Source organism: Schistocerca cancellata, chromosome 8, assembly GCF_023864275.1.
Source record: "Schistocerca cancellata isolate TAMUIC-IGC-003103 chromosome 8, iqSchCanc2.1, whole genome shotgun sequence".
Lineage (NCBI taxonomy): Eukaryota > Metazoa > Arthropoda > Insecta > Orthoptera > Acrididae > Schistocerca > Schistocerca cancellata.
In genome coordinates, this window is record NC_064633.1 from 247,358,161 (window position 1) to 247,502,339 (window position 144,179).

A 144,179-nucleotide genomic window follows, 5' to 3' on the forward strand; every position below is an offset into this window, starting at 1 on the left:
CTCCTCTTTAACTGAACCATGTACTGTGATATTCATTATCGCATTATCTACAGCCCAGAGAGCTTCAAACGCTTCTCATCCTTATTACTTCAGAATTCCTCTTCTTTCCACATTGATTCTTCCATAGCCATCAACATCGGTCTGCCCTTCATCATGTCTAACTATTGTAATCTGAATTTATATGTGCTTCTATCTAAAATTTACAATCCACCTACTGATTTCAGAATGTCTGTCTCAACCATGAGTTAATCTAGCTGGTATCTTTCAGTGTCTCCAGGCCCTTTCTGGCTATACCTTCCTCTCTTGTGACTTTTGAACAGTTTATTCGAAAGTAAATCTAAATGATGACTAATTGAAACCCTCAGCTGCCGACAGGTGTTGTTGATATACCTCTACGTGGACAGCTGAAAATGTGTGCCCCGACCGGGACTCGAACCCGGGGTCTCCTGCTTAGAGGGCAGACGCTCTATCCATCTGAGCCACCGAGGACACAGATGAACAGCGCGAATGCAGGGACTTATCCTTTGTACGCTTCCCGTGAGACTCACATTCCCAACTGTCCACAATTCTACATATGTAATGTACCTTATAGACATTTGCCCATCCACTCATTACTCGCGCACACTTCGGCGATTCCCCTGGGTAGCCTTTAATTATATATATGAAGACAGTAACTGTTCTCGAAAGAACAGATCAACAACACCTGTCGGCAGCTGAGGGTTTCAGTTAGTCATCATTTATTCCACGGAAAAGCTGCGCGGTCATATGAACACTTACTGTCTTCATATAAAAAGTAAATCTATTGCAGAACTCAATTAAACTTTCTCCTTCCTCGTTCTACACGCAAGCCCATATCATACTTAAACTGTTTCTTCTATTACCTCCCCTGCCATAGCGTAATTGCATTTTCATATCCTTTTGCACACTATATTACCAGTCATATTCTTTCTTCATCTCTTCATGTTCTGCTTGTTACGTCGTCATGTTTGACTGAAACATTGTCTTTACCACTGGCTTAAGGTCAGTTATTATGGGAGTAATCCTATCACTGAACTGCCCTATCTTCCTATTCATGACCAATTCTCAGCCCATTAACATATTTTCTGGTGCTGCTGATGTGACCCTTACTTCGTCTGATCTAAAATATTATTTTCTTGGATTTCGCAGATCTCCACTATATCTAGTTGAGCCTTTCCATTCTCTTTATCAGATTTTCCAACTTTCCTAACACGCCCAAACTACAGGCATTCGTCGTTCCGACTCATATAATGTAACCTTTTCGCTCTTTATTCAACATTTTTCTCATTGTTAGCACCCTCTAGGCAGTCACCTCCTGGAGATCCGAATAGTAAAATAATCCGGAACCTTTCACCGTTGGAGAGAACATTGCACTCTTTTTTCAAGTACAGGCCATGTCCCCTGTGGATATACCGATGCGACTTTATTATAATGGTTTCCATTGCCTTCTTCGCCCTCACTTCATGGCGTTGATCACCCACCTTCCCATCCCAATGGCAAGAGAATACCACCAATCCCTTCCCTCTCGTCCACGCTTTTAGGCAAGGCCATTGACAGACCGTGGATGACTCTTTATACTATAAGTTTTCGGATGCCATTGTTGATGACTTATTCCTGAGCTAAGCTCTGGCTGCGATCGAATTGGTACCCAGGACGTTTTGATTTATAGTCAGAGAATTACTCCTTGACGACAGTGGTGGATGCGTACGTAGTAAATAACCCAAAAGATGGAGGCGAAGTGTCGGAACGTCTCTCGTGGGAAGCGGTGTGCCTGTGCACTCAGCCACGCACACTACCGTGCTTTACTGCGGCGTTGGCTGTCTGCTGACGGTCGACGCTCGCACGAGTTGCAGGCAGTCGCTAACCGCGACGCTAACCGCATTGTGGCCGTGGTGGCTCGGCCACTGGAGGCTGCACCTCCAGCCAAACTAAGGGAACGTCCCTATCACTGTGACGTCAGTAATTATCGGAGTTGAGCAGGTGCCGTAGGATGGCTGAGAGCTCTGCGCTGCGTCGCGAGCGAGGGCTCTCTGGTACACAAACGAATTTCCCTAATCCTTCCGGCCAGAAATAACCACTCTCTCGTTTTAATTGCCACAGAACAAAAATGCCTGCAATAAAGCATATTGTATGTATGGACACCTCTCTTTCCGTCACCAGTAAAGAAAATTATAATTTTCTATACCTCAGATGCAAATTCCTATTGATAGGAAGTGTACCAGTTTTATTATGAGTGGGAAAAAACAACTGCAAAATTTAAACTTTTATTCCGCCCACGACTAACGTTGTTTGCGTATTACAAGAAGAAATTCACGTCTGTAATACATTACAGGCCATTAGAATTGCTACACGACGAAGAACACGTACTACAGACGCGAAATTTAAAGGAAGAAGATGCTGTGATATGCAAATGACTAGCTTTTCAGAGCATTCACACAAGGTTGGCGCCGGCTGGAGTGGCCGAGCGGTTCTAGGCACTACAGTCTGGAACCGTGCGACTACTACGGTCGCAGGTTCGAATCCTGCCTCGGGCATGGATGTGTGTGATGTCCTTAGGTTAGTTATGTTTAAGTAGTTCTAAGTTCCAGGGGACTCATGACCTCAGAAGTTAACTCCCATAGTGCTCAGAGCCATTTTTCAACACAAGGTTGGCGCCGGTGGCGACACCTACAACGTGCTGACATGAGGAAAGTTTCCAACCGATTTCTCGTACACAAACAGCAGTTCACCGGCGTTGCCTGGTGAAACGTTGATGTGATGCCTGATGTAAGGAGAAGGAATGCGTACCATCACGTTTCCGACTTTGATAAAGGTCGGATTGTAGACTATCGCGATTGCGGTTTACCGTATTGTGACATTGCTGCTCGCGTTGGCCGATATCCAATGACTGTTAACAGAATATGGAATCGGTGGGTTCAGGAGGGTAATACGGAACGCCGTGCTGGATCCCAACAGACTCGTATCACTAGCAGTCGACATGACAGGCATCTTATCCGCATGGCTGTAACGGATCGTGCAACAACGTCTCGATCCCTGAGTCAACACATGGGGACGTTTGCAAGACAACAACCATCTGCACGAACAGTTCGACGACGTTTGCAGCAGCATGGACTATCAGCTCGGAGACCATAGCTGCGGTTACCCTTGACGCTGCATCACAGACAGGAGCGCTTGCGATGGTGTACTCAACGACGGACCTGGGTGCACGAATGGCAAAACGGCATTTTTTCGGATGAATCCAGGTTCTGTGTTTACAACATCATGATTGTCGCATCCGTATTTGGCGACATCGCGCTGAACGCACATTGGGAGCGTGTATTCGTCATCGCCATACTGGCGTATCACCCGGCGTGATGGTATGGGGTGTCATTGGTTACACGTCTCGGTCACCTCTTGCTCGCAATGACGGCACTTTGAAAAGTGGACGTTACATTTCAGATGTGTTACGACCCGTGGCTCTACCCTTCATTCGATCCCTGTGAAACCCTACATTTCAGCAGGATAATGCACGACAACATGTTACAGGTCCTGTACGGGCCTTTCTGGATACAGAAAATGTTTGACTGCTGCCCTGGCCAGCACATTCTCCAGATGTCTCACCAATTGAAAACGTCTGGTCAATGGTGGCCGAGCAACTGGCTCGTCACAATACGCCAGCCACTACTCTTGATGAACTGTGGTATAGTGTTGAAGCTGCATGGGGAGCTGTACCTGTACACGCCATCCAAGCACTGTCTGACTCAATGCCCAGGCGTATCAAGGCCGTTATTACGGCCAGAGGTGGTTGTTCTCGGTACTGATTTCTCAGGATCTATGCACCCAAATTGCGTGAAAATGTAATCACATGACAGTTCTAGTATAATATATTTGTCCATTGAATACCCGTTTATCATCTGCATTTCTTCTTGGTGTAGCATTTTAATGGCCAGTAGTGTACATTGAAGTTACGAAAAGCTGTGATAAGAATACGCTTTGGAACAAATTCACATTGAAATATACTGTTTATCTATGTAAAATAAGGTTTCCGGAGAAATATAGAAAAACGAGTAGCAATTCTGACATTAAAGCCCGTCTTAGAATATAGGCTGAAATAACGCAGACCTACGTTTATAAAATATGGAGTTTTAGAAAAAGCATTTCAACATGAAGACTAGAATATTCTCTTTTAAATTCAGAAGCTGTCAGGGATAAATACAGAAAATTTAAGGTCACTACAGCTCGTTCAGAAATGAGACTGCGGTTATATGCAGAAATTGAGAGGACTGTGATACACGGTTGTGGCACATCCGTGCTGTTATTAAATTTGTACACCGTGTGAACTGTAAAGGCAACGCTGGTGAAATGTGGGAAATGAGTTAAAGCATAGTGAGCAGAAATGAAATCTTTGAGTTTTGCTATTGCAATTCTGTCAGAGGCGGCAAAGGATGCGGAAGAGTAATTGAATGAAATTGATGATGTCCTGAAAAGGGGTCATGAGTTAAACCAACTAAGGTAAAACAAAGGTAACGTAATAAGTATGGTTACATGGGTAGAAAAACATGTGACTGTCACTGATCTAGGGAGGATGCATGATACGCATTTCTGAAAAATAGAAATTTGGTAACATCGAATACAGATTTCAAAGTCTGACGGTATTTGTCTGCATTGTAGCCTCACAAAGAAATGAAATCTTGACGATAAAACCGATAAGACAAGAAGAGAATAGAGCCTTTTGAAATGTGGTACCACGGGACAATACTTCATAATTAAAAAATAGGTAGCACAACTATTGGAGAATAAGTAGGATGACTACTGAAGAGGTATTGCATCGAACTGAGGAGAAAAGGTTAAGTGTGGGCACCCTGACTAAAGAATAGGCTCCGTTGACAGAAGAAATACTGAGGCATCAATGAATCATCAGTTTCGTAAAAGAGGTAAATTTCGCGTAGTCACGCCGCATTTATGAAGGGATGACAAGGCTTCCACAACAGAGACTAACTTGAAGAACGCATCAAAGCAGCCTTCGGACTGAAGACCACAATAAAAAGCGGCAACCTACTAATATCGAACTGATAAAAAATAATTAACGTATCCCGAGAATCATTTCTATGAGACCGCAATAATTTTAAACTGTAGTTACTATGCACAGTCATCAGTTAAAATCAAATTGGTAAGCACTGATATTCTTTTGTGTTATCCTTGTGAAATATCGTTCAGCACAGAAAAATGAAGACGCCACGTGAATCATAAAGCGTACTCCACAAGGGAAGAATGTTTTTTTTTTTTTTTAATTTTGGTCAGAGCTACAGCAAGTGATCAAATGATGGAGAGAGAGTCAGCGTGATCCCTCATTCGTACTAAGAGAGAAGAACCACTAACACATTATCTCTGATAATCGTAACTCTTAAACAATGCTCAACCCCCTTGGGGAAAGTTACACGGCCGACACTGTTTATGTTGTATATAAATTCCCTGGTGGATAGCGCCAGAAAGTCCATGAAGCTCTTCGCAGGTAATGCTGTTGTATTTATGAAGAATGCAATACCAGAAAATAACTACAAAATGTGGAAAGTCTAACAAATAAAAGCTTAGGGCAGGGAATGACAGGTGAATCTCGACACAAACAGGTTTGTTTCAGGTAATTAGGTTGAAAGATCTATTGTTATTTGAATACACATTGGAGTTTCTTTCACGTATAACACATATTAAAGCAATTTTTTGTCTCACGCACTTTTTTTCATTTTTTTTTTTTACTGTAGCTAGTGGTATATCCTAATCTTGGTCTTGTTACAAATGAGGTGTTATGTGACACTCATTGTCATAATTTGGGATGAAAGTCGTACATCATAAACAGTCACCTGTCTACTTACATGATCTTGATGAAAAAAACACATATTGACATATTTGTAACTTAGAATATCACAAAACGAAGTAAAGCAAGTTCGCAGATGCTGCTGGTGCTGATGTTCTACGCCTTGTAACTCAAACATCCTTACATTTCGAACCAAAGATATAGCCACGACCTATTTATGGCTCTTGCATTTCGTCCTCCCTCGCTGCTAAGCAAGTACCCTGGTTTCGATGACCGTGACCTTCTTGAGCTGTCTTTCTGGTGAGACATAGAGTGATAATTATTTTACAATATGGCATGCACTATATCCATAAAAAGTATACGTTACCTTGTTCGAAACCTTTGTCCTGCCCCACTCAAGTACTGTACTAGGCCGTCATTACATTTTAACTTGTACTTTCTCTAGTTGAGACAGTTACCTCTGACAGTCTTCAACAGGGCTTTTGGCAGCAAGTGTGAGTAGATTTCCAGTTAGCGAGGTACACTGCTAATCAGTTGCTAATTTTTGTCTGTTTTCAGACTTGACCGAGGTTTCGATACCGCTAAGGGTATCTTCTGCAGAATAACAAGGAGTTACGGATAAAAAATTTGTATCGCAATTACAAGTGATATCTTGTTTAAAACTTTGAATATAAAGTGATTACTGTTACCAAATAGTAAATAAAAACTATTACTTATTTGGATTACATTACGTAAAAAGTATAACATCCATCATGATCAGTGGCGCTCGAGTCGCCTACAGAAAATATTATTAAAATCTACAAACACTTGATATTAAAAACAGGTAAGGGTTATTGAAGGGACACACCTAAAATTAAGCACGTAGGAAGTACCTACAGCCCATAGATAGACTAGAATAGAGCTCGCCAAATATCGGGAACTAGTGCAGTAATATACGCTTAGTTAGTTAATAGTTATTATTTCCTGCTGCGACATACCGCAGTAACAAACAAAACAGTAATCTAAGGTGTTACCAAAATAAAAACCAACATAGTGAATCAGATAAAATTAAAGAGAGTAAGAAGTACTGCATAATTTCTAACTGGATAATCTCCCGCAAATTTTCACAGTATAAGAAAATAAGGGAAAGGCTGAATCAACATAAAAACATGAGTAGCCTCTTTGTCTAGTGAAAAAAAAGTGATAGCAAACTATCTCATGAAAGAAATGATACCTTCCTGTGAAAATAAAGTATTAAAAGATTTATGCGAGGAAAACAAAGTTTCTGAAAAGGAAGTGATGTTGATAAACAAAGTGCCTTGGCATGCATAATATACACTCCTGGAAATTGAAATAAGAACACCGTGAATTCATTGTCCCAGGAAGGGGGAACTTTATTGACACATTCCTGGGGTCAGATACATCACATGATCACACTGACAGAACCACAGGCACATAGACTCAGGCAACAGAGCATGCACAATGTCGGCACTAGTACAGTGTATATCCACCTTTCGCAGCAATGCAGGCTGCTATTCTCCCATGGAGACGATCGTAGAGATGCTGGATGTAGTCCTGTGGAACGGCTTGCCATGCCATTTCCAACTGGCGCCTCAGTTGGACCAGCGTTCGTGCTGGACGTGCAGACCGCGTGAGACGAAGCTTCATCCAGTCCCAAACATGCTCAATGGGGGACAGATCCGGAGATCTTGCTGGCCAGGGTAGTTGACTTACACCTTCTAGAGGACGTTGGGTGGCACGGGATACTTGCGGACGTGCATTGTCCTGTTGGAACAGCAAGTTCCCTTGCCGGTCTAGGAATGGTAGAACGATGGGTTCGATGACGGTTTGGATGTACCGTGCACTATTCAGTGTCCCCTCGACGATCACCTGTGGTGTACGGCCAGTGTAGGAGATCGCTCCCCACACCATGATGCCGGGTGTTGGCCCTGTGTGCCTCGGTCGTATGCAGTCCTGATTGTGGCGCTCACCTGCACGGCGCCAAACACGCATACGACCATCATTGGCACCAAGACAGAAGCGACTCTCATCGCTGAAGACGACACGTCTCCATTCGTCCCTCCATTCACGCCTGTCGCGACACCACTGGAGGCGGGCTGTACGATGTTGGTGCGTGAGTGGAAGACGGCCTAACTGTGTGCGGGACCGTAGCCCAGCTTCATGGAGACAGTTGCGAATGGTCCTCGCCGATACCCCAGGAGCAACAGTGTCCCTAATTTGCTGGGAAGTGGCGGTGCGGTCCCCTAAGGCACTGCGTAGGATCCTACGGTCTTGGCGTGCATCCGTGCGTCGCTGCGGTCCGGTCCCAGGTCGACGGGCACGTGCACCTTCCGCCGACCACTGGCGACAACATCGATGTACTGTGGAGACCTCACGCCCCACGTGTTGAGCAATTCGGCGGTACGTCCATCCGGCCTCCCGCATGCCCACTATACGCCCTCGCTCAAAGTCCGTCAACTGCACATACGGTTCACGTCCACGCTGTCGCGGCATGCTACCAGTGGAGCTCCGTATGCCACGGCAAACTGGCTGACACTGACGGCGGCGGTGCACAAATGCTGCGCAGCTAGCGCCATTCGACGGCCAACACCGCGGTTCCTGGTGTGTCCGCTGTGCCGTGCGTGTGATCATTTCTTGTACAGCCCTCTCGCAGTGTCCGGAGCAAGTATGGTGGGTCTGACACACCGGTGTCAATGTGTTGTTTTTTCCATTTCCACGAGTGTACGTTCGCGAGCAACGGCTTGAAACCGTTAAAGAAACCTCTGCCTCTCGAATGCAACTGTTCGATTAACAGAAGACCATCCTCCCATATCGCACATCTAAAAATCTCTAGTTCCTACAATAACTCCAACCACCGCCCTTGATTTCCTTGCCGCAGAATCTCAATTTTATCTACTCTTTCCAGATTAGGACCTGCTGTTCATTCTGCAAACGTAGAGTTACCGATATTAGTACCTTTGCTCAACCAATAGGTGTTCTTTATATCTAACATTCAAAGCCCTTTCCCTTTGTCCTAAATAAAATATTGGACATGCAACACATGTAATTTTGTAGACACTTAAACCGGATTCGGGTACGCTTGTAAAGAAGTTACATTTAGCGATATCGAAACTTGGGTAAAGCCCAACAATAATTAAAAATTGACAAGGTGACTTGCTGTGTATTCCATTCATTGGAGACATTTTTCTGTAATTTATTGCTTTTGGACAATGCTAGTGTCACATTGTGTCAGGATAAGTACGTTAGCAATAGACCGTTAATGATTCCCAAGTAGGTAATGCCCATTGTCCTCTTCTCTGTCCAGTGGAGCCATAAAAGTTGGCGGTATTTCAACACCAGTAGTAACAACCGGAAAATGTCAGGGAGTACACATTCGTAAGAATATTAAGTAGAACGATAATACTGAAATGGCTCTATATAAGTCGTGTGACTAGGGCCTCCCGCGAGGGTAGACCGTTCGCCAGGTGCGAGTCTTTCGATTTGACGCCACTTCGGCGGCTTGCGCCTCGATGAGGATGAAAGAATAATGATTAGGACAACACAACACCCACTCGCTGAGTGAAGAAAAACCTCCGACCCAGCAGGGAATCGAACCCGGGCCCTTAGAATTGACATTCTGTCGCGCTGACCACTTTTTTTTTTTCTCTCTCTCTCTCTCTCTGTATCGTTCCAATTTTAGTATATGTACCGCCGAAGCGAGTACACCACTCAGCTACCGTGGGCGGTCTCAAATGGCTCTGCGAGAAGCACATCCCAGGATGACATTCGTTGGAGAAAACCCAAATATTCGTGCCTTAAAAATGAAAACAGTAGCTTTTAAAATGGTTGGTAGAGCTAACTTTGCACACTGATCACCATTCTGGGACCAATAGCTGGTGAGTTTAATAGACGGAGAAAATTCGTAGAAAAGTACGGCGTTCCGTCACGAATATGTTCTGTAGGAGCAAGAGAGCCACGGAAATGGTCATCAGACTCTAGTGTCAAACGCCAAGAGAAATAGATTGTTCATAATGGAGAGGTTTGAGGGTAAAATTTGGAGAGCTTATCTAACAAGAAGAGACAGGCCGCATATACCTCCGAAAAGTTCTTGATGGTGGTACTGGAGATACTCCCACGTGGCAGACATACTTCCTACAAACCGTTTGCAAATTGAACAAACCGTAGAGGAAATGACGTTGGTATCCCAGTTACCTTTCGACGCACAACGTACGGCGAATTCCTGTGTATACATGCAGATGTAGAACTGCCGAGTACAAATGTGTAAGATGACACGAAATATTGCAAAAAAAAAAAAAAAAAAAAAAAAAAAAAAAAAAAAAAAAAAAAAAAGAATAATCAGTATTGTACTTAGAATTTATTCGTATCCAGCACTGATCAACAGACAATGTCACTCGTTTGATATTTCCATTGAAATGTAACTGTTAGTGTCATGTAATATCTTACAACATAACAGACGAAAGAAATGGAAAATCCAGTACAAACAAGTACTTCGTGTTCGCAATGGACCTTGCCGTTGATGGGGAGACTTGCGTGCCTCACCCGATGCAAATAGCCGTACCGTAGGTGCAACCACAACGTAGGGGTATCTGTTGAAAGGCCAGACAAACGTGTGGTTCCTGAAGAGGGGCAGCAACCTCTTTAGTAGTAGTGGCAGGGGCAACAGTCTGGATGATTGACTGATCTGGCCTTGTAACACTAACCAAAACGGCATTGCTGAGCTGGTACCGCGAACGGCTGAAAGCAAGGGGAATCTACAGCCGTAATTTTTCCCGAGGGCATGCAGCTTTACTGTAACGTTAAATGATGATGGCGTCCTCTTGGGTAAAATATTCCGGAGATAAAGTAGTCCCCCATCCGGATCTCCGGGCGGGGACTACTCAAGAGGCCGCCGTTATCAGGAGAAAGAAAACTGCGCTGTACGGATCGGAGCGTGGAATGTCCGATCCCTCCATCGGGCAGGTAGGTTAGAAAATTTAAAAAGGGAAGTGGATATGTTAAAGTTAGGTGTAATGGGAATTAGTAAAGTTCGGTGGCAGGAGCAAGAAGACTTTTTGTATGGTGAATACACATTCCGTCTTCAGGCCACGAGTGGCCTACCGGGACCGTCCGACCGCCGTGTCATCCTCCGAGGAGGATGCAGATAGGAGGGGCGTGGGGTCAGCACTCCGCTCTCCCGGTCGTTATGATGGTATTCTTGACCGAAGCCGCTACTATTCGGTCGAATAGCTCCTAAATTGGCATCACGAAGCTGTGCACCCCCAAAAATTGCAACAGCGCATGGCGGCTGGATGATCACCTATCCAAGTGCCAGCCACGCCCAGCAGCGCTTAACTTCGGTGATCTTACGGGAACCGGTGTATCCACTGCGGCAAGGACGTTGCCGGTCTGGTGAATACAGGTTTATAAATACAAAATCAATAGGTGTAATGCAGGAGTAGGTTTAATAATGAATAAAAGAAATAGAAGTGCGGGTAAGCTACTACAAACAGCACAGTGAATGCATTATTGAGGCCAAGATGGACACGAAGCCCCAGCCTACTACAGTAATACAAGTTTATATGCCAATTAGCTCTGCAAATGACGTAGAAATTCATGAAATGTATGATGAGATAATGAAATTAATAAGATAGTGAAGGGAGACGACAATTTAATAGTCACGTGTGACTGGAATTCAATAGTAGGGAATAGGAGAGAAGAAAACATGGTACGAGAACATGGATTTGGGGTAATAAATGGAAGAGGAATTTGGCTGAATTTTTTGCAGAGTATAAGAGAATCATAGCTAACACTTGATTCAAGAATCATAAAAGAAGGTTTTATACATGGAAGAAGCCGGGAGGTACTAGAAGGTATCGGAAAGATTATATATAAAGTTAAGACAGAGGTTTAGGAACCAGGTTTTAAATTGTAAGACATTTCCAGGGGCAGATATGAAGATGGGACCTGGATAAACTGACTAAACCAGAGGTTGTACAGAGTTTCATGGAAAGCATAAGGGAACAATTGACAGCAATGGGGGTAAGAAATACAGTAGAAGAAGTATGGGTACCTTTGAGGGATGAAGTAGAGGATCAAGTAGGTAAAAAGACGAGGGTTAGTAGAAATCCTTGGGTAACAGAAGAAATACTGAATTTAATTGATGTAAGGAGAAAATACAAAAATGCGGTAAATAAAGCAAGCGAAAAGGAATACAAACGTATCAAAAATGAGATCGACAGGAAGTGCAAAATGGCTCAGCAGGGATGGCTAGAGGACAAATGTAAGGATGTAGAGGCTTATCTCACTAGGGGAAAGATAGATACTGCTTACAGGTAAATTAAAGATACCTTTGGGCAAAAGAGAACCACTTATATGAATATCAGGAGCTCAGATGGAAACCCAGTTCTAAGCAAAGAAGGGAAAGCAGAAAGGTGAAAGGAGCATAAAGGAGGTCTAAATAAGGGCGATGTACTTGAGGACAATATTATGGAAATGGAAGAAGATGTAGATGAAATGAAATGGGAGATATGATACTGCGTGTAGACTTTGACAGAGCACTGAAAGACCTAAGCCGAAACAAGGTCCCGGGAGTAGACAACACTCCATTAGAACTAGTTACATTATTGAGAGAGTCAGTCCTGACGAAACTCTACCATCTGGTGAACACGATGTATGAGACAGGCGAAATACCCCCAGACGTCAATAAGAATATAATAATTCCAATCCCAAAGAAAGCAGATGCTGACAGATGTGAAAATTACCGAACTATCAGTTTAATAAGTCACTTCTGCAAAACCCTAACACGAATTCTTTACAGACGAATGGAAAAACTGGTAGAAGCCGACCTCGGGGAAGATCAGTTCCGATTCCGCAGAAATATTGGAACAGGTGAGGCATTACTGACCGTACGACTTATCTTAGATTAAGGAAAGGCAAACCTCCGTTTCTAGCATTTGTAGACTTAGAGAAAGCTTTTGACAACGTTGACTGGAATACTTTCTTTCAAATTCTGAAGGTGGCAGGGGTAAAATACAGGGAGAGAAAGGCTATTTATAATTTTTACAGAAACCAGATGGCAGTTATAAGAGTCGAAGGACGTAAAAGGGAAACAGTGGGTGGGAAGGGAGTGAGACAGGGTTGTAGCCTCTCCACGATGTTATTCATTCTCTATATTGAGCAGGCCAAAAAAGGAAACAAAAGAAAATTTCGGAGTAGGTATTAAAATCCATGGAGAAGAAATAAAAACTTTGAGGTACGCCGGTGACATTGTAATTCTGTCAGAGACTTGGAAGAGCAGTTGAAAGGAATGGACGGTGTCTTGAGAGGAGGATATAAGATGAACATCAACAACAGCAAAACAAGGATAATGGAATGTAGTCGAATTAAGTCGGGTGATGCTGAGGGAATTAGGTTAGGAAATGAGACACTTGAAGTAGTAAAGGAGTTTTGCCATTTGGGGAGCAAAATAACTGATGATGGTCGAATTAGAGAGGATATAAAATGTAGATTGGCAATGGCAAGGAAAGGGTTTCTGAAGAAGAGAAATTTTTTAATATCGGGTATAGATTTAAGTGTCAGGAAGTCGTTTCTGAAAGTATTTCTATGGAGTGTAGCAATGTATGGAAGTGAAACATCGACGATAAATAATTTGGACAAGAAGAGAATAGAAGCTTTTGAAATGTGGTGCTACAGAAGAATGCTGAAGATTAGGTGGGTAGATCACATAACTAACGAGGAGGTATTGAATGGAATTCGGGAGAAGAAAAATTTGTGGCACAACTTGATTAGAAGAAGGGATCGGTTGGTAGGACATGTTCTGAGGCATCAAGGGATCACCAATTTAGCATTGGAGGGCAGCGTGGAGGGTAAAAGTCCTAGAGGGAGTCCAAGAGATGAATACATAAAGCAGATTCAGAGGGATTTAGGCGGCAGTATGTACTGGAAGATGAAGAAGCTTGCACAGGATCGAGTAACATGGAGAGCTGCATCAAACCAGTCTCAGGACTGAAGACCACAACAACTACAACAGTTTGTCTCTTTGGCCTTTGGACTGTCTTTTGGTTTTATGTATATAATTTTAACCTATGATTATTTTTCAGTGAATACTCTTTGCTTAAGACTTGATACTAATAAGTAGCTAAATTCATATATTTCAACGAGTAATACGCATTAATGGGGCAGTCTGTTGCTCACGTTACCTAAATACTGTAATTTTCCTCAAAAATTGATAATTTTGTGAGGAACTGTATTAACTGTAACATTAACATGAAACTAAATCTTATAATTTCTTTGAAGAAGTGCTTAAGTCCTTAAGAAGTGAAAAAACTGTTACATTGGAACAGTTGAATGAAGGAGATGGAGGTGCTCCTAATTTCATCAGAGAATGGAAATACCAACGAAATACCATGACTTTTCTTATGTTAGCTAAAAATGTCAAGCAGTCTTCACAAGACAAGTAATGAAATCTTATGTATGTCAACAATGTAGCTTTAATTGGAATCACAACAAAGTGTAACGCCGATGGCCTGTGCAACTACTCGTTGCCGTAATCACACCAGTTGACATTATCAGCTAGCGCAGCAATTCGCCATCATGCGCCTCTCAGTCGCTTGGTCAGTGACCAATAGTATCACCAAAATCCGGGACCTTTCGGAGGCAATGCAGCAAGCAGTGTATGTGATGCCTTGCGTATCTGCTCATTAACAAGCTGACCCTGATACATATAAATACTAGCCATTGAGACGTCAAGTGGCATTGGATCAGCGATCACTGTGGAGCAAGCTACCAACAGGAGACTAGCTCCGCTCACCAACAATCCATTGGAGCAACCATCTCCGTTTTCCATGCTCCTGAACCAACTACTCAGAGGGTCCAGCCACAGCTCCGATGGGCTGAGTATAACGTACGACATTTTATCAACGACACTGCCTGAGTGGTTGGTAAAACTTATGGTTCCCCTAGATATGTGGTGCACTGGGCCTCCACGAACGCTAGAAACGTTCGAAGTGACCTTCTTTTTGTGAACGCATGAAGGAATGAGTTTTAGTTCCATCTTTAGCTCTGGGCATAAATGAGCTCAAAAATAAAAAAAAAATTAAATAAAAACTTTCTAATGTAAGAAGCTTTTAAAACGTAATAAAAAGTATGGAAATAATTTCCCCTGGCCCCATACGGATTTCTAATCCAATACAGATAGTCCTGAAAATTTATGTTTGTGAATTTTTGATAGCTTGGACGATATTTGTCAAATATTCTACTAGAAAATTGGGGTGCATACAGTAGATAATTGATGCGTAAGTAGTTCACCTAAGTCACGATCACTTTTGTTGTACTGCTAATTACACGAACTTCTGCACTATTTTATTCAACGACAGCTATTCTCTACTCTTCTCTCTATAAGGGCGTTCAAAAAGTTCACATCTGAGGGCGGTGCTGCAGCGTATGTCTAACGTAGAGCGACTCTGATGCGGGTATATAAGCACTGCCATGTGGTCATGGGATTAGTGCGGTATTCACGTCTTTGTGGGATCGTGTACTACGTCAAGATTATTAACAAATGCGTCCAAATAGGACCAACGTGTTTCTATCCTTTTCTGGCTGCCGAAGCACGAACACTGGTAGACACCCACACCAGAATTAAGAATATGTGTGGTGCAGCCTGTCTGTCGAAAGGCACCGTTATCGAAAGCTGCGCCAAGTTCCGTGCTGGCGGTCGATCTGGAAGGTCAGCCTAAATTGTGAGATTCAAGTGGGAGACACTCAAGTACCTGCCCTATAGTCTTAATCCCTCATCGTGCGAGAATCACTTTTGTCCCTTAAAAAATGCCTTGAAGGCTCGACGATCCCCTTCGAATGAGAATGTGCAGCAGGGAGTTACACACTTCTTCAGGCCGCGGGACACGATGTCTTACCAGATGGGTATCTTCAATGTGGTGTGGCTGTGGTATTACTGCTTCAGCGCTCACGGTGATTTTGCCTTATTGGGATACCGATTCTCGACTGTAGGTCCATCGAACGGAAACATTTTGTCCGTCTTTTTTATTACCTTTTACATGCACCACCCGTTTTTCGCTTCAAACTTTACAAATATTGACATAGCTGTTATGGAATTCGCGGAAATTATTTTTATACTTTTTAGTCCGTTTTAAAAGTTACATTAAATAGTTTTTCTTCATAATCATTTTCTGCTTTTTAGTCTTACATATTTGAAATTTTTCAATCGATTTCAAACATATCGATTACAATACAACATATATAGGTGGTAAATTTCAGTTTCCCTTCACCTGCGTCAACCAGTACATAGCGTCTTCCTACGTATACCTTGCGAAAAGACCATTAAAGTAAAAATTAATAAGGTTCTCGCTCACACAGAAGCTTACCAGCAATCGTTATTATCGAAAAACATTCGCAAATGGAACAGAAAAAGGAGCGGATTAGCCTCCGTTACACACCAGATAAGAAAGCGAGTTAATGTTGCACAGTCACTCATTCCTGCGTTTTAAGTCCCCAGCTCTCCAGGAGGGCATAAACCAAAATACCCTCCGCCACACATCAGGGAGAAAGAGAGTTACTATTGCGTTGTCATCCAGTTTGAGCTACTGTGAAAATTTCAAATCTCTGGCTCAGTGAGCCAGTGGCAAAATTTATACTGAACAGATGGACAGAAGGAGAATATATCCTCCCCCACATTTAGACAAGAAAGCGAGCTAAGATTGCACTGTTACCCAGTGCAGAGCTATTTTGAAAGTTTCAAGTCTCAGTCTCATCAGGAAGTTAGCATGATATAAACTGAAAAATTGGTACCAAATCGACAAACTGACAGGAAAACATACTATCCTCTGCCACATGTGTTTAAAGTTTTAAGTCTTCAGCTTATCGTGTAGTCAGTTTAAAATTAGCTGTAAAATTTGTACAGAACAGACAAAGCGACAAGAAAGCGACCTATAGAAGGTTGTTAATTAAAGCAGCGGAAACTTATGTTGATGCAGAAATCTAGAAGTGGCTCATGTGCTACACAGCTAGTCTTTAAATAATATCGCAAAAAGCTGCAATGTTCCCCTGGTAATTGGTTTATTTCCCCTTTCTTCGAGGTATTTTTCCATCACTGTATTGAAATTGTTCAAAACAGGGGTGTTAGTTTCCAAAAATTCCTTCATTTTGTATTCAATCTGTTCTGTAGACAATTTGCTGCCAGTGTCTTACTAATGCCTCGAAAAATGCTTTTTATGAGTCTTTGTGCTCGTTCAACTTCTTATCTTTATACTCTGTTACTTCAAATATCTGTATGAGTAAAGAGACTTTTGTTATGACTCATTAATTCAGCTGTCAGTGGATACCGAGTTTTTACGTTTCATGAGACGTAGAACTTGTGATTTCTGTAAGTAAGAGGAAACTGAGAGTCCCTATAGCAGGATGTTTCTTAGAAGTCTAAGAATCTATTACCACATTTTTTCTGGTTAAATTTTCTAAATACGTAATTAGATGTTAGAAACTTACTGGCAGAGAGAAACTGTGTGTTGGAGCAGTACTTGCACCTAGGGCCTTTGCCTTTTGCATGCAAGTGCTCCACAAACTGAGCTATCCAAGCACGTCGCACGACCCGCCATCAGAGCTTCGCTTCCACCAGTACCTCTATTCCTTCCTTTCAAACTTCGTACCATGCTTCCATAGCTCTGTCCATAGAGCACTAGTCCGCAAAAGGGAAAGGTCCCAGTTTAGAGTCAGTTGTAGTATGAAGATTCGATCTGTAAACAGTCCAGTACAATTTGGGTAAGCCTTTCCTCTGAAGGTTCCTTTTTTCAGGTCCCGAAAGGTACACAGAAGAACGTGTGTGAAGTTTGAAAGTTAGGAAAGAGGTAGTTGATGAAATAAAGCTGTGACAGGGGTTGTGAGTCGTACTTGGATAGTTCACTTGATACAGCACTTGTCTGGTCGCAGGTTAGAGTCCTGTCCTAGAAAACACCTTCAGTGTACCAGGAATTTTCAACTGAGCGAACCCTCCACTGCAGACTGAAAATTTATTTTGGAAATTAAATCCGTTTGCCTTTAGACTTAGTCATGAGTACCTCCGTGTTTTCAGATCATGACGAAAAACGCCTTTAAGAGGATTGATCATCTCTCCAGATCTCGATTCGTCACACGTTACAGAGCATGTCACTAGGGGACAGATGTGTCATAACATTTACAGGGTACTCCGTAAATGTTGTGACAAACTTCGAGGGGTTGGAACAAATCGAGGACGAGAACCCCTGTCCCGAAACCTCATATAACCACGGTATAGAGCGTCGTACTTATTGGCTCCGATATCTGACGATAGGCCAACCTCTCGGCAGCAGACATGACATTATACGCTAACGGACTGTAGGCGACTGATTTCCACGATCGCCCGCACAGAAGATGGAGCTCGTTGCAACGCAGAAATGCCTTGTCCCCCACGAATGAAATGCCCTGTTGCCTCGGTGGACGACGGTTTCGGACACAGGTTCCCACCAGCTGTTCATTTTTCTCCTCGAACCTTCCAAAATTCCATTGATTTTCGGTACACAACAGCAAAACTGCAGATGATGTGTCCGAGAACGTCATCTACCAAGGTGAAACGAATAGCATTCATAGGAGACATAATCTTTCTACACAACAACTAGCTCCATCTTCAGCACTGGCGATGGTGGCAATCAGTCGCGATCACAGGACCACAGAATAACAAACAACATTGCGGAACGTGCCGCTTATGGTCCGTGAACGTGCGAAGTCACGTTCGCTGCCGAAGGCATAACCTAGTGTCAGGTACCGGCGCCTCCAATTTCCACGCTCTGTAGCGTCGTTGGATGACGTTTTCGGACACGGTTTCCTATCCTCGATTTGTTCCTCAAGACACGCTCTACAACCCCTCGAAATTTGTCGCAACATTTCTGGAACACCCCACAGAGGTCTCATTAACTTCATTTTGTCGCACCGAATTCGTTTGCTCCAGGAGACAGGCAACCCACAGACCATATTTCCAATTAGGTTGGCTGTCGTTGTGCTTTCCCGGCAAGTAGCAGCTTCATGGAATTGCATGGACACGTGTCACAAATGATGCCTATACTGAACAGCTGTACATTGAGTAGAATACTTGAAGAGAAGCTCTGTCCAACAGCTTCCTATGGTTCCATTATGCTGTTATTTAAATACAAAGGTTGTTTATTTTATTGAAGAGTACGATTCTACGGGAATGTCTACGTATGTTTTTTTTTCTGAAGCATTTTCTTCGTTTCACCACAGAGAGCGCTGTAATCTAGGAAATAGAAGTGGGTACGGAATCGTAACTTGCGACATGCTACTCAATGGCCCTCGAATGTTCAGTGGCACGTGGGAGCTCACCTCCTTGCTGCAAGGATAGGACATTCGGGTATTTCATAACTTCCAATCAGAAAGCCCTTTCGCAACGTTGTATTCCTCAGACATGTCGAACAGAGGACTACCCAACGTCGTCGCCGTGCCGTGTACCGAACTACGACGTCTCATAACAGGCAATACACTGCGACTGGAGCTCACGTATCGTGCACACGTATGACAGGTAGCAACTCTAGACGTTATAATAGTTGCACATTTTTTATTACTTACAAATCTACCTATTATTTGGAGAACAGACATGCAAGTGGACGATGAATGTTGAAACCATAGAAGAAAAACAACTGAAATTATCCTGATTTACGGAGAATTTAGGAGAAATATTGAGGTTGCTGTTGCTTTGTATGCCGAGCGTTTTCCACAGAAAACTCGGTCTCGTTCGTTCGTTTACAAGGCTGCGAACGGCTTTATGTCTGACGACAGCATACAGACATTCGAAACGAAACGAAGAAAATCAGATCAAATGGTTCAAATGGCTCTGAGCGCTGTGGGACTTAACATCTGAGATCATCAGTCCAATAGAACTTAGAACTACTTAAACCTAACTAACCTAAGGACATCACACACATCCATGCCCGAAGGAGGATTCGAACCTGCGATTATAGCAGTCGCGCGGTTCTGGACTGTAGAGCCTAGAGACTCTCGGCCAGCAAACGAGTTACAGGAGAAGCTGATTGAATAGGTGCATTAGCGCAGTGCACCACAATTCACGGATTAGCGCTCGGCAATTACATTGCTATTCCCCATGTCCGTAGGTAGTACTGTCCAAGTGCTACAGCGTCATAAGTATCATCCATACAACGTGCCACAGCATCAAGAACTTAATTGCGCCGATTTTCATAACAGGGTAGTGTTTTGTGAATGGGCACGTCAGCAGATGCAAAAGACCCCTATGTTTTCTTTGCCGATTTACAATTTTCCAGTGAGTCTTTATTCACAAACCATTGTAGCATTAACGGACAAACCATGCATGACTGCATTCTAGACAGTCCACACTGGTTACGGCAAGGGGACCATCAACGTTCTTGGTCGGTTAACGCATGGTGTGGTATCTTGGGGAACAAACTCATTAGTCCGTATTTTATCGACGGCACGTCGAATGGATGCAACTATCGCACGTTTTTGGGACAGGAATTACCGTACTACTGCACGATGTTGCTCTGGACGCTCGACAACATATACGGTTTCAGCATGACGGTTGCCCAGCGCATTAAGGAGGTAAAGCACGCTGGGTACTAAAAAATGCCTCTGAGCGCTATAGCACTTAACATCTGAGGTCATCAGTCCCCTGGACTTAGAACTACTTAAACCTAACATCACACACATCCATGCTCGAAGCAGGATTCGAACCTGCGACCGTAGCAGTAGCGCAGGAGGTATTAGACCGTGTTAACACTTGTCGGTGAATCGGCAGAGGAGGCCCCATTAACTGGCCCCTTAGATCACCGGATTTGACTTCACTGAATTTCTTCCCGTGCTGATATTTAAAAGATAATGTGTATCAGCAAGTGCCAACAGATCGTAAAGAGATGGACATCAACATCAGAAACGCCTGTGCTGACATTCCCGCATATATGCTTCTGTCATGTGTACCTATATCCAAAGAGGAATTCAACAGTGCCTTGAACGATCTAAAGAATGGCAAACCGACAGGCACAGATGACATCCCAGCAGAAATACTGAAGGAAATTAGAGAATCAACAAAAGAGAACTTATATAAACTTATTAAAGAGTACTATGAAGATGGAGGAGACCCACCTACAGATTTGCTTAACAGTAATTATCCCAATAAAAAAGGAAATGCTCTGGACTGTGAGAACCATAGAACTATCTCCTTACTATCCCACATTTCCAAAATAATGTTAAACATAATAAAAAATCGAATAAAAAATAAAATTGAGGCGAACCTAGGAGAAGACCAATTTGGTTTCAGATCCGGAAAATAAACTACAGAGGCAATACAAGCTCTGAGGATGGTATTAGAGAAACGAATTGGAGTTAATAGGAATACCTACTTGACCTTTGTAGATTTACAAAAAGCATTTGACATGGTTAATTGGAAATTGTTATTCCGAACAATGAAGGAAATATATCTTGATTGGAGGGATAGAAGATTAAGCTGCAACCTGTATAAAAGGCAGGAAGCACAGATAGAAGTGAATGGTATGAAGAAGAAAGCAACAATAAAGAGGGGAGTAAGGCAAGGATGCCCATTATGCCGGCCGTTGTGGCCGAGCGGCTCTAGGCGCTTCAGCCTAGAACCGCGCGAACGCTACGGTCGCAGGTTCGAATCCTGCCTCGGGCATGGATATGTGTGATGTCCTTAGGTTAGTTAAGTTTAAGTAGTTCTAAGTTCTAGGGGACTGATGACCTCAGATTTTAAGTCCCCTAGTGCTCAGAGCCATTTGAACCATTTTTGATGCCTATTATCACCATATTTGTTCAACTTATTTATTGAAAAAACCATTGAAAAATTGAGAAGAATAACCAAAGGAATTAAAATTAAATGGGAACGAATACACTGTATTCGTTTTGCAGATGATATAGTAGTACTTGATGACTCAGTAAAGGAAATGGGGTTTATGTTGCTGAAATTTGCCAAAATCCTAATAGAATTTAATCTAAAAATAAATGAGAAGAAAACAAAAACTATGGTAGTAGGGAACATGGTAAAGTTAATATTAAACTAGAAGATGATGCTCTAGGTTGAGAACGTCTGTTATTTGGGGAGAACAATCAGTGACGACAATAAATGTATCACATATATAAAGAGAAGAATAACCTTGGCAAAGCAAGCTTTCCAAAATAAAAGGAATTTACTAACAGACAATCATATAAGCCTAGAAAGTAGGAAAAAGTTTGCCAAAACTTTTGTCTGGAGTGTCTTAACATACGTATGTGAAGCGTGGACTCTGGCAAAGGCAGAGAAAAAGATGATGATGATGATGATGATGATGTTTGGTTTGCGGGGCGCTCAACTGCGTGGTTATCAGCGCCCGTTCAATTATCCAATCTTTGCTCAGTCCAATTTCGCCACTTTCCTGGATGATGATGAAATGATGGGGACAACACAAACACCCAGTCATCTCGAGGGAGGTGAAAATCCCTGACCCCGCCGGGAATCGAACTCGGGACCCCGTGCTCGGGAAGCGAGAGAAAAAGAGACTGGAAACACTGGAAATGTGGATATGGAGAAGAATGGCGAAAACAAGCTGGGTAGATAGAAAAGTAATGAACAGGTGTTAAGAGAAGTGAATGAGAACAGAACGCTGCTAAATTATATAGGAAGAAGAAAATAAAAAATGATAGGGCACATAATGAGACACAACCAGTTTCTAAAGAATGTATTTGAAGGAAAAGTTTTAGGGAAAAAACCAAGAGGGAGGCCAAGAGTAGCGTATTTTAATAACATCAAAGAAGATATGGGGATAAAATCGTAGGAAGACAATGGAAAGAGGGAAGTGGCTAAATCGACAAGGCATGGTCTTTAGTTTATGATGATGATGTGTACAGTCATTTCAAAAGTGGATCACTAAATTGAAGTTGGCGGTACTTCGTTTGAACGCTTACTCTAATTGGAAAAGCAGAGTAGCGTTCGCCTCGAGCCATGGCCACAGTGGCGGTCGACTACTCCCATATTCGATAGGTTGAAGGAATACGGCACTGCGAATGGGGTTTCCGATCAGAAGTTATGAAATACTGGCCTGTACTAACTTCACTGGATGGTGGTGAGGTCTCACGTGCCACATAATATTCAAGGTCTATTGACGGGTATGTCGTAAATTACGATTGTGTTCCCTTATCTATTACTCAGATTAGAGCGCCAACTTTGGCAATAAGAAGAAAATGCTTCAGACAAATGGTAATCTGCAATAAAAGACGAGGGTTCCCATTGAAGATTCCAATAACATTGTGGCCCCCTCCCCGGTCGCTCCGGTACCAAAAAATTGGGATTATTACTTTTTCTGGTCCAAAGTGCAGTTTTAATTTCAGTTACAGTTAACACACTATATTGTACTGCAAGTGTTCGCAGAAGATGGTCCTTTGATTTTTTATAACTTTTACAGAAGTTAGGATGCATTGTTAAACTGAAACTCAACTCACATCCGCGCTGTTTCACTTGAAGGTATGTTTGTTAGACGCCATGTCCTAGCAACTTGATCACATTTGTTACAACAAATAAACGAACACCGTTTGGATCTCAATTTTTTTATTCCTGACTACCGGTTTGAACAGATGCTACAGATCATATGTGGGACCACAAAGTACAGTTTGTGAACAGCGGTGTGAAAGTAACGTTAGTTCTACACCACTGTTGGCAAACTGCATTTGGCGGCACCTGACCTGAAACTCATTAGTAGCGCAAATAGAGACAAGTAGTCGGTAACGAAAAATTGTAATCCAGATGGGGTTTGTTTATTTGCTGACTGTAATTGTTAGCTGCATCTGGATGATGCTGTTGAAGGCTAACTATCGACTCTTAGAAATACGAGTAGAACTTCTACAGCTTGAGTGTAGTTCCACGAGAAGCGGAAAAACGCACTTGGTCGCTGCAGCTGCAGACAGCCAGCGGCAGCCGGGGTGAGGGCAGGGTCCAGTGGGGCCCGGCTGGAGCGCGATTGGCCTGCGGGATGAGGGCAGTCCCTTCATTAGTCAGGCACGCCGCCGCCACCGCCACCGCCACGGCAGGGCGACGTGTGATTTCCCGCGTCATTACCCGCGCTGGCCCGCGCCGCCCGCCGGAATCCCGGGGAGAAGAATGCCGTCCCAGCCGGGACCCGGGACTTAATTGCTCCGCTGCTCTCGCAAATGAAACAACGCCGCCGTCCCGGGACATCTCTCCTCACCCCACCCGCACCTTCCCACAGGCCTCTCTGCTGCACCGAGCCCACACCACCACACGCTGGACGCGCCCCGGCAGGGGACTCTGCAAACTGTTTACTGCTTTCTTCCCGGAGGAAGCGAACTCCCGAATATTGTGTGGTAACCACATATACTGAGCTGACAAAGGTCATGGGATAGCGATATGCACACGTACAGATAATGGCTGTAACGCTACTTCTTTTTTTTTTTCTTCTTCTTCTTGAGTCTTCCATCTGACTGATTTGATGCCGATTACCACGAATTTCTCTCCTTTGTCAACCTCTTCATCTTACAACACCACTTGCAACATACATCCTCAATTATTTGCTGGTTGTATTACAGTCTCTGCCTTCCTCTGCAACTTTTATGCTCTACAGCTCCTTGAGCCTTAACAGACGTGCTGCCAGTCTGCCCCTTCAGTGTTTTCCACATATTGCTTATGCACGTCTCAAATGCTTAGATTCTCTGTTGTTACGGTTTTTCCACAGTCAGAGTTTCGCTACCATACTATTCTGTGGCCCAAACATACATTCTCAGAAATTTCTGTGTTAGGTAGTAGTAGATTTCTATTGGCCAAGAATCCCTTTATGCCATTGCTAGTCTGCATTGTATGTCGTTATTGTTCCGTCCATAACGGATATTCATAGGTAGCAGAATTTCTTAACTTCGTCTCCTTCATGATCCTCAATTCTGATATTAAGTTCCTTGCTGTTCACGTTTCCGTTACTTCTCATTACGTTCGTCATTCTTCAGTTTACTCTACCTTCATAAACTATACTCCAAACTTTTCATTTCATTCAACAGATCCTGTAATGCTTCTTCGCTTTCACTGAGGACAGCAATGTCATCAGCAAATCTTATCACCGATATCCTTTCACCTTGTATTTTTACTCCACTCTAGACCCTTTCTTACATTCTCGTCATTGCTTCTTAGCGGTATAGATTGAACAGTAAGGGTGAAAGACTAGTGAAATACTACATCCCTGTCTTACACCCTTTTTAATTCCAGCACTTCGTTCTTGGTCTTGCAGTCTTATTGTTCACTCTTCATTCTTGTAGAGATTGCATGTCACCCTCCTTTCCCTACGGCTTAGCCGGCCGCAGTGACTGAGCGGTTCTAGGCCCTTCAGTCTGGAACCACGCGACGCTACGGTCGCAGGTTCGAATCCTGCCTCGGGCATGGACGTGTGTGATGTCCTTAGGTTGGTTATATTTAAGTAGTTCTAAGTTCTAGCGGACTGATGACCACAAATGTTAAGTTCTATAGTGCTCAGAGCCATTTTTTCCCTACGGCTTACCTCTATTTTTCCCAGAATTTCGAACACCTTACGCTGTCAAATGATTTTTCCAGGTTGATAAATGCTATCAATACGGTATTCCAGCCCCCGTGTTGATGCGAACAACGTGCATGTAAGTCCGAAGGAACGGGCCCTCTAGCGACAACAGCCTTATTGAAATCCATAAAATGTATTCGCGCTTGTGATTAAGAGAACCGTCAGCTGCATAAAAGAATGGCGACAGTGTAAATCGGGACTTGAACCCGAATTTTCCGCCAATCGAGAGCGGTCAGCTTACCATTACGCTATCCGATCACGACTTATGACGAGACTCATCTTCCATATGTCGTCAGTGAAATGCGAATGCGTGCATCTCCGAAGAAATATTGTATCGTACTTCAGAAAACCATGGGCGCTGCAGTATCTTATTTATATTTCAACACAGGGCAAGCGGCTTAGAATTAAAATGTCTCATCTGTACGTGAGTATACGTAATGGATGAACGGATACATGTTACAGACATGTGGCTCACTATATATGGCAGTGTTGGTCTGGCCCTGAATCTTGCTGGGATAGCCTAATGGTAAGGCGACCGCTCGCGATAACCCGAAAATCCGGGTTCGAATCACGTTCCGGCACAGATTTTCACTGTCTTCATTCCCTTATACAGTTGATGATTGTCCTTGTCCTTAACTGCGAATACATCTCGTGCAAATCCTATGAACGTGTTTTGGTTTCTCTTCAGTCTTGCTTCCACTATCAACCGCAAAGTTATAACTGCCTCGCTAGTGCCTTTATTTCATAATACCAAACTGATCGTAACCTAACAGATCCTCATTTTCCGAATGAAAATTAAGTTTGAAAGGTGGAAGACGAGGTACTGGCAGAATTAAAGCCAAGCGGACGGGTCGTCACTCGTAGCTCAGTCGGTGGAGCACTTGTCAGCGAAAGAGAAAGGTCCAGATTTCGAATCTCGGTCCAGCACATACTTTTAATCTGCCCGGAAGTTTCAGTACTTAGATGCATGAGCTATTGAGCTGATTGTGCGTTGATTCTCGCACTTGTTGGATCTTGATATCTTCGGAATTGTGCGGGTGATGTTTCTACTGAAGACTGATGGTTTATTGCCAGTCTCATGCAATCTATACACCATTGTGAATAGTCCCGTTGGTATATCTTCCCCCAATGAATTGAGAAGATCGGATGGAATTTTATCTGTCAATTCTGCCTTATTTGATCATGAGTTTCCCAAAGCTCTTTTATATTCTGCTTCTAATACTTCACACCATGTTTCTTCCCTTTCGAGTATTGTTTCTTGGTCCATCACGTCATCGGACAAGATCTTCCCCTCACAGAGGCCTTAATGTAATCTGTCTATCGACCCGCACTATGCTCAGCATTTAGCAGTGGAATTCATAGGAATTTCCCGGAAGATTGTTTTGACTTTTCTGTATGCTGCGTCAGTCCTTTCGACTGTCATTTCCTTGTCGATTTTTTCACATTTCTTTCTCATACGGCCATTTCACCATAGCTTCCCTGCACTTCCCATTGATGTCATTTCTGACATGTATTTCTGTATTCCCGAATTTTTCATAATATTTTCTGCCTCGTTCTGTCGTCGATCAACAGAGGTGTTTTTTTTTCTTTTTCCTATGGCTTCTTTGCTGTTATCTTCCTTTTACTTATGATTTATTTCCCAATTTCTTTGAGTTTCCTCTTTAGAGACTATTACTGTTCTCCAACTGATCTGCCTACTGAGTTATTCATTATCATAATATCCATAGCCTTAGAGACTTTCACGTCTCTTCATTCAGTAGTACTTCCGTATTACACATCTTTGCGTATTGTTTCTTCCTAACTATTCCCTTAAAATTCACCCTGGTCTCCATGAATACTAAATTGTGATCTGATGTGCTCCTGCTCTAGGGTATGCCTTATAGTTCAATATCTGATTTCGGAATCTCTCCCTGACAATGATATAATCTACCTTAAATCTTCCCGTATCCCCCTTCCTTTTCCAAGTATACGTCTTCCTCTCGTGTTTCTGGAACAGAGTATTCGCTGTTACTAGATGAAATTCATTGATGATCTCAATTATTCTTTCTCCTCTCCTACTTCTACTATCAAGCCCATACTGTACTCTAACAATTTCTCCTACTCCTTCCCCTGCAACCGCATTCAAATACCTCATGACTAGCAGATTTTCATCTCCCTTTACTTGCAGAATTACACATTCAGTATCCTCATATACTTTCTCTACATTTTCTGTTGGCATACATACATGGACTATCGCAGCCGGTGCTTGTTTGCTGTCGATTCTGGTGGAAAGAAAGCTGTTACATAACTGTTCACTGTCACTCACTCTCTGCCCTACCTCCCTATTAATAACGAATCCTGTTGCTGTTATACCGTTTTGTGCTGCTGTTGGTATTACCCTGTACCGGTCTGACCACGAATACTTTCCATTTCACTTCACTGACCCCTGCTTTACGTAGATTGACCCTTAGTATTTCCCTTTTCAGAATTTCTATCTTCCCTACCAAGTTCAGACTTCGGATGTTTAATGGCCCAATTCGTAGAACGCTACGTTGGTTATTCGGTCTTTTTCTCATGTTCATCTCCCCTTTGGCAGTCCCTTTCCTGCGATCCGGATGGGGGACTATTCTGAAATGTTTTGCCGATGGAGAGATGATCTTGATACTTTTTCAATTATAGGCCACATGTCCTGTGGTTACACATTATGTGTCTTTAATGCGGTGGTTTCCATTCCCTTCTGCATCCTATGACGTTGATCACTGATGACTTTTCCTCCTTTTATAGTCAGTTTCCCGCCCAAGGGTAAGAGAGTGCCCTTAACTTCCGTCCGCTCCTCCTCCCTCTTTGACAAGGCCGTTGGCAGAACGAGGGAGACTTCATATGCCGAAAGTCTTCGGCCGCCATTGCTGATGATGTTCCTTCAAAATTTAATCAGTAACAATGTTCGAACCACGGACGCAATGCGCTAGTCAAATACGCTCCACCTGGTAAGACATATTTTTCCGAGAGAAGGGTACAGGTATGAGGCTGAAATTTTTATCAAATACTAAGGTCAAATACGCCCCACCTGTTAAGACATATTTTTCCGAGAGAAGGGTACAGATAACAGGCTGAAATTTTTATCAAGTACTAAGGTCAAATACGCCCCACCTGTTAAGACATATTTTTCCGAGAGAAGGGTACATGTATCAGGCTGAAATTTTTATCAACTACTAAGGTCCACGGTCTCTTGACGATGTAAAAAAATTAAGCTGCCAAATCAACGGAATCAAAATATATCACTATTTACGTCATATTTTTGACTCTCGCAAACTTATTAAACTTATTCATCAAAACCTGTAGCGTATTTCCTGTTGACCTTGAAGTTTTTTGCAAGCTTTTCAGTGCTCTGATTGTCAAATATTGGATCACTAAAGTATGAGTGTTTTCGCGTTGTGGGCAACACTGCTTTTTCAGCAACACCCCCACACCTATGATAGGTAGTTGATTCTTAACAAACTGTAAAAGATATGTGTACCACGTCTGGTTGAAAAGGATCCATAGATTTAGGAGGAGAAGTGAAGCATGTGACATACATACATCATGATACACGGAAACTCACTCATCAAAACCTATAAGATGCTTCCCGTTGATCCAGAATCATGAAAATTTACAAGAACCCAAGTTTTACAGTATAGGTAAACAAAAATCTGAAAACTGTGAATTGTGGTTGTATCGCATATAAAAATTGTTTTTGCCATTTGTTGTCATTCTCTCTCACCGTCTGACCCTTTTTCTCAGAAATGGGTATAGGATCAAGTTGAAATTTCTGTCAGGTCTGCGGTCCCTTGGCTGTGAGCAAAATGTAAGCGTCTAAGTCAATGCAATCAAATTATATGGCCATGTGTGTGTCACATACTTTCATACGTGTAAATTCATTCATAAAAAGCTTTAGAACGACAATCTATAGCCTCAGGACGCGAGTCTTCCTCGCACTTGTCCGTTTTCTTTTTTCCTTTTTAAATTTTTCTGTCTTATTTATGTTCACATTTCAGCTGATGGTGACTATGTTACAACGTAATTGTTTGTTTTAGACCACTACATGAGACTGTTGATGCGTAACTGCGTGTAAAACACAGTAATCGATGTAGTTCAGTAATATTCATCGATAGCTCGACGAAAAGCCGAGTGATGGTAGCCTTACCTCAATTTTCATATTGTCGTTAGGGAAAGTTTGTCAGTTTGTGTGCTTGTAAACAGTGGTAAGTACAAAAACGTGGCTGCCAGTAGTAATAACGTGAGCTGTGTTTGAGTGAGGAAATTGCTTTTCATGGACGATTTGCATGAATCTGATGATTATGTGGATAACTGTGACTCAGATAACCATCGCTAATATGGTCCTGAATGCAAATATACTTCAGTAGTCGTTGCTAATGAGGTAAATGTGAAATTTATTTTAGTAAGTAAACAATAAATATCGTTGTGTCCTTTACCGAAGATTAAGTGAACTTTCGTGACAACGTGGTGATAGAAATGTTAATGGCCATTATTAACATGTTACGTGCTTCCAAAAACTAATTTTACATTCTACTGAAATTTAGGTTAATAATTGAGGCTGTTTTACTTTATTATTGCAAAAATTATTAATGCAGATCTTAGTGTGAAACATTGACATTTTGGGACCTTTCGAAATTTTGCATTTGAGACGTTTCGCAGCAAAGTTTCGTTAATTAGACCCAAGTACTCGTAATCAAACAGCAGTAACTCAGTGCTGATCCATGTTAACCGTACTCAGGTAGCAAACTGATAATGTTAAGTAGTCACTGATGTATTTTCAAGAATGCAGTTCCAAATACGATTTAACATCATAAAAATTCGTCATTCTTGTAGATATATTCAGAAACGATTTACCTGAAAAAAAAAGACATATTGCATGTGAGTGAAATACCTCATTTATGAGACTATACACAAAATTTGCATTGCAGTTTCTCCAAAACAACCAATCTGTAAATGAGTGGGGAGGGGAGGGGGGGGGGAAGGTGACTCCCTGGGGATTTTACCACCTGCACAGACGTTGTGTCTCTTATCTGTTTTCAACTTGCTTTCCAGTGCTCTTCCGCCTAGCTATGCATGAAATTTAGTATATAAAATCAAAATGTAAGTGATTATGTGTTTGCAGTTACTAGTACTAAGTCATATTTCATTACCTGGTGGGGATGAATATATGTCAATTCAATTTGAATATGTCTTACGGGGTTTTTTGGGACAGTGATTAAAACGGTCACATAACAGAGTCACCTAGCTAGTAGTTGGCTGCATTTCAGTATTTAGTTGTAGAATGCCAGCCACAGTTTCATCTGCCAATTGCCTAGATTATGAAGCCTTCCTGTGTCTTCCACACTTTTATTTCTCGTCTGAGTAGGAGAAAGCAAGAGAATTAGGCACATTTAAGAAGATTTTTTGTTAATCATAAGACTGTGCTCTTAAAAACTTTCATCCATGTTTCCATTACTCAACCCTAAGATAATGTACTTTTTTTGATGACTAATATTTATATGACTCACCATATTTCCTAATTTATGTGAATATTCATGTGTTCACAAATCGGCTACGTTTGTGCTATTGTTGACAATGTTTTTGTGACTGAAGACGACACACCATTTCAAGTCTTGTTATGCGCTTCGCCCACACTACCTTCTGCATGCTATATTTACTCCAGCGCTGTTAAATTTGTATTTGAACGTAATATGTTTTATGTCGATCCTTTTACAATTTAATTTTGTTTCTGTGGGTGAAAAGATTCAAATCACACTTACCATAAAAGAGAACATAGCACTAAAAAACACAGAAAAGAGCATTAACTTCGTTGGTGAACAAGGTCAGTCAATCCATTTTGGCAGTTCACTGCTATTCTGAACATATATTTCATGAATAACTATGTGTGCTAAGCCATCCATTGCATTCTCAATGGCTCAGATATGAACATTTTTGAAAATTTACTATTTATGTGAACATTTGTTTATGTGTACTGTCCCTTCCATTGCATTCTGAACGACTCAAATATGAGCAGCATTCACATCTGTAACAAACTTCTCTGACTTCACTATTTTGTGAAGATGACGGTTTACAACTTCTAAATATTTCAGAAAAATCATGGTTTGCACATTCCATATTGTCACTTTATTAAAGAAACCGATCATCCTCACGTATATACATAACATGAAAAATAAAAAAAAAAACAATCAGCTACAGTTAGTAAGTACAAAATCAACTGAAATATAATTGACTAACTGCATACTTAATGTCTGGCAAAATTAATCTGATATATGCCAAATAAAAATTATTAACAAGCATCCAACCAGAGACCAACATTCAAATCCAAATACAACAACGCTGGAGAGCATATAGCATACAGAAGGTATTTTTTGCGAAGTACATAACAAGACTTGAAGTGCTGTATCATCTTCAGCCACAAAAACATTGTTAACAATAGCAGAAACGTAGTCAGTTTGTGAAGATACATTTATTCTCATCAATTATATCTCATGTGTCAATTTGACATGTATTAACCTTCCTGTCATTGAGTCATTCACCAAATTAACAGGAGTCAGCGAAAGATAAAGACATTGTTACACTAACAGGAAGACTGAATAAGCATTTTGTCACATTAAACAAAATTTGCATGCAATTTATGATCATATTACATTATAGCATATCTAAAGTGTCTAGGGGACTGAACACATCCAAACCATACAAACTTTTGTGCTCTTGCACAGAACAGACGAAAATACGCAGCTGTAACAAATTTACACTACCAGTCTTGCGAATAAAATAGTCAGGCAGACAATGAAAATAGTTTCTTCTTATAAACAAAGATCTTTTCTTCTTTATAAATACTTCTACTCATTATATAAAATTCAGAATAGATTATATCTGTAGATTGCTGAATTAAAGTCGTTAAATTTTATTGTTGTGCCGTGCATGGCTCATGTTCATGCCACCTTTATTTGACCTCTTGTTTTTACCATACACGCTACTGTCGCAGGTTCGGATCCTGCCTCGTGCATGGATGTCTGTGATATTCTTAGGTTAGTTAGGTTTAGGTAGTTCTAAGTTCTATGGGACTGATGACCTCAGAAGTTTAGTCCCATAGTACTCAGAGCCATTTTAACCACTTTACCATACAGCTGCCTCGTCATTTTAATTTCAATTACTGGTGTCACTGAATTGCTGTCTTGCCTGCCCGTGAGCGGCAGGAGCAGCGCATACCGAAAAGTGCACTGTCATACTATCTCTGGGCGACCGATAGTATTTCCCGGCCCGCATCTCGTGGTCGTGCGGTAGCGTTCTCGCTTCCCACGCCCGGGTTCCCGGGTTCGATTCCCGGCGGGGTCAGGGATTTTCTCTGCCTCGTGATGGCTGGGTATTGTGTGATGTCCTTAGGTTAGTTAGGTTTAAGTAGTTCTAAGTTCTAGGGGACTTATGACCACAGCAGTTGAGTCCCATAGTGCTCAGAGCCATTTGAACCATTTTAGTATTTCCGGGTCGTCGTGTGTCTGGCAGTCAGTTGGAGAAGGACCAGCAGGGCAGTCGTGACGCAGCACCAGTGCTGTCAGTGCAGTCGGGCACGGAGCCCCAGTGGGGTCTGCACAACCAGTATCAGTGTGGACGACCGTTGGTTGGTCGTTCGATCGGTCTTCTCATCGACTACGTGCATTTGGACCGGTACCTGCCTGCGCAGAGATGCCGGTTGTGTTCCCTCTGCATGGTTGGGTCCGAGCCAGTGTCTCCTGGACGTCGTCCGTCCGAAGGAAGTCAGTGAGTTGGAGACACACCAGCAGTGCAGTCGCGATGGAGCAGCAGTCGCAGACGGACAAGCAGTCGCAGACGGACCAGCAGTCCAGTCGGTCAGTTGGTGCGGAGCAGCAAGCATGCCCCGTCGTGTGCAGTCAGGCTGGAGCCGCTGGCGGCGTGCACGTGTATTTGGAGTGTGAGGTACTGCTATGAAATTCGTCGCCCACCGATCTCGGACATGGAGGCTGAATCCTCACTTACCTTACTATCGAGCCGCAACTGTTTACATTTATTCGTTTGATCCTAGCTGTCGCGTTTGGGGCAATCCTGCGAGCAAAAACTTGTGTGTATTTAAGTCGCCTAAGATTCCAGCCGTCTTCCAGTAGAATTTAGCTTAGTTTATTCCCTGTTATTGAGGTTCACCAGTGGTATCTTCTGTCTTGTGGCCATTGACGTTCCGGTTACCTGCCCTGCTCGTTGACGTAAATTTGGGCAGTGTATTTTCCTCGTCGTGTGGTTGCTGTCCAGCGTGGTGTGTAGTTCGACAGCTCAAGTGTCGTTGGTCGTTGTATGCGCCAATATTCTGTCTGTCGTTGCATTGAAATCTGGTGATCGTTTTGCTGGTTGCGTGGAGCGGAACTGATTTGGTTGATTGGTCAGTCGCCTGTCTGTCAGTTGGGTTGCCTCCAGATTAAGAAGTCGTTGGACAGGTTGCCTGTCTCACCTAAACAGGTGTTAGTGTTACAATCCTAGGCCAACCCTGGGAAACTTCTTAGCGCCGTTCCTTGTGTTTTATGTAGTAATTTCCCTGTTTGTGTTTTAATTATTTGGTTGATGTGTGGCCTTCAGCAAAGTTTTTATATATCCTGAATTAATGTTCTTGTCTTGCCCTTAAGGCATGAGATTGTTGTTCTTCAGCCGAATTTTACATCAAACCTTTTAAGGCCTCAAGCCGTTAAAATATTGTGTTGATGTGTGGCCTTCAGCTGAGTTTTAATATCTCTTAAATTAATATTCTTGTCTTACCTTTAAAGCGTACTTTTGTGACGTTTTGGTATGGGACCTTCGGCCGAATTTGCTTCAATTGTTTTAAGATAATGCATCCTGCCGTTCGATTGAAACACTTCTTATTGCTTAATACGCGGTCTCCAGCCGAGTTCAATTGAAATTAAAGTGCTAAGGCCTTCAGCCTGTTTAGATTGAGGAATTAGGAAACATGCTTGGGTGAAACGCCCCGAAGAAGCTTGTATTTAAGTTTTTTTAGACCTTGTGTCTTGGATTTTTAATGTGGCCTTCAACTGATCTAAAGTTAATCAAAGAGGCCGATTATAGTTTTGAGTGTTTTGCATCCTTGTTGTAATATTGTGTGTTGGTTAATAAAGTTTGTACGTTGAGTGCAACTGACAGCAACTCCTTTTGACCCCTTTCCATAACCTAATCCACTCTGGCCTGCTAGCTCAGGCATTTCAGTTGTATATAAAGATTAAAATCAATGTCCAGCTATTAAATGACCAACATATAGCTTTATTTCACAGAGAAAATATATCATGCATATAAATCAACTGACATTACATGTTAGGGTGGCATATGGGTCCTGGTATCACAGAAATAACTTACTGGGCCACACTGAGGCACTAAGAGTATGTTGTCCTATCTCCAACATGTTTCTTCTTTCGTTCATGTGCGCTTAGTATGATTATACAAAACAGCGCACTACCAAAGTTCAGCGGTCTTTTCCTTTAAATTAAGAGACAAAGCTAAGGTCTGAAATAAAAGTCAAAAGACCTGGCAACTGTGTAGGTAGTTTGCTAACAACAGCACATGAAACAGGGTGTGTGGGTGTGTGTGTGCGTGTGTGTGTGTGTGTGTGTGTGTGTGTGTGTGTGTGTAATGATTAAGGCTCAGGAAGCATAGTTACAGTAAGGGCTTAGTGGAAACCTAGGTAAATTACTCAAAAATTATTCCAGCTTTCTAAATCAAGGAGGTATGATGAAATTGGAAACAGCGAAATTTTGTACAAGCTTAATTAGTGTGGTAGCATTTAAGAAGCAAATTGTTAATGGACAAAAGCCGACTTAGTATACATGAACATTAAATGCAAATTTGTAGAAGTGACAACGAAATGATTCAATTCAGCTCTTACATATGAAAAAACTCTCATACAGAAGGAGAAGCTCAAGGCAAAATAAAAATAAGAAAAAAGTACGACAAGCATGATGGATGAGTGCAAGGATGTGAAAATAGTACGGCAAAAAGGAAAAATCCTCTTGTACTCCACACATAATTTAACAGTACTGACCGATTTGATCTCTAACGAAGCATCAGGAGTAGATACCGTCGGAAGTTCCATGACGCTTTTCATGGTTGATGGACCTGTATACAGGGAAGTCACGACGGTAGAAAATTGTAGCGAAATGTAGCAAGACCTGCAGAAGGTCGTCGTTTAGTGCAGGGAGTGGCAAGTCACTCCGAACATATACAAGAGTAACGCACTGCGCGTACATAAGCACAAAGACTCTATATTTTATGGTTACAAAATTTCCGAACATTCATTAGGAGTGATGACCATAAAATACTAAGGTGTGCGTGTACAATAAGTTAATAACGATTAACTCAGAACCCTGATTGATATTCATTGGAAGAATCCCTAGGGAATGCAGTCCATCAACAAAAGAAGTAGCTTACCAAATACTTATTCGACCAATATTTGAATACTGAATCGGATCCGTATCAGGCAGGACTGATAGAGGAAATCGAGATGATCCAAAGAGGAGCAGAGCGTTTCGTTACGTAAAATAAGAGATATTCCACATGGAGGTTTACTGTAATCGTTCTCGTCGAAAACTATTCGCCACTGGTACAGGAAAGGGGAGATGTGACAGTGATACAGAGAATACCCTCCGTCACACACCACAAGGTGGCATGCGGAGTATAGATGTAGACGCATAAATATCTTGAGAGCAGGGGGTAATCAACAAACATATGGGCCAGTGGTTAAAAAATATGAGAGAAAAGCGTTTTCATGGATGTCAGTATATTATATCCATGTGTATATTTCAGATAGGTAAGAATATACGTAGAGTCATAGCTGGAATTCGAACAAATACCTAGTGAAGCAATTGGGAGCTGGTTGTGGAATAGTAAGTACTGGGAAAATTAAATCCTATTTCCATACACAATAATTTATTATTTCTCAAAAATTATGCTGAACAGAATAGGACAGCAATTAAGGTGGACGAATAAATGATACTTAATAAAAAATTTATTTCAGAACAATTAAAGTTTTAGAATTTTACAGAACAATTGCACACATATGGGAGCAACTAAAATAAAATACAGAAAACGATGCAAGACAACGTTAATAATTTGCGACTAAGAGCTTCAGATTAAGTGTTAACAATAATAACAAAATTCCTGAACAATTATGTTAGTGAGCTGGTACAAAACAAAACATCTTATATTCCTGGACACAAAGGTTCGAGTGTTGTCACTAACAAGAAGTCTTGGAGGCCCAGATCAGGTTGTTACACAATGGTTCATTAGAATAGAAGAACGCCCACAGAAATATGCCTGTACTTCTAATCTAATATGATGTAGCCAGCAGACATGCTACACTTTATCACAATGAAGTCCCTTACCAACAGCCAGTCAGATGTTTATTTTATGTTACATCTCTCAAGATGTTAAACACATAGAGAGTACCAAACTTAAGTAAAAGTGAGGTCTACCATGAACGCCAAAATGATTTTAGATTTTAAAATGCACTGTCATTGGCAAATGCAGTAGTATACCAACAGCTCCTCTCAACGGCGCTGCCGAAGATTTTCACAAATAGCTACAGCAAAAGGATTTGACATCAGTGGCTGTTACTACTTTAGTACTTCAAGTGGTCAGATACATTCGCCGTGAGCGGCTATTGTCGATATAAGCATTGGCCCAAATATGAAATTTGCATGGCTCAAACTTCCCCCCTTTAATACGAAACAGGTGCGGGGGGGGGGGGGGGGGGCAACACCCTGGTCATCAGTGGTGATAATGTGAGCCCTGCTAAGTTTACCGATGGATAGGTTTTGCATCGTTATGGTTACTGATCTGGCAGTCTTCCCGCGGTTTGCAAGTTACTCCTGGAAACTTCCTAGTTATTCCTGATGTCCTTTAGAGCATTATTCTTAGGTAAGCAGTCATTAATGGACTACAAGCTCGACAGTGGCGAATTAACAATGAATACAAAGAATAATTTGGCGAGAGTGGTCGTATGATATTCATTTACTGCGCTGTTGAAACAAAATTACGTGCCCTACGGACTCATCCCATATCGTCTGTGGCTTCAAATGGTACATGATAGGGGCTGACTTTACATCACAGTTAACACACTCAGCAGAGAAACGTTATAGGTAACATTGGGCGGTGGATACATGGGTTACAGCATTGGCGAAACAAAACTTTTTAAATTTCTGGGACTCAGAAGCTCGAGCATTTTCACTAACCAGAACTGTTGGACAAAAGAAAATAGAAAAAAAGGTGAGTGAGATCTTTAATTGCTAGACAGTAGCCAAATCAACTGGGTAAATGTGTTCACCAATAAGTAATATGTACCTATTGTCTTGTTTTGCGCGGGATGGCGGACATAGGCAATCAACGAAAACCATGTTCACTAGTTGCTCCGCACTCCAGAGCTGAGCTCCCCTACCTGGGTGTTCGTGTTGAGCTTAGCTTCCATGCACGTTTAGCATTGGGCAATTGATTTTTAGACATGCCTTTTAACGTAGGCCAGATGAAATGTTCTGTATCTTTATGATGGTCCCAAGTATTCTTACGTTCATTTCACAAAAGTAATGATGAAAATACCTAAATATGGGAGGAATCAGCTGCTTGGGTAGCCATATTTTGTTCTTCCTCTCATACCCATATGAGAGACAGTAGATGTACTGATAATGGTTTCATCGTCATCCGACAACAGATAGAGTAGTGGCATAGCTACCGGAGCGCCATCTATGTCTGCCCCTTAATAGGGAATGCTCGCAGCCAGAAGGCTGTGTGAAGCAAGTAGACAATCATGGCACAGAGACGCACTGGTGTTTCCTTCAGCCAAATGAACGTGTTTGAAAGGAGCCAAATTGTGGCGGGATAGTCCTTTCGGAGAATTTCCACGCAAGATGGACTTGCTGCGTCAGTTGTGCAGCGATGTTGCTGACATTATCCCACCTGTAGATGGCTTTCTGGATATCCACTTTGCACAGACACCTCCAGGCAGCACTGGAAGACCGTACAGCGACCACAGCGCAGATAAGTGGGCTTGTAAGCCGACAAGTAAATTTCTTATACTTTTGGTCTACGATCACAATTTTTTTGTCATCAGGCTACCGGTTTCGGTCTAATCTGTTTTTATAAAACAGATCTGTAGATGGTCATTATAGACCGAAACCGGCAGTCTGACGACAAAAAATTTCTGACGATAGACGTAAAGTAAAGGACATTTATTCTATATTCGGGTCACTGTTTTATTCCCGACCTTGTCGCGGCTAGTAAAAACCGAGAAATGTCAACACGAACTGTTGAGAACAAGTTATTAGCAACGGGTCTACAGGCACGAACACCTTTAGCCCGTCTTCCACTCATACCACAGCTACGATGTGCTCAGCTCGACTTGTGCAGTTAGAGAGTTACTTGGAAGATAGATTATGGGACGAGAAGTGACTCATGCAACTCATGAACCTACAACTCCTACAGAACTACGTGAATAGGTCGACCAGGCATGGCATAAAGTATCCCAGGACAGTATTCGCCAAACGTACGATTGACTATATGCCAGTGCCTACATTCCCGCCCGTGCAGGCTACACCACGTACTAATACGGGTACCTTAGAATCCCTTGTGCTATTGATCTGTAAATATTATCATTCCTGTCCTCCATTTACACTGTTGCAACATAATTCTTGAGTCAACTGGAAACCTCTAAAAATGTCTACGAATGTTTTTCAGTGTAGTAGAGTATCGCCTTGTTAAGCGAGTTCCCCAGCATCTCTAACTGAGATTCAGCATCATCTTTCTCCAAACCTCCGAACAGCCTGGAATCTCTCCGAGGACTACTCCCACGCAAGCATATTCCTGTACACTTTTCGTACAGTCCTCTATCTCACCACCGTGCTGTAACATTCGACTAAGGGCATTAGAAACACATTTATAAATTACTTTCACATTTTCACATGTCGCAAGTCAAACTGGAAGGCGAAGATCATCACAGCCCCTGGCTCTTCTTCCCATCTCCCACAGCACAGCTTTTTTAAAAAAAAAAAAAAACGAAAAAAACCTACACCGTGAAACACAATAAAGTATTAGACTCCGAAAGCAAATAAACTATGCTCAGGTTCTGTTGAACGGTAGACACAAGTAACGGCTGTTAAGAATAATAATAAGTTAATAAACTAAAACTAAACTCGTGGCGCTACGCAAACCACGCTACCTTCCACTAGTACAGTACAATTACAGTGGGCACATTTATCTTTAATGTTTTGGAATAGTAAAAGACAGGAAATGACGTAAAGAAATTTGAATGAATCTTTTCAATCGTTGTTGTTTAAAATTATAAACAGACACATTCACCACAACAAAGGCAGCTATCGCAAAGGGCCGCAAAGACAAACACAAAGGATAGAAATAGATTGCACGAATCATTGTCGTGAATAACTACATATACTAAAACGTGAAACAAATTAAGCGCGCTAGCTCCTTATTGTACTCTTAATCTTAGACAAGAATGACACTTCACATACATGATAACACTGCAGAGAACAGCTATTTCCATTATGCCCGTAGAATTACTTTAAAAACGTGGTACATTCTCAAATTATTAAACGCTTCTTAAAGAGGCGCCACAATAACTTATACTCAAGATACAATTTGAAATACTCTAATCCAAATAACATAGCCAGTGCCTCTAATTCGTACACAGAATACTTGCTCTCCACAGATTACAGGACCTGGAGCCATAGCCGATACGAGGTACTGGCAGAATTAAAGCTGTGAGTACCGGCCGGGAGTCGTGCTTCGGTAGCTCAGATGGTAGAGCGCTTGCCCGCGAAAGGCAAAGGTCCCGAGTTCGAGTCTCGGTCGGGCACACAGTTTTAATCTGCCAGGAAGTTTCATATCAGCGCACACTCCGCTGCAGAGTGAAAATCTCATTCTGGAAACATCCCCCAGGCTGTGGCTAAGCCATGTCTCCGCAATATCCTTTCTTTCAGGAGTGCTAGTTCTGCAAGGTTCGCAGGAGAGCTTCTGTAAAGTTTGGAAGGTAGGAGACGAGGTACTGGCAGAATTAAAGCTGTGAGTACCGGCCGGGAGTCGTGCTTCGGTAGCTCAGATGGTAGAGCGCTTGCCCGCGAAAGGCAAAGATCCCGAGTTCGAGTCTCGGTCGGGCACACAGTTTTAATCTGCCAGGAAGTTTCATATCAGCGCACACTCCGCTGCAGAGTGAAAATCTCATTCTGGAAACATCCCCCAGGCTGTGGCTAAGCCATGTCTCCGCAATATCCTTTCTTTCAGGAGTGCTAGTTCTGCAACGTTCGCAGGAGAGCTTCTGTAAAGTTTGGAAGGTAGGAGACGAGGTACTGGCAGAATTAAAACTGTGAGTACCGGCCGGGAGTCGTGCTTCGGTAGCTCAGATGGTAGAGCGCTTGCCCGCGAAAGGCAAAGGTCCCGAGTTCGAGTCTCGGTCGGGCACACAGTTTTAATCTGCCAGGAAGTTTCATATCAGCGCACATTCCGCTGCAGAGTGAAAATCTCATTCTGGAAACATCTCCCAGGCTGTGGCTAAGCCATGTCTCCGCAATATCCTTTCTTTCAGGAGTACTAGTTCTGCAAGGTTCGCAGGAGAGCTTCTGTAAAGTTTGGAAGGTAGGAGACGAGGTACTGGCAGAATTAAAGCTGTGAGTACCGGCCGGGAGTCGTGCTTCGGTAGCTCAGATGGTAGAGCGCTTGCCCGCGAAAGGCAAAGGTCCCGAGTTCGAGTCTCGGTCGGGCACACAGTTTTAATCTGCCAGGAAGTTTCAATGTTGAAATGGTGTAAGGCCAAATTACATTCAAAGTTGCTACTGATTAGCTTACATGCTCAGGGAGTAAGAAAAAAGTGAACAAAAGTATTTAAAAAATGAAAAGGCAACGATTTGGACACCGGTGGTGCAGCTCTGAGATCAACACTGTTCCGGCTGAAAGTAATAAAATCTTTGAAAAAGTGAATAGGGTGGACAGCCTAGCTCGCATAAAGCAGGTAACGAAAGAAACAGGGAACAGGAATATGTTACTAGGATAAGTGAAGGAATTGCCTAATTCTGGACTCAGGTTTGTTATCGAATCAGTTAACGTAGAGGAAGGTACCAGTGATCATAAGGCTGTGACAGCATCTATGACGACGGGCACTACAACGAATGTTAAGGAAGTTAGGAAGATGTATTTGCTCAGCATAGGTGACAGGATACAAATTTCAGAATATATCAGCAGTCAGCATCAAACATTCGCTGATGAGGACGAAGATGTGGAGAACAAATGGAAAAAATTCAAAGGCATCGTTCACTATGCCGTAGACAAGTATGTTCCGAGTAAGGTTTTAAGGGATGAGAAAGATCCAACATGGTTTAATAGCCGTGTTAGAAAAGCGCAATGTAAACAAAGAGCACTTCATCTCAGATTCAAGAGAAGTAAAATCCTAGCTGACAAACAAAAACTGAACAAAGTGAAAATGAGCGTAAGGTGAGCAATGAGAGAAGCGTTCAATGATTTCGAAAGTAAGACGTTGTTAACCGTGCTTTGTAAAAACCCTAAGAGAACTTTGTCGTATGTAAAATCAGTAAGTGGGTCAAAAGCATGTATCATAACAAAGAGAAGACCGAAATACTGAATTTGTTCTTCCGAAGTTGTTTCACCGAGGAAGATCATAACATTGTCCCTCCTTTCAATCGTCGTGCGAACGTCGGAATGTCAAATATTGAGATAACCGATCGCGGAATTGAAAAGTAGCTACAATCGCTTAGTAGTGGAAAGGCTTCAGGACCAGATGAAATACCTATAAGATTCTATAAATATTATCCGAAAGAACTTGCTCCTCTTCTAACAGTAATTTATCGTAGATCGCTTGAGCAACGAAAGGTACCTAACGACTGGAGAAAAGCGCAGGTCATTCCCGTTTTTAAAAAAGGCCGTAAGACATCTCCAAACAATTACAGACCTATATCGTTGACGTCCATCTGTTGAAGAATTATGGAACATGTTTTATGCTCAATAATTATAACGTTCTTGGAAAATGATTATCTCCTCTATAAAAATCAACATGGATTCCGCAAACAGAGATCCTGCGAAACTCTGCTCGCTCTGTTCCTCCATTAGAGCCACAGCGCAGTGCAAACGGCGCTCAGCTGAGTCTGTGTTGCTTGATTTCAGTAAGGCGTTTCACACAGTCCCGCATTCCCTTTTAATGAAAAAAAAATACGAGCTTACGGAGTATCGGAGCAGACCTGCGATTGGTTTCAAGGCTTTCTTGCAGACAGAATTCAACACGTCGCTCTTAACAGAACTAAATCGACAGATGGAAAGGTAAAATCCAGAGTACCAAAGAGTAGTGTGATAGGACCGTTGCTATTCACAATATATATATAAATGATCTAGCAGAAAGCATCGGATGCTCTCTAAGGATATTCGCAGATGATGCAGTTTATACCAAAGTAGCAACGCCAGAAGACAATAAGAATTTGCAGAAGTCCTGCAGAGATTTAATGAATGGTGCAGACTCCGGCAGTTGACTCTGAATGTAAATAAATGTAACATATTGCGCACACATAGGAAAAGAAATCCACTACTGTACAGCTACACTATTGGTGACAAACAGCTGGAGACAGCGTCTGCCGCAAAATATCCAGGAGTAAGTCCAGAGCAACCTTAAGTGGAATGACCACATAAAATAGATAGTGGAAAAGCAGACACTAGACTCAGGTTCACTGGAATAAACTCATCGACGATAGAAGTGACTTTAAGGCGCTTGTTCGCCAGATTCTTGAGTATTGTTCATCTGTATGAGATCCCTATCAGGTAGGACTGATAGAGAAGATAGAGAACATCCAACGAAGAGCGGCGCGTTTCGTCAGGGGATCGTTTAGCTGGCTAGGGAGCGTTACGGAGATGCTAAACAAACTCCACTGGCAAACGGGCGTTGTGCATCACAGAGAGATTTACTACCGAAATTTCGCGTCAGCATTTTTCAGGAGCAGTCAGACAACATATTACTTCCCCCCACATATATCTCACGTATTGACCACGAGGAGAAAATTCGAGAAATTAGAGGCAATGCAGAGGCTTACCGACAATCATTCTCCATACGCACTGTTTGCGAGTGGGACAGGGTTAGAGAGATCAGATAGTGGTACTGAAAGTACCCTCCGCCACACACCATTAGGTGGCTTGCGCAGTATGATGTAGATGTAGATGTAGCTGCAGCAAGAGATTCTTCAGTAGTAGACAAAGCATTCTCCTGCGAAACATTAATAGTACTATGAAATATTACTGGTGAGGAAGGGACTGTTAGTGAACCACTCGGATGGCCGTCCATGTATCACACAGACTAGAGAAGCCGCACCAGCCATGGACTGAATTCGCCCGGCAGATCAATGATGAGACCTGTTATGCCGGGCCGGCCGGTGTGGCCGTGCGGTTCTAGGCGCTTTAGTCTGGAAACGCGTGACCGCTACGGTCGCAGGTTCGAATCCTGCCTCGGGCATGGATGTGTGTGATGTCCTTACGTTAGTTAGATTTAAGTAGTTCTGAGTTCTAGGGGACTGATGGCCACAGATGTTAAGTCCCATAGTGCTCAGAGCCATTTGAACCATTTGTTATGCCGGTTAGCCTGGATGTTGTTTTTAGTTAGTTTCCTTAACATGACTGTATGTCTGCCGGGCTAGCAAACAAGTGCACACTCAATAACACGGTTCCAAACAGTTATAAAATGTTCCATTACTGTCACACAGGATAACACTATATACAGGCATGTGGGGTAGATCCCTAATGGTGCAAGCCGTCGCTTGCTCTGATCATAAATACATGTCTGAGTGAAGCTAAATGTTATTATCTTTGTATAAAGAAAAATATTATCTTGGCAGTAACCTTCGAATCGCCTGCAACTCACATGAATCTTCTATATGAATTAGTGAATTTACTCATGGTACTTTTCTTGCCCTGTGAAAGTAATACTTCCACAACTAAAATTAATAATCAAACTAACTAATTTAATAACATTGAATCTTAAATTCTGGTGTACCCATGTGTCACCACAATAAAATAAAAACATTGTATAATAGAGGTAGTACGAATGATAACAGTGATGTATTTCATTTTACAAAATGATGACATGTTTTATTAAACCTTGGCAGCTACAACTTTCTGGCGAACCAGCTGCTAAATCTCACTCAAAAATGACAAACACGTATGAGTTAAGGGATGGTGTCTGTTAGGCAAAGCGTACATTTGGGTGGAAACTGTACAAATTCACCCCTGAATTAATACCTTTTACAACGCAATCTGACTTTGTTTACATGAAGCCACTGAGAGGCGCAACTCTATACAAATGGAATGTACTACGATCAACTATACCACAACACAAACTAACGCTCACTTGAGAACAGGCAACTATGAATATTATTTAACAACCCTATGTCAAAGCAGCGGTACTTTACCCATTCACCTTGATTCAGACGGCAACAGAAAACAGCAATTGTGCACGAGGAGTGATGCAATGTGCCTGCTGTAATGTTCTGGCGCGTCCACAAAAATATGGAAACTACATGGTCTGGCTTTCTGATTATCAGAACGGAGGAAACTTCCCTATCAGAGCCATGAAATCCTGGCTGATTTCAATGTGAGGTGAATCTGTTCACTGGTCTGGCCAAACCAATTTGACTCACAGGCACGATGGTGCTTGGTGCAATTGTCAAACGTCAGATGGTCAACGCAGAAAGAATAAGTTCACCCTCATGAAACAGGAGATATCAAAGATGAAATGCAGTTCCACTATTGGTACAACTGGAAACTGCCACAGGCTCTCAGTAAACTACAAGTTCGAGACCACAGGTCACAACCACTAGGGAGAAACCTGATGTTCTCCACCAGGAAAGGACCAGAAGACAAAAAAAATCACATCCACTTTCCACCAAGCCTTTGTACAGAAGCTGAATCAGCAAAATAAAACTGCCCCCACATTGCCCTAACTGACAGAACTATCCTTTACTCATTCAGTCTCCCCTCTTGACTGTCCTGTTAGTCTGGTGGCCAACCCAGACACAACACGGGGTTGCTACGCTGGAGAGCAAACCTCTACTTTGCACATATTAAGAGGAGACAATCAGCGCCTCCAAATCTCTCTTGTATGGAAAGTGAAAATTTTAGACTAGGAAAGCGTCGTTCTCACCGTAAGAATGGCCATGTTTTGGCAAAAAGCATCTACATAGACAGGACCACAGACCCTCATTTACGTAGTGATTTAATCTTTTTGGGCCAGCCGTTTCCAATTTCCGAAAAAAGGCTGAAAACACTTCCCAGACGGTTGAGCCTGTAAAGTATATGTTTTTGCCGCTCGCTAGAAAAACCTGGCGACTTCCTGGGGTCGCGGAGGGGGGGGGGGGGCGTTACAGTCCTACCCTTTACTACTCACGTACGCCAGATGCTCTGTCCATATTGTCCTAGTTTCTAACATGAGAATGCACAGAGCTTCCCACATTTGCACCAAAGCTCAGTTTACAGCAGTTTCTCTTAAATGGCTTTATCCAGCCACTTTCAGCCACCCGGCCGTCTTCTCCGATGTCTAAGATATATACACCGATGTGAACACTACCTTTTTGAGATAAGATTCCCTGGAGCACAAAAGAAGGCATGCACAGCATTCTGCTCAAGGTGGGCGATTATATTTTAATGCCAGAAACATTTTCAGAACACACAGGAAAATAGTTCAGGGATATACAGCATGAACCAGAACTCCATCGACATTCAGAGATTGTTCGGGGATACGTTATGACTCTCCTGTTGTAAGGAATGGTTCCCAGATGCTTGTTACAGAATAATAATGCGATTATCATTTATTTGGTTTGTTACCGCACTTACGCTTGTTTCTGTGAAAAATACCTTTACAACAGAGAATAAGCCTGAAATACGCAATAACCAAAATGTGCAAGACACAACACAGAGTAATCCAACAAATGTCAGACGCAAATGTACTGCGATGTCGAGGCAGGCTCAGTTCAGCATAGCATCGCTGTGATGCTCTCCTGTTTTATTCGGTGAATGCCTACATGAGGTATGCATCGCCCAACAGTGAAGCCACTGCGTATCACCGATAACGCACAGCTACCTCTACTGCCTGCCGTTGTGGCCGAGCTGTTGTAGGCGCTTCAATCTGGAATTACAGGGCTCATTACTGTTGTTGACAGCAAATACTGCAAACGAATGGGAAAAAGGCGGGATTTAAAATCCTATGTACGATTATTAGTGCAGTACAGATAAAAATCAAAATGTACAAATGTGTGTAAATTCCTACGGTCACTAGACTTATACAAAAAAAAAAGCTCTGAGCACTATGGGACTTAACTTCTGAAGTCATCAGTCCCTTAGAACTTAGAACTGCTTAAACCTAACTAACCTAAGGACATCACACACATCCATGCCCCAGATATTTATACACTACTTAAATTAACATATGCTAAGAACAACACACACACCCACATACCCACGCTCGAGGCAGGACACGAATCTCCGGCGTGAGGGGCCACGCAATCAGTGACATGGGGCCTCTAACTGCGCGGCATACAAAGCTACCTTGGGCGGCAGAAAAGCAAACGAATTACTCTGTAAAGAGCTGGCGGAAACTGCGGTACCTTTATACCAAACTACTCAGAGTTTGTCCCAGAGGAACCTCTGAAAGTTTATAGGTGGAGTCCTGAATCACCCGGGATGTGGTTGTTGTTCTTTCGTTGTCTTCAGTCCAGAGACTGGTTTGATGCAGCTCTTCATGCTACTCTATCCTGTGCAAGCTTCTTCATCTCCAAGTACCTACTGCAACCTACATCCTTCTGAATCTGCTTAGTGTATTCATGTCTTGGTCTTCCTCTACGATTTTTACACTACTGCTACCCTTCAATACTAACTTGGTGATTTCTCAACTCCTTAGAAAGTGTTCTACCAACAGATTCCTTCTTCAAGTCAAGTTGTGCCAGAAACCTCTCTTCACCCCAATTCTATTTAGGAACTCCTCATTAGTTACGTGACCTACCCATCTAATCTTCAGCATTCTTCTGTAACACCACATTTCGCAAACTTCTATTCTCTTCTTGTCTGAACTATTTATTATCCATGTTTCACTTCCATACATGGCTACACTCCGTACAAATACTTTGAGAAAAGAATTCCTCACATTTAAATCTATATTCGATGTTAACAAAATTCTCTTCTTCAGAAACGTTTTCCTTGCTATAGCCAGGCTACATTGCATATCTTCCTTACTTCGACCATCATCAGTTATTTTGCTAGCCAAATAGCAAAACTTACTGCTACTTTAAGTGGCTCATTTCCTAGGCTAATTCCCTTATCATCACCTGATTAAATTCGGCTAGATTTCGTTATCCTCTTTTTCCTTTATTGATGTTCATCTTATATCCTCCTTTCAAGACACTGTCCATTCCGTTGAACTGCTCTTCCAGGTTCTTTGCTGTCTCTAACAGAATTACAGTGTCATCAGCAAATCTCAGAGTTTTTATTTCTTCTCCTTGGATTTTAATTCGTACTCTAAATTTTCCTTGTTTCCTTTACTGCTTGCTCAGTATATAGATTGAATAATATCAGGGCTAGGCTACAACCCTGTCTCACTCCCTTCCCAACCACTGCTTCCCTTTCATGCCCCTCGACTCTTATAACTGCAGTCTGGTTTCTGTACAAATTATAAATAGCCTTTCGCTCCCTGTATTTGACCCGTGCCACCTTCAGAATTTGAAAGAGAGTATTCCAGTCAAGATTTTCAAAAGCTTTCTCTAGGTCTACAAATGCTAGAAACGTAGATTTGACTTTCCTTAAGCTGTCTTCTAAAATAAGTCGTAGGGTCAGTAGGAAGCGAAACGGGCAGAACAACACAGGGTAAATGTTTATAAAAACTATTATTATATATGTTTGACACTGTGTCAGTTTGAGAGTTGATCTGAAAGTTATATTATTCTTGAAGAATCGAATTTGACAAGATCGCTAGCAGTTCTTAATTTAATGCCCGGTATCGACAGCTGTAAAACAAACATCTCAAGTGAAGATGGCTTGAACACATACTATTTCATACAACCATTGTGTACACTACGACGTTGTAACATTATTAGTTGCACTTGCCTGTTAAGTACTGAAAGTCACATAGTGATACCGCGTCACATAAAACGAAATAAGGAACATCAGCATGTCAGAAATAAAATAACGCAAAATTAAAATGTACAGTAATAACTTGACGCTAATGGTGACTTAGCCAACATATTATATTCACCGTTAAAGAAGTACACAGCTGTTTACGAATTACAGAGGGTTAGAAAAACAATTAAAATCGCTCAAAAGAGGAAAGGCCGCTGGACCTGTTCGGGATACCAGTTCGATTTTACACAGAGTACGCGAAGGAACTCGCCCCCCTTCTTGCAGCGGTGTAATGTAGGTCTCTAGAAGAGCGTAGCGTTCCAAAGGATTGGAAAAGGGCATAGATCATCCCCGTTTTCAAGAAGGGATGTCGAACAGATGTGCAGAACTATAGACCTATATCTTTAACGTCTATCAGTTGTAGAATTTTGGAACACGTATTATGTTAGAGTATAATGACTTTTCTGGAGACTAGAAAACTGCATGGGTTTCGAAAAAGACGGTCGTGTGAAACCCGACTCACGCTATTCGTTCACGAGACTCAGGTAGATGCCGTGTTTCTTGACTTCCGCAAGGCGTTCGATACAGTTCCCCACAGTCGTTTAATGAACAAAGTAAAAGCATATGAACTATCAGACCAATTGTGTGATTGGATTGAAGAGTAACTAGATAACAGAACGCAGCATGTCATTCTCAATGGAGAGAAGTAAGAGTGATTTCAGGTGTGCCGCAGGGGAGTGTCGTAGGCGTTGCTATTCACAATATACATAAATGACCTTGTGGATAACATCGGAAGTTCACTGAGGCATTTTGCAGATGATGCTGTAGTATATCGAGAGGTTGTAACAATGGAAAAGTGTACTGAAATGCAGGAGGTTCTGCAACGAATTGACGCATGGTGCAGGGAATGGCAATTGAATCTCAATGTACACAAGTGTAATGTGCTGCGAATACATAGAAAGAAAGATACTTTATCATTTAGCTACAATATATCAGGTAAAAAGACAAGAGCTAGTAGAAATCCTTGGGTAACAGAAGAAATATTGAATTTAACTGGTGAAAGGAGAAAATATAAAAATGCAGTAAACGAAGCAGACAAAAAGGAGTACAAACGTCTCAAAAATGAGATCGACGGGAAGTGCAAAATGGCTAAGCAGGCATGGCTAGAGGACAAATGTAAGGATGTGGAGGCTTATCTCACTAGGGATAAGATAGATACAGCCTACAGGAAAATTAAAGAGACCTTTGGAGAAAAGAGAACCACTTGTATGAATATCAAGTGCTCAGATGGGAACCCAGTTCTAAGCAAAGAGGGGAAAGCAGAAAGGTGGAAGGAGTATATAGAGGGTCTATACAAGGGCGATGTACTTGAGGACAATATTATGGAAATGGAAGAGGATGTAGATGAAGATAAAATGGGAGATACGATACTGCGTGAAGAGTTTGACAGAGCACTGAAAGACCTGAGTCGAACCAAGGCCCCGGGAGTAGACAACATTCCATTAGAACTACTGACGGCCTTGGGAGAGCCAGTCCTGACAAAACTCTAGCATCTGGTGAGCAAGATGTACGAGACAGGCGAAATACCCACAGACTTCAAGAAGAATATAATAATTCCAATCCCAAACAAAGCAGGTGTTGACAGATGTGAAAATTACCGAACTATCAGTTTAATAAGTCACAGCTGCAAAATACTAACACGAATTCTTTACAGACGAATGGAAAAACTGGTAGAAGCCGACCTCTGGGAAGATCAGTTTGGATTCCGTAGAAATGTTGGAACACGTGAGGCAATACTGACCTTACGACTTATCTTAGAAGAAAGATTAAGGAAAGGCAAACCTACGTTTCTAGCATTTGTAGACTTAGAGAAAGCTTTTGACAGTGTTGACTGGAATACCCTCTTTCAAATTCTAAAGGTGGCAGGGGTAAAATACAGGGAGAGAAAGGCTATTTATAATTTGTACAGAAACCAGACTGCAGTTATAAGAGTCGAGGGGCATGAAAGGGAAGCATTGGTTGGGAAGGGAGTGAGACAGGGTTGTAGCCTCTCCCCGATGTTATTCAATCTGTATATTGAGCAAGCAGTAAAGGAAACAAAAGAAAAATTTGGAGTAGGTATTAAAATCCAGGGAGAAGAAATAAAAACTTTGAGGTTCGCCGATGACATTGTAGTTCTGTCAGAGACAGCAAAGGACTTGGAAGAGCAGTTGAATGGAATGGACAGTGTCTTGAAAGGAGGATATAAGATGAACATCAACAAAAGCAAAACAAGGATAACGGAATGTAGTCGAATTAAGTCGGGTGATGCTGAGGGAATTAGATTAGGAAATGAGACACTTAAAGTAGAAAAGGAGTTTTGCTATTTGGGGAGCAAAATAAATGATGAGGGTCGAAGTAGAGAGGATTTAAAATGTAGACCGGCAATGGCAAGGAAAGCGTTTCTGAAGAAGAGAAATTTGTTAACATCGAGTATAGATTTAAGTGTCAGAAAGTCGTTTCTGAAAGTATTTATATGGAGTGTAGCCATGTTCGGAAGTGAAACATGGACAATAAATAGCTTGGACAAGAAGAGAATAGAAGCTTTCAAAATGGGGTGCTACAGAAGAATGTTGAAGACTAGGTGGGTAGATCACGTAACTAATGAGGAGGTATTGAATAGGATTGGGGAGAAGAGAAGTTTGTGGCACAACTTGACTAGAAGAAGGGATCGGTTGGTAGGAGATGTCCTGAGGCATCAAGGGATCACAAATTTAGTATTGGAGGGCAGCGTGGAGGGTAAAAATCGTAGAGGAAGACCAAGAGATGAATACACTAAGCAGATTCAGAAGGATGTATGTTGCAGTAGGTACTGAGAGATGAAGGAGCTTGCACAGGATAGAGTAGCCTGGAGAGCTGCATCAAACCAGTCTTAGGACTGAAGACCACAACAACACAGCAAGCCGGCAACTGGAAGCAGTTAATTCCATAAATTATCTGGGAGTAGGTATTAGGAGTGATTTAAAATGGAATGATCATATAAAGTTGATCGTCGGTAAAGCAGATGCCAGACTGAGATTCATTGGAAGAATCCTAAGGAAATGCAATCTGAAAACAAAGGAAGCAGGTCCCAGTACACTTGTTTGCCCACTGCTTGAATATTGCTCAGCAGTGTGGGATCCGTACCAGTTGGGGTTGATAGAGGAGATAGAGAAGATCCAACGGAGGACAGCGCGCTTCGTTACAGGATCATTCAGTAATCGCGAAAGCGTTACGGAGATGATAGATAAACTCCGGTGGAAGACTCTGCAGGAGAGACGCTCAGTAGCTCGGTACGGGCTTTTGTTGAAGTTTCGAGAACATACCTTCACCGAGGAGTCAAGCAGTATATTGCTCCCTTCGACGTATATCTTGCGAAGAGACCATGAGGATAAAATCAGAGAGATTAGAGCCCACACAGAGGCATACTGACAATCATTCTTTCCACGAACAATACTAGATTGGAATGGAAGGGAAGACCGATAGAGGTACTCAAAGTTTCCTCCGCCACACACCATCAGGTGGCTTGAGGAGTATGGCTGTAGATGTAGATGTAGATGTAGGTTGTCCGATAATCGATAAACTTCGATATTTGTGACACATTGCAATTATGTCTTCTCTCCAGTCTCATTAAAACAATTTTCAAGACTGCTTACATAACATTTTAAATTGTAACTTTAAAATAACATTGTATTTTGTAAATACGAGGATTGCCCAGAAAGTAATGCACCGTATTTCTTTCTTCGGGTGAAAACAATGATACGAATGCGAAACGTTACGTATGTAATATTTGAAGACTCCTGAGTGAGCGCGCAATGTTGCCTTCAGTTCCGACAGGGAGCGTAGCGGCAGTGTAGTTTCAGAATGTCATCTGTAGATGATACCCGTGGTCTAGGGGTAGCGTCTTTGACTCGTAATCAAAACGTTTTCGGTCCTGGGTTCGATCCCTGCCACCGTATAAATTTTGATATATAATCAGCATTGGCGGCCGAAGACTTCCGGCATAAGAAGTCAGCCTCATTCTGCCAACGCCCTTGTCAAAGAGGGCAGAGGAGCGGATAGATGTTCAGGGCACCCTCTTATTCTACGGGTGGGAAACTGCCCCTAAAGCCGGAAGAATCAGCAATGATCAACGACATGAGGATGCAGAAGGCAATGGAAACCACTGCATTAAAGACACGTAACGTGTATCCACAGGACATGTGGCCTGTAATTGAAGAAGTGTCATGATGATCTCTCCATTGGCAAAAGATTCCGGAATAGTCCCCCATTCGGATCTCCGGGAGGGGACTGCCAAGGGGGAGGTTACCATGAGAAAAAGATTGAACAATCTACGAAAGGATAACGTTCTACGAGTCGGGGCGTGGAATGTCAGAAGCTTGAACGTGGTAGGGAAACTAGAAAATCTGAAAAAGGAAATGCAAAGGCTCAATCTAGATACAGTAGGGGTCAGTGAAGTGAAGTGGAAGGAAGACAAGGATTTCTGGTCAGATGAGTATCGGGTAATATCAACAGCAGCAGAAAATGGTATAACAGGTGTAGGATTCGTTATGAATAGGTAGGTAGGGCGGAGAGTGTGTTACTGTGAACAGTTCAGTGACCGGGTTGTTCTAATCAGAATCGACAGCAGACCAACACCGACAACGATAGTTCAGGTATACATGCCGACGTCGCAAGCTGAAGATGAACAGACAGAGAAAGTGTATGAGGATATTGAAAGGGTAATGCAGTATGTAAAGGGAGACGAAAATCTAATAGCCATGGGCGACTGGAATGCAGTTGTAGGGGAAGGAGTAGAAGAAAAGGTTACAGGAGAATATGGGCTTGGGACAAGGAATGAAAGAGGAGAAAGACTAATTGAGTTCTGTAACAAGTTTCAGCTAGTAATAGCGAATACCCTGTTCAAGAATCACAAGAGGAGGAGGTATACTTGGAAAAGGCCGGGAGATACGGGAAGATTTCCATTAGATTACATCATGGTCAGACAGAGATTCCGAAATCAGATACTGGATTGTAAGGCGTACCCAGGAGCAGATATAGACTCAGATCACAATATAGTAGTGATGAAGAGTAGCCTGAAGTTCAAGACATTAGTCAGGAAGAATCAATACGCAAAGAAGTGGGATACGGAAGTACTAAGGAATGACGAGATACGTTTGAAGTACTCTAACGCTATAGATACAGCAATAAGGAATAGCGCAGTAGGCAGTACAGTTGAAGAGGAATGGACATCTCTAAAAATGGCCATCACAGAAGTTGGGAAGGAAAACATAGGTACAAAGAAGGTAGCTGCGAAGAAACCATGGGTAACAGAAGAAATACTTCAGTTGATTAATGAAAGGAGGAAGTACAAACATGTTCCAGGAAAATCAGGAATACAGAAATACAAGTCGCTGATGAATGAAATACATAGGAAGTGCAGGGAAGCTAAGACGAAATGGCTGCAGGAAAAATGTGAAGACATCGAAAAAGATATGATTCTTGGAAGGACAGACTCAGCATACAGGAAAGTCAAAACAACCTTTGGTGAGATTAAAAGCAACGGTGGTAACATTAAGAGTGCAAAGGGAATTCCACTGTTAAATGCAGAGGAGAGAGAGCAGATAGGTGGAAAGAATACATTGAAAGCCTCTATGAGGGTGAAGATTTGTCTGATGTGATAGAAGAAGAAACAGGAGTCGATTTAGAAGAGATAGGTGATCCAGTATTAGAATCGGAATTTAAAAGAGCTTTGGAGGACTTACGGTCAAATAAGGCAGAAGGGATAGAGAACATTCCATCAGAATTTCTAAAATCATTGGGGGAATTGGCAACAAAAACACTATTCACGTTGGTGTGTAGAATATATGAGTCTGGCGATATACCATCTGACTTTCAGAAAAGCATCATCCACACAATTCCGAAGGCGGCAAGAGCTGACAGGTGCGAGAATTATCGCACAATCAGCTTAACAGCTCATGCATCGAAGCTGCTTACAAGAATAATATACAGAAGAATGGAAAAGAAAATTGAGAATGCGGTAGGTGACGATCAGCTTGGCTTTAGGAAAAGTAAAGGGACGAGAGAGGCAATTCTGACGTTACGGCTAATAATGGAAGCAAGGCTAAAGAAAAATCAAGACACTTTCATATGATTTGTCGAACTGGAAAAAGCGTTCGACAATATAAAAGGGTGCAGGCTGTTCGAGATTCTGAAAACTGTAGGGGTAAGCTATAGGGAGAGACGGGTCATATACAATATGTACAACAACCAAGAGGGATTAATAAGAGTGGACGATCAAGAACGAAGTGCTCGTATTAAGAAGGGTGTAAGACAATCCTGTAGCCTTTCACCCCTACTCTTCAATCTGTACATCAAGGAAGCAATGATGGAAATAAAAGAAAGGTTCAGAAGTGGAATTAAAATACAAGGTGAAAGGATATCAATGATACGATTCGCTAATGACATTACTATCCTGAGTGAAAGTGAAGAAGAATTAAATGATCTGCTGGACTGAATGAACAGTCTAATGAGTACACAGTATGGTTTGAGAGTAAATCGGAGAAAGACGAAGGTAATGAGAAGTAGTAGAAATGAGAACAGCGAGAAACTTAACATCAGGATTGATGGTCACGAAGTCAAAGAGGTTAAGAAATTCTGCTATCCAGGCAGTAAAATAACCAATGACGGTCGCAGCAAGGAGGACATCAAAAGCAGACTCGCTATGGCAAAAATGCATTTCGGGTCAAGAGAAGTCTACTAATATCAAATACCGGCCTTAATTTGAGGAAGAAATTTCTGAGGATGTACGTCTGGAGTTCAGTATTGTATGGTAGTGAAACATGGACTGTGGGAAAACCGGATCAGAAGAGAATCGAAGCATTTGAGATGTGGTGCTATAGACGAATGTTGAAAATTCGGTGGACTGATAAGGTAAGGAATGGGGAGGTTCTACGCAGAATCGGAGAGGAAAGGAATATGTGGAAAACACTGATAAGGAGAAGGGACAGGATGATAGGACATCTGCTAAGACATGAGGGAATGACTTCCATGATCTAGAGGGAACTGTAGAGGGCAAAAACTGTAGTGGAAGACAGAGATTGGAATACGTCAAGCAAATAATTGAGGACGTAGGTTGCAAGTGCTACTCTGAGATGAAGAGGTTAGCACAGGAAAGGAATTCGTGGCGGGCCGCATCAAACCAGTCAGTAGACTGATGACCAAAAAAAAAGGTAATGTACGTTACAAACAATCTGCTCTCATTGAATTTCTCTCTGCGGTGAAAGAAACTGTTAGGAATATTCACAAACGCTTGTGTAAAGTCTATGGAGCATCTGCTGTCGAAATAAGTACAGTTAGTCGCTGGGCACGGAGAGTGAGGGCATTAGAAAGTGGTTCGGCGGAGCTCCACGATTTGCACCTGGTCGGAGAGAGTATCCACGGCTGTCACACCTGAAATGAAGCAGCGAGCTGGTGTCATTCTTGAGGACGAACGCATTACGACTCGGCATTTGGCACTGCATCTGTCAATTAGAAAGAAAGTTCACACAGTGGAGCACTGAAGGATAGGTACCGAATGGGCATACACGCCCTAGTTTCAAGCTGGATGAAGCCCATAGAAAGGGTTGGAGATTACGTGTGTATAATTCTCATTATGGTCAATAAAGAACTGTTGAAGAAAAAAATGAGTTGCATTAAGTTCTGGGCAATTCTCGTACATACTGACATTTAAAAGAAAGTCAAGTTTTCTATTAAATATACATTGCCATCATTACATGTACACATAATAAACTGTCACTTTCTAAAAATAAGTTGACAATAAACATAGTGCAGATTAATCATCAACACAGAGCCATATGAAAAGTCCTGACAGAAAAGACAAACATAGGCCATAGCTGTGGATATTACAAAATTACTCCAGGAAATAACTATATCCTTTAAGAAATTTGAAAATAACTACATTAATTTTTATGCACCAGTGAAGGATAACTCGTGTTCTAAGTACAGTATGTTCATTAAAGAATTATGAGTTAATTTGGCAGTGTAATTACATAGCAGAATATTGCAAAAATTGCATAGTTCCCGAGATTTTCATGATATCATATGCACTCAAATAAGGAAAAATTTGACGACAAATGTGTGAGTGTGCATATGCTCTAATAAAAACTCGGGAACAACAACTCGAGCTCCACAATATTTTTCAAGAATCCGCTATGCGATTACAGTGAATAGACAACACGTAATTCCTTAATGAAAGCGCTGTGCTTAGACGACGCGCACCTCATCACTGACGCATTAAAATGAGTGAAGTTCATTTTATATTGTGCGAAAGATACAATTATGTGAATCCGATAGTATTTCATGGGGTGATTTTGTATGGTCCGCTGCTATGGCTTATATTTGTCTTGCATATAGTTACCTTGATGATCTTCTCTGTCAGGACTTTTGATATGGCTCTGTGGTGACTGGTCTGAACAATGTTTATTGTAAACTTATTTTTAGGAATGTACACTTTATTATAAGTTGACAGCTAATGGTGACAATGTATATTGCATTGTAAACTTCATTTAAAAAAAATGAAGTTGTATGTTATCAAAACACAATGTTATTTTACTGTATCGATTTAAAATGTTATGTAAATTGTCATGAAAATAATTTTAATGAGGTTGGCGAGAAGACATAGTGACAGTGTGCCACATGTATCTAAATTCATCGTTTATCGGTCACCAGAATGTAAATAACTGTGCACTTCCTTATCTGTGAAAACATTATAACAGCTATGTCACTATTGTGGTGTCAAGCGATTATTGTATGCTGGGACATTAGCACAGCATGGTGTACGTTACAATTGTATGTTACTTTATCTGTGACATGCTCATGTTCCTTGCCATGTTTCATTTGACGCAACAGCACTATGTGGCTTTCAATATTGTAACAGGCATGTACAACTAATAATGTTACAAAGTATGCTCTAACAGTGAAGTAGGGTTCACTGAGTTTCATGAAATCGTATATGTTTCACTTGGGATGTTTTTTTATAGGTTTCAGATCCAAAGATACAAGCATAGGTCTATCTAAATCGGTCAGAGTAATAAAAATAATTGCTAGCGACTTTGGCAAATTTGATTCTTGAAGAACAACAAAAATATTACTGATCGCAGAGGTTGCTTCCTGGACGTTGTTTGAACTGCTCATATACCACGGCCACGTGTTTGTTCCCTTGGTGGCTAGGAGCTACGAAGCTAGAGAAAAACATCCGTCCTCTATATTGTAGTTACATTAGTTCTTAGATATTTCAACTGCTTCTCAGAGTTTTCTTCTCTAACTATTGCCTTTCTTACGCATCGCACGTACATTGTTGAAATCAACTTCAAGGCCACGTTTCTCGTGATATTCCGTTACCGCAAATTCCACACTTTTTTCAGCCACTTGTGGCCTTCGTGTTCCATTTTACGATCTTCAACAGTCCTTCCCGTTTCGCCTGTATGCAGTTTGCAGCAGCCACACTTCATCCGACCCGGCGTAATCGTAACGGCCAACAACGTAGCTAGAAAAAAATCTCCATACTATTCCAGCAGGGGATTAAAGGTAACGTACTGCAATTTGTAAGTCCACTGTCAGAGTCGGAGCCGTCCTCTCGCTTGCGGTACGACGCACGTAAGTCAAAGCATTTTGGCGTGGATGCACTGGTATATTCTCAAAGACAATCCGCAAAGGACGTGCGTGATGTGTGCACACAACTGCCGTAAATAAAAATGCAATTTCAGCGTATTAGGCTACACATTTCACCATCGTCCTCAAATAACAGAATGCTCATTTTGAATAAAATACTTTCAATAGATCGCGTCATTATGAAACACTAAACAACTATACAACAGACGTTGAGACCGTCTTTGTCGGGTGGACATTTTCGAAACACCAGTTTAGTCGCCTGAAGAGGACCGTAAATAATTATTTTTTAACTGGCTTGGGTGGCTACGCACTTGTATCACTGTCCCTCTATTTGTTGCCATCTTAGAGAAGATGTTACCTTTTTTGCTCAAATATTACAATAGCTCCAATAAACAGTTCCCTTACGAGCTATTTGATTTACCTGTCTCGCGAAATGAGGTTTCTAGGACATTCGTAGGAGATGGGTGATGTTTGTAGCTGAATAAATTATAGAAATACATGTCTTCTTGTTTAATAATTTTGTTGACACGTGATCAGCTTCATTTTTTTAGAGATCATGATGGCTTTAGATCCGACACCGATTTTTAGTTTTAATAAACTAACATGTAACCCAAACATTGATTGCTATGATTTAACTTTTTCATTTTTGGATACTCGCTGCTTGATTTCTATTAACTTTCCATGGGCACATCTCGATATGAAGGCCGTGAACTAACTGTAACCATCTGCAATGGCTGATCCACATCCTCATGCTAATTTTTATTTTTTATTCTTTTTCTTCAGCTATTCAATATTTATTTCTGCTTCACTGTCCACAACATGAGTAGGCTTGTTTACGTTTGTAAGTGTATAATAGTACTGCACAATATTTCAGTGTTAATTAATCATATCCTGCCTGAAATGGTGAATCATTAACGAAGTTGATGTAATTTTTAAGAATTAAATTCCCTTTCCTGGTACTTGTAATGTTCAATGGAGGACAGTTGATACTAATGTGATTATTGTACAGTTATTCTTCCTTTCTACGTACTGCTTGTATACCTGTTAGTTTCTGCAGTAATTCCCTGGTGTGTGTGCAAGCTGGAGTCTGCATTCAGTCCTGTCTCTCATAACTGAATGTTTCTTTCGACGGTTGAACTCTTCTGATTGTTACAAAATGCTTGCTCCCTCTCAGTAAAAATATGTATGTGTTCCAGCCATGCTCTAGTCACGTTCATAAAATATCCCAAGAATCCTCTACCGGTTTTTGTCTCGACTGACATTTATCTTGGCCTAATTTCTGTGTCACTACGTTTTTAGATCTATTTATAATAATTTTAACAAGTGAACAAAAGAAAAATATGCAGGTTTGTCTCTATACAACACATCGATAGCTGGAGAAACACTATATTTCTTTCCGTAAAACCATTTTTGAAGTTACCATTTACGTAACTTCTGGTTTCCGCATCTTTGGAGGAGGCAGGTCATCAGATGAATTAATTTCCTTTCACATTTTATACCTCAAGTACTATCGTGACAGTAATGTTCTACCTGTTCTTGTTTCGACTTTTTATGAACATTCAGAGGATATATATTTCTTTACTTTCTCCTAGAGTAAACTTTTAATTTGCTCGGATTGTATCAGTGCTGTAAATAAAAATACATTTTATATACATTTATTGATAGTATGTATATATATTGTCGTTACTGTTAAAATTAAAAGTATTATACATGAAACAGCTCTTCGGAGGGATCGCTTAGCAGTTATGACTTCCATGTTTGTTACTTCTTGAAACGTGTAATGTAATTCGTGCATCTGCCTTTTCCACAATTCTAAAAGGGGATTTGGTGGAATCGCATTTATAGTTTACACGTTCTCCCTTTTTTAGTCCATTGAATTTTTAGCTCTGATATTTCCTGTTGCTAGTGTCGTTATTTATTTAGTTTCACATTAATACCAGGCGGCAGAGTTTATGTTTTATTTCTAACTCTCGCACATCGGGCTCTTTCATGTGCACTTTTTTATTCGCATAACTACATTAAATACTGGTGTCGAAATGAAAACGACTAAAGGGTAATGCCTTTTTCATGTTTTATAATTTTTGTAACAATAACAGATTCACTTACTCTGAGATGCATATTTGCTCACGTGCTGTCCATAAGAGCACAATATTTGTATTCGTTAATTACTACTGTTTGATACGCGTTTCACTTCAGTGATGCCCAGCATTAACGTGGAGCTAAATAATTACTGACGCTAGCAACAGTAAATACCCTGTTAAAAATTCGTTGGACTGGAATAGGGAGAATGCAGTTGACCATCAACGTAAATAAATGAAACGTACTGAACATAAATAGGCGGAGTCATCCATTGCCACAGTAACTACTTCAAAGCACCTAGGCACGAACACCTAGAGTTATCTAAAACTTAAAAAGTAAATAAAACTAAATGTGGGAATAGTATATGCGAGACCGAGATACGTTGGAAAAATCGTCGAGCGATTCTACAGTATTTTTAATCTGTTTGCGACCCTTACAAGTAGGATCAATAGAAAAGAAAGATAGGACCCAACGAAAAACAGCGTGTTTCAGTACGGGATCATTTACTCTGCACGAGAGTGTTTTGGAGATGATCAATATACTTCAGCGACAGATTCTACAAGAGGTTTCCTTTTGAATTTTCGAGAATGTGCACTCCAAGAAGAGCCGAGCACACACCATGTCTTCCCCAATATGTCTCGCGAAATGAGCACTCCGAGAAAAATCTGAGAAATTAAAAGCCATAATGTGTTATCCCGACAGTAATTCTTCCTACAGTTCGTTCTTCAGTGCAAAAAAAAGCTGACTTGCTGAGTACAGTTGCAGATGCAGGTGTAGACGATACAGTACAATATTTACGAGAAATACTTTAGTTAGCAGTGAATACAGTATACTGAAAACAAGAAAGACTTTATCTCCTAATCGAAAAAGTAAATTAGGCCATGTAACTCCATGGAAGATTGGAAACTAAAGTGCCGGGAAAAAATGCAAACTATCGTAAAGGACCCAAAATCATTCTGTGACAGTTATCCCACATACCTCACAGCTTTTGTTGCAATTCGGCAATGGTTCTCGCAGGCCCTGGAGAACAAGTAACTTCCAGCTTCACTGTGTCCCAAACGTGACCAAATGGCGAGAAATCTGGTGGTCTTGCTCTCTAGGGTAGTGCACCATGAGGAGCCGGCCGCTGTGGCTGAGCGGTTCTAGGCGCTTCAGTCGGGAACCGCACTGCTGCTACGTTCGCAGGTTCGAATCCTGCTTCGGGCATGAATGTGTGCGATGTCCTTAGGTTAGGTAGGTTTAAGTAATTCTAAGTCTAGGGGACTGATGACCTCAGATGTTAAATCCCCTAGTGCTTAGAGCGATTTGAACCATTTTTTGCACAATGAAGATCATGTTGCTTTCCAGTTGCCGTACGTGGACGTGTATTATCCTGATGAAAAATCGAACTACTCCTTTTTCGAAGAAATGACAGTAGAATGGAGATAACTCGTGCGAGGTAGCGGGGGCTGGTTACTTTTCCCTGTAGAAGCACAAAATGTGACTGGTAATTATAACTGATGGTCCCCCACGCTATGAAGCACGGGTGGGACCTGCGTATCGTGGGCGCGTGCACTCTAGGGTAGACAGCTCACCGGGTCTACACCATACTTACGTGCGTTTATCACTCACTTACAGACAGAACCAATTCTCATTATTGAAGACAACATAGTGCCATTGCACTCTCCACATTATCCGTGCTTGGCGGTGTCGTGGTGTAAGTGGTAACCTGCTCAGTCACACATGATCTTAGTTCTGTTGCTAGCAGACGGCTCCCACTGATCTTCGGTAGCACACCGGGTACAACATATTCCCAGACATCATCTCTCAATGACGTTCGGTCAGCCACTGTGCTCTCACAGTACGTCGATCTCAATATGCGTGTGTACTACGTGGAAGTACAGAATGTGGTCTGCGCGTGTGGAAATGTTCCACAGACCACAGCTGAATGCAGCGACCCACCACCGACACATTGTGCTCAACATGTGCAGCAAACCGTGTGTACCTCCAGCAAGCTTCCCGAAAGGCCGTAATGTGACCCTATTTAAACAGTCTAAGTTCTTCTACCGGAGTACGTTACTCGTCAGTGGGGCATCGTTATAGCCTAGAACGACTGTTGCAAGCACTGTTCACGTCTAAACTGAGGGCAGTCACTGCCAACAGAGTCAAAATTTAAGGCGCATAGATAGGACTCCAAAGCAAAGTCTGAATGCCGATGACCGTGACATATGAGTCACTAAATCTACAACAAACTACACCTTGCTGCCACTCAACACAGTCCTTGAGGGTGTTTCATTTTATTCCGGTAGTGTATGTTGGTCGAAGATCGACACTGGGACCCTAAATTTTGCAAGAATGGCAATAAATCAAGCCCGAGATCGAATCCAGTATACAGTTTCAATCTGACTTTGTGTGTAGTGAAAGATATACTCCAGTGGCAATAAATTTAGTGGTACTGCAAGGAAGGATATTTACTGATCGGGTAGTCCCTCATCATTTTGTGTCATACATTCATCTGACAGAGATGTCATTTATGTATATTATCACGGGATTTATATCTCCTCCTAGTCGATCAATACGCACACAGTAGTGTACAGTAAATAACATCTGAATAGTTACTCTTTAAAGATAGTTGGTTCACAAGCAGCGTCTCCCAGAAATAGAAGCAACGCACAATTAAAATAAATGGAAAAACAAAGAACTAAAATACAGTAGCTATGACGGAACCAGTCTCAGAAAATATTTTTCGCTGAAAATCCGATACTTTAATGTGAGATTTCTTAAGGACTGACAGCACTGCACAAAGTAAACACACCGCTTCAATGATCTAGTGATATTTCAGTCCATGGGCTTACCAAAACTTAGTCTTCTGCCCATGTGTGTTTGGCAATTATTCGCTGTATAGTTGCCTTTATTTTAAGTAGAAATGAATCGGAGGAAAACAGCTTAGCGTGTTCGGGCAATGTTTCAAGGATACCTAATACAATCAGAAACTTCGCTTACTCTATATAATATCTCGATCTGTTCTGGAATAATTTTCTGGGACAACTCCACACATAGATGGTAACTACTAATTCCACAGAAATGACGTGAAAGGTCAATATGGTGTGTCCAACCTTTCTGATGGTGCACCCACTTTCTCATCAGTTCCTGCATTAGGTGGAATTCAAGGAAAAGGATTCCATTGCGTGTAGCCTAGGGGACACTGTATTTGATCCCGCTTAACAGAATTGAATCAAGAAGTCATCTGATATACTCGTTAATCAAGGTTAACTGTGAACACGAAGATGAACGGGAGAAGTCTTTTGATGTACTGGTTAATAAAGTTAACAGTGAGTACGAATATGAACAGGAAGGGCTATACCATTATCATACAACGACAAGAACGCACATTAGACTCGATAAATAAAATGTGTTGTTTCACTAACTGATAAAAAAATCAATTAAGCAAAAGTTATAAAACGAATTTCCTCTTATATTTATGCTTGCATTCTAGGGTTAAGGAGAGGTAACATGGAGGAATCCCAGCAGCGAGACGTCACAGTGAAAACTGACAGCGACTTACCTAGCCTATGGGTGGCTACTATTCAGTATGTAGTTGCAAAATGCAAATCAAAAGTTCATATCCCGACCACCTAATCTACGAAGCTTCCCTCTGTAATTGAGACTCTCACTTCTCATCTTAGTAGGAGACAATAGTAGAATTAAGCACACATTAGACAATTTTACTGCTAATCATAAGATTGTACTCTCATATTCATGGAATACGTTCATCAACTTCCATCCATATGTCCTTGAAGTTAATGAACAATTTTCATATGACTCCACGTCTATCCTAATTTTTCTCGTACGCTCTTTTAGCCGAACTTGACAGGAAAAATGACGCTTCAAGTGGGATTAAACAACACATTGTAAGTTGTTTTATTTTCTGCTTTATGTTGTTCCTTTTTACTATTTAACTTTGTTTTAGAATGCGAAAACATTCCAAACAGTCTAACCTGAAAGAGAACATACCAGTGTTTAACCAGGTCAGTCAAACTTTGTTAGAAATTCACTGTTTACTTAAACATGTATCAAATAATGTTTATGTGTTCTGTCCCATCCTCAATTTTCTGAATGGCTACAGTACGAGCAGCGTTGGCATATGCAACAAACGTCTCCAACTTCATTATTTTGAGGAGGCAATACCAACAGTTTATTCAATTTCTTTGGAAAATCATGGTTTGCTAACAGCTTTATTGTGTCAAACAACCATTTTAGGTCAGAAACGTGTCGTCCTCAAGTACATACGTGACTAAAAAAAAAAAAATAGCTGCAATGTACGTGAGCTATTGTATATTTACAGTGTGAGATCAATAATCAGATTTATGGCAAATAACAACTAGCATGACGCTAAAAGCCAACACGTCAAATCCAATTACAAGACTGGGGTACATACAGCAGACAGTAGGTAATGTGGTGAAGTACATGACATCAAGACTCTAAGTGGCGTGCGATTGTCAATCATTAAAACATCGGCAAAAATGATATAATCTTAAGCAAACTCTGGAAATATGAATACCCTTAGAAATTATGTCTTAGGCACGAATTTGACATATGATAACCTTCCTAACATTAAGTCAGTCACCAAATAAACATGCCTAAGCGAAAAAAGGAGACATTACTATACCAGAAGGAAAACTGAACATAACATTTTATCACACCGAACAAAATTTGAATACAACTGATGGCCATATTATTTTACGTCATTAACTAAAGCAAAGTGATGAAGGCACTGAACACAAAATATAATTAAACCACACAAACTTCCGTAAACAGATTACAAACAAGCTTGTTGTTGCGAGGAGCTTCCACCTCATCTAATTCATTGTTACAAACCGAACTGAACATACCTAATTCTGTTTCACATTCCGATGTTCGAAATTCGTGATTTTCTTAAAATTTGGACGTTTTTTCTTTACATGATCTGTTCTCTTCTTATCAGTTTTTGTTGTTGTCCGATATTTGCATTTTCTTTGATCTCCCGTTTTTCTGCATTAATTTTCAACGCCGCTTCGTACGATGGCCTAGCAGTCAACATTGTGATATGTTGCATTTCTGTGTTTATACATCTGTTTTTGTATTGGTCAATGTGTAATTATAATTAAAAATGAACATGTAACACTGTGGCGCTATATGACGCACCGAGCCATTATGCATCATTATACCCTAGAATGGGTTATTTGACCAAATGCGTTACAAAAAGTAAGCGTTAAATGCAGTGTATTTAATATTCTATATCTGTATGTAGAAACATAAGAAGATTAGTCCTAGTAGCCATACATTTAACACTAAATTACGTAGTTGGTCTTATGTCATAAAATTCTCAGGAAAAATGTTACACTAAATGATAGCAAGACACGTATAATTTCGCTGCACCAGGTAAGTGGAAACTGCAGGCTTCTTCATTACGCCAAGTGAACTGTATCAGCAATCACTAGAGTTCAGCATCGTTCGAGGAGCTCACTGGTTTGGAAAACGACAAGATACAGGATTGCAGCATTTGCACACCCTCCTCCACGCGGGCCCTCCCAGTAACACTTCTGCAAACAAGACGCTTATTACGAAGTCCGTTGCGCTCGACTCTATGACGGCCCCTATAGGCTTTTTCAGAAAACTGACAAATGTGTGAGTGATACTGCAGCGTCCTACTTAAAGACTAGGTACCAGCACTAAAACAGTATAATCATGGCTGACGCTCTATTATCATGACCGTTCCTACGAGAAATTATACCGCCTTTAGAAACTATTTCTTTGGCACGGATTCGCGAGATTGCCATTGCGTGGCTCGTATTAACTGCCTCTCACAAAAAGGATACTTAAGAAGCGTCACCTTCAGATTAACGCAGTCCAAAAATACTTCCACGTCTAATAATATTATATATTTTCTGTCCTCCACTCAGTAATCGTTGCTCGAATTTAAACACTAATTACTTAATGATGGATTCGCTAAACAAAGTATAACGTTCCAGATGAATTAACTGTCCACGTACTTACGCCATATAATAATATCAGCGGAAAAATACTCCTCGTGTAATACAGAACATTTTAAATCCCGTTACCCAGTCACGCTTTGTAGTTAAGCCTTAACATTTTGCATCTACCTTTGACTGCCACTGTCTGTATATATCTCGCTCCCACTCCCCTTTTTCTCCAGTTGATTTAGAGTATACCCCCCTGCACTGTATCCTCTCTCACTTACACTGTCTCCTTTTTTCTATCTTTCCCACTGTCACTGTGTCCACTACACTTTGGCAGCACAAAAATTCTTGTGAGGTCCTAATTACTTTTCCCCTGTACCTACGTCTTGGAGTTCGTCGATCAGAGAGGTCTCGGCTCCCAAAGACTATGTATGGTTTCCAGTCGTCTGCATTTTTCATTTCCACTGTCTCCTCCCTCTCTTTTCCTCCTACTGCTTCTATCTCCATCCACATCTCTTTCACTACCACTGACTCTCACTAGCCACTAATATTTCCTCTCTCTTGGCTCCCACTGTTATTATCTTCGTCCTCTCTTTCTCTTATATTACCACCTTCTCTCTCGCACCGTCACTCTTTCTTTCTCTTTCGCTGGCACTTTCTCCTGTTTCTGCCATTGCGGCTGTCTCGCTGCTACTCTCTTACAGCACAAAAAAACACGATTATACTCGCATGGCAAAATTTTTGGAGGGGAGAGCGAAATGAGAACTGAGGCAGCTGGATCACACTTCTCTGTAAAAGTCTTTTTGAAGAGGAACATATTCTTTCTTTTTAGAGTGTTTATACTTCGATATGTTTATGTACTCTGACACAAATAACTACCAAATGAACACTCAGTGGGCATAACATAAGGTTAACACAAAATCGTTTGCTTTGAATTTTTTCTGCATACTTTGCTGGTCGATCGTAGTTCATCAGGAATGATTATGACTATTACATGCATCTTAAAAGAATACAAATGTTTTTATAAATATTTCATCGAATTAGCAGTCTTTCCAGCGTTACATAACTTTCGAAAGTGATTTTAAGAGTTTTTCAGGAATGCTAAGATCCTTTTTAGTCCACTTTTTCTCACTGCAGTACCACTTTGGGCATGTTTTTTATAGACGTTAAGTGCACATTATACACAGAAAACGTGTCACAGGTTTTTTGGTGGAAAATGCTGACTGAAAATATAGTCTCATGATCTCACAGCCCTTCTGATGGCCCTAGAATGTTTGTCACGTGTTTACGCGTCTGTTAATACTACACTTACACCCTCGACCGGGTATTACGTCAATATTTTAAATGCTTAAGTACGGTAACTTTGAACCTCTGGATCTCGGTAACGAATAATGATATTGAAAATATTTCATGGTTCCTCAAGAACAACATCTTAACAACATACGGCAAAAATTTCTATGATTTGCCATAAGCAGAAACTACAGAAGTGGCCATCCTTACAATTGATGCTTTTAGTACCCAGAAAAATGAGATTTTCTCAAGTTTTGCATATGAATAAAAGGTGGTTGTATAAGCCACCTAAAGTCCACAGTAGGCCATACCCAATGCAGAAGAATAAACCTGGGCTGATGGAAGTGTGTAATGTTTAAATTTTGATCCTATAGTATGCCCTTTCCTCCGATAGGTACAGAAATGTTTGGTGCTCCAAGGGCTATCCCAGACACCTGACTCCTTTTCTCTTTGATCAATAGAACCTGACATACGACCCCTTGAAAAGCTAATTTTACTATGCAGGTTTTTAGAACGTTATTGGTACTATGCATTGTCGTGCAAGGTCCAATTAAAGTCTACACACTGTAGACAAATGGCTCTGAGCACTATGGGACTTAACGTCTGTGGTCATCAGTGCCCTAGAACTTAGAACTACTTAAACCTAACTAACCTGAGGACATCACAAACATCCATGCCAGAGGCAGGATTCGAACCTGCGACCGTAGCAGTCGCGCGGTTCCGGACTGAAGCGCCTAGAACCGCGAGACCACCGCGGCCGGCCACACCGTAGGCTTGATAATAGTACCCGCTAAAAATAATACTTCCTTATGAGGTTCACTGTGAAGAACCACTGACAGTTTGAAAATAATTACAAGATTTCTAAACAAGAAAATACGAACAACAACTGGCTTCAGTATTTTCAAGTTAACCTCACTTTTACACAGAACGATCTCAGTATGCAGTCACAAAAATATTTCACTATGTGCCTTATGAATTTCACAGTTTGGAAGAAAATGAAAATAGTTATTGAAATAAATGAAATCATTTTCGCTTTATAAATCTTTCTACTCATTATAGGAACCATAATAGATAATACCTATACATACACTGTCGGAAAAAAAAATTAGTAAACCTACAAAGACAACGTGCATTTCGTGTAGATGACGGTATATGCCACATGGGGTTAGTAAATGTACTGATAATTGCTTCAGCGTCCATCACCAACTGATGCGTTAACGACATTACTACCATAGCGCCATATGTATCTACCCCTTAGTAGAGAATGCTTACAGCCAGAAGGCTGAGTGCGGCGGTGTAAACGTGTGAAGCTAGCACGAAACCATGCTACGGAGAAGCACTCCTGCTTCCTACAGCTAACTGAGTGATTTTGAAAGGGATAAACTAGTGGCCTTCCATGTGGCGGGATAGTCCTTTCTAGGAACTGCCATACAAGCTGGACCTGCTACGTTAGTTGTGGTCACGTGAATGTTCTCACAACGATAGACGAGGTACTGTACATCCATGCAGCACAAACGTATACCAGTATAGTCGTATGTCGTATTGTTAAGTTAGCAGTAGCAGATCGTACAGTTATCACAGTGCAGGTAACAGAGCTTGTGAGCCGAGACGTGTCAACACGAACTGTTGTAAACCGGTTGTTGGCAGTGGGACTGCAGGCATACACACTTCTAGCCCATCTTATACTCACTCCGCAGCATCGACGTGTATGGCTCGACTGGTATCGTCAGAGGATCACTTGGAAGACGTAATGGCGCGCCGTGGCCTTCAGCGATGAAAGCAGATGCTGCCTGCACCCAGATGATGGTCGTCTGCGCATACAATGTAGACATGATGACCACTGTCCCACATAGTGCATTCGTCGAAGACATACTGGCCCCACCATGGGCCTGGTCATGTGGAGTGCGGATAGGCTAAAACTCTCATCTTTGGTGTTTCTGTAAAGGACGCTACCAACACTCAGTACGCGTAGAATGGTGCTACACCCGTTCTTTTCCCGTTCTTGCGACAGTAAGGTGATGTGTGCTTCCAACGGGATGACGCTCACCGACAAACTGCCCGTGAAACTCAACGTGCTTTGCAAGACATACAGCAACTTTCCTGACCAGCACGATATCTGGACGCCTCCAATCGAGGCCGTGTGTGACATGATGGGACCAGAAGTGACTCGTGTGACTCGTCGACCGACAACTCTTACAGATGTACATGAACAGGCCGAGCAGGCGTGGCACAACGTATCCCTGGACAGTATTCACCATTCGTACTATCGACTGGATGCCAGAATCAGCGCCTGCACTGCAGCCCATACTGACATAGGTGTTTCAGTATGGGTCGATACCAGGTGCCTCATAACCAGTTGTGTTATAGATATGTAACTGTAATAATTTTACATATATACTCCATATGTACTGTTGCAACAATAAATCTTTTGTGAATTGGCAACCTCTGCATTTTTTTCCGGCAGTGTAACTGTATTAAATTTACCAAACTGTGTGATAGATTAAAATGAAAGCAATGTAAATGATCAACATATAGCCATGTTTTCAACGAGTAAATATGTTTGTAAAACAACTGATACATTCTACGTTAGTATGGCATATCAGATCCATAAACCACAAGAATAAATATCTAATCAACTTACTGTCTCAACTAACTGACCCACTTTAAGGCACTCAGAGTACTTTGCTCTATCATCGTTCATCTTCTGTTCCCGTGCGTTTAGTACGCTTATGGAAAACAGTTCACTGTCACAGCCCCGTGATCTTTCCTTTTCAGTTAAGAGACAATACCAATATTTGAAACGAAACGTAAAAGACAAGCCAGCGGTGAAGGTAATTTACTAACAGCAACACATGGAAGAGACAGTAAAAGAAAGTGTCCTTGCCTATTATAACAGGGAAGATGGGTAATTACTGAATACTTCCTGTGACGAGGAAAAACAAGAGGGTGAAAGGCTTACAGTGTGCTACCCATTTCTCTTGATCTAATCAGACATCCCTTCCAAAAATCACTAGAAAAATTGCGAAATGGCTGAGACGGAGCGACCAAAGATGTAATTTCCGGAGTGAAAAATTTACCGAGTTTGAGCACGTATTCACATCAATCCGAAATAATAAGCAAGAAAGACGAAGGAGAAGTCTGAAAATTAAGTTGGCGAGTTGGGAATTCACAGAAAAGTGATTTTCGGCCGAAATGAATGCATTGACAATAGTTCATCAAGGACGAAGGTACGGCAACAAAAGATGAAGTGATTAAGTTTGGGGAAGCATAGTTGCAATAAACACAAACTTGAAACACAAATGGTTTACTCAAAAATAGTTCCATCTTGTCAGAGCAAGAAGGTATGATAGAAATGAAATCATCGAAATATATATGAGCTTAATCATAGTGGAAGAAATTAAGAACGGAATTTTTGTGGGCAAAAATTGACTTGGTGTACCTGAAAATTATACGCAAATTCGGAGAAGTGATATCTAAATGTGATAGTCCACAATATGTATTTGTAAATCAAAGACAAGTAAATGGAAAAAGTGGATCAAGATTATATTAGAAGAAGGTTAGTGCACAAGTAACATGACGGAAGAATGCAACGATGTGAAGATTAATAGGGAAAAAAGGGAAATATTCTTGCACTGCATACGTAATTTGACAGACCATTGACTAAATTGCGCTCGAGCAATCCACCAAGACTGACGGAAATACCTTTGTGTAAGGCATATTGAACAAACATTCTGTATGAGGTAAGTGCCAAATTGTATGAGAGAATAGCATGATCATCACACTCTTTAAGAAGAAATGCGTAGGATGGGAAGTGAGGTAGATTACCTCACATGTAAACTGATTATAAAAAGACATAGAACTTCGAACCTCTGGATCTTGGTAACGAATGATATCGAAAAATTTTCAAGGTTCTTCGAGAACAACATCTTAAGATACCAAGAAACAGAGCTTAAACTAAAAGAAATACATATTAGTTCGTTTATAGGAGAAGCCAAACTACTAAAAAGATATTACCACCTTACACACAGCAACTGAAGGCAAAATAAACAACTGTTCCTCCACAGCTTTAGTGTTCTTGTAGAATTCCTCCAACAAGGTTGGATTCGCTGACCTAAATCCTAAAAAAGTAATAAAAGAGAAAAATCCAAAAAGCAAATCAGTGTTGTAATGGCATAAGTCTACCTCACATATAACGTCGCTACTAATTAACTTACATGCCGAAGGAGCTATGAAAAGAGTGATCACAATTGTCAACAAAGACGCAAGGATGTGAACACCAGTTCTGAGGTTCTCAGGTCTAGCAGAAAGTAAGAAAAAGTTAGAAATAGTGAGTGAACTGGACAGCCTACTTCGTATAAAGCAAAATGAAACGACTGGAGAGCAGCAAGATGAAATACTGTTTTGTACTACATATGTCATGCGTAGAATCAGTGAAACAGTTACATCGTCCTGTAATCGTTATAGGTGGCTGTATCGAGAGATTCTTCAGAAGTAGACGAAGCCCTCTGCAACGAAACATCCTTATTACTATTAAGCATTACCGGATAATAAATAGCTGTTATCGTCCTCCCTGGAAAGCAGCGCGTTATTACACCAACTCCGCAATTCGTGGAAACATTGCAGCCACAGTTTGAATCCAGCCGGCGAATTAACGAATAGGTGAGGCTAATCTGGCTGTTACTTTTAATTGGTTTCTCAAATACGACTAGATGAGTACCGGACTGGTACCCATGTCCCACCTCAGTTACACAAATCGCAAAATTTTAGAAACTGTTCGCCTGCTTTGACATGGGATACCACTAGGAGGAGAAAGACAGGGTACACAGTTTACATCCCAGAGGGAGGGGGAAGGGGTAGGGAGGGGTGGTGACTGGAAGGGTATCCGGCAACCCGTCACAATTGCTTTGCAAAATCCATAAATTAACTCGCCGACTCCATGAAGATACGGAATAAAGGTCAGGAAAACGGAGAAGAGGAATCTGTTAGCAATTGAATTGATGGGTGCACATAAAAAATTAAGTAGACTGGCCACAGGCACAATAAAGACGTATTAGAAGTAGCAGCCTGCAAAGTAGGCTCGTGTCATCTTATAAGACAAGAACGAAGATGTATAAAGATATTTGGTCACTGAGAAGTTCGCAATAACAGTCCCCCATGTTCACAATAACCGGAATGAACCCTATGTTCACAGTAACCTAAATAAGCCTGCCAAAAACACGGTAAGAAAAATATCTCCGAAACATCAAAGAACCACCTCCGGCCTGGCCTGAATCCTCCATATACTGCGTGTCAAGTAACTCTTCGAATTGCAAAAAGATAGGAAATTCAGATCGGACCTGGATAAGTTGGAAGAATTAGATGTTGTAGAGAGTTTCAGACGGAGCTTGGAGCAACTATAGAAAAGAACAGGAGAAAGGAATACAATAGAAGATGATGGGAAGCTTTGAGAGATGAAATAGCAAAGGTAGAAGAAGATAAAATAGGTAAAAAGACGATACCTGGTAGAAAAAACATGACTACCACGGGAGATACTAAGTTAAATCGTGTAAGGAAAAAATATATAACGGCAGGAAATGAATCACACTAAAGGAAATACAAACGTTGAAAAATGAGATTGACAAGAACTGAAAAATGGCTAAGCTGGAATAGCTAGAGGACAAATGTAAGAATTTAGAAGCATATTTCGCTAGGGAAAGATGGATACCGGCTAAAGGAAAATTAAAGAGTCTTTCGAAAAAAGAGAAGTATATCAAGAGCTCAGACACAAACCAACTACTAAGGAAAGAAGGGAAAGCTGAAAGACGGAATGATTATTTAGGGACCCTATGCAAGAGAAATGGAGTTGAACGGATTATTTCTGAAAGGGAAGAGGACATAGGTGAAGATGAGATTTATCGTATGATATTCAGAGAAGAAGTTGACAGAGCAGTGGATGACCTAAGTCGACACAAGGTCGCTGGAGTAGACTACATCGAGTCAGAACTAGAGATAGCCTTAGGGAAGCCATTCATGGTAAAACTCTTCCATAAGCTTGGCAAGATATATGAGACAGGCGAAGTGCTCTGAAGTTTCCATAAGACTGAAATAGTGCCAAGAAAGCAGGTGCTGGCAGGAGTAAATATTATCGAACTATCAGTTTAATAAGCAGTGGTTCCAGGACACTAAACATAAGTCTTTGTAGAAGAATGGAAAAATTGGTAGAAGCCGTCCTCTGGAAGATTAGTTTAAATTCCGGGAAACTGTAGGAATACGCGAAGCAGTATTGAGCGTAAGAGCCGGCCTCTGTGGCCCAGCCGTTCTAGGCTCTTCAGCCCGGGACCACGCTGGTGCTACGGTCGCTGGTTCGAATTCTGCCTCGCGCATGGATGTGTGTGATGTCCTTAGGTTAGTTAGGTTTAAGTAGTTCTAAATCTAGGGGACTGAAGACCTCAGATGTTAAGTACCATAGCGCTTAGAGCCATTTGAACCATTTTACCGTAAGACTTTTCTTCGAAGACACGTTAAGGAAAGGCAAACCTTAGTTTGTGGCGTTTGTTGATAGGGAGAAAGCTTTCGACAAGGTTAACTGAAACATATTCTTTGAAATTTTGAAAATGGCAGAGGTAAACTACAAGAAGCGAAAGGATATTCACAACTTATACAGGTTCCAGACGACAGTTTTAAGAGACGAGGGGCAAGAAAGGGAAGCAGTGCAAGGGTTGTAGTCTATCACCAGTTTTATTCAGTTTGTCCATTGAGCAAATAGTAAAGAATGTTGTGAACAGTTCTATATTCCAAGACGACAGAAGGAGTGTTCACAGGTCTGTAAGCATACGACCCTGGTCTGATGGCCAACCAAGGTCCCTCGACTGGCCTGCTAAGTCACCTGTCCTTTCAATTGAATGATTTAGTCCGACAAGCGGAAACCTAAGCTGAAATTTTTCGTACAGGAAGAATACATTGAAATAAATGCTCTGCCAAAACTTTAGCTCCTAAGGCACTTTGCAAATATGTTAAAATAAACTGTTGAGTTATTCATTTTTGCCACACGAAGATCCGCTTATATCAGCGGCTTTAACAGTCCTTCCTGCCTGACGCAAGAATCGGCGATTAAGCAGGCTCAGCCTTGACAAGAGACTATAACGCCGAGCAGAGACAAGTCCAAAATGCACACATGCGAATTTCAAGCTCTTAAACTATACCAAAAATCTCTCAAATAATTAATATGTTTAATAACATGCAGTTCCTATCATCAGTTAACATGTTTCAGATGTAATTGGTAGATAAGTGACTAGTCAAGGAAAGCAAATCAAGGCAGTGTAAGACGTCCATAAATCGGTACTTTAATGTGATGACACTGGAGGAATTTACTGGGGTACACTTATACGTGGCATCCTAATATTGTAATGATACTAATGTAAACTAAAATGTAGCTATTATATTTCGAACGATGGGCTCAATAAAGCGGATCGCTGATTGTGCACGACTGCAGAGCCAAAGATAATGCCTCTGGTCTGTGATTGTAGTGTTTGAGTAAGAGAGCGCTTGGTGCACAGTGGTAGGTAGCTGTCTGTGAGCTAAAGAGGATGGAGTAGGTAGTTTTTGTGGTGCACTCTGTGAAGCCACCAAGTATTAGATTAATATAGTAAATAAGAGAACATGGAAGCAGAAGTCTTCACGCAAGCAAGGTAAAGATGTTAAATAATTTTGACCTTCGTTTTGCCAGCGCGTCAGTATAGATGAGTTGGCTGATGATTTGTAATTGTCGAGTAACCCCAGAATGTACCTATACTGATTTCACGAAAAGGCTAGTTAGATATTTCCCTTTTGTAATGTTTATAATATTTGTTAACACAGGTATATGTAATTTGGTGATTTGTATTCATGCTTGTTTAGTGCGATTAGATAACACCTGCTGTCTAAATCTTATTGTTTGTGGATCAATTGATAAATATGAAGTAATTTCCTGAGCAATGTAATTTCTGTTGTCAGATGTTTTGACAGGCCAAACCTTACATGGAATATAATTCACTAAAAAAAAGTGTTCGTAATTCACCACTGTCAGTACAACCTACCAGTCCAAGTCATGTGTTTTTCAAAGATGCTGACTTTTTCTTAAATATTTTCATTTATCAGCCGAAGAAATTTCATGTACATTCCAAAGTACTACGGCCAGCATTGCACACCGCTGAGCGTGTAGCTAGTACATTTTATTCTTCTTCATGAGAGACCAGAATATATCGCGATCCACCGTTGCTGCTTTAGAGGTAACACAATTTCATTTATTTGTTATTTGCACGGGAACTAAAGTTATCAGTTCTGAAGAGGGCCAGTGAATTCAGTGCCTACGGGGCTGTAGTGACAGTATTTCTTTATTGCTATTGGGAGTTGCATTGCCCAGTCAGTTCATATAAAGTTTTTGCTAGAAATAATACAGAGTGAAAGGTCTCTGCTGGATTCCTTTCATGATAATTTCTTAAATCTGTTGTCATTTACGGCATAAATTCCTCTTCTAAATTTACTGTGGCGTTTCTGACTATCTGGGAGGAGACTGAGTAGTGGAACGTGTTACTTTTACACATAAACAAGAACGATCTGTCACACTACTACACTTTAAAACACAGTTTATATGTAATTCATGTCACACAGTCTCATACGGAACCTACATCCGCTATCTTTTACATACTGTATATGATAAGATACTGTCATCCCCCTTCCCTCCTGTGTGAGAGGATGAATGAGCAAATGTATTTCTAGTTGCATGCTTGAGGGTAGCAGACAAGCCTGTCTGCTAGAGAACAGTAGGACCAACGTCGGAACAGGCAGCTACGCTTTCTAAAAGCAAAGAGGTTTCTATCCTTAGTATGGTCCTGTCCGTCCCTTGTCATGTTGGTATAGAAAGCTGCCCCTATGGCCACTTCCGTTTTGTATTTGTGAGCCACCCTCAGGAAGGGACCAGGTCAGTCTGTCTGCGGCGAGCGTCTGAAGTGGTAAGATCTCCGGCTAAGCGCGTCTCTGCTAAGTCCGTAGGACAATGGATTTCTTTAAGTTCAGCCTAACTGAAAATTTAATCACCTTTATTTCAGGTTTAGCTCTAAAATATCTAATGTTATCTTAAATTGCAACGCAGTGTATTTCGAGTATGAAGTTCAGAACATCTACCAGTTGTTGCTTTGTCACTACTTTGTGAGTAAAGTGGAACCACGTGTTGATCAGTAACTCAAACTACAATCATCAATCTTAAATGCGGACGTGCGTGAGATTATAACGTCTCGTCTTGACAATATTTTTCAATATAGCAACTTTTCTTTATGTTCAACCCATGTGGGGTGTACTTTGTGAGACCAGTACCACGTGCTTATACAATTGTTTGACCCATCAGGTTAATAGCAAGACGATAGTAACCAGTTCGAGGCTTTTCTTTACTAAAGTGCGTTTCGATGTAATTTATTTTATTATCAAAATTATTGTGGAGTTACACTCTTTGTGTAAACCAAGTTGACCACGTGAAGCATGTGGTGTAAGCATCAAAGTAGCCCTCAGCTATTCTTTTCGGGAAGATTTCACAGAGAGTTAGTATGAATTTAGTATACTAGTGTGTGGTAACTTCATGACGGACAAGATTTCGCTACGAACGTAACTTCTTTGGGTGAAAATTGAATCGGTTGGTTGTGGTTAATTTCCTCTTGCATATGTTTCAACGTTCTTTGTGTGTTACTTTAGGAATGCAGTGTTGTATGCAGTCTCCCAATCTTGGATCCATATTTGATGTGTTCCGTAAGATTACAATCTCACATTTTCACAATCCTAAATATGGCACCAGCTTAGTTATGACTCAAGTTTAATATGCTGAAATTTCAATGATCAATGTTAAAATAAATTTCCAAATATAAACTGATTCATTTCTTTTTATTTAAATTCTCTTTTATATATATATATATATATATATATATATATATATATATATATATATATATATATATATATATATATATATATATATATATATATATACCACCGGTTGTCGTATGACTATTAAAAGATTATAATTAATGTTAGTCTGGTTGGGAATTTGGTAAGCTAGACTGGATACTTGGTGAAACAGTTGCTCAGTAATGCAAGGTTAACTTCCCCAGACAGCTCACAGCTTTTAAGACGCTTTTATTGTCAATCAGCACCGCTTTCATAGCAAATTAAAGCAACAACGTTACAAGAGTAAGTACACCACTTGCAGTAACAACACGTTATACAATAACTGCAGTTTTGTATGCATTCCCAGTTCAAGCATTCATTCAATGTATTCCAAAAATACAAATAGATAAAGAACGTTAGACATTCATACAATGTATAAAGAAGATTTTTTGAAAAACGTTACAACGTGAAATATTTTATAAAAATTTCTGTAGCGCATTCTGTTACGATAATTTTCGAATAATGAAACACTTCCCTGATTATTTCCAACAGCCGTCACAAAGATGAGAAGTGTCTGTTGAATGGCGGATACAAACATTTTGTTGACACCAGCACACCTGATAAATGAAAAATTAATGCATTTTGGCACGTGATAGTAAATACTAGTTTTATTTAGATAGAAATTCCATGCGGTAAGAAGCGCTCACCACTGTTGTTCTGCATATTGCGCTGCGTACCAAGCAACTTGATCAAATTGGCAAGACCTGGTGATGCAAAGTGACAGTGCTCAAATGACTGAAGTTTAGCAATATTATTCCGCTGGTAAAGCTGAAATTATATGTCCGATAACCTTCTGAAAACTGCATTACAATGTCAAAACGTTTTTTAATCGAAAGCCTCAAACTTTTCGTCGTCCTACTAAATACAGATCTGATGTTAAGTCCTGGCCAATAGTTTTACAAAAGCAGTGAATTATTTGCTGTAACTCGTACGAAGATGTTACGGACGTACTACGAAAATTATTCTCTTGCATTTCTCCAGATTATGCTACGCCATTTCAAGATTTTTACAACTAAACAAACTTTTTTTAAAAATTTTAGTCATAATTTTCCTTTAGGTTCCTGAAACTAGGTATAAAGCTGGGGAAACAGTAATCCACTAGTACTAACTACTGGTAACTTTATATATGAATTTGTCATAGCAATCATCGACTACACAAACAGTTTTCTCTTTCTTTCGCTCGAAATGATAAAGTGCCGTTTGAACGCCGTTCTTGCACGAACTGTGACTGGTTCGCTTTATGCAGAGCAAAAAAAGGTTCAAATGGCTCTGAGCACTATGGGATTCAACGTCTGAGGTCATAAGTCCCCTAGAACGTAGAACTACTTAAACCGAACTAACCTAAGGACATCACACACATCCATGCCCGAGGCAGGATTCGAACCTGTGACAGTAGCGGTCTCGCGGTTCCAGACTGCAGCGCTAGAACTGCACGGCCACTCCGGCCGGCTTATGTAGAGCATTACAGAAGATAACAAGAAGCTTCGTCAGCTATGAATTTCTCTATAGTATTTCTATTAATCATATCTCCTCTGCACTTGAAGTAAACTTGGTAGTTTTATGATTCCCATTCCCTATGATTTCTTGAATCTGTTTAACTAGGTCGAAGGAACATGGAAATCAGCCACGTTAATCTCACTTGCAATTCAGAGGGGCCAGTCACGTTGATCTCGGTCGGTATTGGTGCATGACACTCTCTCACTACCTGTTCTACATATTTCAAATAGTTTCTCTGTCACGATTTGGCGAGTTTGGTTTTGGCGTGTATTTCGCACTTTGTGTAAAACTTCGTTCCATTTACACGCTTAATGTTCAGATTTTACGAAAGGAAATCGTCTTTGAACACCGCTTGGCTTCAAGCGTTTCCTTCCTTCTTCACATAACCAAAGAGCTTTCAGGTTTTTTTTCTTTTTTTTACACTAGGAACTATTACCGTACTTGTTTTCTTCGGCCTAGGAAGATGCTATGTTTTTGTTTTTGACTTTAATTAGCACAACAGTTACTATTCGAACTACAACTCACAGTATCGTCCAAGTTATTTCTTGTTTCTTCTAATCTTTCCACAATATGTAAAAAATGTCAACACCATTTCAATGAATGTCCAAGAAATTAATTAATAAATAACACATATCTAGGTCTTCAGGAGAAGTAGGTAATTTCCTTTGCATACCACATTCTTCATATTTCATCTTTACGAGGTTGGAAACATTAACTGGATTCCAAATTACTGAAAAATTCTTGAACATGCGCAATGACAGACACTATTAGCTAACATATACGAAGGAAACACAAAGAAAATTAATTCAGTTTTATCTCTATTGATAACAATTAGCGATATTGCACAGGCTGTTGCTAATTATTATGGATAGTAAACGAGTAATAAATTCAAGCAAATCTTAACTGCGAACAATTGTATATGAGAAACTATGACAATAAACTGAAATTCACTTTATAAATTACGATCGCGTTTTGTCATGTTGTCTGTTTAGCGATTTGCAGTCAACCAAAGGATATGCATCCGCAATGTTGCGCATGCGCTGTCTGCTTCAGCTTTGACAGCAGCCTGGTAAGCTACGAATTCGACAATTTTCAACATTTTTAACATACTTTCAGTGAATCTTAAAAATTACAATTTTGACATTGTGTATCTTCTTGTATATTCTTCCTGTACAAAAAATTTCAGGACGGATTTCGACATGTGGGATTTGACAGTTCTCTTGCTACTATCATAAACTATCACTGGATGGTAGTAATCAACATTCCTGCCATTTGGTGCCTGTAAGGGATCTAACCACATTAATTGACTTCAGTGGGGTACGGCAAACCGTAGAAGATTTGTTGGGTGTCTTCTTCGGCGAAATGAAATCATTGTCATGGCAAGAGATGATGTTACACGATATTAGCGTGAAGTCCCCTGGAGTACACTTTTGGTCAGATGTGTTTATGTTTCTTTCACTTTCACCTGACAGTTCACCTTCCAAGAATGAGGAGCCAAGTATCTTAAAATGAGCCCTATTACATGAGAACAGTTTCGCAGGTAGCCAATGAAGCTTACCCAATAGATCAGTTTTCCACAACATAGCAGCTGTTAAACGCAAAAAAATTAAGTATCCTTAATGCTATACTCTGTACTAATAAGCACAGAAAAGTTTTATTCATGGCAGTAAACATTGTTGATATTATTACTGGTGCTGAAACATCCACAAAGCAACAGTAGTGAACAAAACAACATAACAACACTTCAAATAGAAACACATTGCAACCACAACATGGGTCGTCAATTCCGTATAGCGTTTCAAGTAACGAGATCAACAGCACTTATTAAAATATGCAATGAGTCGAGTGTGTTTCAGATATGCCACATGCATAGCAAAAATAATTATTAAAATTTGGTAATGGCTGTCGTCTAGTCAGTTCTAATATAATAAACTTTCGTGCGGCTGAGAAGCTTATGTCCAGGTATCAGCATGGTTTTAGAAAGAATCAGTCTTGCGAAACTCAGCTTGCCCTTTCATCACATGATATAAAGCGAACTATGGATGAAGAGCAACAGGCAGATTCCCTATTTCTAGAATTCCGGAAATCGTTTAACACGGTACCCCACTGCAGTCTGTTAACGAAGGGACGATCATATGGAATAAGCTCACAGGTACGTGAGTGGCTCGAAGTCTCCTTAAGAGAAAAGGGTATCGTGAGGGGTGCCCCAGGGAAGAGTGATAGGTCCGCTGTTGCTCTCTATATACATAAATGATTTGGCGGACAGGGTGGGGAGCAATCTGCGGCTGTTTAGTGATGATGCTGTGGTGTATGGTAAGGTGTCGAAGTTGCTGACTGTAGGAAGGTACAAGATGACTTACACTAAATTTCTGCTTGGTGTGATGACTGGAACTAGCACTAAATGCGCAAAATTTAAGTTAATGCGGATGAATAGGAAGAAGAAACCTGTAAAGTTTGGATACAGCATTACTAGTGTGCTGATCGACTCAGTCAAGTCCTTTAAATATCAGGGCGTAAGGTTGCAAGCGATACGAAATGGTACGAGCGTGTGAGAAGTGTAGTAGGGAAGGCGAATGGTCGACTTCGGTTTATTATGAGACTTTTAGAAAAGAGTAGTTCACCTGTAAAGGAGTCCACGTGTAGGAAACTGGTGCGACCTGCACTTGAGTACTGCTCGAATGTTTGGGATCCGTAACAGGTCAGAATGAAGGAAGACATCGAAGCAATTCAGAGGCGGGGTGCCAGATTTGTTAATGGTAGGTTCGGACAACACGCAAATGTTACGGAGATCCTTCGGGAAGTCAAACGGGAATACCTGGAAGGAAGGCGACGTTCTTTCTGAGAAACACTACTGAAAAAATTTAGAGAACAGGCATTTGAAGCTGACTGCCGAACAATTCTACTGCCGCCAATATACACTCCTGGAAATGGAAAAAAGAACACATTGACACCGGTGTGTCAGACCCACCATACTTGCTCCGGACACTGCGAGAGGGCTGTACAAGCAATGATCACACGCACGGCACAGCGGACACACCAGGAACCGCGGTGTTGGCCGTCGAATGGCGCTAGCTGCGCAACATTTGTGCACCGCCGCCGTCAGTGTCAGCCAGTTTGCCGTGGCATACGGAGCTCCATCGCAGTCATTAACACTGGTAGCATGCCGCGACAGCGTGGACGTGAACCGTATGTGCAGTTGACGGACTTTGAGCGAGGGCGTATAGTGGGCATGCGGGAGGCCGGGTGGACGTACCGCCGAATTGCTCAACACGTGGGGCGTGAGGTCTCCACAGTACATCGATGTTGTCGCCAGTGGTCGGCGGAAGGTGCACGTGCCCGTCGACCTGGGACCGGACCGCAGCGACGCACGGATGCACGCCAAGACCGTAGGATCCTACGCAGTGCCGTAGGGGACCGCACCGCCACTTCCCAGCAAATTAGGGACACTGTTGCTCCTGGGGTATCGGCGAAGACCATTCGCAACCGTCTCCATGAAGCTGGGCTACGGTCCCGCACACCGTTAGGCCGTCTTCCGCTCACGCCCCAACATCGTGCAGCCCGCCTCCAGCGGTGTCGCGACAGGCGTGAATGGAGGGACGAATGGAGACGTGTCGTCTTCAGCGATGAGAGTCGCTTCTGCCTTGGTGCCAATGATGGTCGTATCGTGTTTGGCGCCGTGCAGGTGAGCGCCACAATCAGGACTGCATACGAACGAGGCACACAGGGCCAACACCCGGCATCATGGTGTGGGGAGCGATCTCCTACACTGGCCGTACACCACTGGTGATCGTCGAGGGGACACTGAATAGTGCACGGTACATCCAAACCGTCATCGAACCCATCGTTCTACTATTCCTAGACCGGCAAGGGAACTTGCTGTTGCAACAGGACAATGCACGTCCGCATGTATCCCGTGCCACCCAACGTGCTCTAGAAGGTGTAAGTCAACTACCCTGGCCATCAAGATCTCCGGATCCGTCCCCCATTGAGCATGTTTGGGACTGGATGAAGCGTCGTCTCACGCGGTCTGCACGTCCAGCACGAACGCTGGTCCAACTGAGGCGCCAGGTGGAAATGGCATGGCAAGCCGTTCCACAGGACTACATCCAGCATCTCTACGATCGTCTCCATGGGAGAATAGCAGCCTGCATTGCTGCGAAAGGTGGATATACACTGTACTAGTGCCGACATTGTGCATGTTGTGTTGCCTGTGTCTATGTGCCTGTGGTTCTGTCAGTGTGATCATGTGATGTATCTGACCCCAGGAATGTGTCAATAAAGTTTCCCCTTCCTGGGACAATGAATTCACGGTGTTCTTATTTCAATTTCCAGGAGTGTACATTAAGTTAACGACCACGAGGACAAGATACGAGAAATTAGGACTTATACGGAGTCATACAGACATTGCTTTCCCTTTCTCTATTTGTGAATGGTAGGGGAAAGGAAATGACTGGTAGCGGTACACGGTACCCTCCGCTACGCACCGTATGGTGATGAGTCTACAAATTGGGACCGGCAAGCTTCAACTGTCGTTGGGGGGGGGGGGGGGCGGAGGGGGAAGGAAGTTCCGCCTACAGCACAGAAGAAACACATTATCGCTCCGACTCGGGCAACTCCGTCGGCTGGCACAGTTTAAGATATCCCCTTAACCAAAAATCAAGGCCAGTATCAACTCAGGAAAAGCGAAAAGCAGCCACAATTCAAGGAACCAACTGTTGGTGAAATAGATCCTGTACGAAATCACAATGATCGTAGCAGACCTATAGGTATCAATAAGAAAATAACAGTTAAGACCTCAAAATCCAAACCTTAACTGAAGTTTACGAATCGAAGCTGAAGCTTTCGGGTTCCAAAGGAGGCCCATAATTCATCACGGCGAAACTGGCTTCATCTCTCATCGGTGTGTCACGTCCCATAGACGGCAGGCCAGAGTACGCACGAAGACGGAACTTGAAGTCAGCCACGGATTCAAATCGATCCACAAACATGCCCAACAACCACTCGCCGGACTCCGAGCCCAAAACGCTTGCGCAGGTGCTCGTCTTACTCGCCAGGCAGATTTCTCATATCGTACTCCTCGCTCCGTTACCACTCCTCGACCCCACGCTACAACAACCTCGAGCAAAGATCTTAGTGGCCTCAGACCAGAGGGGTGTCACACTACACATCGAGCTAGTGGCGCCAGGGATTCGAAAAGCGACAACACCAACCTCAGCGTGATGTTTGTCGAGAAAATCTAGGGCGAGAATCACTGAATAACCTTCGCCTACGCATGGCGACACATCCATGTGTTCGCTAAACTTAATTTTGCCGATTGAAAACTGCATCTTCCGTACCCCATGATTGCAACCTAGTATCGCCAATCTCACATAAACTATACCATGGTGGCCCCAGTCTCCTCTTTCCTACGAGGGCCAGACTGATAACGCATATATTCGAGCCAGTGTCCATCAAAAATCTCTGTTTCCTGGCACCTACAAAATTCACCAAGCTACAATCCGTCTGTGTCATGTTACGGTCTATCGGGACTGCCTTCCGACTGTTGAAGCTATTCCGTTTTGCGTTTATCGGCTGCTTTCCTTGCTGGTGCTTTTGACCCTTCCTACCTTTGCACTCGAATGCCCAGTGGCCTGTTATGCCACACGCATAGCACTCTGGTTACTTACACTGCTTGCTTTCATGCCCCTCCCGACCACATCTATAACACTTGTCTTCAGAAGCGAACAGGAGATGGTCCACTCTCTGGATTGTGGCCACATCCATCCCCTCTGTAAGTGTTACGATCCTAAGACTAAGTCCTCTAGGATCTCCATCCGTACCTTCCGTAGCATTTCAGCGGGTATCCCACGAAAAAAAACACCCAGTGCTCTATTTTTTGCCTCCTATAACAGTACTCTATTGGCTTCTGCACTCTGAGTCTGTATTTAGTGTCTCTTTGCGTCTAGCTTAACCGAGAACGCTTCCAGAGTCTCGTTGCGCTGCATCGACAGCATGCTTAATTTCTCCCAAAAAAGTCGTGCACTTTTCTGCTTTTGGTACCGCTGGCACAACCCCACGTCCCATTCCTGGGACGTATCTGCTTTACTCAATCTATCGTGGTAGACAACGTATTCTTTGGCATCTCCAACCAAACACATATTAGCAACACACAGGGTTAGTTCATCTGACCACCCATGGCTTTTGCACCGTCCCTAACTTCCTTAACGAAAACTATCAAGTCCTCCGTTGCGTTCCCGGGAAGAGATTAATTAGTACGGCCAATGCGAGGTCGTATGAAACAGAAGGAATTCTCAGTCCAGATTTACTCTCCAGCGACTGTAATTTCCACTGATCATGACTCTCCTTAGGAGCCTCTAACTCACTATTAAGTTCTAAACTACTCTCCTTCATGCTCTCACAGTACTCTGTTAACGTTTGCACTTATCGAGTTAAAGCAGCAACTGCGGTAGCTACACATGTCTCCACCATTTTGCATACTCTACTTCCACCTTAATGTAACCAATTTTTTTAAAACAAGACGAAGCACAAACTCTACACAAAAAAATGTAGACTCGAGTTAATTCCTCCGGTGAATCAGTGCCCATCTACATTCAGTATAACTACTAGACAGATGACCAGTGCACCTACAAACAGAACAAACAGCTGCTACAGCTATGGTACACGGCAGCTCGTGCACAACAACTTGCAAAATGTACGTCCCACTGGCACTAAATTATCCCGTCCACAATTACCTCTAAACAAAAGTAAGCCCACGGGTTCCTGTAACTTCACAAAAGTAACACAACACATTTTGTACCCTAGCTCACACAACTAAATCTTACAACATAAAAATAATATAAATAAAACTTAGACCCACCGCACCACATTATGCTGAGCTGGTATCTACGTCAAATGTCACTGCCTCACTCACCACCCACGAAAACCTACTCTCTCACAAAAACCGAGTGTTAGACATGAACGGACACTTTCCGACGCAATGTATTATGTTGGAAAGCGAAACGACCACTTCCGACACCAGATTGTTACAACCCGCGAGCTCAGGAGCTGTAATATGTCAAAAAGCCCGAGAGGTATCGTTTGAGAGGGAGGGATGACTCACGCGTGCAGAGAAACACAGGCAAGTGTGGCATCGACTTTATTACATAGAAGGTACACAGTCGGCTTTTCGCTGAACTCGGCGATAGCGCCGCCCACCGTGTGTGGGTCGGCGCCACGCAAATGTCGGAATCTGCAGCGTCGGCATCCGGTTGCCCAGCCTTGCTGACGTAGCGATTCTACTCGCGCCACGGCTAAGTGGCCACCGCGTGAGTTTAGTGTGCCGTGTCCGGGGACAAAGCTGACTGCTCTCTGAAGCGCGACTCAAGGACCACATGTAGAACACTGAAGGGAAAGAGCCGACCGCCGTTGTTGTAGTGAGCTTTAGCAGCTCCGGCCGTCAGTGCAGTGCTCTGCAGCCGGGAGGCCCCGAGTTCGCGCCCCAGTCCATGCCCTGGGGACGGCAGCTTGCAGTCCGCCAAATGATGCCACTCAGAGAGCGGAAGCTAACAGCCCCCTCACTTGTCGCACCGGTCTAGCTCTAAAGAGAGACGCGCCTCGCCACAACAATGGCGCGTCCGTGCAGCGGAGATTGAAGGTGGTTTCAGTAGACCAATTGACGGTCGGTATCCATCACCAGAAGGTCGTCGTGGTTGGTCTGCAACTTAAACAATCGTCATTCTCTCCGGTTCTAGACGTGGACAAAATAGGTTCTTCTTTGCACGTCAGTGCTCTATGCTGCGCTGATTATTTCCCAATTTTATGCAGTGCCTTCTAGCCTGCGAGCGATGTCGTAACGTTGCCTCACAAAATCGTCTGCCATCCGATGTGCCAATCGGTCCCTTAACTATTTGTCTTCGAGCCATGGCTGCCCGAATTTTGCAAGTATTCCCCAAATTCACACACGTACTTATCCGTGAAGATGTAATTGCGTTATATTGGGATAAGGGGGGAGGGGATGAGAGAAGGGATGTGTCCTCACACATAAAAGGATGATGATGTCGTTGAATACTACAGTGATGTCATACGTCACCAATAAGAATGATTACCTCAGTAGGTCAATGACCAAGGTCACATGACGTCACTAATGTAAGCAAAGTCTTGCAGAGTCGCCATACCTGTACCACTGTAGGTACTTATCTTTGGACCCTAAGGAGTTACCAATTGAAGTTATTTGTTTATCAATTGAGGTACTTGACCTACAGTTGCCCATTAACGAGCAAGCCAAATGAAAATTAATAATTCTTACTGCAACTGTGAACACTTTTAATTATTTTGTTAAGAGAAGGAAGAAGATTTTATTGTGAATCCACCAACATGTGGCGACGGTTCCGTTTCTTTTTTTTTATTTATCATTGCATTTTATGAACTTTTTTTGTTTTGAAGTTGTGAGCTTATCGCTTAACTGCCTTATTTACAAACCATTAGTGCTCTCAGTATTAAATTGTGTATTTTACTAATTGTAAAGTAATCGATTGGTTTTGATAGTAAAGAATATAGATTGATTGGCGACTCCATAGAGTGCCGTGTGCGCAACGACCATATGATAAAGAAAATTAGAGGGAAGGTCAGCATTGGCTGTAATTTTTATGTGCTCTTAAGAAACCATCAAAATTACGGCCAACGCTGACCTTCCGACTAATTTTAAATAGTATAGAATATAGATAGAATATGAAGGATATGGCGGTTTTGTTAACCCAGCATCTTGGCACTCCTCTATTAGCTTTCCCTGTCAGCAGCTAGCAAACATCAGATGTCAAGCTGAATGCACGATAGTTTCCGTACCAATCTGCGCTTCCTATCTTAAGAATTGTATGGATATTTTTCCGAAAGTCTGACAGCGCTTTATAATATAATAAAATAATGGAATAGATAATAATAAAATGTTGAAATGCGTGGCTTTTAAAAATGTACTGAATTAATGAGGTTAACTTTTTCGGCATGAATGACAAGCACCATAAGCTGAGCTATGCCTGGAAATAAGTACGTATTAATTCGTATTATTTTGCAGCGCGAAGTAGTTTCTTTTTCCGCTGTAGATTTGTGCTTACCATTCTTTATAATGCTACGTTTGGTCGCCATGTTCGCCTTCGAAGTCTTGACCGTGTTTCCAATAAGCTTATCGGATCTTCGTAATTTTCCAAAGTACACAGGTGGGCTTCAGTTTTTGTAATTATTGTACTATTTGAAATAACAACTCACACGACCTTTTTGTTAATAAAACAATACTGTATTTTTCTAAACGGTGCACATATGAAATACATACTCCTCACTTATTCATAGCGACCCCAAAATGGCGGTCTACAATTACTCGCTAAAAATGGCGTGCTTCTCACTCGTTCAATAGCTGAACGCGAATCCTCCCTTCCTCGTACTGGTACAAATAAATCTCCTCTGATTTTTAACAACTGAAAATCAAAAATACGTGACGGTAGGCATAGGCTCTATGAGGGGCTACCGCTTCATCTTTTCTCTTTGCCTTTAAAGAAGACGAAAACATAAAAGCAATGCAAAAGGTTTATCACAACTTGTAATTCTCATAGATTCTACGCAATCGTTTTGTTACCACTCGTTTCAATTATTTTAGAAATTCCGATGGAATGTAATATGCCCCTCCCGCTTTATTTGATATCAAGTTTCACACAACTCTTTTAAATCCTGACTCTAATTCTAGACTCGAATGTTTTTCTTATCAACTCCAGTTTCTTCTTCTGTTAAGTCATCAGACAATCCTCCCCCTCATAAAAGCCTCCAGCGTACCAACACCAATAAATTGAAGTATTTCTCCAGTTAGCCAAGGTTTCTTCAAAGTTACCTTCCTTGCACCTATGTCTTACTGTCCAACATGTGGAATAGCATCATTTAAAGATGTCTACTGGTCTTCAGTTGAACTTCCTACTGTGATAATACTTATCACAGCATCCACATCATTAGTGAACTTCAAACGCATCTCATCATCCTTCAGTACTGTAGCGACCCGACCTACTCTGGGCCACTATGCATCAGGATTTGTGAGGGAAATGGTGCGAGAGAGACTGATTTTCGCCGGGGCACAAAGTGAAGCGGTGGTAACATTAACAAATGTGTATTTCCAGCAGCAATGAACGGTACAAAGGTCAGAGGCAGCCCAAAGTTCTTACGTTTTGTAAATACTTCATGGTATTTTGTAACCAGACCAAACCCCTCTATTGCCATCACATCCCCATTTGAGAACATAATTGGCATCCGCATTGCCATCTGACTGCGCCGCACGAGATACTTCGGAGATGTTTCCTTATCTCGAACGTTTTGTAATACTAAACTTCCCGCATTTTGTACACATTAGAATCCAATGTTTCCCTAATGGAAATCATTTTCATATATTATCGTAAACACAGTGTAATAAAAGAAGATAAAGACAGTGGCTTAACAATACGATAGTGCATGTAACACAGCAGGTGCAGTATATTGGTCGGAAATTCGGCACAGTGTCACAATGGCTGTACGACTTGAAGCCGGCACAAGGTGTGGGCAGCGGGCGTGTGTGTCACAGGGCAATTACTCACAGCACAGTTAGCGGGCTAACAGAGGCGGCGGCGCGGCTGCTATGAATTATTTCGCGTGCCCAATGAGCTGCAGAAATTGAATCCGACCATTAGCCGGACCAGCGCGCTCTCCTGTAATTCTGCCGCCCTCACCCCCCTCCCCCACCCAACCGGGCCAGCTTTTACGGCTACTTTAACGTAAAATTTAGGGCGCAGATAAACCGGCGGCTGTGCCACGTATTTCAGCGGTGACGCGAGGACGGACAAGCGGCGGTCGATCTGCGTCATTTATCGCACCACCGCCGTGTCGACATCGAAACAGCATTAAAACCCGCCGTCGATTACCGCAGGGCGCAACGCTAGCCGGCGGGCGGTTTCCTTTACTAGCCAGTGCTGCCAACGTACCAGGGGACGAGGACAAGTGACAAACTAGCACGCTAGCGACGAGTTGCATGCGGTGGGTAATGGGTGTAGGAGAGGTGAGCGGTTTCCTTTCCTAGCCAGTCCTGCCAACATACCAGGGTGGTGTGATAAATAACGAACCTGCACATTAGCTGTTGGTTACATGTGGTTTAAGCTACGAATTGTCAACTGTTAGCCGGCCGCGGTGGTCTAGCGGTTCTAGGCGCTCAGTCAGGAACCGCGGGGCTGCTACGGTCGCAGGTTCGAATCCTGCCTCGGGCATGGATGTGTGTGATGTCCTTAGGTTAGTTAGGTTTAAGTAGTTCTAAGTTCTAGGGGACTGATGACCACAGATAGTGCTCAGGTCCATTTGAACCATTTTTTGTCAACTGTTATCTGCACACTTGATGGAGATGGAAGGAAAGTCCCGTCGACGAGGTTATTAGAGATGGAGCAAAGGCTTACCAGGTGGCTGCGCGTACTCAGGGTCACCGACTTCGTCCAAATTTGTGGCATACCGGTACCTGGAGCCGGGCCAGAAATAAAAGTGACAGAAGTGTGAAGTACATCTTTTACAATCCATGTTTCCGGATAATTTAACCTCGATTTTAGCAGCAGCTTCATCCAGTCGTGATAATGACATTGTGTTAATACAGTAATCAAAGGTTTCACCAAACTGCGTACATAACAGTAATGACTTCGTTATGGCCAGTTTGTAATACAGTTCAGTTTACAACCACTTACTTTGCTCAATAAATTCCTAGCAAATCAAGTAACAATAACATTACATAGGGAAAGTTGCGCTAGCAACATTAATACACATTGTTCGCCCACAATAAGTTGCCGATTGGCGCGTTGATGGTCGGGAACAGTCGTGATCGGGCATTACTGCTGTCGAGGAGAGAGGAGTGGTGATGAGAAGCCAACGTCGGCAGTGCCGCGTTTTGTACTTAGCACGAAATGAAGCGCTAGTCAAAAACTGATTTTTCGAATCTGTTTCCACATTGCATTTATTAAATGCAGTAGAACACTAATTAACTATGCCTGAAAGAACTGTCTAAATTGTGTTCACTAAAGATCACTGTCATTTGTGTTTCAGTTAACATCACCATCAAAAATGGTTCAAATGGCTCTGAGCACTATGCGACTTAACTTCTGAAGTCATCAGTCGCCTAGAACTTAGAACTAATTAAACCTAACTAACCTAAGGACAGCACACACATCCATGCCCGGGGCAGGATTCGAACCTGCGACCGTAGCGGTCGCTCGTCTCCAGACTGTAGTGCCTAGAACCGCAAGGCTACTTCGGCCGGCAACATCACCATCATCGTCGCTTAACGGCGTAGTATTGATGATAACTTCATCGATGGCCATTACATTTATTCCATCCCGTGTCCAATACTCTTGCTCCAGTAGTAACCTTGCCAGTCCCTTGCAGTAAGTGAAAGGAAAGCATCATTATTAAGATTCTGCAGTCTCTCCTTCGGCATGTCACCAGTTACTTTGTTGTTCTAGAAACTGTATCTTAGTTTGGAACACGCAAAATTTACCGGATTTAGATTGCAGTTACAGTGCGGTAAACTGACTACTTTGTGGCCTCTGCTCTCTGTGATTTTATGCACAACGTACACTTACGGCTGGTTCATTTTCCTTTATTTTAGGTAACAGTTCAGCCTTCCTCAATGAAACGTTGCAGGTCATTTGCTTGTCTCGCAACCACTCTATCACCGAAATCTTGAAATTATATGTACTGGGCATTCTGTCGAACCTCCTGATGTGGTACGGCGCATTTTCCATGCAGTAACAGCATTGGGTGAAAAATCGGGAACCACCATATCTGTAACATTGCTCCTCCTTTGGCTCTCCCGTCCACTAGTTTCGTCATCTTCAAGAAGTTTGCAAGTTAGTGGAACTTCCGTACCATCTGAAACTGTGTGCCAGACATTGTTTCCAGGTTCGAGAACCTGTGCCACACACAGCTTTAATTTGTCAAGAAGTTTCAAATCAGCGCACATTCTGCTGCAAGAGTACTGCATAAAGTTTTTCTGAAACTGACGTAAGTAGTGTGTGTCCAGTATCGGAGCGAAAGTATCATTGTCGAAAAGGAGAATGGCACAAAGAGAGATGAGCACAAACAAATGTGCCATTGAAGCCCCCAAACACACGTAATTGGCACCACCAGTCAAGGAAGTCCAAAAGGAATTTAAAATCGATTTATTTCACCAGAAAAGAAAATAGGTTGGCAGTACAGATGTCGAATGTTAGCTGCTTTCTTGGCGTTACTGTAAAAGTAAATGCATTACATTTGTGATAAAAGTACTAAATACTGCTCGTAAAAGTCGATGAGTAATTAAAAGGTGCCCGCATCTCGTGGTCGTGCGGTAGCGTTTTCGCTTCCCACGCCCGGGTTCCCGGGTTCGATTCCCGGCGGGGTCAGGTATTTTCTCTGCCTCGTGATGGTTGGGTGTTGTGTGCTGTCCTTAGGTTAGTTAGGTTTAAGTAGTTCTATGTTCTAGGGGGCTTATGACCACAGCAGTTGAGTCCCATAGTGCTCAGAGCCATTTGAATTAAAAGGCGTTCTTTTGGTGAGATGTCAAGCCGTATTTTTGTTTCCTGTTATCGAATATTTGACTATACAACGGACAAGAGATGTTAGAAGTTTGCATACGACCGCCTCAAAGTCTTTAATCAAAGTGAAGTCCTTTGATTTTAGTTAACTGAATAGTGTTTCTTGTTAGCGTCAGTATGTAGTCCTCTAACATTTTTTTTCTGATTTTTATTTTTGTGTTTCGTCAAGATTTTTATTCGTTAATAATACTACAACAACAGTGGCGACTGCCCTGGTTTTTAATAATAACTGCAATCTTGCAATAAGTACTTGCTGCACGTTCCTGAAATTAACTTGCGCCAGTGACTTGAAAAAGTATGCTAGAGTAAGTTATTGTTCTACCGTAAAGACATCAGAAAGTGCTTACAGAACTTACTCGCTAGTAGACAGAAGCCTTTCGTAATACTTAGCGTCTAGCGGCATCTTGACATTGGCAGCGCTCGGTGACAAATGACTATCTTTCAAGTAGTGCGAATTTTCTCCACTTCAGGCAGCGAAATCGTACATTTATCGTGGCCAAACAGTTGTAACTCCGTCTGAGCGCAGACGTAAGTCATTCTGCCTAATGATATACTAAACCTTGTTGTTATCTTAAATACGTATTTGTTTACGTACGATTCGCTGAGAGTGAGAACTCTGGTATACTTTTTAGGTGCTAGTGAGGGCGCTGCACATCACCACTTACCAGCATTTGTGCATTTCTGATTGATTCTCGCAAAACGTTAGCAAGTGTGCAGATGATAATTCACGTATTAGTCAGTAACCGTGACAGCAATCCATCATTAATTCCATCATAAACAAATCAAAATATTACGATGACCTACCAGAAGTATGGGTCTGTGGTAAGAAGAGGCATTTCGTATTGAATATTCTATAGTTTCCCCGTACTTATAATAAAACAGGTGAAGACCAAGCTCCTCTGTTCAGTATTTGAGTCATTATTCGCATAGAGAGGCGCTGATGAGTATGATAATAAAACTGATGCGTTTTTCCATAAGACAGTTCTATCTGAATAGGACTCATTCTTTTTGCTATCTGTCCAGCAATCAGTTCGCATTGGTTTCCACTATATTGTGTGCGGCTAGCAGTGTGTTGGTGTACTTCATCACGTTCGTTCTATATTACCTCCAAACGAGTTGAAATTAGGAGACTGTAACTGAAATATTTGCTGTCATTGTAGCTCTGCATCAGGAATGCTATTATAATGGGAAAATAGCAACAAAATCTGGCGTAGTCCAGTCTGTAATTGTGTAAACACTGCAGCGGTTCAAGCAAACTGGTGCAAATGCAACTGTTTTGCTGTGTGGGGAACCCCGAGTAACATCATACAGAGAAGATCAGTTCATGTGTCTGCAGAGTAAACGTCAGAGGACACGGACTGCACTTGAAATTCGCGAGAAAGTAGATGACATACGAGCAGCGCCAACTCTGTCTCAACAGTCCAACGCCGTCTTTGTGAAAAAGGTTTATAGGGTATGCATAGCAACCAAGAAAGCTTTATTATGCATACAAAATAAGGTTAAAAGATTGCAATGGGCGTAGACACACAACAACTGGATCGTGCAGAAATGTTATTGTTCAAAATTTTATTCCCGAATTAATCTAACTCTGAAGTTTTTGGAAGCCTTCGTTGAATGTCAGTTCTACAACTTCGCGGAGAACGTATGAAGAATCATTGTGTGACGCCAGCAATGAAGCATGGTGGAGGGCCGGACATGGTGTGGGGTGTTTCGCAGGAGACAAAGTCGGTGATCTACACTCACGCTCATAAATTAAGGATAATTGCTGAATGTGGTGCCACACAAAGTGTCACTACACAAAACTGGCGCTAATAGCATAGGGACATAGGGAACACGCACGACACAGATCTGTAAGTCCACGGTATTGCTGATAAGTTGAGAAAACCGTCCCGAAACACATGTGCTACAAAACGCCACTGGTTCCTGCGCATGTACCGTGACATAAATGTTGGATATGATCACCATGCACACGTACACAGGCCGCAAAACGTGTTGGCATACTCTGGATCAGGTGGTCGAGCAGCTGCTGCGGTATAGCCTCCCATTCTTGCACCAGTGCCTGTCGGAGCTCCTGAAGTGTCCTAGGGGTTTGAAGACGTGCAGCGATACGTCGACTGAGAGCATCCCAGACGTGCTCGATGGGTTTTAGGTCTGCAGAACTGTCAGGCCACTATATTCGCCTGATATCTTCTGAGAATAGAAGCTTTCGAAATGTGGTGCTACAGAAGAATGCTGAAGATTAGATGGGTAGATCACATAACTAATGAGGAGGTACTGAATAGGATTGGGGAGAAGAGGAGTTTGTGGCACAACTTGACCAGAAGAAGGGATCGTTTGGTAGGACATGTTCTGAGGCATCAAGGGATCACCAATTTAGTATTGGAGGGCAGCGTGGAGGGTAAAAATCGTAGGGGGAGAAAAAATGGTTCAAATGGCTCTGAGCACTATGGGACTCAACATCTTAGGTCATAAGTCCCCTAGAACTCAGAACTACTTAAACCTAACTAACCTAAGGACATCACACAAACCCATGCCCGAGGCAGGATTCGAACCTGCGACCGTAGCAGTCCCGCGGTTCCGGACTGCAGCGCCAGAACCGCTAGACCACCGCGGCCGGCGCCAAGTAGGGGGAGACCAAGAGATGAATACACTAAGCAGATTCAGAAGGATGTAGGTTGCAGTAGGTACTGGGAGATGAAGAAGCTTGCACAGGATAGAGTAGCATGGAGAGCTGCATCAAACCAGTCTCAGGACTGAGGACCACAACAAAAACATCTTCTGTTTCAAGGTACTCCTCCACGATGGCAACTCCGTGGGGCCGTGCGTTATCATCTATCAGGAGGAAGGAGGGACCCACTGGTGCAAAATGACGTCCCGATACACTTGACCTGTGACAGTTCCTCCGTCAAAGACATGCATCATAATCCCACCCCACACCATCAAACCACGACTTCCATACAGGTCCCTTTCAAGGACATTGAGGGGTTGGTATCTGGTTCCTCGTTCATGCCAGATGAAAACCTGGCGAAAATCACTGTTCAGACTATACGTGGACGTGAACATAACCTGGGACCACTGTTTCAATGACCATGTACTGTGTTCTTGACACCAGGCTTTATGGGCTCTCCTGTGACCAGGGGTCAGTGGAATGCACCTTGTAGATCTCTGGACGAATAGACCATGTCTGTTCCGTTGTCTGTAGGCTGTGTGTCTGGAGACAACTGCTCCAGTGGCTGAGGTAAGGTCTGATGGTGAGATATCGGTCTTCTTGTGGTGCTGTACACTGTGGACGTCCTGTACTGTAACACCTGGACACGTTTCCTCTCTGTTGGAATCGTTGCCATAATCTTGAGATCACACTTTGTGGCACATGGAGGGCCGTGCTATGGCCTATTGTGTTATACCAGCCTCCAGTCACCCTACTATTCTACTCCTCATAACGTCTTCAATATGTGTTCTTTGAGCCATTTTCAACACACAGTCACTATTAGCACGCTTGAAAACGTCTGCACACTTACTCACTGCACTGTACTCTGACATACACCAACACACCTCTGCGTATGTGAACTACTGCCAGTGCCATCGTGCGATGACTGCAGTTCAAATACACCACGTGGTCATACCCCGAGGTGATTTAAACCCGCAAATCGCCCACCAGAGTGTTGTTTTCCCATGTATCAGCATTATCCTTAATTAATGGGACATTGAATAATATAGGACATATAGAGAGTTATTGGTCGTGGGTTTTTTCCGAAGTAGAACAATGATGATTAAATTGTGTAGATGGTATGTCAATACAAAAGAGAAGTGTGGAGAACACATAACCTGACTTAAACAACATTTAACTCTGATGGGCTGAACTTCATCTAATGTTGAAGTTCTTGGAATACTGGAAAGAAGATTATTGTTAATGAAGTAAAAGATCCACGCAGTGGACACCAAGTGAAAAAGCTACTCCTTATGTTTCTGATCTAGACTGTCATAGAAATGAGAAGGAACTGTTAATCAGAACTCAGGGAGAAGTTCTAGTCTAATTCACAAGCGATTTACTGATCTTAAACACGACAAGACAACAAAATTATTAAAGAAACATCATACAAAAAATATTTATTTAACAAAAGCCTTACTAAAATGGGATCTATGGTGGACAAAGTGATCTGCTGGGGATCAACACACGACACTAACTAGAAGACTACTCGCTGTAACTCACTTCATACACGAGAATCCAGGTTATGGCATCAAACTATGATACCACCAAGAATCTATATTCTGCCATACAAAAAAAGAAAGAAAAATACGGTTCGAAAGAACAGGGTGCTGAGAAATATATATTATAGTGCTACGTCGCAGCAGCGAATACTTTACCATCCTGCTGGACAAGGCGGCCCACCATGATGCATTTGGCGACTGAAGTCATGGACAGCAGCAATCTGCTATTAAATGCTCGTTCCAGAAAAGTGCAAGTACGCAGTCTCGCGTTCGGTTAATTCAGAATGCAGGTACTTCCTTATGAGCCTCTGAAACCCCAATGGATTCCAGTGTGCAGGTGGACCTATTTGCTGGTCTGACAACAAATCTGACTCCGTGCCACGACTGTGCGTGTCGGAATACATCAAATGTTTAGACAGCCGACTCAAGACAAATACACGCACGTGTCACTCATTGTGACCATGATGATATAAGCACTACCTCTGACGGTTCAGAAGGTGACTGGGATAGGCTCTAAGTCGCACCCTAGCAAAAGACACACGTCTCACTGTTTAGATAGAGACCTGCAGTTGTTTACTAGCGAAGCGCCAGTACAAGCGACTTGTACAAGAGTGATCTCTCTTCCTTACTCCCCGTTTCCTCCTCAGCTCAGTTCCAAAAGCACATTTCCCCTTTTTGACTTCCCCCATTTTCACACAAACTAATCACGAGCTGGAGCCCGGCATTCTAAGCTCGGTGAATGGTCTTTGCACTGCAAACTGATGTCTTGCAACGTCGGCATGTATACTTGACCTACCGTTGTCGGTTTTGGTTTTCTGTCGAATCTGATAAGATCATAATCCTATCAATTAACTGTTTAAAAGCCAGCCGGTGTGGCCGTGCAGTTCTAGGCGCTGCAGTCTGGAACTGCGTGGCCGTTACGGTCGCAGGTTCGAATCCTGCCTCGGGCGTGGATGTGTGTGATGTCCTTAGGTTAGTTAGGTTTAAGTAGTTCTAAGTTCTAGAGAACTCATGACCATAGATGTTAAGTCCCACAGTGCTGAGAGCCATTTGAACCATTTTTTTAACTGTTTAAAGTAACTCACTCTCTGCCATGCCTTCCTGTTCACTACGAATTCTACTCCTGTTAAACCGTTTTCTGCTGCTATTAATGTCACCCTATACTTGTCTGACCAGAAATCCTTGTCTTCTTTCCATTTCGCTATACTGACGCCCACTATATCTAGCATATCCTTTTTCAGCTTTTCTAACTTCTCTACCATGTTCAAATTACTGAACTCCATTTCCTGATTCGTAGAACGTTATCCTTTCGTGGCTTATTTAATCTTTATCTCCCACTTGGAAGTCCTCTTCCGAAGATCCATATGGGGGTCTTATTCGCAATCTTTTGCCAGTGGAGAGATAATCATGACACGTTTTCAGTCACAGGTCATGTTTCCTATGCATATACCTTATGCATATGAAATGCAATGGTTTCCACTTTGTTCTGCATCTTCATACCGATGATGACTGCTGATTCTTCCGGCTTTAGTGGGAGTTTCTCGACTCAGTGACAAGAGAGAGCCCTGTACTTCTGTCCACTCCTCCATCCACTCTGACAAGGCCGTTGGCTGTACGAGGGTGACGTCTGATGCCGGAAGTCTTCGACCGTCATTGATGATTTTTATTCAACATCTAAGGGTTGGCGTGGTTCGCACTCGGAGTGAGGACGTTTTGATTACTAACCAAAGAAACTAGCCATAGACCTCAAGAGTTCCATAAGATTGGGTTGCTAAGAGAAGAATCCCAAGATCAACTGCATCGCCTTTGCAGATGATCTGGTCCTTTTTTCTGAATGAAAAGGAACAAATCATTGAACTAGATAAACAAGCAGCTGAAATAGGTGTCAACATTTCGTTTCAAAAACTCAAATCATAACAAACACCCAAACAAATATCTAAGAATCTAAGAACATAAAACAGAAAACTAAAAGAATTTAACTCTATAGGGAATGGATTAGATGGAATGCAACAGAATGTAAGGCAATAGAAGCCAGAAAAACGAACTGACATTGGCCTTCACACTGAAAAAAAACACAACAAACTCCATCCTCTAGGGTCCCAGTTAAGCATTACGAACATTGACGAAGCTAGAAGCATAGTATGCAACAGAAACCCTAACCATGAATCACATAGACCAGATAGAAAAGTTAAATATAAGAAAGGAACATTTTGAGATAAATAATTGGAACAAGATTATAGCAAACACTAATAATGAAACTGTCTTCAAAAAAACTGAAAAACTATCGGATATCATTCGAAAAAGGAGACAAAATCTTTACGGACATCTTCTCTGTGTGAATAACAGACTAAGTAAACGATTTTTTTATTTATTCCGTAACTGCATAATGAAACTTAATTGGTTTATGGAAACTGAAAAAGATGTAAGAGAATTAAAAATTACAGAAAGTTATTATTCGATAGAACAGGTAAGATAAGAACGAAACAATTGCTGTCTTCTTCGTTGCAAGAACAGCCAGTGCACTAAGCAGCGGTGTGCGACACAGTAAAATATCACAATACTACGTTAGGTGCAACGGTACATTTACAAAAGATTTTTAGGACCGCTTTGTAAACAACCTAATCATTCAATTTCTGTTAACACTAATGTGACACAAATTAATAATAATTCAAACTAGATAACGGAGGAAAAGATTATTTCACTGTAACCCTTATACAATTTTTTATACGTAAAATGTGGTTTAATAAAAAGAACAATATTATCGGAAATAAATTTTATGTCCGTAATCTGTTATTTAGATTGTCTTGAAATACCACGTAAGCATTCACGCATAATATAAAGCAGTCTACTCATTACTGAAAACTGTTACCAGTAACTTTGCTCCTTCGACAGTGTGATATGAGACCCCTGACAGTGCGGTGACCATATCACGTGCTGTAAGTGCTATCTGACATGGAAAAAACGCCTCTGTAAACAGACTGATACATGAGGTAACAGTACCTGAGAAATATATATCGTATACAAAAGGGTCACATAGCTTTACAAGCGATCACTTGCTTTATCATAGATATACGTCCAAGTGATGCTAAATGTTATTATCTTTACATAAAGAAAAGTATTATCTTCTCAACAAACTTAAAATCATGAGCTACATCATTAATTATTATATATGAAATTAGTGAATTTACTCATGGCCTTTTTTTATTTTATTTTATTTATATATATATATATATATATTTTTTTTTTTGCCTTTGCCTGCGGCCACTTTCAGAACTCCAGTTAATCATCAAATTAACTAGTTTAGTATGCTTGGATTCTGAATAACCATTTATCCATGTCTCACCACAAGAAAATAAAAGCAGTGAATGGCGGGAGGTGTATAAATGAGAACAATGGCACATTTAAGTTCATAAAAATTATGAGAAGTTTTTATACATACTTCTATAACTACAATCGAGCTGATACATCTTACAAACAAAATGACAGACATAAATCCGGAGAGGAATAGTGCTTGATTGGCAAACTATTTATTGGGGTGGTAACAATGAAAGTTCCCCCTGAATTAGTCCCTCTTACAACGCAATCAGACTTCGTTGACATGAATTCACTCTGAAGCCAAATTCTGTTCAAAGGGAATCTACTACGACCAGGTACACAACAAATTGTGGTTCACGGAGAACAGGGAGCTGTGAATACCCTACATCGCCGCAGCAATACGCTACCCTCTCACCTTCATGCAAGCGGCAGCAGAAAATGTCAAGCTGTGGGCGAGGGGCGGAGCGTGGTGGCAGCTGTAACGTTCTGACATGTCCACGAAAACTTGCGAACCACGTGGATTATTAGGACGCGGGAAACTTCGCTATAAGAGCCCTGACACCCCAGTAGATTTCAGTGTGAGGTGCAACTGCTCGCTGGTCTGACCACGACGGCGCGTGCTGAAATTGTCAAACGTCAGACGGCCGACTCACGAGGAATAATTTCACCCTCATGACACACGATATGCCCGAGATGATATCCAGTTCCACTGCACTGTTGGTACAGTTAGAAACTGCCAGCACTACTTGCATACCACGAGTGTCATCCAACAGGGAAAGACCTGAAGTTCTCCACCAGGCAAGGACCAGGCTTTTCACCAAGCCTCGTACAGGAGCTAAATTAGCAGGAAAAAACCCCTCCACATTGTACAAATCAATCGACCTCCCCTTAACTCATTGAATCTCACCTCTTGACTATTCTGCTGGGCTGGTAGCCAATCCAGATACAGACTTTGGGTTCACAAGCAGGGGGAACAAGCCTCTCCTCTCATATCCTCAGGGTAGCCAATCAGCACCTCAAAATCACTCTTGTCTGAAAAAAGGAGATTTTAGTCTAGGGAGGCGTCGTTCTCACAGAAAGCATAGTCACGTTTCGGCAAAAAACATCTACCTAGATGGGATTACAGTCCCTCATTCACGAAATCTTATCTTTCCACGCCGACCATTTCCTATTTCTGAAAGAAGGCTATTAAGCTTCCCAGACACTTGTGTCTGTGAAATACATGTTTTTCCCCGCTCGCTAAAAGAGCCTCGCGACTTTCTGTCATCAGGGGAGTTACTGTCTTGCCTCAACTTAACATGTGAAGCAATCGCTCTGATCATATCATCCCAGGTTCTCACAGGATAATACTGCCATTTGCAAAAAAGCTCAGATTACAGCAGTCTGCCTTAAATGGCTTCCTCCACCCCCTTTTCGCTGACTGACCGCCTTCGCGAAGGACAGTTGTCTGGCCCAGGAAAATGTTTTGCCAGCCGGCGCCCTCCCGCTTAACCATAAGTTGGAAAAGTGGAGTGCCATGGCCTGAGGTCCCTCTGCAGGTGCAATTCACAGAGAGCAGCTTTCCCGAATCACTCACACAGCTAGGTAGCCGGACACGACATTTAAGACGAACAGTCCATCTTTCTCCAGTTCCCTGTCGCCTCCACTATGGCACCTTGGGTACAAGTTCTCTACAGGCTACAATTCTGCTCATAATTTCCTCATGTAAAAAAGTCATAAGCCACACATCCCAGATTTAGTAATGGTTAACACGGAGATCATGATCTAAAATAGAACATTAATCTGACCAACAGAGTAGTTAAAGTAAGAGAGAGGCTTGCTACCTTTCAGTTTCAACAGTGACATGGGAGACGACAGGTTTAGTTCATTAATAGCATACAGGGAAAGTGCGGTTTAATATAAAAAATGTATGATGAAAAGTTGTTATGTTCAAATATTGTATTATATTAGGTATCATAATGTGAGGTATTCATGTCAGTTAAAAACTGTTCAAAAATACAATGTATTAGCATCAGTTTTTACTTCATGATGGAACAGGTCATTGATAACCAACTCAAATTTAATCAATAGACCCATTTAGTTTTTTCAGAATTGAAAAAAATCTTTCGTCAGTTTTAATATAAAGAAACAATGTAGCGTGATGAAGAAAAGAAGCTGCACACTCCATTTGAAAAAACACCTTAAGAAAACATCGCACTCATGGTAGATGTAAATGGAAAGATCGACAACGGTACAGCATTTAGTCTACGTTTTTTAATATCTATGAAGACCAATGTACAATATTAGGAGAACAGATAAGATATGTAATAAGGAGGGTCTCCTGAGAATCGGTGAAGAGAGGGTATATAGGAGTCATTTCTTAAAATAGAGGACAACATGGTAGGACATGTGTTAGGACATCAAAGAGTAAATACCATGGTACTTCAGGCAGCTTTAGAAGGTAAGGGGTGCACAGAGTTGGAATACATCCAACAAATAGTTGAGAACATTGTGTGCTAGTGCTTCACTGAGATGATGAGGTTGAATACGAGAGGAACTGGTGGCGGTTGGCATCAAACCGATGAAAGACTGATGGAAATAAAAATTTATGTATGAATTAAAAAAGTGAATTTCATGTAGATACTTGATAGACAAAGAGACCAGTCAAAATTGTGCTTTGTTTGCAATTTCAACTAAGGAAGACAATGACCATACGAAAGGAATTTGCCTTCTAACAAAGGGAATCCTTAGAAACGGCAACCGATTCAGCTCGCGTGTTTGGCCGGCAGTTTGCGTATAACCTAAAAGGAAAGACTCTCTGATATTTTGGCTCAATACCCCTCCGTTTTTGAGAAAACAACCCTTACAGTTTCTGACACACAGTCGACCAAAATAGACGGAACTGATAGATAATTGAAAACTGAGCTTCTTTTGTCAGTATATACGTAGATTCCACTAACGCATAATTTCCTACTAATCGAGAAATGACACGTTTCTTTACCCATAAGTGCCGCTGGTATAGCGACCATGGCATCTGCCTGTGAAACAAGGAACCTGTGTCCGATTTTCGCATACATTCAACAGTTCCCTTGCGTTGTGTTTTTGCAGCATCAGAACTGGTGGTAATGACAGGGTTAATAAAGTAAGTAAATCAAAAGGGAATAATAGCAAAAGAGACAAAAAAATTCTCAAACCACGTGGATCAGTAAAGAAATAAAATTTTATGACCAGTTACATGAAAACAATTCCGAGTAGGACTGCTGCAGAGACGAGCATTTTGTGCACGATATTACGTAAAGGAGAAAAATAACGCATCTGTACTCGGCGCAAAATTCTATCACAGCGTCTCGACAAGTATTGCCTAAGTTATCCTGTCCTTATAAGAAACGAATGATTAATTAGATCCTTCACGTACAGAGAAAGTCAGTCGTATAACCAACTCGTTAAGAAATGTATAAGTCACTTGCTCGGAGTCTGGGAAACTAACAAATTCAGTTTACACAACATGTAAAGTGAAGCATTGTTGATAATAATTTTTGTCTGATACTGGATTCATTGAGTGGACAAGCTAATACAGTCATGTATGATAGCCTGTTTACAGCTGATGATTGTCAACCTAGTTGCATGAGGATAGTAATACCGCCAAATTGCACACATGTGTACCAGCCATTCACCAGGCTAAAAACTTAATGTTGAATCTTCAAAATTGCAGGCTGTTTCAGGAAACCCATCGGTAGTTATACAAGCACACGGATGAAATGGCGATTTACAGCATAATTCGTGATTAACTTCCAGCAGCGATTGTTGAGGCGATGTTGTCGTATGCGAGCATGTATTAAAATGAATTCTCGAAACAAAAATAATCTTAAAAGTAAACAAAGCTTGTTTTCCACCGCATCTTTCGAGGATCTAAGTACTTGCATTCATTAAGTTTTCTTGGTACTGAGAGTATATTTGCTTCCAACGTTTATATAACAAGTACAATCTATCAAGTTGTATGGGGAAACTGAGCATATATATCAGTAAGCGAAGGAGCCATTGTAAAGCGAATAGGATCAAGTATTTTATTCTTTACTAATGTAAATCGTTTGAGAAATTTACTTACCTACCTTGTTATTATTCCTTATTGATCTGATGCACTTATCTTATTTGACCCTCATATTATACATATATTTAAGGAGATGGGACCTGGGTAAACTGAAATAACCAGAGGTTGTAGAGAGTTTCAGGCCGAGCATTAGGGAACGATTGACAAGAGCAGGGGAAAGAAATACAGTAGAAGAATAACGGGTAGATTTGAGAGATAAAATAGTGAAGGCAGCGGAGGATCAAGTAGGCAAAAAGACGAGGGCTAGTAAAAATTCTTAGGTAACAGAAGAGATACTGAATTTACTTGATGAAAGGAGAAAATATTAAATGAAGCAGGCAAAAAGGAATACAAACGTCTCAAAAATGACACCGACAGGAAGTGAAACATGGCTAAGCAGCAATGGATAGAGGACAAATGTAAGGATGTAGAGGCATATATCACTAGGGGTAATATAGATACTGCCTACAGGAAACTTAAAGAGACCTTTGGAGAAAAGGGAACAACTTGTATGAAAAGCAAGAGCCTAGGTGGAAAACCAGTTTTAAGCAAAGAAGGGAAAGCAGAAAGGTGGAAGGAGTATATGGAGGGCCTACACAAGGGCAATGTACTTGAGGGCAATACTATGGATATGGAAGATGACGTAGGTGAAGATGAAATGGCAAATATGATACTGCATGAAGAATTTGATAACCACTGAAAGATCTAAGTCCAAACAAGGCCCCGAGAGTAGAAAACATTCCATTAGAACTACTGATAGCTTCGGGAGAGCCAGCCCTGTCAAAACTCTACCGCCTGGTGAGCAAGATGTATGAGACAGGCGAAATACCCTCAAATTCAAGAAGAATATGATAATTCCAATCCCAAAGAAAGCAGGTGTTGGTAGATATCAAAATTACCGAACTTTCAGTTTAGTAAGTCACGGCTGCGAAATACTAACACGAATTCTTTGCAGACGAATGGAAAAACTGGTAGAAGCCGAACTTGGAGAAGATCGGTTTGAATTCCGTAGAAATGTTGGAACACGTGAGCCAATACTGACCCTACGACGTATCTTAGAAGATAGATTAAGAAAAGGGAAACCTAAGTTTCTAAATTTGTAAATTTAGAGAAAGCTTGTGAAAATGTTGACAGGAATACTCTCTTTCAAATTCTGAAGGTGAAAGGGGTCAAATACAAGGAGCGAAAGGCTATTTACAACTTGTACAGAAACCAGATGGCAGTTACAAAAGTCGAAAGGCATGAACGGAAATCAGGGGTTGGGAAGGGAGCGAGACAGGGTTATAGCCTATTCCCAATGTTATTCAATCTATACAAAGAGCAAGAAGTAAAGGAAACAAAAGAAAAATTTGGAGTAGTAATTACAATCCATAGAAAAGAAATAAAAACTTTGAGGTTTACTGCTGACACTGTAATTCTGTCAGAGACAGCAAACGACCTGTAAGAGCAGGTCAATGAAATGAACAGTGTCTTGAAAGGATGCTATAAGATGAACATCAACAAAAGCAAAACGAAGATAATTGAATCTAGTCTAAATAATCAAGTAATGCTGAGGGAATTAGATTAGGAAATGAGACAAAGTAATAGACGAGTTATGCCATTTGGGTAGCAAAATAATTGATGATGGTTGAAGTAGGGAGGACATAGAATGTAGACTAGCAGTGACAAGAAAAGCGTTTGTGAAGAAGAGAAATTCGTTAACGTCGAGTATAGATTTAAGTGTAGAAAGTCTTTTCTCAAAGTATTTGTATGGAGTGTAGCTATCTATGGATTTGAAACGAGGACGATAAAGAGTCTAAACAAGAAGAAAATAAAAGCTTTCGAAATGTGGTGCTATAGAAGAATGTTGAAGATTAGATGGGCAGATCACATAACTAATGAGGAGGTACTGAATAGAATTGGGGAGAAGAGGAATTTGTGGCACAACTTGTCTTGAAGAACGGATCGGTTGGTAGGACATGTTCTTAGGCATCAAGGGACCACCAATTTAGTATTGGTCGGCAGCGAGGAGGGAAAAAATTGTAGAGGGAGACCAAGAGAAGAAGCAGATTCAGAAGCATGTAGGGTGCAGTAATTACTTGGAAATGAAGAAGCTTGCAGAGGACAGAGTAGCATGGAGAGCTGCATCAAACCAGTCTCTGGACTGAAGACCACAACATCATATACACATAGCTGTGTGTGTGTGTGTGCGCGCGTGTGTGTGTTTGAGAAAGAGAGAAAGGGTGTCCTCCTAATTTTGTATACTTCATATACTACCGAAATGAAACAAAATGTGAAGAACGCAGTTGACGAGGGATGCACCTATGCCAAGCTCTCACAGAATGGGCAGGACTGCACAGTTCCTATAGGCGAATAAACAACATTTTCAACTCAAAGTTACTTTTTTTTAAAATGGTGCATGTGTGATATTTATACCAAAACAGAGTTAGTGATGGGAGACTTGGTACCACTGCTCTAAACTTTATACCCTCGGAAATACTTACATCAAAAAAAGTTTTGTATCACCCTAGTTCCGAGAACTTGTTGAGCGTGGATATTGTATCACAGACACATCCCTCTGAGTGTTCAGAGATGTCACTAAACCCGCCCAAAGATGTAAACAAGAATGCATCACCAGCGCTTATTAGACGGACGGGGTCCGACATACGGTCAGTTCCACTCATTCCACCAGAAAGGAGGCACACGGCTCGTGTTGTTTGTAGTTCAACCATGCCTAGATGGTCAATATTCCATCGCATCCGCATTGTCAGTTTGTGTCAGGAAGGGCTCTCAACAAGGGAAGTGTCCAATCGTCTCGGAGTGAACCAAAGCGATGTTATTCGGATATGGAAGAGATACAGAGAGACATGAACTGTCGATGACATGCCTCACTCATGCCGCCCAAGGGCTACTACTGCAGTGAATGACCGCTGCCTATGGATTATGGCTCGGAGTAACCCTGACAGTAACGCCACCATTTTGAATAATGCTTTTCGTGTAGCCATAGGACGTCGTGTTACGACTCAAACTGTGCGCAATAGGCTGCATGATGCACAACTTCACTCCCGACGTCCATGGCGAGGTCCATCCTTGCAAATACGACACCATGCAACGCAGTGCAGATGGGCCCAAAAACATGCCGAATGGACCGCTCACGATTGGCATCACGTTCTCATCACCGACGAGTGTTACATATGCCTTCAACCAGACATTCGTCGGAGACGTATTTTGAGGCAACCCGGTCGTGCTGAACGCCTTAGACACAATGTACAGCGAGTGCAGCAAGATGGAGGTTCCTTGCTGCTTATGGGGCGTCATTATGTGGGGCCGACATACGCCGAAGGTGGTCATAGAAGGCGACGTAACGGCAGTACGATACGTGAATGCCATCCTCCGATCGGTAGAGCAACCATATCGGCAGCATATTGGCGAGGCATTCGTCTTCATGGACGACAATTCGCGCTCCCATGGTGTGCATCTTGTGACTTCTTTCAGGATAACGAAATTGCTCTACTAGAGTGGCCAGCATGTTCTCCAGACATGAACCCTATCGAACGTGTCCGGGGTATATTGAAAAGGGCTGTTTATGGACGACGTGACCCACCAACCACTCTGAGGGATGCCCGGCCGCGGTGGCCGAGCGGTTCTAGGCGCTTCAGTGCGGAACCGCGCGACTGCTACGGTCGCAGGTTCGAATCCTGCCTCGGGCGTGGATGTGTGTGATGTCCTTGGGTTGGTTAGGTTTAAGTAGTTCTAAGTTGTACGGAACTGATGACCTCGGATGTTAAGTCCCATAGTGCCCAGAGCCATCTGAACTCTGAGGGATCTACGCCGAATCGCCGTTGAGGAGTGGGACAATCTAGACCAACACTGTCTTGATGAACTTGTGGATAGTATGTCACGACGAGTACAGGGATGCATCAGTGCAAGAGGACGTGCTACTTGGTATTAGAGGTAGCGGTGTATGGTGTATGCTGTATGGTGATGCAACATTCAATGTGTGGTTTTCATGAGCAATAAAAAGGGCGGAAATAATGTTATGTTGATCTCTATTCCATTTTTCTTTACAGTTTCCGGAACTCTCGGAACCGAGGTGATGCAAAACTTTTTTTTATGTGTATACTTAGACTTTGAATAATGGAAATGTCCTCACAGTTTCTACCTCAGTGCTGTAATGAGGATTGCCTGCACTGTCCTGACACCTGCTCTAGGCAGCCCTTGCTCTACACATTACAGCAGACACTGCGGGATCGTTGCCAACCTCTACGTATTTCAGAACATATGAGGTTTAGGACAGTGAAAATAAGTCTGCTGTCACTAACTGCACCTCGAGTTCTTTTATGCCAAGAAAAACATACATGTGCCATTTAACTACCAAGCGGATGGCCTATGTATAAAGCGCGTCAACCACAAACAGCACTCCACTTGCGAGCCCTTAATTATTTCTTCATTATTGATCAGTTAAGGACGTGATAAGTTGTGTTGTTATACGGCCAAGTGAGCAGCAGTAATATGAAAGAAACAGCGAGCTGGGTGAGAAAAAATTTAGGATGTGTACAACAAAATGCAGCAGATACCGAGCTAGCAGCACACAATCCCACAATGAGGCAACTGCCTACGAGATAATTCGTAATCGAATAGGCGTGAGTCGTGCTCTATCCCAGCTATGCATTTTCGTGAACTTCGCTGTCTGTGTTTGGTTTCCCGCCCTTGTCGTGGTTACTTCGTAGTTCTCCTTCCTTTTGCGTGTAGCAGCAGTGATGTGTATCGATATTTCCGCTGTGTACCAATTTTGGTTTGGTGTATATAGTTTCCGGTAAGGGGGTCTGGATGGAGTCGGTCGGTTGTTGCGGACGAGGAGGGTTCTCCGCGCGGTGCAGTCGGCTGCGTCCGCTGGCAGTCCCTGTGCAGTGTCGGAGCGTGTGTGCAGTTGTCCGATCACAGTACGAGCTTCGTGGTTAGCCGACTCAGGACGTCAAAGTTGAGTAGTGGTTTCAACTACCCAAGCCACGTCTAATTATGTTGTGGTGGTTCGCTTTGGTGGTTTTCTGTTGGAGAGGTTTTCCGGTGAGCAACACCGAGTGGTTCTACTGCTGAGATTTAGCCGCCATGCGGTACAATTAACTATTTTGGTCGACTACGATTTGAGTGCACCAGTGGAATTTTCTGTCTTGTGGCCGTTAGTGTTCTGGTTACCTGCCCTGGGCACTGACGTAAATTCAGGCAGTGTTCTTTTGAGCGAGTTACCTATCACTTAGTTTCAAATTTAAGTGTACCAGCGGAATTTTCTGCCTAGTGGCTGTGAGTGTTCCACTTACCTGCGCTGGCCACTAACATAATTTCAGGCAGCGTCCTTTCCTCACCTGTTGTTGCTGTCCAACATGGTGTGTAATTTTGACATTGTGGATTATCACGTTCTCAGATACTGATTGACGGGAAGCAAGTTGTTGTGTCTGTCGATCCGCAGCTGCCCCCTGATTGGGTTCCGATGGATCAAGTACAGCTAGACTCACCACCTGTCTCACCTAAGTGAACGAGGGCAGACCGATCTTCTTGGAGGCCTTCTGAGTACCACCGATGTTTAATTATCTGTTGTCAGCCATTTTAAATTTTAGGCTTATGGTTATTGTTTGTCTCTTAAAATTTTTCCAATTAATTTTAAATTTATCTTTCAAGCTTAAACGCTGTGGCCTTCTGCCTTTAAAGATTATGGTAATATATTTTGAAATTTTGAAGTTTTATTGTGGCCCTCAGCCATTGCTATTGCACCTTGCATATGTTGTATCTATAAATTATTTTATTGCTACCTCAATTGGATTTTTATCTTGCTGATTTTTAATATTTCTTGTTGTTAAACATGCTATCCTTCTGGCTTTAAAGGTCTATGGTAATATATTCTGAAGTTTTGAAATTTAATTGTGGTCCTCAGTCATTTGTCTTACACCTAGTATTTGTTTCCTTTGGGGTTTTAAATTATTTTATTGCTATCTTAATTGAATTTTTGATTTTTCTTTTAATTTTAAGATTTCTTGTTGGCCTTCAGCCTTTAAGGGTCTACGGTAATATATTCTAAAATCTTCGAAATTAATTGTGGCTCTCAACCATTTGTATTGCACTTTGCGTATGTTGTTTTTTGAATTATTTTATTGCTGTCTTAATTGGATTTTTATCTTGTTAAGGTTTCTTGTTGGAAGCCTTCAGCAGTGAAAGAGTTGCTAAATTACAATAAATGACAATTAGAAGCAGAAACTGACTTCAATCCTAGGCCCTTTCCACAATACTGTTACCTGTTCTGTCCAGTGGGTTTAGCGGATATATCAAGGCGTTTGGCTGGGATCTGATACAACACGCTGTTTAGTGCTCTGAGTGGATCACTACTGTGACGTAACACTTGCGCGAGTGTCAGAATGATACAATGAAAGTTTATTTTATTATTGTTTTATTAGACAGTGATTTGGGTCATATAAGTTTACTTTATTATTGTTTAATTAATTTAAAATTAAACTGTGATTTTGTTCATACATGTCTACCATAGTTACATAGGGCGTGTTACGAATTCTAGCGCGCCCACTCGGGGGTTGAAAACAACTTAAATTTGTGTTAAAAGTAATTTTAGCTTATGTTTATGGATTCTACATTTATGCTCATTGTGCAAACCCCGGACATGGGTACACCCTGGGCAGTGGCAACTTTTCACATTGTGTTTCGTTTCAGAACTATATGAAGTGGAGGAATTAGGTGAGACACCTGCTGTAAAAAATTGAAGCGAATACTCTTAAAGCTCAATGGTACAAGCTGTTCTGACGTTGTAGGTATCGACACGTGACGAAATACCTACATTAGTACTAGTGCATCCTCCACGGGCGGCTATGCCGGTGATGACTCTGGCATCCAGTCGACCGTACAGATGGCGAATACTGTGCTGGGGCACGATGTGCCAAGCCTGCTGGATCTGTTCACATAGTTGCTTGACGAGTCACACACCTCACTTCTCGTCACATCATGCCCCACACGTGCTCGACTGGAGACAAGTCCGGAGGCCCTGCTTGCCAAGGAAGTTGCTGCATGTCTTGCAGAGCCCGTTGAGTTTCACGGGCAGCGTGTGGATAAACATTATCCTGCTGGAACAACACATCAACTTCCTGTTACAAAAACGGCAAGAGCAGGAGTCCAACAACATTCTGCACGCACCCAATGCCGGTCAGTGTCCCCTCCAGTAACACCAAACGCGGACTATAGTTGTAGCTTATCGCCTCCCAGACCATAAGGCCTGGGATGGCGCCGATGTGTCTTGGACGAATGTAGAAAGCCACACCTACTCCACGTTGTACGCGAGAACGATCATCACTTGCGTGCAGAAAGAATCTGCTTTCATCGCTGAAGACCATTGTGCGCCATTCCATCTTCCAAGTGAACCTCTGAAGGTACCAGCAGGGCGTGCATGCCAGTACTGTGGCTTGAGGGGAAGCTTGCTCATAGTCCCCGGTGCTAGGACACAGTTCGTAACGATTCATGTTGACTCATCTGGGCTTGTAACGCCGGAAATGCATATCCTCCTATTTCCATCTGTTATGCTATTATTTTCTTTCCTTGCTTTGTTACCTCAAGATATGACATTTCTGTCTCTTTGTATATTGTAATTGTTTTACTATTTGTATATTTATGCATTTATGTCGATGTATAATTGGTTTGTTTCGTAAATATTATTTGTATTTTTACGCTGGGTCTTGCCTAGGGAAAACTGCTATCGAACGATTACGTCGATAGGTCGTGTGAAGAATCAAAGTGTGTAGGATCTTTGGTAGTGTTAACTCTGCCGCGTGGAGCGCGGGCTGAGCAGAAGGAGAGTGGCGGGAGTAGCGAGTGGAGCAGGTGTGTTGTGTGACGCTCCCGCGAGTTGCCGCGCTTTCGGGGTTTGGCAGCATGTAATTGCGCTCGACTTGCGATGGTAGTTTCTGACATGGTGTCGCGGACGGGAAACATTAACTAGCGCACATCAAGAGCCCGTTTCGTCTGGTGACCGTGTCGAGAAGAAGGCGCGCCAACATCCAGCTTCTGCAACAGCGACGGCCGACAATGAGTGACTGTCGCCACCTCCTCGACCGACGGCTTCAAACCTTCAATCAAGCGACGAGGAAGACTGGACGCACGTAAAGTTTTAGAACTGTATGGCAGACCTCAGCTTTTCAAACTGTTCCATTTTCGTCATTATAATTACAGCAACTTAGCATGAACGTTTGTTGCTCATTGTCCCAATTGCATTACCAAGCAGAGTCCCTTCCTTTTCCGAAATGAACCCGAGTGTCGTTGAAATTCAAACGCCAGCATTAAAGTAATATAGCTAACTCGTTTTCACTGCTTTAATTTCAAAGTTCAGTTATGGCAATCAGATTACACAAGCACAAATTAAGAGTGCGAGTTTTGTTACCGTATTTTAGCTTATCTGTGACTGCAGCTCAGCTTGGTATGTACTAAATTTTACTACTGTTAATTGTTCAGAATCATTTAATTCAAGTTCAAAGTTAAATCTCTTATTTCTAAATTGCGTAGATTCAAGTAGCTTTTGAAATGATTGTTGAGGTAGTCCAAGACTAACCGTGTTTTACTGAATTTCGATGTGCTTCAGAAAGAAAGCTCACTATTAACTTCAGTCACTGAATTAACTTTCGATTTTCCGGTTTTATTAATTCTTTTGCTAAATTAAGTCAGGGTGTAGCGAAATTTATTACTTCTGACAAACTTTCAGTTTTCACACTACACGTGTCAACCTTCAGTTGCCACGCTCCTAGTGCTAATTATATGTGTAATAACCTTTCTTTTTCAGTTACTATAGTAATTGTCCTTAGGACTGGCGACCGTGATTTCCCCCAAATCTCAAATACCTAATTACCGCTAGTTAATTGTTAACGTAACGGCTGCACATTTACTTTCTTTATTAACTTTACCCCTTTTCAAAATTAATTTCCACCAGTTTCATTAGCACATTTCCTTTCATTTAGATGTAACCCTTTCCTCCCTCTTTACCGACAGGTTAACTTCGGTGACGATTGCTTTTCCAAAACTCCCATTAGGTACACGCGGTTTCATTTTTCACTGTCATTAAGGTCGGTAAGTGAGGGGGAGGTTACAGGCTGACAAGCCGTCTTATCTGCTCTGTCGTAGCTGTACGATCTACCACTACTGCACTTACAATGCGATAATCCTGATGGGCGCCTGTGCTGTGTGAATGTCTAGAACCTCGTCTACGGGTGTGAAAGTGTTCACGTGACCATTGATTCCAGCATCGCTTCACAACGAACACGACACGTCCAACTTGTGTGGCAATTTTCCCGAAGGCGCCATCCCGCCACTCGGAAGGACACACAATTTGATACCTTTTGAACTCCCTTAACTGGCTGTAAAAAGCAAGAGTGCGCTTCTGTGGTACGGTTGCCTACTTACTTCACACGTCTTCTGGGTGTGAGCATATCCTATTAAAGTGCAGACACACGCAGACACACACGCATATATATAGAGTGGTCCATTGATCGTGGCCGAGCCGAATATCTCACGAAATAAGCGTCAAACGAAAAAAAACTACAAAGAACGAAACTCGTTCTATTCACCGGTGAATGTCGCATATACCTTCAACCAGACAATCATCGGATACGTGTCTGGAGGCAACACGGTCAGGCTGAACGCCTTAGACGTACCGTCCAGCGAGTGCAGCAAGGTGTAGGTTCCCTGCTTTTTTGGGGTGGCATTATGTGGGGCTGACGTACGCCGCTGGTGGTCATGGAAGGCGCCATAACGGCTGTACGATACGTGAATGCCATCCTCTCACCGATAGTGCAACCATATCGGCAGCAACTTGGCCAGGCATTCGCCTTCATGGAAGACAATGCGAACCCCCAACGTGCACATCTTTTGAATGAGTGTCTTCAGGATAACGACATCGTTCGACTAGAGTGGCCAGTATGTTCTCCAGACATGAACCCTATGGCTTGAAGGGGCAAACCAGATGGCGCTATGGTTGGCCCGCTAGATGGCGCTGCCGTAGGTCAAATGGATATCAACTACGTTTTTTAAGTAGTAACCCCCATACATATTCGTGTAGTACGTAAAGAAATATGAACCTTTAGTTGGACCACTTTTTCACTTTGTGACAGATGGCGCTGTAATAGTCACAAACGCTTAAGTACGTGGTATCACGTAACTGCGTTTGTTTAAATAGGAACCCCCATTTTTTATTACATATTCCTGTAGTAAGTGAAGAAATATGAATGTTTTAGTTGGACCACTTTTTTCGCTTTGTGATACATAGCGCTGTAATAGTCACAAACATATGGCTCACAATTTTAGACGAGCACTTGGTAACAGGTAGGTTTTTTAAATTAAAATACAGAACGGGGTACGTTTAAACTTTTTATTTCGGTTGTTCCAATGTGATACATGTACCTTTGTGAACTCATCATTTCTAAGAAAGCATGCTGTTACAACCTGATTACCTGTAAATACCACATTAATGCAATAAATGCTCAAAATAATGTCCGTCAACCTCAATGCATTTGGCAATACGTGTAACGTCATTCCTCACAACAGCGAGCAGTTCGCCTTCCGTAACGTTCGCACATGCATTGACAATGCGCTGACGCATGTTGTCGGGCGTTGTCGGTGGATCACGATAGCAAATATCATTCAACTTTCCCCACTGAAAGTAAACCGGTGATATCAGATCCGGTGAACGTGCGGGCCATGGTATGGTGCTTCAATCCACCTGTCATGAAATATGCTATTCAATACTGCTTCAACCGCACGTGAGCTATGTGCCGGACATCCATCATGTTGGAAGTACATTGCCATTCTGTCATGCAGTGAAACATCTTGTAGTAACATCGGTAGAACATTACGTAGGAAATCAGCATACATTGCACCATTTAGATTGCCATCGATAAAATGGGGGCCAATTATCCTTCCTCCCATAATGCCGCACCATACATTAACCCGGCAAGGTCGCTGATGTTCCACTTGTCGCAGCCATCGTGGATTTTCCTTTGCCTAATAGTGTATAGTACGCCGGTTTACGTTACCGCTGTTGATGAATGACGCTTCGTCGCTAAATACAACGAGTGCAAAAAATCTGTCATCCTCCCATAATTTCTCTTGTGCTCAGTTGCAGAACTGTACACGACGTCCGAAGTCGTCGTCATGCAATTCCTGGTGCATATAAATATGGTACGGGTGAAATCGATGTTGATGTACCATTCTCAATACCGGCGTTTTTGAGATTCCCGATTCTCGCCCAGTTTTTCTACTACTGATGTGCGGATTATCCGCGACAGCAGCTAAAACACCTACTTGGGCGTCATCATTTGTTGTAGGTCGTGGTTGACGTTTCATACGTGGCTGAACACTTCCTGTTTCCTTAAATAAAATAACTATCCGGCGAACGGTCCGGACACTTGGATGATGTCGTCCAGCACACAGAGCAGCATACATAGCACACGTCCGTTGGGCGTTTTGATCACAACAGCCATACATCAACACGATATCGACCTTTTCCGCAATTGGTAAACGGTCCATTTTAACACGGGTAATGTATACGAAGCAAACACCGTCCGCACTGGCGGAATGTTGCGTGATACCACGTACTTATACGTTTGTGACTATTACAGCGCCATCTGTCACAAAGCGATAAAAATGGTCCAACTGAAACATTCATATTTCTTTACGTACTGCACTAATATGTAATAAAAAATGGGAGTTCTTATTTTAAAAAATGCAGTTGATATTCGTTAGACCTATGGCAGCGCCATCTAGCGAGCCAACCATAACGCCATCTGGTTTCCCCCTTCAAGCTACACGAGTTTCGTTCTTTGTAGTTTTTTCGTTTGATGCTTATTTCGTGAGATATTTGGCCCGGTCACTATCAACTATCAATGGACCACCATGTGTATTTCACATATGATAGTACGACTCGCCATGTATCTGTTTAATATCTTAAGCATTATGCCCAGAGAAATTAATATTAATGCAAAATTAGCAGAAGATGGAGAGGGAGATGGCTGTGGGAGGGTAGTGTGTTTCGCGGAACGGGTACACTAATGGCAGTTATTGTTTCGACGTGCAACGCGGTACCAAACGTTACAGCAAAGAACGTACTAAGTACTTTGTGAATTTCCATGGGTATGGTGCATGGTTTGAAGGGGAAATAGGGAGTTCATCATTTATTATCGTCATTATTAACGGATATATCATGATTAGTTTATGGAGTGGCCGGATGCCTCTTCCGTTGCCACCCCATTGCTCCTGGGACGGATTACGTGCACCCCAACTGTCTGCGTGTAGAATTAACCACGTAAAAGGAAGCAAAAGTTTTCTAAATGTTAAATGGTATACATAAGGTGAGACTTCGGTTCCAGTCCGATTTTCACGTAGTGGAATGTGGAGAACTGACTAAAAACCACATCCAGGATGGACGGCAGACTTACCCTCATCGTTTATTCGTCGGGAAAATTCAATTCTGGGCCAGCAGACCTACACGTATGTCCCGGAAGAGACGCTTTAACTGCTATCCGGGCGAGTAAGTGAACGTCGAGACTTGAGTTGGTTGTCGGTACGAATCATAAGAGGGATAAAAATATAACAGTTATTTATGTGAAATGTGGTGTGAAGTGAGTGTAGACTGTCGGAGGTCGGGTTTTAATACTTAAAAGTAGCTCCTGTGGAGGAGCCCGTTTACGGTGTTCTACTCTTATTCAGAGAAATAATGTTACGATTTAAAGGTCATCTGCATAAACAGTGCTGTGGAAGAAAAGGTATATAAGTACTGACATTGTGGAGGTATCGAGTGTTTAATTCCCTCTGGATAGTAATCGATAAAATATCACCCATTGGCTCAACAACAAACTGAATGTTGGACATTACATAAACGGAAACTGTGTCACCGTACTTTTAATCTCCATCCTATCGGAATATCAGACCTTAAACTGTTCTACATATGATTCATATTCTGAAACTGCTATATTACAGCGATACTTTGGTCATTTAGCTCATCTACCATTTTAATGACGAAGTACGTGATATTCCAAAAAGAGTGATCACGATGCTTGATACAGCTTCAGAGATGGCAGTACCACTCGCCATCTTCGTACGTCAGGAGGAAGACACTCCTTAGCTGTATACGTCTCCGACCACATACAACATACATAGCAGCAGTGATCAAAAGTTAAGTGGCCGGTTTATTTATTTATTTTTATTTACACGTCTAGTTCCGGAGGACTAAATTGAGGAGCAAATCTCCAAGGTCATGGAACGCGTCAGCACATGACATTACAACATAAAAGTAATAACAGAGAAAATAATATGATTATGAACCCAAAAAAGTCAATCGATAAGTTTTAGTAAACGCAATCAACAACGTAACATAAGAATCATCTTAATTATTCAAGGAATTCCTCAACAGAACACAAGGAGCGACTCAAGCGGAAACTCTCCCGTTTCGATTTGAAGGCACAAGGATTACTGCTAAGATTTTGGAATTCTTGTGGTAACTTATTGAAAATGGATGCAGCCGTATACTGCACACATTTCTTCACAATAGTTAAGAAAGTGTGATCGAAATGCTGACTGGATTTCTGCCGAGTGTTAGGTGAGTGAAAGCTGCTAATTCTTCGGAATAAGCTGATATTGTTAACAAGAAACGTCAGTAAAGAATGTATATACTGAGAGGCCAATGTCAAAACGCCCAGACTAGTGAACAGAGATCGACAAGAGGTTCTCGAATCTGCACCACTTATTGCCCGAAGTACCCGTTCCTGAGCCTAAAATATCCTCTTAGAATGAGAGAAGTTACCTCAAAATACAATACCATCCAACATAAGCGAATGAAAATAAGCAAAGTAGACTAATTTTCATGTCGAAAGATTACTTACTTCACATACCGTACGAATAGTGAAAATTGCAGCATTAAGTCATTGAACAAGTTTTGAATGTGGGCTTTCCACGACAGTTTACTATCTATCTGAACACCTAGACATCTGAACTGTTCAGTTTGACTAATCATATGCCCATACTGTGAAATTAAAATGTCGGGTTTTGTTGAAATGTGTGTTAGAAACTGTAAAATCTGAGTCTTACTGCAATTTAGCGTTAATTTATTTTTTACAAGCCATGAACGTATGTCATGAACTGCACTATTTGAAACAGATCCAATGTTGCGCACACAGCCTTTACTAATAAGCTAGTGTCATCAGCAAAGTAATATTTTAGAATTACCTGTAACCCTAGAGGGCATGTCATTTATATAAATAAGGAATAATTGTGGCCTCAACACTAATCCGCACTCCACTCAGATCCCATATCACAGCCATTCTCGACACTGTGAATAATGACCTTTTGCTGTCTGTTTTTCTGTTTGTAAAGTAACAGGTGAACAAATTGTGAGGTACCCCTGTACTGTAATGGTCCAGCTTCTGGAGCAATATTTTGATCAAAACATTCAGACGCCTTAGTTAAATCAAAAAATATGCCTAGCGTTCGAAACTTTTTGTTTAATCTATCCAATACTTCACAGAGAAAAGAGAATGTAGCATTTTCAGTTGTTAAGAGACTTCTAAAGCTGAACTGTTCATCTGACACAATTAGGTAATATAAAATGATCAATTATCCTTACATACACAGCCGTTTCAATAACTTTAGCAAACACTGATGGCATAGACATAGCTCTAAAATTGTGCACATTATATCTTTGTCCCTGTTGATAAATCTGCTTTATACTGAGTACTTTAATTGTTCAGGAAACTGAAAGAAAAAATTACAAATATGACTAAATACCGGGCTAACATGTGCAGCACAGTACTTTAATAATCTGCTAGGCACTTCATCATACCCATTAGATTCCTTAGTCTTCAGTGATCTAATTATTGACTCAATCTCCCCAATCACAGAGGGTATTTCAGACATCACTCTAGGAAAGGCATTTTCCAAGAGAGTTATATGATTCCCTGTAGAAACCAAGTTTTTATTTAATTCACCAGCAATGGTCAGAAAATGGTTGTTAAATACTGTACATATATATGACCTATCGGTAACAGAAATAGTTTAACTATGAACGGATTTTATATCGTCGACCTTACGCTGCTGACAGACACTTCCTTCACAACTGGCCATATGATTTTAATTTTATCGTGTGAGTTAGCTATTCTACAAGGATTGGAACTTAAATAGTGGCAACTATTTATTCACAGTCGATACAAAAGAGTTACATGTTTGCACCTGTTACTGTCCTTCAAAGTAGTCACCAGCGTTGTGTAGAACCTGTTGCCAGCGATTTGCAAGGCGCAGTATACCGTTAGCAGAGCCTGTTCTACTGATGGTGCGAATGGAGCGGTCTGCTGCCTGTCGAATCTCTGGAACAGTTCACAAGGACTTAAGTCCGGGGAGTACAGTACTTCCCAGTCCCACTGACCGAACAGAGCTGCCACAGGTTGCGCTGTATGCGCCCGCGCATTGTCGTGCAAAATGATGAGTGGGTTACGCTTCTTTCGCAAAGTTGGTCGCAGGTGATGCTCCAAAAAAATAAAAAGCTTTGCGAAAGAAGTGGCAACACTTTCCTGCACAACCGACCCATCATTTTGCACGACAATGCGCGGGCGCGTACAGCGCAACATGTGGCTGCTCTGTTCGGTCGATGGGACTTCGAAGTACTGTACCATCCACCATACTCCTCGGAGTTAAGTCCTTGTGATTTTGATTTGATTCCGAAGATGAAGAAACCACTTCGTGGCATTCGCTTCAGAACTGTTCCAGAGATTCGACAGGCAGTAGACCGTTCCATTCGCACCATCAACAGAACAGGCTCTGCTAACGGTATACTACGCCTTCCACATCGCTGGCAACACGTTCTACACATCGCTGGTGACAACTTTGAAGGACAGTAACAGGTGCAAACATGTAACTCTTTTGTATCGGTTGTGAATAAATAGTTGCCACTATTAAAGTTCCAACCCTCGTATTTGCGTACAACATACTCTTTGTCTTTCCAATAATATTTTTAAGCACCTTACAACATTGTTTCTAATGGGCTACTGTGGCTTGATTGGGACTAGTTCTAACGTTTTGATATAATTCCTGCTTTGATCTTCATGATATCCTTATCCCACTAGTCATCCATGCAGGTTGTCTTTTACTGCTATTACCCCATTTAGAATGTTCTAATGGAAAGCAACTCTCAAAGAGCATGAGAAATGTGTTAAGGAAAGCATTAAATTTGTCATCTATGTCATCGGCGCTATAAACATCGTGCCACTCTTGTCCCTTAGCAAGGTTCAAAAAAACTCCCTGTTGCCGTTGGATTAGTTTTCCTACATAGTTTGCAATTTTATATGACATTAGTTTGAGTACAAAAGCCTTTTAGTGTTATAATTTGTGCATCATGGTCTGGAAGTCCATTCATCCTTCTACTAACAGAATGCCCATCTAGTAATGAAGAATGAATAAAATATTGTCTATCTTTGTGTTAATGTTCCCCTGCACCCCGGTTGGAGAAACACAGTCTACATCAGATAATATGAGTGTAGGAAATCTACTAACATCCTTTTTCTTACACAATGATATATGAAATAAATACTAAAGTCACCGCATGTAACTAATTATTGGTACTCCCTATAAAGGCTCTCTACCTTGAGCAGGAATGCTCTGAAGTCAGAGTTCGGGGACCTATCAATAACAAGAAATAGAAGTTCAGTTTTACTAAATTCATCTGCCTCTACGCAACATTCAAATATTTGTTCAGTGGAGTGCCTTGATACGTCTATGGACTGAAACGGAATACTGTTTCACACAACATCGCCACTCTCCTACTCCGCGAGGAACTCCTTGAAAAACAGGCAGCTAATCGGTACCCTGGTAGAGGAATCCTCTGTATTGTCAAACTATTTAAGTTGTGCTCCGATATACCAATAGTGTCAGAGTCAACATCTATAAGCAGTTCACCGACTTTGTCTCTAATACCTGTTATATTTTGATGAAATATGCTAATTCCTTCTCTACTTGGATACCTGACCTCTTCTGAAGGTGATTCCTTAGTTAGAGGGACTTCCTTTAAAGAGGTATTCCTTTCAGTTGACATCAGTCTAAAAAAAGTTGCAGCTCTAACACCAACTTCTACAGGAATTTTTCCATAAGTGATACCGCCTCCACCCACTACACTGTCGCCTATTAGCTTTGCCAGCCTCCCCTTCCCATACCTATTGAGGTGCAGGCCATGCACAGTGAAAGCCGATCGACTGAAAGACTCAACTGGCGCCATTGCAATGTGACCCATGCCCTCTGCCATCAATGCCCTCTCCAGCCCCATGTTAACACGCCTACAGCCGCAGCAAGATGAGGCCGATCATGACGCTGAAACAGTTGCACGTAATGTTCATTAGTGCCAGTAGTTTGAGTAGCTATCTCTACCAGGTCACCACATCCATCCTATTCCCCGTCCCTATCAAGGCTGTTCCCTGCTCCACCCACTATCACTACCTTAAACTCCTTCGTAAAATTTCTACATCACTCTCCTATGCTGTCAGTCATCTGAGCCAATCCTGCACTAGGCTTCACTATGCTGGTGACCTGGTACTCAATCTCCAACACTTCCTGCAACCGCTGGCCCACACCTCCACCGTGCTAACTACCTAGAAGCAGAACTTTATTCTTTCTGTTACACTTTGCAACTGACTCAAGCCTCCTAACTGCTGAGGACTGCTGCATGTTTCGTATAACTACAGCTGCAAGAGGACCCTCTCCACTCAACTCTGACAGCTGGTCAAATCTATTGCATATACGCAAAGAACAACTGTCTGAATACCTCCTCGTCGTAGCTGCCTTCTTGTCAGCTCCCATTTCCCATTCCCCAGCATCCTTCACCTTCCTCAACCTATCTAGTTCCTCCTTTGCGTATCGTAATTGCACCTGAAGGGCACAGATCTTACTCTGTCCACTTATTTCTTGTACAGATTCTGAATTCACAGGAGTGGATGTCACTAGAATGCCCACTGCATTCACCCCAGTGAAAATACATTGAACAAATTCTACACCTACGACAAAGCCCACACTTCTCACTCACGGTAAAATTTTACAGTTACTGAAAAACCTAAACGTCTACGTTACTTAAGTTCAGCTACACCAGTAGAACTATTTATAGAACTAACAACAGGGTCTCGAAATTCTCTGTCTACTAAGAAAGCAACAACTTTTGTTAATACTACTAAACCACAACCTACACCAATACAGTACTTCACACAATTTGCTATCTGAAACCAAAGTTCAAGCGGCCACTGGAACACTCAACGAAGTTAAAACAGTGAATGAAAATTTTACTGAAATATTTCTCCAAAAACAATAAGAAACGTCAACTGAAAACTACGGCACGATATTTACTAAACGACTTCAACGCACAGAAAACTCTGAAAAGTACAGTGAGCGAACGTTTCCAAAAGAATACTAAACCGTTATTTCGACACAAACACCACGAGACACCGTTGAAGTCTACTGTATTTAATAACTGTAGAACAGTGCGCAAACAGCTTTGCCTGAACTTAAGAACAGGTACAGCCGCAACTTCACGTCGCGAAATGTAGACACACTACTGAGACTTGGATGAACTACGTAACACACTCGCGAATGATAGACAACGCGGGGACTGATGACGTTGCTGTTTGGTCCCTTCAACCCAAATCAACCAACCAATAGATCACTCGATTCAATAACACAGAAAGAAAGACTGAGAGAATGAAAATCCAGTAATAAGTTACTTTTACATCAGATATAAACTCAAATAAACTTTAAAATATGAAGCTGAAGAGTAAACCTTTATAAAAAATTGATGAGCAATTTCAACAGCAGCCCAGCACGCGTGACGTCGCTCCGAAGATTTCTCTTGCTCTGATATTGGTATTAGAGTGGAGCAAGCTTCTCCGTAAGCGAAAATGTTTTGTTGACTCCCCCCTACATAGGGAGAAAAAACCAAATGTGTGTGAAACCTTATGGGACTTATCTGCTAAGGTCATCAGTCTCTAAGCTTACGCACTAGTTAACCTAAATTATCCTAAGGACAAACACACACACCCACGCCCGAGGGAGGACTCGAACCTCCGCCGGGACACAGGGAGAAATTATCGTCGTAATAAAATAACAGAAATAACAGGTCATACCTAAGGATCTAGGTGTTACTTCCATTTTCTGTTTGAATGTGAAACTATTGACAAATACACTCCTGGAAATTGAAATAAGAACACCGTGAATTCATTGTCCCAGGAAGGGGAAACTTTATTGACACATTCCTGGGGTCAGATACATCACATGATCACTCTGACAGAACCACAGGCACATAGACACAGGCAACAGAGCATGCACAATGTCGGCACTACTACAGTGTATATCCACCTTTCGCAGCAATGCAGGCTGCTATTCTCCCATGGAGACGATCGTAGAGATGCTGGATGTAGTCCTGTGGAACGGCTTGCCATGCCATTTCCACCTGGCGCCTCAGTTGGACCAGCGTTCGTGCTGGACGTGCAGACCGCGTGAGACGACGCTTCATCCAGTCCCAAACATGCTCAATGGGGGACGGATTCGGAGATCTAGCTGGCCAGGGTAGTTGACTTACACCTTCTAGAGCACGTTGGGTGGCACGGGATACATGCGGACGTGCATTGTCCTGTTGGAACAGCAAGTTCCCTTGCCGGTCTAGGAATGGTAGAACGATGGGTTCGATGACGGTTTGGATGTACCGTGCACTATTCAGTGTCCCCTCGACGATCACCAGTGGTGTACGGCCAGTGTAGGAGATCGCTCCCCACACCATGATGCCGGGTGTTGGCCCTGTGTGCCTCGGTCGTATGCAGTCCTGATTGTGGCGCTCACCTGCACGGCGCTAAACACGCATACGACCATCATTGGCACCAAGGCAGAAGCGACTCTCATCGCTGAAGACGACACGTCTCCATTCGTCTCTCCATTCACGCCTGTCGCGACACCACTGGAGGCGGGCTGCACGATGTTGGGGCGTGAGCGGAAGACGGCCTAACGGTGTGCGGGACCGTAGCCCAGCTTCATGGAGACGGTTGCGAATGGTCCTCGCCGATACCCCAGGAGCAACAGTGTCCCTAATTTGCTGGGAGTGGCGGTGCGGTCCCCTACGGCACTGCGTAGGATCCTACGGTCTTGGCGTGCATCCGTGCGTCGCTGCTGTCCGGTCCCAGGTCGACGGGCACGTGCACCTTCCGGCGACCACTGACGACAACATCGATGTACTGTGGAGACCTCACGCCCCACGTGTTGAGCAATTCGGCGGTACGTCCACCCGGCCTCCCGCATGCCCACTATACGCCCTCGCTCAAAGTCCGTCAACTGCACATACGGTTCACGTCCACGCTGTCGCGGCATGCTACCAGTGTTAAAGACTGCGATGGAGCTCCGTATGCCACGGCAAACTGGCTGACACTGACGGCGGCGGTGCACAAATGCTGCGCAGCTAGCGCCATTCGACGGCCAACACCGCGGTTCCTGGTGTGTCCGCTGTGCCGTGCGTGTGATCATTGCTTGTACAGCCCTCTCGCAGTGTCCGGAGCAAGTATGGTGGGTCTGACACACCGGTGTCAATGTTTTCTTTTTTCCATTTCCAGGAGTGTAGTTTGAAATTTCATGAATTCCCTGTCAGGCACGTAAGTGGACGTTACAGAGCAGTCATGGAAATGTAGATGTAAATTAATATTTTTAACCAATAAATGGATTATAGACTTCCCGTTAGTATTTGATGAAACACATTACCTCAGAAACGTTCAAGCAGGAGACTTTATTTAAAGAGTTGTTCGATTTGCTTAGTGGTAATGGTGAACTGCACGGGACCCATAGAGATGTTGATAATATTTTAACAGATATAGGGCTTAAATTTTTTTCATATTTAACTAAAAATATTACCTTAGAAGAATTTTTCGCAGGAGAAATCTCTTCCACAGTTGTTTCCTTTGCTTAGTTATTTTGTAGCATTCGTGCACAAAAGAAGAACAATGTATAGGGTGCAAAACTGCCTATATTCTTGTAGTTGGCTGTAGCATAAGAACGTTGTACAAGCAGTAAAGTTATTTACGATGTATAGCGTCAGAATTCTACTTGAAGAAAAAGCACAGAAGTATTAAAATTTTGTAGTGGTCAGTGTCGTCTACTTGAATGTTCGTGAGTATGTTTTGAATTCAATTTTACAGCGAAATAGGGATTAAGAGCGGGAGGACAACAGTACAGCTGTAGTCTGTACCGAGTTTGTGGGGAAACATTCAATATGTCCGTGGCCTGCAGACGACTTTTGGTAAACCGCTACTCGTCACTTCCTGGTCTGTGGCCTGCTGACAACGTTTAGTAAAGCGCTCACTATTTCTCATTCCCTTGTCTGTTACCACAGAAATGTGTAGAAAAGTTCCTTCCTCTACTCTTGCACTTGAGAGATAGGGAACGTAGCTGGAACTTCATTGTGCAAAGATAATTTCCATCCGTAAAATATTGTGGGCAGGCTTCATACTTTATCTGGAGGGCCGCGGTCCCCGGATTTCTCTCTTCCTTTTTCCCCGCGGCGCGTGCGCCCTTCGCCGGCCGTATCTCGCCGCCTGCATCCGTGAGCGGAATGCCCGCGCAGGTCGGCCTTCTTATCGCCGGGCCGGCGTGGGCCGGCGTTGCTGAAATATCGGCGCGGCCGGTCGCACATCCGTTAACTCACGCCACATCGCGGCGGCAGGCAGGAAACGGCGCAAAACTTACCGAGGCCGCTGTATGTAAAGAACTGAGGGGGAAAAAATTCATAACTTGTCCTTAATGCGGTACCAACTATAGAGGAGCCGACTGTAGTAGCCGAGCGGTTCTAGGCGCTACAGTCTGGAACCGCGAGACCGCTACGGTCGCAGGTTCGAATCCTGCCTCGGGCATGGATGTGTGTGATGTCCTTAGGTTAGTTAGGTTTAAGTAGTTCTAAGTTCTAGGGGACTGATGACCTCAGAAGTTAAGTCCCATAGTGCTCAGAGCCATTTGATTTTTTGAACTGTAGAGGAAACATTTACTATATCATACACTGAAGCATTAATTTAGATGGACGTGATGTTTGCTTTGTGGGGCGCTCAACGACGCTGTTATGAGCACCCGTACAGATTCGCAATCTTTACACCTGCCAGTCTTACCATTTTGCCTGGTGGAGAAAAACCCCGATACGGCGGGAAATCGAACCCGGGACTCCGTGATCCAGAGGCAGCAACGCTAACCACTAGACGACGAGCTGCGGACATTAATTTAGTGGAAGCCCTTTGATGTACCGTGTTCAGCTGTCGGAGGCACCTACATCCACATAAATAAACTGCTCTGCCGCGCGGGATTAGCCGAGCGGTCTGAGTCGCTGCAGTCATGGACTGTGCAGCTGGTCCCGGATGAGGTTCGAGTCCTCCCTCGGGCATCGGTGTGTGTGTTTGTCCTTAGGATACTTTAGGTTACGTAGTGCGTAAGGTTAGGGACTGATGACCTTAGCAATTACGTCCCATAAGATTTCACACACACAAACTGCTCTGCAATACTTACGGACGAGATAGATAACTGTATATACAAGTACAGTCTATGCTTTATTTTTGTATTGTTTTAGTTTTTCGAGTGCCACTTGAAAGTGGCCCAAAAGTCGAAACAGCAATCGTGTAATGACCCAAGCTTAGAGGCACTGCCAACAAAAAAAAATATATTGTGTAATCTTGGTAAGAATTTTAATAAGTAGATCCTAGAAACCTAGACAGAGACCTCAGTGCTTGACGCTTTCGCAAAACAATATGAGATCCCGAGCTTTAAGAAACCATTGATTTCCAGCTGGCTGACTGAGAATTACGGCTAAAAGTGCGAGGCGGTAAGGTCTATAAGCAAATAGATCCAATACGGTATAAAGAGGCAGTTGACTAGCAGGGCACAATTCAACAGTTCCAGGGCTCCTGTCAGCAGACGAGCCTCGGGTGTCCGTCAGCCGACAGCAGAAAATTGTATGAGTGGCAGAATCTGTTTAGTTAATCTTGTGCTTTCCGGGCGGGAAGGAGCGCCTGGTCCCGGGTACGAATCCGCCCGGTGGAGTGTGTAGAGGTCCGGTGAGCTGGCCAGACTGTGGATGGTTTTTAGGCGGTTTTCCATCTGCCTTGGAGAATGCGGGCTGGTTCCCCTTATTCCGCCTCAGCTACACGGTGTCGGCGATTGCTGCGCAAACAAGTTCTCCACATACGCGTACACCGCCATTACTCTACCACGCAAACATAGGGGCTACACTCGTCTGGTAACCGCACAATAGCCCTGGGTTCGGTGTGGGGCGGTGCAGGGGTGAAGTGGACTGCGGAAGTCGTCGTGGGGTTATGGACCACTGCGGCTGCGTCGAGCACGGAGCCTCTCGCTCGTTTCTAGACCCCCCCGCGTAACATACAATACAATAAGCTTGTGCACTGAGAAGGACTTGCATTCTTGCATAATGTTTTGACAGTTCTTCTGATGGGCAGCCGCAACTTTATAAGTCCACTTTTTAAAATGAAGAAACCGTACAACAGTTGCTTAATATACAATCTGTTATTGTGTACCCGACCGGTTTCGGAACACTTAAAGTTCCATCATCTGGTGTAAACTGTAATAATGAAAATATTGTGTTATATCACAATGGCAGGGGATTCTCAAATATAAAATGCCAGTTAAGGAACTACGCAGCTAAAATTACTAAAATGTATTAAAATAAATTACAAGAGAGAAAAGGACGTTAAATGGTTCAAATGGCTCGGAGCACTATGCGACTTAACTTCTAAGGTCATCAGTCGCCTACATCTTAGAACTAATTAAACCTAACTATCCTAAGGACATCACACACATCCATGCCCGAGGCAGGATTCGAACCTGCGACCGTAGCGGTCGCTCGGTTCCAGACTGTAGCGCCTAGAACCGCACGTCCACTCCTGCCGGCAAAAGGACGTTATACACTAATAAAATCACTTAACCATATGAGGCCATCTTAACCCCAGGGTTGTCATGGAGTCAAAGGTTCCGTGTCAAAAGGATAAAAGGGACCCAGAAAAATCCGGAAGAACGGAAATCACGACAGGACGCCTGAATTAATCAGAATCTAGAAACGTGTAAAACGCAATAAAAAGGGGTGGGAGGGGCGGGGATAGAAATCCCATAGTACTTGGAATTACTTACATATATTACATGAAAACCGTTCCTCCATGCTCTGCGACCGGGAACCCAAACAAGAAAACTGTGTAATAGAATATACTAGCCATGAGTGCTGAGGCTGCACACAACTCACAGCGCAGGTGAGATGTGAAATTGATAGGTGATTGCAGAACCGTTTGAAGTGGAAAAGGTGGATGTAACAGCTGAAAGGAGAAGGAACTGTCACAACGTTAAGAGAGAAGAGGACATGTACAATTAAAAACGGGGCAAAATATTATGTTATACGGACACCGTAACATGCCTGATTAATGTCATAATTAACTAATATATTTTTCTGGTACAACTCAGTGCGTTCATTAATTCTACTGAGAGGATGGGATTGAAGACGTCTTAAGATTTCAGTTTCGTATAGGACATTCAGTATCTGACCTTTCTCTGCAGTGTGTATAACACAGTTAAGCAGTTATCGCTAACCTGCCGCAGCTGATGCTGGTTTTCAATCAAATGCACTGTCAGAGCTGACCTTGAATTTGCCAGGTCTTTACGTTCTTCATACCTCATACAGAAATTTCAGCCTGCTGGTTAATGTATCTAGTGTTACACAACTGGCTTGTATTGCACTCGAAAACGGTATACACCAAAGCCTAAAGGATCATTTCGAATACTTCACTGTTCCTTAAATTATTGCACGAACTTTTTGTTATGGAATTTATGTAAGTAATTCCGTAAAATGTATGATTTCTCCCTCCTCCTTTCATTAATGCATTCTACATGTTCCTAGAACCTGATGACTTTGGGTATCCGGTCCTGATTTCCGTTTTTTTCGATTTTTCTAGGTCGATTTTATACTTTGGACATGGAATCTTTAGTTCCACGACAACACGACGGTGAGGATGACCTCAGATGACTAGTGATTTTATTTGTAAGTAGTGACTCACTCTCTCCTTTAACTTACCTTAATTAATTTTGGAAATTTTAGTTACATGGTTCCTTACCTGACATTACAGACTTAAGGTACTCCACCCATTTTCATGTAACACGTCATTTCCTTTATTACAATTTACACCAGATGATGGATCTTTAAGTGTTCCGTAACCAGTCGTGTACACAGTGGAAGACTGTTAATTAAGCAGCTATTGTGCAGTTCGTTTTATTTTACAAAACAAGGTTTCGAAGCAGTACTTTTAGTACGCACCATTTGAATCGTTGGCAAGCCAATGGTATCTAGTGTCACACTAGATTGATTGTTTGGCACTCTGTGGCATAACAAGGAATTTTTCTGTTATAATATTCATGAAACAGGCCTTTTGTTTACGAGAAAGGGCCAATCTGTGTTTTATTAGTCACACTTCCCGCTTCTGTCTATACCCTTTCACGAGTGTGTGACTCCGCTGTTACGACCCCCGAGCTGTAATGCATCGGAATGACCGAGAGGTATGGTTTGGGAGAGAGGGGTGTCTCACGCCGAAGCGCGCAGAGAAACATCGCCAAGTGTGTCATTGATTTTATTGCATCGTAGCTACACAGCCGGCCTTTCGCTGAAGGCACCGAGTGGTGTTCGTGCGTGGGTCAGCGCCAGTGCCACTGGCGGAATCTGCTGTGTCGACGTCCAGCCGCCCAGCCTTGCAGAAGTGGCGCTCCTACTCACGCTACGGGTAAGTGGTCGCCACGTGTGTTGGCCGCGCCGGTAGCCCGTTACACGGCTGACTGCTCGCTCAAGCGCAACTCATGGATCCCATGTAGGAGGGAAACAGCGTTACGACGTCGTTGTGGTAAACCCTAGCACCTCCAGCCGTCTTTCCCTGGTCAGCGTATAACACTTCGGCTGCTACTGTTATACCACAACTTCAAAGACTGGAAGCAGTGCGTATTACCAAATGCGGTATTATTAACTTTTACTTTTACTGCTCTTCACCCCACAACTTACATGCAGTACTGTTCCAGAAAGCAAAACTACGTATGATACTCGTGCTGCCTCTTATTTACGTAATGAAATTATTTTGTTAATCAAATATGGTATAAAGAAGCAGTGCAATGTTACCCTCTGATAGGAATTTTGTTGTTTTGACCGTGATGTACCTAAAGGAGGTGGCTTGTCGGACGTGAAAGTCAGATTTACGTAAATGTTTAACAAGTAACAAACAGTATTTTACCTATCCATATACTGAAGAAAAAAAAAAAAACGGTCGCCTGCCTAATTAGGCATAAGAATGAGTAACATTCCTATTCAAGAAAATGGATATGAGTAACTTTAACGGGAACGCACAACTTATACTTTCTTATACGAGGGTGCAACGAACCCTGCCACAAGCATATGTTAACGTTAACGAAAGTGCTAACAGTCATAGTAGAAAAAATGTATTTGCATAAGCACAACATATAATAACACACACTCTTGCCTTCAGGGCTTGGTCAAACTGAATGGTTTCAATAAAATTACTATTGAAGTTCCCTTTAGAATTATGAAATTAAACATGGATTTAGTTTCACTTTTCAACTATTTTCCTATCTGACAAGAAATGTGAATATAGTTCACTGCGAAATTATGAATTGGGCATGGGTTTAGTCTCCATCTTTACCAAATACTTTTCTACCTGACATGAAAATTAAAAGGAGTTCACTAGCAAACAATTTCTCACTGTCCTCTGAATAAAAGAAATTACTATTACCATAAAAATTGATATTTCTATTAATAAATTTCTATCAGTGAGCACAATAGGTAAACTATGGATCCTATTGCACTGGTAATATACACTTTCCACATAAATGAGGATCAAGAATTTAGCACGTATAAGTATATAACTTTCAACAGTGACAGTTTTAAACGTTTACTACAGTGAGACACAAACTGACATAGTTATAAGACAATGACTTACCTTTTTGCAATTTTCAACAGGCTGCACTTAGTATCCAAAACTCAATTATCGACAGTTTTGAAAATATTTACTTTTGAAGTTGACGGCAAACTGTATTAATGCCTGTTTGTACTACTTTATTACTTAAAATTCAATTATTCACTTGAGTCTTTTGAAAGTCCACAAACTTTAAATAAGCAGTTTTAATTGCAAAATTATTTTCAGCAAGCATCATTTACTGTATCACACACTTTTGCCACATTAACTTTCACTCTGATTAGTTTCTTCTTACTATATTCAAGTGGATTTATTAAATTAATAACTGGGTTTTCCTATTTTCACAACATGGGCACTCGGCAAGCATATTTAGTATGGGAAGGACCCTGAGTGGTTATGTGACTGGGGATAAATCAAGGTAAGTTTTCAGAAATAGATTTTAGTTTACCTTATTATTAGAAACAAATAAAACATCCACATAAGCTGATCCTTCACTGTACATTTCTACTGTTCGTTCATTCCGTTGCAGTTATTGCGCAGTGTGGTGGCGTGTACGTCTTGGCAAGTGGATTAGTAGTCGGTAATGCTGAGCCCTGACAATTCTTGGTAGCGACGATCCTCAGATTAATAAGTATCATTTCCAGAATAGAGCCAGCTATTTATCCATCCATCCATCCGAGACTTTGGCATAGCGGAAACCAGCCCAAAAAGCCTCTCCCGGCACCAGCGCAATACACTGTTTGAACATAAGTTGTTGGTAGTTCGACAGCTCGTCTCCGTCTAACTTCTTGGTCCACCTTTTCATTCATGCCAACGACATTTTGCGCGCGCTGCATGATTCCGTTCCCGATGGGAACCCCAACACCTTTTATACATATAAAGAACTAAGAATCCGAAGTGGAGGTCAGTGATTTACATGACGGCAAACAGTCACTTTAAATAAAACCGATCAATTATACATATTGACATTTCTACAAAAAATTATTCACACAAAAATTACAATTACGGTAAGTTTTGTCTCCCTCAAAATGAGGCAAAGACTTTAATTGATAGACACTACCTTACATGGGATCAAACCATGACATCAAAGTCCTTACAAAGGAAAAAAAGCAAACACTCTTACGGTATCGATACAGTCAAATAATATTTACTATAGTTTAACTACAGAATGTTAAATAAAACAAAACGGCAAATTAAATTAATAGGGCCGTAGAGCTCTGGTGTTAAAAGCGACCGCAGACAGCTCTGCACCAAGGAGGCTGCGAGTTCGCTCCCCGGTCTCGCCCCAGCGGTCGCAGCCGGACGATATCGCCCATAGAGCGGAGACTAGCGCCCCCTCGTTACGTTATTCGCGCCGGTGCAGCTCCAAGGTGCCCCCCCCCCCCGCCCCGCCATAGCTATGGAGCGTCCGTGAAGCAGTCATCGTGGCCGGCCTGCAACTTAACAGTCATTATTCTCTCTGATTAGGACAGAATGGCGACACGATTCCTGATTTGGGCTTCCGGGTTCGCTTATTTATATTTCCCCTACACCTGTTATGTAAATCCTGTGTAAGGGGGAGGAGGGGGGGGAACAAGTGGAGTGCTGTTTACTAATTGTATTAGCGTTCCTCAGACAGCTTCGGTCTCTACACACAGACCACTAGGAGCTGTTGCAACTGCAACGTATGGGTTCTTGACAGCACATCGGTACCCTGTGGTCCCCTAATTACTTCAAACTTGTATACATTGCACCCAGCACCGTGCCTTCTCGCCTACGAGTGGTGTCGTAAACCTGGCTACCAGAATCGTTTGCATAATATCAAGATTGCCCAAGCGTGCCATCCGACGTTCCAATCGGTCTCTTAACTACTGCCTTCCAGCCATACCTGCGCGAAATTTACGAGAATTCCCCAAATCCACAAATGTACTAATTCGTGGAGCAGCAGCAAGAAGTTTGACTGTGACACGATACAGAAATATTAGGGGCTAGCCAAAGATAGAGTGTAGAGGGCGTCGTCAAAGTATAACCAGTGAGAAACCTAACCAAAGAGATTGACTGAAGGCGAAGTAAGTAGGATACAATGGTAGTTATTTTACTTCACTAAAAATAATTACGAACTTGGGTAAACAGCTAACAGAAATGGAAGTAAGACTGGCGGAGCTTCCTCCTTAGAACAAGCAGCGTTTCACCTATTTAGCAATTACCGGTGGTGTCCTACGAAACTTACCAATGCTCCAGTCGTCGTCTGTGTTAGTCATCTGATGTTAGAAAAACTCTTTATTTTATTAAGTTTGTCTGTTCATATTTATTACGCACATGAAATGTGTCATTTCGACGCCTCTTTTCCTCAAAGGAACATTAAATTTAACGTTTCAGGGACATGGTCTGAAGATGATATTTGACAACATCGAAACAGGTTACTATTTGGACGTGTGATGATTAGTTTTTAATAAATCCTTGCGATCAAGACTGATTTGTAGTTTAATTGTCTGTTACATCATTGGTATTTTCCAGTAATGTTATCAAAAGTAATTAATTGGTAAATTGTGGTCGTGACTCTTGAGTACCAGTGTTGGCCATAAGCTCTTCACTTGGGTTCGAATTGAGCCGCTGTATAAATTTTGATTAATGGTCAGCATTGGCTGCGGAAGACTTCCGGCTTGAGAACTCACCCTCATTCTGCCAACGGCCTTGTCAAAGAGGGCGGAGGAGTGGACAGAGGTTCTGTGCACTCTCTTGTCTTAGGGGTGGGAAACTGCCCCTAAAGGAGAAAGAATCACCAATGTTCAGCGGCATGAGGATGCAGAAGGCAATGGAAATCACTGCATTAAAGACCCTTGACGTGTATCCACAGGACATGTGGGCTGTAATTGGAAAAGTATCATGGTGATCTCTCCATTGGCAAATGATTCCAGAACAGCCCCGCATTCGAATCGCCGGGAGTCGCTGCCAAGGCGAAGGCGACCATGAGAAAAAGATTGAATATTCAACGAAAGCGTAGTGTTCTACCAGTCGGAACGTGGAATGTCAGAAGCTTGAACGTGGTAGGGAAATTAGTAAATCTCAAAAAGGATATACAAAGGCTCAATCTAGATATAGTAGGGGTCAGTGGGGTGAAATGGAAAGAACACAAGGATTTCTGGTCAGAAGGGTATAGGGTAATATCAACAGCAGCAGAAAATAGGATATCGGGAGTATGGTTTGTTACGAATAGGAAGATAGGGCAGACAGTGTGTTACTGTGAACAGTTCAGTGAGAGGGTTATTCTTATCAGAATTGACAGCAAAACCAACACCGACAACGACAGTTCATGTATATATGCCGACGTCACAAGCTGAAGATGAAGAGAGAGTGAAAGTATACGAGGATATTGAAAGGGTAATACAGTACGTAAAGGGAGATGAAAATCTAATAGTCATGGGAAACTGAAATGCAGTTGTAGGAGAAGAAGTAGAAGAAAAGGCTACAGGAGAAAATGGACTTGGGACAAGGAAAGAGACAGGACAGAGAATAATTGATTTCTGTAATAAATTTCAGCTAGTAATAGCGAATACTCTGATCAAGAATAACAAGCGGAGTAGGGATACCTGGAAAAGGCAGAGCGACAGGGGAATATTTCAGTTACATTACATTATGGTCAGACAGAGATTTCGAAATCACATACTGGATTGTAAGTCGTACCCACATGCAGACTCGGATCACAATATAGTAGTGATGAAGAGTTGGCTGAAGTTTAAGAAATTAGTCAGGAAGAATCAATACGCAAAGAAGTAGGATACGGAGGTACTAAGGGATGACGAGATACGCTTGAAGTTCTATAGTGCTATAGATAGAGTAATAAAGAACAGCTCAGTAGGCAGTACAGTTAAAGAGGAATGGACATCTCTAAAAAGGGCCATCACGGAAGTCGGAAAGAAAAACATAGGTATAAAGAAGAAAACTGCGAAGAAACTACGGATAACAGAAAAAATACTTCACTTGATCAATGGAAGGAGGAAGTACAAAAATGTTCCGGAAACTCAGGGATAAAGATATACTGAAACGTCCACTTATAAAAATTATACATGACTGTGTTTAAACTGACACACAATATTTTTAGCGCAACGGGATCTGACTTTTCATAATCCCTACATAAGAATGGCCCTGACTAACAATAACCTATACCTTTCACAAATCACTTACCTCACAAAAATCTTCGTTACCCAAGCTACTGCAATACAGCGAGCGCCACTACTGCCAGCTAAATAAAAGATTCAAACTACTGAAGGCACTAACTACTGATAGGCATAGTTAGCAAATGAAAGATTTTGATAGAGAACAAACAATGTATTTACCTTAATAGTGTTCAAAAGTCATAATATATATATATCAGTTCATGATATCCAGTCATACAAATTTACTGTCGCTGTTGGACACACGTCCAGATCGTACGCTCTCGAAATTCCGCCATCTCTCTCCCCACATCCACCACTGCTGGCGGCTCACCTCCAACTGCGCAACGCTACGCGCTGTTAACATCCAGCTGCCCAACACTACAATAGCGAACAACAATGCAAACCAGCCACAGACTGCACACAGCACAGCCAGTGATTTTCATACAGAGCGCTACGTGGCGTTACCAATAAAAAACCTAAACAGCCTACTTACAATACAATTCGGTGACATATGAAATTAATAATAACTGCAGGGAAGCTAAGACGAATCGGCTGCTTTAAAAATGTGAAAAAATTGGAAAGGAAATGATTGTCGAAAGGACAGACTCAGCATACAGGAAAGTCAAAACAGCCTTCGGTGACATAAAAAGCAAGGGTGGTAACATTAAGAGTGCAACGTGAAGTCCACTGTCAAATGAAGAGGAGAGAGCGGACAGGTGGATAGAATACATTGAAAGCCTGTGTGGGGGGAAAGATTTGTCCTAAATGATAGAAGAAGACACAGGTGTCAATTTAGAAGAGATAAGGGATCCAGTATTATAATCAGAATTTAAAACACCTTTGACAGAAGAGGTAGATAACATTCCATCAGAATTTCAAAAATCATTGGAGAATTGGCAACAAAACTACTATTCCCGTTGGTGTATAGATAGTATGAGTCCGGCGACATACCAACTGACTTTCGGATAGATATCATCCGCACAATCAGCTTAACAGCTTATAAACCGAAGTTTGACAAGAATAACATACAGAAGAATGCAAAAGAAAATTGAGGATATGTTAGATAACAATCAGGCAATTCTGACGATGCGGTTGAACGAGCGAAAAGAAAAATCAAGACACGTTCACAGGAGTTGTCGACCTCGAAAAATCGTTTGACAATGTAAAATAGTACAAGACATTTGATAGTCTGAGAAAAATAGGGGTAACCTAAGGGAGAGACGAGTAATATGCAATACGTACAAGAGCCAAGGAATAATAAGAGTGGACGGCCAAGAATGAAGTGATGAGTTAAAAAGGGTGTAAGACAGGGATGTAGTCTTTCACCCCTACTTTTCAATTTGTACATCTAAGAAGCAATGATGGAAATAAATAAAGATTCGGAAGTGGAATTAAAATTCAAGGTGAAAGGGTATCAATGATACAATTCGCTGATGACATTGCTATCCTCAGTGAAAGTGAAGAAGAATTACATGATCTGCTGAATGGAATTAACAATCTAATGAGTATAGAATATGGACTGAGAGTAAACCGAAGAAAGACGAAAGTAATGAGAACTAGCAGAAATGAGAACAGCGAGAAACTTAACATCAGGAATGATGATCACGAAGTAGATGAAGTTAAGGAACAAAGCTACCAAGGCAGTAAAATAACCAATGACGCACGGAGCAAGGAGGACTTCAAAAGAAGACTACCTATGGCCAGAAGGGCATTCCTAGCCAAACGAAGTCTACTAGTATCAAACATACGTCTTAGTTTGAGGAAGAAATTTGTGAGAATGTACATCTGGCGTACAGCGTTGTATAGTAGTGAAACATGGACTGTGGAAAAACCGGAACAGAAGAGACTCGAAGCATTTGAGATGTGGTGCTACAAACGAATATTGAAAATTAGATGGAATGGCAAGGTAAGGAATAAGGATGTTCCGAGCAGAACCAGAGAGGAAAGGAATATGAGTAAAACTCTGATAAGGAGAAGGGACAGGATGATAGGACATCTGTTAAGACATCAGGGAATGACTTCCATGCTACTGTAGGGAGCTATAGAGGGCAAAATGAAGACAGATTGGAATACATCCAGCAAATAATTGACGACGTAGGTTGCAAATGATATTCTGAGATGAAGAGGTTGGCACAGGAGAGGAATTCGTGGCGGGCCGCATCAAACCAGTCAGAAGACTGATGATCCAAAAATAACTACGAAATTAAAGGTAATCAGACGATAAATGTTGACTCATTATTCCGTAAGCAAGCTTTACACTTGAAGCACATGTCGCTTCCACAACGACAAGACACAGAAAGATAAGTAAGTACGGAAGTGCCAAAACAAAACCTAATCTTGTTAAACAAGATAATGCAGCATATAGGCAGTCCCTGAGGCTCTTGATTTTTAGAAGTGACAATGGTATTCAGAAACTCAAAATTAAAGTCCTTGTTATTAAATATGGCTAAGAAATAAATAAATAAGTTGTACCGCATCGCTGCAACTTCAGCAGCTGTGTGACAGTAAAAATGGAGAGGATAAAAAAATCAGGCCGCCAGTTGCAAATAATAGTTTATTGGAACCCTTGACCTAGGTTCTTTTACTGTTTTAAAATGGTCTTTTTCAGAAGATTTAACGGGCCTTGTTACACCTTAAAAACACAAATAATCACAAGTCATGACAAGACTGCCGCACTATAGTATTACAGGTATGCAATTCAGATGCCAAGTGTACTTGCAGTATGACAAAAGCCGTTTGGCTGTACTCAGTGCACTTAATCAGCATCTGATGTAACAAGGTCCGTTATACTTTTTGAAGAGGATAATTTTAAAATTTTTGAAACTTAGGTCAAGAGTTCCAACAAAACATTTATTTGAAACTGGTTGGCTGATTTTTCACTTTCTCCGAGATTCTGTCACGTATTTTAGCTTGTGATTACAACGAAATTCTATTCAGTTGCAGCACTGACGTACCTTCCCCTTCACACTTTTCATTTAGTATTAGTTTAACGTCAGTGGAGTGCACTTTTGTCAAACTATCGCATGAACTGTACAACAAGGTCACAGTGACTCTCAATTACCTGCAGGAAAAATTGTCTGTATATAGTATATTTTATAATGAAATTGGACTCTCGTATACAAAACGCGTTGTATTTCACCTCTGTCGTGTACTCCTTCAAACAGTATTAGTATCAATGCATCCAAAATTCGAGACAAAGAACAATTTCTCATGGGAACCTGAAAGTGACCCGGGTCAAAACATTTTATTTGCAGTTTAATTAGATGAACATGTTATTCATTTAATGAAATGCACATATTACTCGAATATTTTTAGCTGCTATCAGTTACACACAAAACCATTCAGTCATTATTTCCACAGTCCTGGACTACAATGTTATCGGCAACTGGCCGGCCCTTTCCATTAGGGTCAGCTGTGTTCCAGCAACGACCGTTCTTAACGTGGTTAACAGTAATTTCTTTGGTGCTGCGTGAAGATTCGGCTGCGTGATCAGCCTTGACACTATCGTGAACTGCTGCAGGATCATCAGCTGCAAAGTCACGTTCATCAGGAATGTCACTTAGGTCACTTTCAAATTCAGATTTTCTAGCACTGTTTCCCGTAAAGCCTCCTGTGTTTGTAAAATTTTATATGTTTTTCACATAATCGTAGTTCACACTCGTCGACAGAACAGTCACACAATGTGTACTTTAGGGTCACAGTGACCTTTCAAAAGACAATTCTGTCAAATTAATTAAACCACAGTGTCTCACATCTTCGAACATCTGTCCACTATTAGGTCTCACTCAACATTGCATTTACATTGGTGGCAGTGGGTGGTGTACGTGCGGTGGCGCTTGGGCAGTAACAGCAAAACACTCCTATGGTCAGACTGACCTTGACTTACACTTGTAGGTTTATAAAACTACTCTGTATTGGGTTTTCTTAGAGTCTTGGAACTAAATATGGCTGCTGGTTTGCCAGGTGGTTAACTCTGACGCACAGTTTGATAACTACCGCAAGTAGCTCTTTCTTTTGAGGGTCTCAGTCTGTACCTAAAATCAGCGATTCTGGAGCTCAACGCCCTAGTTTATAACAATGTCGGCCGTTTGGCGACCACTCGCGCAACCCACGGCTCAATCCTGTTGCTGGCTAGCCGCTACTTGTTAGCTTAGTCACGTAGTCCGGCTTCCGCCAGCAAAAGGTCTACATCTACATCAATACCCCGCAGGTACCTGACGGTGAGTGGAGGAGGCTACTTCTGGTACCACTAACTGATTCCCCATTCCGTGTTCCATTTGCGAATGGTGTGGGAAGAATTACTATCCATAAGCCTTTGTGTTAGCTCTAATTTCTCGAACTTTCTTGTTGTGATCATTTCGCGAGACGTATGTGGGAGTAAGTAATATTTTGTGCGACTCTTTCCGGAAAATACTTTCTCGAAATTTCAATAATAAACCCCTCCGTGAAGCACACAGCCCGTCACTGGAGTTTTTTGAGCATTTCTGTAACGCTCGCGTGTTGACTAAACGATCCCTTGAAGAATCGCACCCCTCTTTGTTGGATCTTATCTATCTCCTCTATCTGTCCTATCTGGAAAGAGTCCCAGATTGATGAACAATACTCAACAAACCCTCGGCAAGCACCTTGTAAGCCGCTTCTTCAGTGGATGAATTAGATTCTCTTAAGATTCTTGCTATGAATCTGTCTCGCATCTGCTTTTCCTACACTTTTCTACTAGATAGGACGACCACATAAAACAAAGAGTAGGATAAGCAGATGCTCAGTATAAACACTCTCAGGTATTGTGTTGTGGTCAATGTTTCCAGCAATTTGGCATGAGTAGAATAGTTGTACAGTAGTGGATTTCATTTCCTACGTGAGCTGTGCTACTGCTCAAGTTACGTGCTAGAGAAACCAAAATCGCAATTTAACCAAGGCTACTCAAAGGAGATGGGATCTCTCCTGATGGACAAACTTGTGGTTGGTACATAATTTTAATTTCAACTAAAGAACAAATTTCATTATTACATAATTACAGAATCAGAATAACAATACAAAAACTTAATTCGGACCTTTGTCCTCCTAAGAAAATATACAACTGACTTTAAACGTATGCCACTTTTTTTCCTTTCTTTTTTTAAAAAAAAAGAGATACAAATGAAATTGCCAAATATCTAATCTTTAAATCTCGGATGCTTATCCTTCACCAGACTTAGAAAAACTATGTGATTAGATCATGAATAAATATAACAAACAATATTTTAATGATAATAATTAGATCTGATTGCAAACGGATCACAGACAGTCATCACCACAAGCACACTATCAAGTTCATTGCTTACGTAACCAAAATTTACACAACACTAATGATTCACCTCGACTTACTTATGAAAAGATGTCGTCCGTCCCGGCGGACAGGCCGGATATTTAACTAAAGGATGGCAGCACGGCTTATACACGGTGGTACTCGGAACAAACGAGTAGAAAGCAACCGCCAAGCAATTTCGAAGATAATCAGGCTGCAAGCCAGGCCAGAAAACACGCCGAACACACACACACACGATCTCAGCCTGCCCCCCCAGGTGACAAATCCCATCTGCCCCACATACCAGACCATTTCTCCAACAGCAAATAATTCACGCGGCATACAAATTCAACTCGCGATTCACCTTTTTCAAGACCATGCAAGGCTTATTAACTACGTGACTATCTGGAACATAACTGAAAGCCAAACTGAGACATTTACCGAATAAAAGAACAATTAAAATTACAGTGACTTAACAAAGCTCTGCCCTTCATATTAAAAGAAAGTCCAAAATTAAAACTGGGAGAAGAGCACACTAATAAACATGCTACATCAAATTAACAGTGCAAGTAACCTTTAAAACAAGCAGTAAAACTCCATTCCCTTTTGTATCTGCCGAAATAATTAGACTCCGCACCGCGGAAACAACAGTTCGAAGCCATGGACTTTGTAGGTTCCGTATAACACTCTCTTATTCAAAACCATCCTTAACTAATCTCCGGTAGATACCACATGCCACCGTAAGTTCCACAAGTCTTCACAGGTTAACAGCAGAATATGAATCATACGTAACTTCATGCTTCCAGTTACGCGATGAGAAGATGTTCAGCACGAGATTACGGACCCGCCGCCGTTTCGCACGCAAACGCGTCAACTAATGAGCACCGTACACCCGGCACGCGGCAAAACGGCAAGGACGGCGAGACCCAAGCACAGCGGATCGAGACGAGGGCCTGCCTTAAAAACATGTTGCCTCGGTGACCGCCGACCGGAGAGAGAGCCCGGTCACACTCCAAGCCGGAAAACCAAAGGCCGAACAGTCAGAGATACAAGACCAGTGTGTCGATATCAGAGACGCAAGTGGAGCATAACTATCTCCAGTCGCCACAGCTCACTGCGTGTGCGCCATACGTTACATTTATTTACGTTCTGTGTCAACTGCCAAACACTGCACTGTTCACCTGTCTAAGGCGCCACAGCCATGGGCTGTGCGGCTGCTCCCGGCGGAGGTTCGAGTCCTCCCTCGGGCATGGGTGTGTGTGTTTGTCCTTAGGATAATTTAGGTTAAGTAGTGTGTAAGCTTAGGGACTGATGACCTTAGTAATTAAGTCCCATAAGATTTCACACACATCACTGTTCACCTGTTCTCTGTAGGTCCTTCTGCATTACTGTCTTCTGGCACTGCGACAGTCTTTTAGACAACCGTTTTATCTACGAAGACCCTTAAAGTTTCCGACATTAACGTTCCTGTCACACTTCCTGAGATATTCGAAATTATTTTTACATCTGCAGATTTTGTTACGTTAAGAGTGACATGCTGTACTGTTTTTGCAAGGAAGTCTTGAAGCCGGCCGCTGTGGCCGAGTGGTTCTAGGTGCTTCAGTCTGGAACCACGCGATCGCTACAGTCGCAGGCTCGAATCCTGCTTCGGGCATGGATGTGTGTGATGTCCTTAGGTTAGTTAGGTTTAAGTAGTTCTAAGTTCTGGGGGACTGATGACCTCAGATGTTAAGTCACATAGTGCTCAGAGCCATTTGAACCATTTGAAGTCTTGAATCCAGTTGGAAATCTGCTCCGATACTCATACTTTTTTCACTAGCAGACAGTGCGGAACAATTTCAAATGTCATAATTTCGTTTTTCGAGTTTTTTTCCCGCTAACTGATCCCAGAGGTGTGACTCTTACCCTTGAATTATTCCCGACCCTGCAACGTGATATGGTGAACTCTTCTACCGTCCCATTCTTGTAGAAATTAGGACTAGTAGAATACCGCCGACTTTATTCTCAAACGAACATATTCCTACTGTCAACGTCATTGAGAAATGTATTGAAGTAATAGTTTCTCCATGTATGGACGATGACAGTGCTGATTCCGTAACTGATTTTCAAATAATGGAAAACTCATCCAGTCGCTTTATTTGGAACTATGTTAAGTTCACAAGACATGTTTCGACCTTTACATTAGATCATTATCAAGCGCAAATCATTTGGCGTTGCTTCCCTACTATATAACTTTCAAATGCTCTTGGTAATGGGCTAATATAAAAGCCGAAAGCGCTCTTCTGAAATTAATAAAGTTCTAAAAATAGAAAAAGCAACTGGAACGGCTTTTCATTAATTGTATTGAAGTTTCATTGAGCAGCATTTCCCAGATTGGCTGAATGTCAAAATACTATCCAGCTATTTCTGACTCGTCCTGACACTGACGTTACTTACTGTCGACATTTCGTCTCCATTTCAAATTTCGATGTGACTGGGTTTTAGTTACTTCGTAAACCCTTCATCTTTCTTCTGATACCATTTAAACATATATTGTGGCATTATACATTTTCCCGACCCACAAGTTTGACAAACTTCCGCGTACCGTTCACCGATATTTTCAACACATGCGTCTCAGCAGTTTAGACCGTTGTATTTCTGCACTCGGGAGCGACGTTATAGATGCATACATACATCACAGGCTGGGCCGTTTCCAATTTCCGCTGACAAACACAATTTCGTACCAGAGCACAGTAATCAGATGTGTATATTCATCAAGTTTGTTCCATTATGGCTACATTTTATATTCTCGCTTTGGTTGTCGCGTGAGCGTCTTTTTATTTGGATCGGTGCACGGTATGACGTTTTTTTTCTCTTTTATTTGTTCTCATCCAATGAAATGTACATTCTGTCAGTAATGCATAGTGGATATCCAGGCTACTCACCTGCTTTCCCTTTCGGCCTATAAACAGAGGTTCGTGCAAATCAAACACGCCTCAAAGAGGGGCATTGTGAGGGTTTTGTCACTCTTCTTCGTTGGATATAGTGTTGTGCCTTGGTACACCTACTATTTTGTGTGCTTCATTTTGTACATGCGTTGTCCACCTCTGTAAATACACAGTGTGTCCTAGAGACACGCTAAGGATGCAGATTCATTTCCCGCAAAACCCTAGAGCTTACAGTAAGCTCTATGTGATGACTGAATGAGATGCGCGTGTCCTTTTGAGAACAGTAGGTTTTATTGAAACTGACGTTGAACATTGTTTTACACTTGTTAAGTTTTAATCTGATGATGGCAGTAGCAGAAAGCACGTTATAAATAAAGAAATTAACTAACCAACTTAAACACTTTTATTCACAAAAAAGTGCGAGAACAACTAACGTTCGAGAGTATGTCGTTCCACATTATATTGACATTCAATTGCTGTCAAGAACATACGTGTGAACGGTGATCGAAAATGGAAACGTAACCCGCTCCCATTCCCCCTCCCTCGCACCTTCCCCTACCACACCCCCTCGCCCTCCCTCCAGCCGTATAAGCGATAAGCCTGCTTTGAGCAAGGCATAGGTGTACAGTTCTAACACTTAAAATTAAATGCTGGTGCAAGAATTCTGCGCT

General features: G+C 42.1%; 1 non-coding gene across 1 annotated transcript; it reads right to left on the reverse strand.

Moving 5' to 3' along the window:
- Positions 1 to 415: 415 nt before the first annotated feature.
- On the reverse strand, positions 416 to 489 carry Trnar-ucu (transfer RNA arginine (anticodon UCU)). Its single transcript has one exon. It is a non-coding gene; the product is annotated as a tRNA-Arg (tRNA).
- Positions 490 to 144,179: the final 143,690 nt, after the last annotated feature.